This window comes from Zingiber officinale, chromosome 5B, assembly GCF_018446385.1.
Source record: "Zingiber officinale cultivar Zhangliang chromosome 5B, Zo_v1.1, whole genome shotgun sequence".
NCBI classification, from domain to species: Eukaryota; Viridiplantae; Streptophyta; class Magnoliopsida; order Zingiberales; family Zingiberaceae; genus Zingiber; species Zingiber officinale.
In genome coordinates, this window is record NC_055995.1 from 56309821 (window position 1) to 56453999 (window position 144179).

Here is a 144179-nt window from a genome sequence, read left to right on the forward strand (position 1 = left end):
GTGAGTGATGTAGATGGGATCTATCCCTCTTATATGACGGGAGCGACATCGATATTCTTGATAGAGTGAGACCACGAAGTGCATGGTCATGCCCAAATGAGTCAATATAGGATATTGAGCTCATTTGATTGAGTGAGTCTACTTGGAGTTCAAGATTTAGATTGATTAGAGGATGACACGGTCTATGCCTCACATTGATTAATCTAGATGTCTAGGATAGAAGGACACTTGTCATATTTTGTGAGGAGTCACAATTAGTAGTCACAAGGTGATGTTGGATCTCAACATTCTTGTAACTTGGGTAATAATGATGTGTTGCTAGATACCGCTCATTACTTATGCTCCTAAATGGGTTTAGGGGCATTGTCAACGTTACAAGAACCTATAGGGTCACACACTAAGGGCAATTAGATGGAGGTTAGGTTCATTAGATGAACCTAAGTATTACGTTCATATGATGAACCAAATTGGATTAAGAGTAATCCAAAGTAGGCTAATTGAGTTGGACTCAATTTGGTTCATGTGTTAAGAGAGTCTAATTTGGACTTAGACTCATTTAATTAATTTAATTCAATGAATAGAGATTCATTAAATTAAAATTGACTTGAACCAATGGTTAGATTAGATCAATCAAGGGAGAGAAGTGGTCAAGTTTGACTTGACTTAAGTAGGAAGATGAAGAGTCAAGTTTTGACTTGACTTTGACTTGACCAATGCCACATCATCAAGGCTTCTTCATTTGGTCAAGTTTGACTTGACCAAATGCCACCTCATGGAGGAGATCAAGAGACTTGACTCTTGATATTCCATGGGGGTTACATGCCTTGAAGTGGCCGGCCACTTTTAGGTGGACTGAAAATTTGATTTTTTCATTCAAGTGGTTGTAACTCCATCTTCTTCTTCCTCTTGAGTTTTCTTCTTGCTCTCCCTCTCCTCCCTACTGATCTCTAAGGTTGCTAGCACATCCTTATAGATTTTTCTCCATCTCTTGCTTGTGTGGATACACATAGAGAAGTGTCTACTTTGACACTTTCGAGATCTGGCGAACCGAGGACAAGCGGGATTGCGAAGGGCTTCGCATCAAAGGTATAAATCTTTCTTCATGTAGGTCTAGGAGTAGATCTAAGTTGTAAACTCGTACTCGTAAATTTTCGTTCTATACTCTTCGCACGAGATCCGTTGGCTAGGGTGATTCGGGGTTTCCGCGACGCGAAAAAAGCGGTTTTCGTGACCCGAAAAACTTAACAGCTTCTACAAAGTGTGCAGGAGTTGAATGGTGTGAAGGATCTGACACCAGGCTGAAATCCAACTAGATCCGCAGGGCCCAATAGCTGGTGGGAAATCCAACTAGGTCCGTAGGGCTCGATATCTAGCGGGAAGTCCAGTTGGGTCTGCAGGACCTGTCAAACGGTCGAAGTCTAGTTCGGTCTGCGAACTTGACAACTAGTGGGATGACCTAGTGGGTCAGAGGCAAGTCGAGTGGCTACAAGTGGTAAGTAAAGGTAAGCAACTAGAGGAGAGATCTAGTGAGGACGCGTTCCCTATTGAGGAAACTGTAGGGGTCAGTCCAGCTTAGACCCATTTGGGAAACCTAAGCTGAGACCTTGACTAGATCATGGTCTCGGGAAGACAAGATCTAATTTCTACCCATAATTTATTATGTTGTGCTAACTCTATTTTGCAGGGTAAAATATACTTTTTAATTGCTTGGACTAACCTTTTCTTGCAGGTGGAAAGGTTGAAGAAAAGGGGTCCGAGCACCCGGAGCTAGTTCGGGGCCCGGACTCGAAATTGATCCATAAGCTTACGTGGAGCGCGTCGATTGGCAGAGCCACGTGGTCCGGGCGCCCAGAGGGGTTCCAAGCGCCGGGAATGGACCTATTTAAAGGGCTTCGACCCGGAGGTTCATAACAACAACTGCAACGACTTTCTCTTCTACTCGGTGCTACGAAGAGGCTCCTGCAATGCTGCTATGCTCCACCGACAACCGGACTTCAGCTTTAATTAAATTTTTTATTGTCGGTAATTTTTATATGTAGTTCTTGTACTTGCAATTTGTAACCATTTCAAACTATTAGTGGATTGCCTAACGAAAACACTTGATGAGTGCGGGCCTTGGAGTAGGCTCCGAACCAAGTAAAACTTGATCGTGTTAGCATTGTTTCTTATTCTTCAGCCGCGTATCTGTTTTAAATCGAATTTTCAATGATCGCTATTCACCCCCCCCCCCCCCCCTCCTCCTCCTCTAGCGTTTTTTCTGACCCTACAACGTAAACTTGACACAACTGGTTAGATCACAGCTAACCTAATTTTAACCTTGGTTATATATCAAAATCCTAGGTTAATAATGTGCACCCAACACCAATAGATAATAGTGTTATTACTATCTTCCTCTTTCATTGTACGAGTTTATTTTTTCTCTAAAAGTTTTCATATAGAAGGACTTTAGTCGATTGCTCATTCGAAAGCGATCAAGGATTGTGAACCTTGGAGTAGTAGTCGTTGAACTAATTAAGCAAAAAATAACCTATGTTCTTATTTGTATTTCTTTATTCCGTTACTACTTTGATTTAGTTTTACAAAAAGAAAAGAAAAGTTTTAAACGCATGAGATTCACCCCTACTCTCGTCTATTTCGATCTAATAGTTATAATTGATGAAAAGGAGATCTCTATATGGCTTTTATTTTTGAATATGATGACTATTGTCAATCTTATTACATCTTCTTTCAAATGTAATATTGAGTTACAAACTTCCAATATGCTCAAGTTAATGAAATTGTACATTTTGTTGTTGTGGTGAATGCAAGATTGGGCAAGGAGCCAACCAGATTGATACTTTGCATTGAGTAGGAACTACTCATTGGAGCTCCCATGTTGACACTATTTGCAGCTTAATAGATATGTATGGTGCAACTATACGTGCTTGAAAACATTATCATTGATGATTCCTCTACTTTGATGTATGGAGAAATTGGTAGTTCCTTAATAGTGATGAAGTCTTTTGATTTCATTTTTATTTTTCATTTGATGTATAAAATTATGAGGATCACAAATTTACTTTGTCATGCCTTGCAATAAAAATTTCTTGATATCATAATGCAATGGATTTGGTATCTATGACTAAAGAACTTCTTCTTATATTAAAAAATGATGGTTTTGATATTCTTTTTTCATGTGTTATCATTTTGCATAAGATTGGATGATGATATACCAGAGATGAGTGCTCTTTGTAAGCATTCTAGTCATTCATGTCGATAAAAGGATGTCATCACAATTGAGCATAACTTTCATTATAATATATTTAATATTGTAATATATTTTCATTATGATGGACACTATAACAAAAATAACTTTCTGTAACGCGTCATCAACGACGCACAATTAGGACGCGCCACTAATAATAATTTTTACGGTGCACTCAATCAAGTACACTACGAATAGTATTATACTTACATAAATAATCACGTATAAAAAATTATATGCAGTTAAAACTAAATATTAACCGTAAATTTTTTACATGCTATTAAAAAGATTATAAATTTTAAAGATTAAAATTTTAACAGCGCAATTTTTTTTTTACGTGCCGATAAAAATATTATAAATTTTTTAAATGAAAATTTTAACGCACAAAATGTGTTGTTAAAAATATTACATACTAAAATTTTAGCACCGCGCAAAAACTGTGCCATTAAAATTCTTACCACTTTTTCGTGCCCGCGCCGAATGCCCTGCATTCTTATCAAAACCCCTTCATCACTGGAAAACTCTCCATCGTCGACACCTCCGTTGCTCAAAAACCATCTCACCAAAACTTTCTTCGCTCAAAAACCTTCATCACCAAAACCTTGTCCACCCCATGCGAGCCCTCTCTTCTCTCTTTTTTAGGTGCTCTCACACTTCGCGTCCTCGACCCCACATAACCTTAGTCTTGACTCGTCCCACGGGCTCTTCATCGTCCACAAGCATCCCATCGTGACCACCGCATCTTAGTCCCTGTTCGTCCCTTCACAGTCGCGCAATCTCGCCTCTCTATTCCGTTCGATTCTCATCGTCGAGTCTACTGCCGATTGGCAGAAGATTCCGGGACCTTCTAAAGCCCTAGGGGTGCAATGAGGGCGTCAGCTTCTTCTGCGACAAGCGCTTTTCATCGATCTCTCCCATTGGATCGTCCTGCACGACGCCATTGTTCGAAGACGGAACCCTCACACTCAGAACCCTCACCTGCGTTACATCTTCTTTCAGCAATTATGGATGAGTATTGAATGTACTGGACAACTGTCACAGCAATGTGAGATTCCCCCACCTTGATTTTTTTTCGTAGTGGTGTCATTATTTTGCCTGATACATTTTTCCCCTTGAATTGTTACAGCAAATTTGGGACTTTCTCAGATGCAAATTTATTTTTTCTTTTGCTTTTTTAGATTCTTTTTGTTCTCTACTTGACTGGCTTGATAGGTTTTCCCCTTTTCTAATTTTTAATTATCTATGAAACTATTTTACTATTATTATTGTAGTTATATTGCTGAATGGGGCAGGCCAACTTAATTACAAATAACAAATTAGAGATGTTTTCACTTGCAACTAGTAACCATATTTCTATTTACTAAAACGAAGAAGAAATGTCATCAAACTTGGTTATATTTCTTAAGTTCTTTTATGGGTTTATGCTGTTGAACTACTGATGATGTTATAAGAATATATTATTTGGGCATTACATGTTTAGGGAAATTCTTATTTCATATGCTACTGTCTCTTGCTGATGCTTAATTCTCTATGATGGAATCAAGGTGGAAGTTGAAGCCATTGGAAAAGTAAGGCATAAGAACCTTGTTGGACTCATTGGATATTGTGCTGAAGGTGCTGAAAGGTGATCAAACCTATCTAAAGTAATAAACCATTCTATATTTAGTAAAGCCCATTATCTTGTTGGTTACTCGTCTGCATGTCAAAATTCTATTTTAGCTCAGGATGCTTCTCTATGAATATATTGATAATGACACTTTGGAGCAGTGGCTACATGGTGATATTGGACCAATTCCACTAACTTGGGATATCAGAATGAAAATGACCATGGAACAGCAAAAGGGTTGGTACTTCCATTATTTGCTCATTTAACCATGGAGTCAAAAGAACTGATTGTGGTTATTTAATTAAAGAAACTAAATCCTTAATTTGCAGCTATGTTGCTCAATTTGCAGCTATGTTGCTCCTTAATTTGCATGCACTGGTATGCTTAACGAGATCAGTGGTGTATACAGTTTTAGTGTTCCCCTAATGGAAATAACCTCTGAAAGAAGTCCAGTAGATGAGGTTGGTTTAAATAGACTTTTCTAATTTTTCTCATATTTTTCTCATGTATAAGTGGTTAATCTATGAGTAGGTAAACATGGTTGAATAGTTTAAGCGTACTGTACAAAGAAAGCATGACAAGGAAGTGATTGATCTATTAATTGAGGTTCAGCCGTCAACAAGAGTCTTGAAGAGAGTATTGTTGATTTGCCTTCACTGTATAGACATGGATGCTGAAAAGCCTCCCAAGATGGGGGAAATCATACACATGCTTGAAGGAGATGAATTCCCCTTTCACATAGTAAGATTATCTCAACTTCTATGTATATTGCATCTAGATTGTTGCTGATGACTGAGCAATGCGCAAATGGATCTACTACTTGTTTCATAATCTACCAAAGCACCTTATTAGGATGTATCATTTTCCTTCAAAAGTAATCCTAATAGCTATCTAAATAAGCAATCATACTGTCATTTATTTATGGAATGAAGGATTAGATTTGTTTCCAAATTTAGAAGGGATCTTGTTTATCTAGATATATTTTTTACCCTTAATTCAAAATGAAAGAAACCAGTACATAAATCTAAAGCTGAAAAATATAATTACTGCTTAATTTTTTAAAATACTATCAATCTTATCTTGTTCTGGAATAAATAAGCCTATCTCAATGAATTGCTTAACTTTATGCTTTCGAATGAAGCAATGGTTCCCTTGTTATGTTTTCAAGTTTGCCAACAACAATTATGCCTGTAAAACAAGTCAACAACCATCCAAGTATTAAACAACTTGCATTTTCAGAAATACGTGTTAGTTTTCAAGTTGTTAATCTATAACTGAGTCTGAATATCTAACTAAACTCATGTACACCCGACAGGCAATAGAGGAGGCTTTAAGTTCATGTATGTCAACCAAGGTGACACCATCTGCTAATTCTGAAAGGTCAATGTGGAGACCATCAGTTGGGAAGCTATGTAATCAGCTTGCTTTAGTTAGTTTTTTATTCTACCTAATTGTTTCCTTTTATTTCAAATTGTGTTAATAGATGAACATAGTTTTTTCGGTATCTGGTTTTTTTTATTGTGGATAAATGTTGTATTCGCGTTGGTTGTAAAAGGCTTATAATTAGTGTTTTATTTGTAAAATTGATCAAATATTTATTAGATGAATAAAAATTATGTATTCTCATTTTGATTGTATTTTGAAATTTTTTATTTATTTTAAAGTAATGAATGAATTGGAATGATATCTAAATTTTAAATTTAGATTATATATTTTAAATAAATATTAATGATAATTGTATGATATTGATAATTATACGTGGTTAACATTACATCCTAACTGTAGCGCGCGGTGCACGCTGTGAATGTTTTTATTTGCTACGTGCATTGTGCGCTACGAATGCTTTTAATCGCAGCATATGATGCGCGTTGCAAATGCTCTTAATCGCAGCGTGCAGCGCGAGCTGCGAATGCTCTTAACCGCAACGTGCAACGCACATTGCCAATGCTTTTAACAGCAGCGCAAGGCTAGCGCTGTGGATGTCTTATGACTTTCACCAGCTTGCACTTATGCAACGTGCGATGCACACTACTGATAGTATAATTGCGCGCTGCAGAATGTCATATTTGTTGTAGTTAACAATAGAATTTCTTATGTTTAACTCTTCTTTAGATCCAAAAGATAATTTTAAATGGTTCAACATTAAAGATTTATACTCACGTTGAGAAGTATCACCCTGAGGACTTCACTAAATGCATCATTTGAGGTGTCAGCTACAACATTATGAGATTGATGTAGTTTGTCATGAGAATTTTCATAAAAATATCCATTATCTTAGAATTGTGGCAAGGGTTATTTGAAATAAAAAAAGTTACAATACTATAATTTGATTAACAAGTTAACCCATCTAGTTTTAACTTTGCTTGTTTCCACGACAACTATAAAATGTGCATTTTAAAATAGCTCTTTGTAGTAGAATGATATATCACTTTGTGACATATTCTATAATTATCTATATTGAAAGAGATTTTGCTTTAAGTATTATCTCAAATTCTATAGACTATAGTTAATGAATATTATATTTTGAATAATCATAAATCACAACTTTAATAGGATATATCTATAGTGATCAAATTAAGCATTTATTAACTAAAAGATATAAAGACAATTAGTATAATATATATATATATATATATATATATATATATATATATATATATATATATATATATATATATATATATATTATACTAATTGTCTTTATATCTTTTAGTTAATAAATGCTTAATTTGATCACTATAGATATATCTATTATACTAATTGTCTTTATATCTTTTAGTTAATAAATGTTTAATTTGATCACCAACATGAAAGGGTTGGTTCTAAAGATATTCATTTTATTTAAAGTTCATTAATTTCTTGTAGGATGATGGAGATATAAAAGATTATATTGTCAAAGTTTCGTGGAAAGTTTTCGAATCGTAGGAGTTCATAACAAATATTAAAGATATTGTTAATGAGAAGCTTTTTGATATTACGATCAACAGTAAATAATATTTTATGATTTTAATTGTGATGAATTATTTTATTTTTTGTTAATTTTTTTTAGTTCGAGTAGATTATAATTCTCCGCCACTAATTTCAAGGAAGGATTGATGATAAAATTTAATAATTTGCCCATGGATATTAATTTAGTCATTGAGTTAGTAGGTTAGTGTGATTAAGAGTTAGTAGATGTTGATTTAGTTGTAGAGTTAGTAGTTAGTGCATGTTTTATAATTAAGACTTAATGGATATTGATCTAGTCATAAAGTTAATGTGGTAGTATGATGCCAAATGTCTAAGTATTTTTATCTTGACCGGTCTAATTCTACGAAAATTTTTTATTGGCTACTTGGTAAATTCAGGAAACATAGAGGGGCCACGGGGAGTACGTAGTACTATGAATGATTTGAACGTCGTAGACATTTATTTGTATTGCATGACAATCAAACCATTATTGTTTAGGAAACTCGTTCGTTCACTTACCATCGCACCAAGTCCCGACTGGCAAAGTTGATTTAATGTGTTAGTGAGATAAATGAATGTTGATTTAATCATGGTGTTAGTGGGTTAATGGAGCAAGGATCCTCTGGTCCACTTTTTGTGGACCAAGGGATGGTACACAATATAATTATAGCAATATTACGGTCACGATTTGGTCTTAATTATTTCCGATCCTTTACTAGGTTGACCTTTTCATTCAAGTTATAGTTTGAGTCGGGATGGGAGGCCATAGGTCGTCCGGAGGCCACTCCCGCTCAACGCTCGACAGTTCGGCCACCCACCCACCGTCAGCGCCCTCTAGGCGACCTTTGGTCATCCATCCCAATATAAATTATAATCTAGATGAGAAGATAAATGTAAAAAGAAATCGTAATTAATTACAATCAAATTATGATTATGATCTGACTATAATAATTATGAACCATTCTCTATTTAAAACAGTGGAGTAAAAGATGAATGTATTTTCATGATTAAGAAGTGAGTATGTTAGTGCATATACTATGATTGATGAGTTAATATGTTAGTGCATATTTTATAATTGATAAATTCCTACATATAGTTACTAGTTAGAGCCTATTTTTTTAAATCTTATCTTTAGTTATATATTAATGTACAAAGCTATTTTCCATACTCATTTGGTATATAGAAATTAATTGACATTCCTCGGCTAGCTGTGTACGGATGGATTGACTCATCTAAACTGATAATTTTGAATGCGGGTTTTCAAGTGTGGCCAATTTCAGAGAGTTGCTTATCTCTTAATTTTTAATTTTTTAAAAGATAAAACGAATATCTTCTCTAAAAACTGTAATATAAGATTATACGAAAATTAAATTAGATTTTATTTATTTTTAATTATTATTTTTTTATTATGCATGAAATTGTATTATAATAAAAAAATATCTACATATTATTACTATTTTATTATATATTCTAGTACGTAAATTATATAGGTAATTTATTTTATAATTGTTTTTATTACCAGCTGAGTTTAGTCAATTTAGCAAATTAAATAAATTTGATGGAGCCCGTATTTCAACTAGAGTTGTAAATGAATTAAATATTTATGAACAAGTTTGATGTTCTAATAAAAATTTATTTATATTCGTTCAATATATACAAGATCGATTAAATAAATAAACTTGAACACTTTATAAAACTAAACAAACAAATTTGAATATATATATATATATATATATATATTCAGTTCATTAATATTTGTAAATAATATTCGTGAATTTTTATGAACAATGTTCATTAACAAAACTCTTATCGATATACTAAATAAATAAATAAATAATTTTTAAAATAAATAAATAAATTTAAATTATCCCGTTCAATAACTAATCAAACAAATAAAAGTTTTAAATAATCAAACAAGTTTAAAGTAAAAGCTCGATAATATCTAAACGAATCAAGTTCAAGTCAATCTTAATTTGAAAGCTTGATAACATCTAAACAAATTAAACTTAAGTCAAACTCAAATCAAACTTAAACTCATTAAAAATAAATTAAACTAAATTTAAATAATTATTTAAACTTAGTTCATTTTAGACTTGATTCAACTTGATTATTTTATCAAATAAATAAGATTAAATATCCAAAATTTTAACTCAGCTTGATTTACTTACCACCTAGTTCCAACTCAGCCGGCCGTTCCGGTTTAGTTTTTGTGCCTGACTACAATACTTGAACCACTCTCGGTCTGACTCAGGCGGATACAACGGGTCAACAAAGAGTTTGACAGTCGTAGGTCCGTCCAACTATAAAAGCAGAGAAGAGGAGGACGGGGACATCATTGCCGGAAAAAAAAAGAGTAGAGTTGCTGTCCTCGACGCGAGAATATGGCGGAGCACCTGACTGAAGAGCAGATAGCTGAGTTCAAGGAGGCATTTAGCCTATTCGACAAGGACGGAGATGGTATCACTTCTCCTTTATGCAGACTTCTACTTTTCTAACCCTAGATTGCCCACATTGTTGTGTTTCGCTGTCAGTCATAAGCTCGGTAGATCTTGGCTCCCTATTGCTTTATCATGTGCGACCTCTGCAATCCGGGTGTGGAATAATGATATAGGCGTAACTAACTTTCGCATCTGTCTTTGATAGACGACGTATTGTACTTGAGTTTGCTGAATCTTCTGTTTGGCATCAAATGTCGGGCCTCCTCATTTGGTTCTTCTGATTTGATCTGGACCATTGTTTCTTTCTTTTGAGCAGGGAAAGACTTTATCTGGTTCTATAGATTTGTATGCACGTGCAAACACACAAACAAATAGGAAAAAAAACAACTAAACTTGCTCATGATGTCATCGTGGTAAACATGGCAGAAGGCGGGTTTGATTCCTGTTTGGGTTTTTAAGAACTAATGGAATTCTATAAAGGTATCGTGTACCATAAATTGCATGTGAATATAAAGTCACTTATATCTAGTGTTAAGACAAGCAATGGGATTATTGGAAGCTACAGCTAAATTACATTGTGTATTAATGGTGTTGGTACATATATCATTCCCTCAAACAATAAACATGTTTCTTGATTTTTTTTTAAATTTTTTTTGATAAGGCTAGAATCATAGCTGTCACAGTGCTTATAACGCTTTCCCTTTTCTAACATGACATGTCAGAATATTTCATACAATGGGGACGAATTCTGACATTGTCCAGTGCTTGGCGATATATTAATTTTGAGATGCATATAACTTAGTAGATGAAACTGTAACTTAGAATATGTACACATGTTTTGTAGCTAATCTTGAATACCATCTAGAGTTTTAAATCATTGATAATTTTTTTTTCATGTACTCTTATGAAAACCTTGGTTGTCTGTGTTGTTTCATGTAAAGTAGGATACCAGTTTGGTTTTTGATACACTCTTCTGCCTTGTAAGCATATCGCATATCCATGTTTTTTTTATTTACTTGCTTTTTGGCATAGTTTGCATATAGATGAGTAGGAAGCTTCTCAAAATGCTTGAATAATCCATGTTCATCAGTTGGAAAGTTTATCTGATATTGGTTGTGTATCTGAGGTTTTTATGTCCAATAAAAAACTGTTCAATGTTTACTTTCACTTTGCATTGGTGCCTTGAGATTAATGTATGCATTTTTCTGCCTTGTAGGCTGCATAACTACAAAAGAATTAGGCACTGTTATGAGATCCTTGGGCCAAAACCCAACTGAAGCTGAATTGAGGGATATGATCAGTGAAGTTGACGCTGACCAAAATGGAACAATTGATTTTCCTGAGTTCTTGAATTTGATGGCCCGTAAAATGAAGGTCAGATTTTACTTTGTGCACTTGTGGTATTTAATTCATAGTTTAACTCTTTGATGAAATCAAAATGTGATGGTTGTTGGTCTTCTCATGTCCACCAATACGTTTTTCTTGTCTACTGGCATCCCTTCTTCAATTGTTTGCTTTATTCTTCTGTAATATTGTTTTATCATTCAAGCCCAACAGTTTCCTGTAGCAAAAACAGCTACTGACTTCCCAAAACATCTTCATCAGAGGTTTTGATCTTTGATTGATTGCCATTGAGGTCATCATTTCATAGCACTGCATAAGCGCAGAAGAATTACTGTGGTCAGGATCAGGTTGCAGCCACATTAAGGATCAGGTAGGCCAAGGGAAGAGATTTTCTATCTATAGAGCTAGGGGTGAGGTTGGAAAGAGAGGCGTTTATGATGCAACACTACTCACTGCTAAAGCTCCAGAAGGAGATGTGTAGCTGCTACCTCAAATCCTTGAACTGCCCCTCAAATGAGGGTGCTCAAGAAGAAAACCCTCAGATTTGCACAATAGGTTACCAAGTTGAAAGTAATAGAACAAGTTCATTGCAAAACAAGAACTTCAACATAATAACTAATTTCCTAAACTGTATATTTTAACACCAACTATTTGGGGTTGGTAGATAATTTTTTTGTTATGTTAAATTTCCTGTCTATTCTTCCAAATCTAACCAATTCAGCTTGTGTAACTATGAAGCCCACCAATTGTATTGAATAATGTGATTTATTGATGCTATGCTTTGAGGCTTCATAACACTTATAATTTTTCATCTATCTTAGAGAGCATGTAGGCCTTCCAATGCTAAACGAGGTTTCTATCCTTTGAGCATTGCTCCTTTAAAAATGGATAAAATTTTTAGGGTCTTATTCCCATAGAGGAAAACACTCAATGGACTTGTATACAAAAGAGTCCTCATTGGTCATCATTTATCAACACAGTTCTATCTCAATGCTCATTTATGACAAGGATAGTCGAGGGAAACATGGGGGTGAGGGGTATGGCTATGGCGAAGAGGAAAATGGGCTTGCGCTGGCAGTGAGATAATTTGCTTGTGGAGTTTCATGGCAAAAGGTGAGCTTCCAGCAGGGAAGAGAAGTCAGAGGCATGAGTCATGGGTGGTATGGCAAGAGTAGGAGATTCCAATACCATGTTATCAATGGATATCTATCTATTGTATGCAACATGGTATTTCTACCTATATATTTATATGCTCTAGAATAACTGCTTCATTTAAAAATTAAGGTGTTAGACTAGATTATCTGTTCCTATGTTACCTAACAATTCCCAATATGTTGCATGTGAACTGATCTCTTCCTCAGCCATGAATAGATTGTCTGCTGATAAGCATGCATTTTCATGGCTGAATATTTACATTCTTGTAGCTATTCACGTTCAACTACTCGTGAGTCTGAAAAACATTGTTATTTAATTTGTAATAGGAGATATTTTAGTAGAGTTTTTTTCCCCATTAAACTCTTTTTGTTGAATCCAGTGTGTTGACAGATAGTTCCTACATCCTATTTAACTTTCATCCTTCGACCCAAATGATGCATTCATTATATTTCGTTTCTGAACAAATGAAGGATGCTGATTCTGAGGAGGAGCTGATGGAGGCATTCAAAGTGTTTGACAAGGATTCAAACGGGTTCATTTCTGCTCAAGAGGTGCCGCCATATATTTCCAATATTTGAATCTGTAACATGATTACTTGAGAACTTAGAGTCAGCTTATAGTTATCAAGCTCAGAATTGTCTAATCTTGAAAGAGAGTCGATAGAACTCAATTTCTTTTTTTGTTGGGCTTGCAGCTCCGCCATGTGATGACAAGCCTGGGTGAGAAGCTGACAGATGAGGAGGTTGACGAAATGATACGAGAAGCAGACATTGACGGTGATGGACAAGTGAACTATCAGGAGTTTGTGCAGATGATGTTGGCCAAGTAATAGTCTCATCAGTTTATGGAGACACTCAGTCATAGTAAGCATTTCACTTTGGACCACCTCTACTTGTTAGAACCGTTCTCTGCCTCAACCATGGCTGTTTTAGACCAGTGTTTCCTATAAACTACTTCGCCTTTCATTTTGAGATGTACTAGCAACCTAATATGCTCGTATGTAGTTTTCGATGTCATCTGTGATAGCTGCAATCGCATGGTATTTTTTGCTGGTTAAATGCAACTTAACAAACTTGCCAAAATTTTGAACGAACTGAACCAAAATGATCTAGGTTACCTTCAGTTTATACCTTGTTGCTTGTTAGATTACTGATTCAATAGAGGAAATGTACCAAGACCGCCACAGAGAGCAAGCCTTAAGCTTGCGAGACACAGAAGAAGATGTTCGTGAGGTATAATGAATTTCTAAATACAAGTATGAAGAAATACAAGAGGAACAAACCGGAGGTGGTGTGTCAGCTGGAGGAACTTGTGAAAGGCAAAGAAGGGTCTGTTAGAACTTTTTGAAAGGAGGAGATGGATTAAAAGTCTTCGGGAATGGAGTAGAATCTATTCTGTGATGAAGGCGTTGGGATCTTTTCCAACTAAAAAACTGAATCACCAAGGAGGAGATGCTACGAATCAATGGAAGTCCACTTTCATCAAAAAAAACTTTTGGATCCTAGAGTTAGATTTACTTTCCTGAGGAAGCAATTGATTGATTGTGGAAGCCAAAAAAACTCGATGCCCCTCCTAGATATGGTCGCATTTAAAAGTGAAGACGGAATCACACACTACTATATGGTCACCTTTGTTTATGTATGGAGATCAACTGAACCATGGTATAGTTTGATGACAAGGTTTAGAATCAAAGGGGGCCTAATGGAGGCTCAAAGGCAGCAAGCCCTTTGAACGAACCCAACAAGGTAGGTCTCACTTCAAATGCATAAGACAAGCTAGGCGAAAGAAATTACCCAGAGCCATACTTCCCCAAAGATGAATACGGCTAACGCCAGGCAATCAAAGAAAGCAGTGAACTTGTTAGCTTTGGACGCAACGAGGAGATTGGATTGGGTGTTTTGAACTTAAATCAATATTGAATATTTTCAATGTATTTCAATCCAGCTGATGGTAATTTGACTTTATCTTCCCATGCAGACAGTCTATGACATGCAAGCCAAGTGGTAGTAGGAGTGAGGAACTCAGGAAGGAGAAAGGTTCCACAAGACCCAAGAGAAATAACCAAGGCCAAGAGAGTGCAAGAGAAAGAGGACCTATATATGATTGCTTTGAGGGGAAAGGAAAACTAGTTATGCTAACTGAGACAATAGATGTACTGACGATGAGTGTAGAATTAATCTACAATAGATTGGAAAGGTCTGGACATGCATGAATCTTGTCGAAAAACCAGACTGGAAATTAAAACAAGAAATGGTTTTCATCAAGGATTCAGGATTAACTCAGATGATGATGGTTTATTATTGATAGAAGAAAGCATGTTCAATCAAACATATTCCATGTCTAAACGCACTGCATGCAGTTACTAGTTAGATAACAGAGATCATCTCAATCCAGATCTTTAGTCTCCTCCTCCATTGCTTCGTCGCAAATCTTGATCACTTCCTCTTTTTCTCCTCCATCGATTGCCGCGCCGCTGTTGGTGGTGGCCGCTGACGACGCCACCTGTGCTGCTGCCGGAGCACTGGCGCTGCTGCCCTTGTGGTTGCGCACCCACACCTTGAACACCTGCTTACTCACCCCGATCTCACGGCAGAACCTCGAGAACTGGTCCTCCTCCTCGTCGGCGCGCATGGCCCGACCCCTCGGGACCCTCCACCCTATTCTCTCCGCGTACCTGGCCATCCTCTGCTTCTGATCCTCCGTGAACCTTGTCCGTGGCCGCCGCCTCCCGCTCACCACTGGCAGGGTGGCGACGATGCAGTAGTCCGCGCGGTGGAAGTTGCGGTGGCAGCCACACGCACCGCACTGTAGGTGGTCATCGGCGGCAGTTGGAATGAATTTGCAGCAGCCGTCGATGGTGTAGCTGGCACCGTGCCTCAGGGAGTGGTTCCTCACGCACTCTCTGTACACCTCTCTCACACTCTGATGGTGCGCCATGGGTTGAGGTGTGCCCTTGTGGCGTGGTGTGGTGTGGTGTGGTGTGGTGCGTAATTTATATAGTGTAGAACATGTAACTTGAAATTACATCCAAGGACATGAAAAATTCCTACTCCGGGTTTCGCCGGATATGCTCACATTGATGACAATAATTGAAGACGACAAAACAATGTTAGAATGTTTTGATGATTATTCTCACTTAGCTTACGTACAATAAGGGCATAATCCACTAGTACACCGCTCCAAATTAAACTTTGTTGATATGTTCAAACACCCTTTGAGACAAATGTGAATGACTATGGATGCGCTCCTAAAGGATGATTGAATTGAAATATTATATTATCATATTAAATTATTATAATCGAATACTTTTGGATGAAATTTAATTGACTCTTATATGATGTACTCATTGAAGACTAGAAAATATTGTTATACTAGAATCATGAAACAAAAATAGTTTGATGTCCAATTAAGATGAAATCTATTTCATCTCAGAATGACTAGTCTATTCTAACATAGCATATATAACCCTTCTTGAAGCTACTCAGGTTCGATTTTAAAATACCCTTCCAAAATATGAAAATAATGAACCATTATATTCGTCCATATAATCTAAAATATTGGTCTTGTTAGCAAACAACCATTAAATATCTTAGCTTCAATAAGAAGTAATTAACTAGTTAGTCACTTTCATATAACCTAAAAATATTGGTCTTGTTTTCTAATAATTTTCTTAAAATGCATTTTATATAACTGATACGGTGCATAATGGTAGGGTCTGATAAAATCGGGCAGTTAGAAGTCAAGAGGGTGTGACAGTCAGAAGTCAAGGGGACGCCGCAGTCAGAAGTCAAGGGGGTGTTGTAGTCAGAGGTCAAGGCGACATGGTAGTCAGCAGCTAGGGAAAGAAAAGGTAGGACCTTCTGACGACATCAACAACATGATTCCCGGTCGGGTTCTCACAGATCAGGACCCCATATCTGAGATACCTTGGTCTTTAAAAATTTGAAAGATTTGAAAATAATTTTGAAAATATTTTTAAAGATAAAATTCAAAAAATTAAGAAGAAATATTTGAGAAAATAATTTGAAATATTTTATTATTATTTTTTTAATGCTCCCCCTAAAATTGATAAATTTCTAAAAGTCCAAGCATGAGTTTTAAAAACTAAAAAAAATGTCCTTATGATGAAATACTCAACTGTCATACTTAGCTGACTACCACAAGATAGCAACTGCTGATTCGGGTTGGTCAATTTGAGCATATTATTCTAACTAGTTTATTACTAGTCAGATTACCCAAATTGATCAATATGTTTTGTTTAAAGATCAGATTTATAGCGATGCACTCACCTAAGCATCTGAAATCTTAGGCTAAATTCTAAGCATCCCATACCATTCTAGGTTTCAAATTATACAAGCAAGGTATCCTACTGTCTTGTGAGATGCTGGCCGCTAAAACTATAGGAACATGCATTTATATGGTAAGACCTAGGCTACTCTAAAAATATAAAATATTTAGAAATCTGTTTTGAAAATAAATTTTGAAAAGGAGAATTTTGGAAATAGTTTTGAAAACCTACTAAGTAATATTTTTAAAAAATGTGTGAAAAGATAAAGAACCCTATTCTATAAAACACATACCTAATTGTCTTCTTTAGTTACTAAATTCATGTTCAAGTAATGGTTTAGTAAATATATCAGCAAGGTTAGATTTAGAGTCAATATAATTAAGTTCGATATTTCCTTTAGTGACATGATCCCTGACGAAGTGATGTTTTACTTCTATGTGTTTAATTCTAGAGTGATGTACTGAATTTTTTGTTAGATTTATAGAACTTATATTATTAATAAATATTTTTACATTTTTGCTATGTATTCGGCTTCAGTAGTAGATAAGACAACAAATGTTGCTTTCTATTAAACCAGCTAACTAAAGATGAACCTAGTAGTTGACATTCTCCACTAGTACTCTTTCTATCTAACTTACAACCAGCAGAATCTGAATCAGAATAGCCAACTAATTCAAAATTTAATGTTCTTGGGTACCACATTCCTACATAATTATTCCTTTTAGATATTTAATTATTCTTTTAACATAAGATAGGTGAGATTCTTTAGCACACGTTTGATAGCAAGCACACATACTTACTACAAATAATATGTTAAGTCTGCTTGTAATTAAGTACAATAAGCTACCTATCATACTTTTATAGTATTTTAAGTCAACTGTTTTACCATTTGGGTCATTATATAGATTAATGTTACTTGCCATAGGTGTTTTTAGTTCTTTAGAGTTTTCCATACCAAATTTTCTAATTTGTTCTTTTATATATTTAGTTTGATGGATGTAATTTTCTTCTTTAGTTTGTTTAATTTGTAGTCCTAGAAAGTAGTTTAATTCTCTAACTAGACTTATTTCAAATTCATTTTCCATTAAAGTTATAAATTCTTTTAAAAATTTTGAGTTAATTGATCCAAACACTATGTCATCTACAGAGACCTAGTATATGAAAATGTCAGAGTTAAGGGTTTTTATGAAAAGTGTAGGGTCAATTTGACCTTCTTTAAATCCTTTTGAATTTAGAAAGCTAGACAGTCTCTCATACCAAGCCCTAGGTGCTTATTTTAATTCGTATAATGCCTTTTTTTAGCTTAAAGAAATGGTTTGGGTATTTTAGATCTTCAAAATCTGGTTGTTGACTTACATAGGCTTGTTCTTTAATTTGCCTGTTTAGGAATGCAGATTTAATATTCATTTGATATAATTTGAATCCTTTATATGCTACATAGGCTAGCAACATCCTAATTGATTCAAGTCTAACTATCGGGGCATAAGTCTCATTGTAATCAACTCCTTCGACTTAACTAAACCCTTTGATAACTAGTCGGGCTTTATTCCTTATGATTTCTCCTTAATCATTTAAGTTATTCCTAAATACCCACTTGGTGTCAATAACTGACTTACCTTTTGGTGGAGGTACTATATCCCAAACCTGATTTCTTTTAAATTAACCTAACTCTTCTTACATTGCAATTATCCAGTTGGGCTCAGACAATGCATCATTTATGATTTTAGGTTCAATTTTTGATATTAGTGCTATTTGACTTAAGTTTCTAAAGTTGATCTAGTTTGAACCCTTAATTCAGGATTACTTGTGATTTGTTCAATTGGATGATTAGGGTTTGGTCTTATAGTTCGTGGGTTAGCTTTTTCAGTTTGTTTATTTTGTGTTAATTGTTCTTCTTCTTCTTGATTTGTGGAACTATGTTGATTATTAGTGTTTTCAAGATTAATTATGTTGTTATTAACATTTTCATCAAAAGTTACATTAGTGGTTTCTTCAATTTGTAAAGTAGATTTATTATAAAATCTATAGGTTCTACTTGTAGATATCAAATAAAAATTCCTTGTTGAGTTTTTGAGGTGAATTTTTCTAAGTAATCTTTAAAGTTTAAAATATGCACATTACATCCAACTACTTTAAAGTAATTTATGTTTGGAATTTTATTAAAATAAATTTCATAAGATGTTTTATTTAGTAATTTGTCGATTATTATTCTATTTTAGACATAACAGGCTGTATTAATAGCTTCACCCCAAAAATATTTAGGTAAATTATATTCATTTAACATTATTCTTATAGCTTCTTGTAAGATTCTATTTTTATATTCTACTAGACCATTTTATTGTGGACTTGAAGCATGAAAACTCATGATGATAACCATTGTTCAAACAAAAATTTATAAAATTTTGATTCTTAAATTCTCCTCCATTATCACTTCAAATTTTCTTAATTCTTATTTCTTTGTCGTTTTCTACTTGTTTGCAAAAATTATTAAATATTTCAAAAGTTTCATATTTATGAGTTAAGAATTTAACCCAAGTGTATTTGGAGTAGTCATATATTATAATTAAGCAGTAAAGACTTCCATTTAGTGATTTCACTCCATGAGAGTCGAATAAATTTAAATGACATAATTCAAGTATTTTATTAGTTCTATTTTGATTAGTCAATCTATGTGTTGATTTAATTTATTTTCCTTATTAACAAGGGTTACATATTGTATTCTCGGGGGTTCCTAATTTTGGTAGACCTCTAACTAAATCATTTTATTTAATTTTATTAAATTCCTAACATGAGTGTGAGCTAATCTCCTATGCCACAACCATGTTTCTTCATGTTGTGTTAATAAACACTTGGGTGAGGTTTTTGGTAGATTTATTGAATAAATATTTTTATCTCTAAATCTTTTTAACAATATATTAGTTGATTCAGTGTAACTTATTAGACATTCAAAAGATAAAAATTTGACTTTAAATCTAGAGTCACATAAGTGACTTATACTAAGCAAATTATAATGAAAATGTTCAACAAGTAATTCTTTTTTAATTGATATATTTGACGGTAATTGAATTTCACCTGTATCAATTACCTTTAGCTTGTCATTATTTCTAAAGATAACTGATCCTAGGCTTTTGAACTCAATATTGGTGAATTTATGTTGATTCCCAGTCATATGTCTGGAGTAGTCACTGTCTAAAATATATTTATCCAGAGCTTTGGATTCCTACACATAACGTAGGAGTCAAATCAAAGTTTTGGTTAATGGAGTTTCAAAAATTTGAGTTTAATTATCAAGTTTTAGTTTAAAATTTAATATTTAGTCTTATTTTAAGTTTATTAGTTTAATAATTAAGTTTAGGAATTGAGTTAAGTGTGGATTAAGTTTTGAATTAAGTTTAAGTTTAAGTTAAGTTTTTTTTATAGATAATTAAGTTTATTAAGTTATGTTAAGATTTAAGTTTGAATCTTATTAGTTATTAGGTTGTAAAACATTTAAAGTTTGAAAATAATTTTGATTAAGTTTTAAGATAATTTTGATTAAGTTTTAAGATAATTAAGTTTTAAAATAATTATAATTAAGTTAGTTTTTGTTTATTAAATTTTTAATTTTAAGGTTTTAATTAATTTTGAGGTTAAGTTAACAATTTTACATTTAATAATTTTATTTTAATTTATGTTAATAGTAATAATTTTCTAAGTTAATAGTTTTTATTTTATTTTATTTTATTATTTTTTTATAATAATTTGATGCAATAATTTTAAGTTGAGTTCTAAGTTGGATTAATATATTTTTTTTAAGTTGAATTTAGTTAAATTGACTTTGGATTTAAGTTTTAATTATTTTTTAAATTTAACTTTAAGATAAGTTTAAAATAATTTTAGATTTAGGTTTGAATTAATTTATGATTTAAGTTATGTTTTAGGTTAAGTTAATTAGGTTTAAAAATTTAAGTTTGTGTTAAAGTTTTAATTAATTTTAGATTTTAAGATTTTAGTTATATTTTTAATTTTAAATTTAATTAGGCTTTGATTTAAAATTTTAAGTTAATTGAATTTAATGTTAAGTTTTAATTAATTTTAGATTTTAAGATTTAAGTTATAGTTGATTCGATTAGGTTAAATAAAGAGCCAACAAAAAAATGTTGTTGAACCTATGTTAGATTCAAACTTAACTTTGAGTCAATCAAGCAGGCTTCCTAAGGATAAATTTTCAGTTTAGTGGTGAGACATTTGACCTTCTTGTGTATCAATGGTGGATCGATCACTTGCTAAATACTTTCTAAAATATTCCTGCCCAAAAAACTTAATACTAAGTTTTGGTCTAACTAGCTCATATTTGACTGAAGTAGCTTTGGCTAGATCCACTAAGTCTAGTACACCAGGTAGAATACACAAGATTCAGTCTAAACATGTCTTCGACAAAGTTTCTTTGACGTACTATCATTCCAATCCATTCCAATGTTATATTATCAGGGTTTGGTCAACCTTTTTAACTAACCATTCTAAGCTAAGTAGAAAAGTAAACCTAATCCTAAGCATGCATAGTAGATCAAGTTGGTTGAACCAATTTTATATTTACTCTCCCTGAGTTATAGCTTAGATATGGTCTATCTAAGTAATGAATTTGACTCTTAGGGATTAAATATTGGTTTGGTTTGATTGGTTTGGTTAAACAGATTTTAGGGACCCATGCTTGAACTTGATTTCTAACATTTTGACTGATTAGAGATAGATACAGTTTGTTGGTTTTGTTAGGGTTATAGCCAAGTCTCGATTTGTTGTACACGGCTCGTTGCAACCCAAGTACCATATTTAGACATTTGGATCTTAGCTCAAACTTTTCCAATGTTTTCTTGAGTCGCTTGACTTGACCTTTCAAGTTGGAATTTTCTTCCTCAAGTCTTGCAACTTGAGTTGAAGTTCCAACTTGAACTTGGTTAGCCGAATTACTCAAGTTAACTTGCTCCTTAAGGTGGTCAATTTCCTTAAGTAGTAAGTTATTTTGTTTTTTGATTTTTGTTAATTTTTTAAACAGACATTTGACTACTTTTAAGTAAATTCGACTTGGAATAAAATGTTACCATATCGAGATTTTCAAAAACAAATACGGATCCGTGGCTTCTCTCGGACTTAGTGTCGGTTTCAGACTCATACTCTTCCTCTGACTTGGAATCTTTGTTTCTTGCTATAAGGGCAAGATGGCTTGAGTGCTTCGGTTCTTCCACATCAAACTCTTTGAAAGATGACTCTTCCCACGTCGCTTTGAAGGCCTTCTTTCTTCTTGTTGATTTTGAAATTTTCTCCCTCCGGTTAGGGCATTTCCTTTTGAGATGCTCCTTTTTGTTGCATCCATAATAAACCATTTCTGATTTGTTTTATATCTGGTTGACTGGTGTCTTGTCTTCATAGTACTACTTTTGAATTTTTTCCTTGTTAGTAGTTTTTGAACCATATTGACCAGCTCCTCTTCATTGGTTGAGTCTGAATCAGACTCACTTTCTGGTTCCTTCTTGGCCATGATCTTGATTTCTTTGCTTAATCCTATATACAAAGTAATTCCTTTCTCGACTTGACTCAAGTTAGACTGTTCATATAATTCTAATTAACAAAATAGTTCATCTAATTTAAGAATTGAAACATCTCTTGAAAATTTGTTATTTGAATCAATTCATTCCAACAAAGATTAGAATGATTTTAGAAAACTTTAAGCTCAAAACAAGAACACTCCTTATTTTTATTGATATTAATATATGACAAGATGGTAAGACATAGTAAAATTATTTAATTTAATTAAAGTTATCAGAATTCTATCATATCAATCTATATATATTTTTTAACTTATTAAAAAATATTTAAAATTAGTTATGATATATTTTAGTAATTTTAACCAATTGTACTAATTTATAAAACTGTTACGAATAAAAATATTTTCCCCTCTACCGTTCTATTTTGATGCCCTAATATTTTTCTTGTGCACGTTAAATGCTCAATCAGTTTGGTTTTTTTTTCTCTGACAGGGCACATTTAAGATTATAAAATTCTACTTAACTTTTAGATATTTACATTTATTTTTCATTTGATCTCTCGTCAATCACAATAATATTATTTTTTAAAATTCAATACTAATTAATATTTAGAATTTTCAAATAATATACTTATTTTCTATTTTATCTTTCTTATCAATTATAGTGGTATTATTTTTTAAAAATCTAGTATCATATTAATATTATTCCAATGTAAATACAATCATCAAATCCCTCCTTAAAAAAACAAAATTTAATAAATCTAGTTAATCTTATTAACTAGATCATCTGATTCTATAAAATTTTCTCATCAGCTATTAGAATAAATCAAAAATCATGTTAAATCTAGAAATTTAACAACCTTTGATTGAAGGATAAATTCCTATAAATAAGTTATAACTAAATATTGAATTTTGAATTTCTGAATATTAATTTAAATATCCTACCATGATATCATAGCTCTAGATATATCTTTTTCTACTCTTAGAGCATCCACATTGTTATATTAATATGGTGTTATAATATCCCTATTGAAACTAATGTGAAGGGGTGTTATAATACCCCTTCACATCAACAACATTCAAAACATTTAACATGTTGCATGGGATGGGCTTGGCCATAACTATATATATTTTTTAAAATTTTATTTATTAAAATAAATTATAAATTTTAAAATTTAAAATTAAATAAAATAAATAAATAATAAATATGAGTGTGTTTTTAATAATAATAATTAAAATATTTTAAAATATATTTATTTAATATAATATACTTCTAAAATAATTAAGTGAAATATAAGATCCATAAATAATGGAGGTTGGATCCTTTGGATCGTAAAATATGATTCATTCTTCAAAGGATGAACCACTTCATTCATAGTCATCTGTTATACAGGTATGATCCATGGGATCCGACCTATTAGTAATTCCTGGTCCAAGAGTAGATTAGGGGTTGTGGTTTAGAGGATCCTAATTGTAAATAATAAGGATGAATGTTAAAATGAATATGAGTAAAAAAGATATATTGTTATAATAAATATATGACAGTAAATTTCATATTTTTTTTAATGAGAAGGTGAATATTATAATGATGATGCGTATGCTCTTAGCCACTTAAACAGATTGAGAGGTAAGTTTATGATAAATATATCTTTTATTGAAATTTTAAGAGAGGTAAATAAAAAATAAATCCGAAAATTAAATGTACCTTCTAAAAATTCCGCAACTTGAGCAGCGTCTCTTCGTCAATGGCCGAAATAAGTAAAATCACTAATATACTGCTACAGTAATTTTTTACCAATTTGTGTGGATTTTTTTTTTTATCGGATCGCCTGCTTTATATTATATATATATATATATATATATGGCATATGGCTACAGATTGTTAAAGACTTCGTTGGGGGTGGAATCGGATATCTCTCAGCCCTAATTGCAGCGGCGCCTCCAACCAACGCCGACGTCCTTCTCAAAATTAGTCGCCGCCGGTCCTCCGACGCTCTCTGGATTTTCTTAAAGCCTGATCGAAGCCTCCTCGAGTGGAAATCGTTTCTTCCAAACCCTATTTGCATCGCAGATCAGTAAGGTATGGCTCCTGCTCCTTCTCTTTCCGTGTTCTTCTTCTCCATCGGTCTCCGGCTAGACAAATCACCTCTTTGTCTCGTCCTACTCATCGCTTCTTCATGTCAATGGCCATTGGAACCAATCGTCGACCTATTCTCTCCCTTCCTCCTTTCTTCTTTGCCTTCCCAATTTCTTAGATGCCGTCTCTGACCAGAACAATTCATCAATGTTTCAATATCTCTACATCCCCTTTTCCTTCTTGATAATTGATCCCTTTTCTCGCACGGGCTGTGACAAGGTCTGTGTTGCTATTGATTTTAGGATAGTCGCTCTTAACAAGCTTTCTTCTCTTTTTATTATCCTCTCTCCTGCGCTCTAGATTGCTAATTTTTAGTTAATTTGCTTTTGATTTGTAGCCACTAGTAATACGCAGAATGTTGGATTTAATCAAAGGCATACTTCAAAGGGATGCTTGAATTGATTATAGTACCTGTTTTACCTTCATCTTCCTTCGTACAGCTAACTATGTATTGTGTATATGTATTTTTTTTTGTAAGAAAATTTTGCCTAGGTTGTCAGGTCCTATAGTTTGATTCCATGCATCCTTGACCGTTCATAGGTAAGACAGAAAATTTGATAACCTTCTCACGCACTTTATTATCTCTCTCAACTTTCGATCTTTCAGTCCCCTGTCAACTTTGAGGTACTCTACATGTGGTTCGTGACAAAATAGAAAACCTTCCTTGAATTTAGAACAAAACAAAAATACCAATTGCTTGGGTATTCTCTTCTGCCATTCTTAAACTAGAATTATGATGATCAGACATTTTACTACAACTTTATAATCTGAATGTATGATTTCTTCTGAAAACTCAACAATTGTTTTAATAGAAACTGATATTGTGATAAATTTGTTCAAAAATTGAGTATTCATGTTCTTATATTGAGCTATTCTTTTTAAACGTATGATTTTGGTCATTTTACAGATGTCACTGCAAGAAAGCCTTAATAGGTTTAAGCAACAACAGGAGAGGTGTCAGTCAACTCTCACAGCTATATCGTCTCGTCCATCTTCAAAGACTTCTAAATCACACAAAGCAGCACCTAGTAGCAATTCATCAGCTCCTTCAAAAGTATCTGCACCCATTAAATTCTCAAATGATACAGAAAGGCTGCAGCACATCAATGCGATTAGAAAGTCTCCTGTTGGTGCACAACTTAAACGTGTTATTGACTTACTCTTTGAGGTATGACCTTTTCTGCAATTATTGTAGTATGTAATGGGACAATGTTAGTTGAGGAATGAAAATGGAGTGTTGATGTGTTCCAAAAATTGTTCCAAAAAAGTGTTGATATGGTACATAAGTATAATTTGGTTTTCAAAAATTGTTTCTCTTGGATCAAATAATCTTAGTCCTCTGAGTATATTTACAACCATAAAAAGCTTGACGCCCCAGTTTTTCAATGTGCCTAAGCAATGGGTTCCAGCAATGTAGCTGTAGTTTTTCAGGTGGTTTATCTAGATGTGGAAAAAGTTCAGCCCATATTTGCCAAAAAGACATTTAACATATAGATTCATAATATTTATTATGTTTGATTAACTATTTGATTTGGTAACACGATATTAGCTAAAAAATGACAATGTTAAGAAATGACGATTAGATATATCATTGAGATCTCTTGTTCTTAAGGATTTAATGTCAGATTAAACAGATGCTTTGTTGTTGGATTATGCTTGTATGCTTCAGTTCTGTGCCCCAAGCACAATAGATTATGCTATTAACAAAAATAACCCAGAGGTTCCTATTTCAACCTATGTCTCTATTAATTCCTCTCTTTTCTACTTTTGCAGACTAGACAATCTTTTACACCAGAAGAGATAAATGAAGCATGCTATGTCGATGTAAATTCCAATAAGGCGCTCTTTGATAGCTTAAAGAATAACACAAAAGTAAATTATGATGGGAAGCGCTTCTCTTACAAGGTAAAATTTGTTATGAAGAGAAGAAGCACTATCAAATCTTCTACATGATTTGCTTCGTCTACATTATTTATATCTCCTCACATATTGTTTGGTTACTAAATAAATTTCTTCCAATTATTTGTTCTGGTATTTATGCCAACTCAGTAGGTTTGTTAGTGAATGGACACTGATGCAATACAAAAGATTCTATCTATATATACCTGATTCTTTTAGTGATGTTCATCTTAATTCAGTTTTATAATCAAGCCATGAGGACTAGACTTTATGGCTTCACCGAAGTCATATTAACCTGGGATTCAAGTGGTGGCAGACATTTGACCTACTATAGGGTCATGTTCAATGGAAAACTTGATATAGACAAACTGTTATATCTTTATAGGAAATAAGCTAGACGGGTGTGCCCGAATCAATATATTGTGTCAGTGGTCATGTTCAATGGCAAACTGGATCTAGATAAACTATTATCTCTTCATAGGAAATATGCTAGATGGGTGTGTGCTCAAGTCAGTATTTGTATCAGTGGATTAACTTTTTAATATATTCCTGTCCCATCTTAAGTTAAAGGTAAGCTGTTGGGAAATAACCAAGATATTGTAAGGCATAGTTCCAAGCGGTCAGCCCACACCTTACTGCCTAGGCATTAGGCGGGAGCTTAGATGCACAATATTTAAACAATATAAAAATAGAGAAAAAGAAATAAATTAAATTATGAATGACTAATATTAGTGGATATGTATAATAATTGTATCCTTAAGTAATCAAACTAATGATACGATCATAAATAAACAGATTATAATTGACAAATAAGCTCTAAACACATGACAACAATGAAATTTCATATTAAAAAATTACAAAAATTGTAAGAAAATATATAGCTAGTTTATAACTAGTCTAATACTATATAATCTTAGAATATAGATAATTAATGTCTAATGAACTTGCAACTTTTTTTTAAAAAAAAACATCAAATCTATCTAGATTATTTAGATGGATGGTTGGGCTGCTAAAAGGGCCACTTAATAATGGCTAACTAACCATTAGGCAAATTGACCTCTTGGTAAAACCACTTAGGTAGACGTTTGGGTCACTTTTTAAAGCAATAGAAATAACACAAAGTTAAGTGTAACCTCAATAGGTAGTATACTAGGGCCGTAAACGAGTCAAACTTTATGTTGTTCGAGCTTGGTTGATAAGGTAATCGAGTCAAGCCAAGCCTAAAATGAATCAAGCCATTAAAATGGTTGTTCAAGCTTGACTTGGTTTCTTTTTTACTAGCTTAAGTTTGGTTCAAGTTTGGCTTGAGTTTGTTTCATTATCGAGCTATCAATTCAAGTTTGTTTAATTGTTTGAAACTTTTATATTTTTAAACTTGTTTAGTTGGTTAGTGAGATTGAGAGTTTATTTATTTACCATACTGGTAAGAGCTTTATTGATGAAGATACTTCATAAATTCTATTCATGAACATTGTTACAAACAGATCACAATCTATATTAATGAGTTGAACATGTGTTCAAGCTTGTTCATTTACGTTAACGAGTTGTTTAAGTTTGATTATTTAATTGACGTTGTGTATATTGAACGGACATAAACAAGTTCCTACCCAGCAGAACACCAAACTTATTCACGAACATTTAGTTCATTTATAGCCTCAAGTATAGTTTCAATAACTTGTATAATTCAAGAGATGGTAAATTGATGGATTAAGATGACAGACACTTAAAAATGGTCAACAAAAGATTCCTGTAGCAGATCTCAAACATTTGTTTGTTGATTGTGTGCCTTGCCATATCTGTGAGAGTTATTGGTTGTCATCTAGGATTTTTATTGGAACCCTTGGATGAAGTTGCTTCTGCTTTTCACGAGTTTGTGAGCAATGCAAAAAAATAATATTTTTGAATCTTTTACAGTCCAAGCATGATCTGAAAGGGAAGGACCAACTTCTTTCACTGATAAGGAAATATGCAGAGGGACTCCCAGTTGTGGAGGTCAAAGATTCATATTCATCTGTTCTGGAAGACTTGCAGGTATCTTACTGGAATCTACTTACCTGATCAAATTTCTCAATGTTAATCACTGTCTCCACATATTTAGAACTACTTTACTTTTGACTGACTTACAACTAAAAGGTGAATTGCATGCTCTGGAAAAACTTCAGCTCCTTGCAATGTTTTTTATTAATTGCAAATAGATTATGAGAGATTATTTTTTTTCTACTTTTGTTACAGTGATAATTCCATATCATTTATGCACCTGTAGGCTCTAAAGGCATCTGGTCAAGTCTGGTTATTGTCCAACATGGACTCTCAGGAAGACATTGTTTACCCCAATGATCCAAAGGTAATCATAAAGGTGGATGATGAATTAAAGCAGCTTTTCCGGGGGATAGAGTTGCCAAGGGACATGGTTGACATCGAAAAGGAGCTTCACAAGAATGGCATGAAGCCAGCTACCAACACTGCCAAGAGGCGGGCCATGGCAGAAGTTCACGGCATCACTTCCAAGCCTAAGCCAAAGAAAAAGCGCGAGATTACACGCCGTACCAAGTTGACGAATGCCCATCTCCCGGAGCTCTTCCAGCACTTGAATTAGCCAAAACTGCACCCTGTATCAGTTTCGGGGCCGAGATGATTGATTCCTAAATTCATGCTTAATGCAGAGCTTCTTTCAATTATTAAGACTAACGTGGGACTTGGATTTGAGTATATATATACTCCCATGTTGAAAAAGTGATGCACGGACTTAATAGTCAAGGTGGTGGAATTATTAATATTCTACTAGTCTGTGTTATTTGTTACATTGGTGGAGTGCTGTTTCAGAGTCATAAAGTATGTAAAATGGTTGAGTATTCGTTTTTTCAGAATTATAAATGCCAATGAGTATCATTAAGAATCTCCAGCTGGATAAGATCTCCTCAGGTCACCCATTTGCAATATTTGAAGTCGAACCACGTGCACTAAACTAGAGAAACTAGTAGCAAATCAAACCAATATATATGTTTATTGAATCATGCTACCAATACATTTGGAAAATATATTTCTCTAAATAAGCCACCATTTGGAGGTGGATGATTTTCCCTTTGTTCATCCGCTGGATAAGATTTTTCATTCCAGTAAAAAAAAAATGTCTAGCAATACTCCGTACCTAGGATTCGAATTGTGTGCTTAGTCCGTTGAACATGAGATGGCACTACTTCCTAGTAGTGCTACTTGAGATTGCTACTCCCTAGTAACGTGTATAAGTTTGAACTTGCCATTGATTAGCAGTCATCAACCTCAATAGAAAGAAATGTTTTCTTTTAAGGTTTAAAATGTTAAGTAAAGTGTAAAACTAAAACTAATGTATCCCTGTATCCTTGACTTGACATGGCCTAGTCATGCCCATTTGAAAACCTAAATATCTGATTGGCAATGGTGTAAGAGAATAATTGACTTTCGGTTGTCATTTCTTCAGACAACTTAGGGCATCCATAATGATGTTAATACCTTAAGCATTAATGTCTATGTGGACACTTTTTAGAACATTGTAGTATTAACGCATTCAAATTTTTTAATGCGTTAATGCTACAGATTCATTAAAAAAAAATAAAAATATGCATTAACGCTTTCACGCGTTCACAGCGTTGCAGATGTTCTTAGTATTTCTGACAAGATAAGAAAAGGTAGATTAGTCATGAATTACTTCAAAATCTACTAAAATATAATAATTTATAGGCTCTAAGCTACCTCATGATCTACAACAAGGAACAAGCACTTTGGTATCGTCATCTAACTATCCCTTAATGCACATCACTCTTGGATAACTCCACAATAATTGTTCTCTTGTTGAAGTCTACCATGTGAAAGCTATTTGTTCCGATTCGATTGTTGATTGTCACTGATCACATTGCAATAGTGATAATATTCAGAATCCAAGATATTCATTATTGAGGGAAACTATGTGATACATATCATACTCCAATCCATACTGCCAATCGTGTGTCGGTAGATATTCGAGGGTGATTTCATCTTTTCCCTTGCCATCGACGCTCCCTCTTTCACATCCACCCAAAACTAGATGCATTTCCATTTCAAATCTCTTTCGTGAATTTGATGTAGCCTCCCTAGTCTCAATATCTCTTTTAAGTAATTGAAAGGAGCAAAGGCCATATAACCCCTGTTTTACTCCTCTTTGTAGGGAACGATGAAGTGAATAACCCTTCAATCTAATGTGTTCAAACAATTTCTAAGTACACATCTATTGGTAGACCTGACTATGATTCAGAGTAGACAGTTTGATGGTTCAAACTAGTGATTTAAAATTATTATTTATATTTTAAAAATTATAAATTTAGAAAAAAAAAGGCTCAAACTCATCGGAATTGCATACATAGCCCTCTAGAATATTGAAGAACCATTTTTATTGTTACTATCTTAGAAATCGACATTATTTACTTATTTTCGGTTTCCATAGTGGTAGTCCTTTCATATTAAATGTTTAATAATTCTTTTAATTTAATATTAGACTATTTAAATAAATTTAAATCAGTATTTTATTAATTCAATGAAAATCTAAATAATTGCATTGGAAAACAATCAACAATTTCAATATGTAGATTGATCAACCAATTGAAATTTATAAAATACAATGCAATATTTGCAATTTACAAGTATTTTTTCCTAAATTTAATGATTTTTAAAAAAAAAATATTTAATAAAATAGATGACTTAAAAAAATATATATTTCTTAAACTTGGAAAGTTTCAATACTTTCGTGTACATCAAGTGCTCATGATCAATAAATTCAGGATGAAAATTTGAAATTACTGAGATTCTAAATTGAAGATAAGAAATTGAAAACAATTGAACTTTGAAAATTGAGCATCAAGAATAAACAAGTTGATGGGAAAAAAAACCAACATAATGATTAATCTATTTAGAGTTTAAAGAATATGTATTAACCTTAAGGTAGCAATGATTTAGAATTCCAACGACATTGAAAAACAAACGCTACTCTAAAGTGACAATTTAAATAACTGACTCAAGCAGTTAACGTTCACAATTAAATTCGGATCGAAACTAGGATGATTAACCCATTGACTCGGTTATGATTCTGGACCGAGTTTCGAACGACGTTTCTGCCTATTAGGGCCAAAGAATGATTTTCCAGAAAATAGCAAAAAGAAAGATAGAATGAAAAAGAGTAGGGAAGTAACAAATAAAAGGATCTTTTCATATTTATAAAACCAGTTATTTAAAAACAAAATACAATATTTAATATTTAATATTTAATATCTCCCAATTGCTTCTTGCTTGGGCCATGCCCGCCCAAAGAAAACTGCTGGATGGATTAGTTTTTCCCCAAAAGCATTTCCTGCCGCTGGTCCTACTACGCTATGAAACAGGGGCATAGGAACACTCTGCTTCAACATAAATTTCAAACATCCCAAACAACATCCTTGGACAAATTTCCAACGCAATGATTTACATTTCTCACAAGAATAAAATGAATCAAACATTAGTTAACAAATCAATCTCATCAATAACGAACAAAAATCCAAAATTTATTTTACAAACACATACAAGATACAACAGGCTGATGAGAAAAATTATGCGCCCACAACCTTCATGATACTCACAGAGCTATAAAACCAAGAGATGATCAAGAGTTTGACACTGATTTTACGTGTATGAGAAAGCAATGAACCATGGCAATCTAAGACTAGCTCAATCCATAAGACAACAATTTGGCGAGCCAGATGTGGTCATCCCTTCTTATCCGATCGGCTAACATTGAAATTAAACCATTTCTTTTTGTTTGATTTATCCTTGGCATCAGGACTCCCATTTGGGCTATCAAATCTATAATCCTCACTAGGACTTTTTCCACTACTACTAGCATCCCCATTAGAATTGGTCATACCTCCTCTTGATATCGTGAAGGTGGAGTGTACACTCTCCCTGTCTTTCAATAGTTCGTCAACCTGAAATTAACAGTAGTGAATACAAAAGTAACACAAATCTCAAAGTAAACTAAACTCGTTGAGGCTAAAACACGATATCTCAAAAAACACTGATCTAGCAATTAAATTCATGAATATGGGTAATACAACTACATGACAATAACAGATAGCAGAAAATTTTATAGATTCAAAAAAATCATGGCAAAAGCAGCTATAATGTTTGCATAAATGGAACCCATTGAGAGCTGATTGTGGAGCTATCAGTAACACAAGACAAGATCTAGCTCCAGCAGGGTAAATAAGAAAATGACAGTACCAGTATATGCTCAACTGTAGAAAGCATGTTCATTGAAAACAGCGATACAAGATGCATCACTAAGAGGGGAACTTGTTCTTACAAATCAAGAGCTAAAAATAGCATCACAATATTACTTTCTAAATCTACACAAGCAGAAGCAACAAATGACGTAAAATAGCAAATTTGCATTGCATGCTGCAGAGAAGACCTCTGATCTAGTGACACCAATAGCGAAACATGTAACAATTGTTGGTATAGAACTTATAAATATATGTTAGCTGCATTTAGTCGAGAACATATTTGTATTGTATTAAAAGATCATAGCGAAATGTATAAGAATGAACTTTCTTTGAGAAGAACTATATGGAGTATCATTCATTCCAAAAGGCATTTAGAAAGGAGTGTGCGATGGACAAGGAATACGTTGGAAAGAAAAAAAAGGACAGCCCGGTGCACGAAGCTCCCGCTATGCGGGGTCTCGGGGAAGGATCCATTGTACACAGCCTTACCCTGCTTTTTGCAAGAGGCTATTCCCAGGATTCAAACCCGTGACCATTTGGTCACAAAGCAACAACATTACCATTGCGCCAAGGCTCCCCTTCAATACGTTGGAAAGAGAAGAAAGAGATGATAAGGATTATATAAAATAAGGAATAAAAACATAATATTTCAAATTAGGTATGATGTAATTATTTGACTTAATTATAAGGATTTTTTCCTAAGGTAGAGATCATAGAGTTGTATATATATACTTGTATCATCTTTCAATGAAGGATACACAGGTTTAAAAAATAATTATTTTCTACTTCCATTGATTTCATGGAATCAGAGCAAAGTTCCGATCACACCAAGAGTTCGATCATGGATTTGTCAAATTCTCTTGGAACCATCATTACAACTTCGGGTATGAATCATTTTTTGCAGATTACCCAACACAAACTGAATGGGTCAAATTTAAGAGAATGATTTCAATCCGTGCTTTTGGTGATTCGAGGAAAAGGAAAAGTAGGTTATCTAACTAGTGAAATACCAATCCCAGCAACTAGTGATACAACGTACAATGCATGGGAAGCCGAAAATTCCATTGTTATGACTTGGTTGATTAATTCAATGGAGCTTCAAATTGGAAGGACTTACCTATTCTACAAGAATGCTCAAGAAATCTGGAGGTAGTCCAAGAGATGTACTCACATCTTCAAAACACATGCCAATGTTTTGAAATTTGATCAAATATGCGGAACATGAAGCAAGAATCAATATCAGTGACTGAGTATTACAACTAGCTGATTGATCTATAGCAAGAAATGGATCTCTTTTACATGATCTCATGGATGTGTGTTGAAGATGGAGTGTTGTATAACAAGGCCCTTGAAAAATATTTGATATTCGACTTTCTTCAAGGCCTCAACAAAGGCTTGGATGAAGTGTGAGGTCGTATTATGGGAGTCAAACCTCTTCCTTCACTCCGTGAAGTATTTTCTGAAGATTGACGAGAAGCAAGCAGTAGAAAGTTATGATGAAGTCTTCCACTCTTAACGTCACACAAGAGCAACCGCAAGGATCTGCCTTGGCAGCCACTCGACCACGATTTCATAAACAAAGAGAAAATAAACTATAGTGTGAGCATTGTTGGAAGCCAAATCACACCAAAAAAACTTGTTGGGACATTTCATGGAAAACCCCCAAATTTGGAAGCCACAAAATTAAAGGATAAGAAAACATCAGCTCACATAACTGAATCCAGTGAGCTAAAGAAGACTCCTCCCACACCTTTTACTCATGAACAAGTAGAGATTTTGAAGTCCATATTCCACAAAAACCAAAATCCTGAAATTTTGGACTCCACATTTAAGGCTACAATAGTCCAACGAGGTAATATCTCATCAACCTTATTATCACAAATGAATGATAAAGATAAATGGATTGTTGACACTGGTGCATCTGATCACATGACGGGGCAATGCATAAAATTTTCAAATTACAAAACATGTGAAAGTTTAAGTAGCAAATGGAAATACAATTACAGTGGCAGGGATTGGAGATGTTCTTATTCAAGGACTTCAATTGAAATATGTCTTGCATGTTCCATGTTTAAAATACAATCTCTTATTTGTTAGCAAAATAACTAAGGGTCAAGATGGTAAAGTAACATTTTTTATGATCATTGTGTATTTTAGGATTCGTCTTCGGGGAAGATGATTGACAATGCTGAAGAATGAGGAGGCCTCTACTAACTCACTAGTTCTTCCCTGCAACCAAAGCCACCAGTTACTCTCTCTATGTCTAGTTCAATAAATTTAGAGGTACTCTTATGGCATAGGCATCTAGGACATTTAAGTTTTCAATATTTAAAACACTTGCATCCACAATCATTCCTTAATAACGATCCATCTTTTTTTCACTATGAGTCATGCATTCTTGCTAAGCAAACCAAAAAAAATTATCCAATGCACAATTATCAATCTTCTAAACCATTTCACCTAGTTTTTAGTGATATTTGGGAGGCAGCTAGGGTAGGGGATTTAACAGGCAAGAGATGATTCATCACATTCATAAATCACCATAATTGTACCTGTTGGGTCTATCTCCTAAAACATAAATCTGATGTTCAGTTCGTGTTTCCACAATTTCATAAAACGATAAGGAATTTATTCCAATTAACATCCACATACTCCGCACAGATAATAGGAGAGAATACTTTGCTCACAACCTTAAAGATTACCTTATTCAAAATGACAATTTTCATCAAAGCTTATCTCCATCTACACCTCAACAAAATGGGATTGCATAACCGAAAAATCACCATCTATTAGAAGTGGCAAGATCTGCTATGCTCACCAACTTTATCCCTCATCACTTTTGGGGTGATTCCATCTTAACTGCAACCTACCTCATCAATAAGCTTCCATCAAAAGTCCTTAAATTTAAAACATCAATCAATTGTCTCAAAAAGGAATTCCCTTAAATCTGTCATTTTAACTCTCTCCCACCAAAAGTATCCCGTGTTTGTACATGACAACAGTCTTGCACATGGAAAACTTGACCCAAAAGCCATTAAATGAATCTTCATTGGCTAGTCACCCACTCAAAAGGATACAAGTGCTACAATCCTATCACAAGAAAATTCTGTGTCCTGATGTTACTTAGAGGATGAATCCTTCTATTCCAATGTTTATCTTCAGGGGGGAGAATTCAAGGGAAGCTAATCATTGGGATCCTTCAATCTGTTTACTTGTATCACCCTTACTCATTGGGATTCCCCCACTTTCATCATCACATGATGTAATCACTCAAGAACCTTTAGAATTTTTGCAGCCATTACAACAACAAAATGAATCAATTCTTTATTCAAGAAGGCCTCAAGTTACTCAGCAAGTCCAATCATCAGAACCGATGGTGGATCCACAACAAAATCCACAAGGAAATGTTCCTATAGATGATCTAGACATTCCAATTGCTCTGAGGAAAGGGACACGAATGTGTACTCAACATCCAATTGAAAGGTATGTATCTTATGATCGGTTGGCCAACAATCATTTGACATTTGTCACTCAACTTGATCATGTGGAGATTCCTACAAATATATACAACGTCTTAAAAAAATTTAAGGTGGAGGGATGCTATTTTTGAAGAAATGAAAACATTGAATGATATTGAGACTTGGAAAATAGTAAATATGTCCAAAGGAAAGAAGGTAGTAGGTTGTAAATGAATTTTTTCAATTAAAATAGGGTTGGAAGGCAAGATAGAGATATACAAAGCACATTTGGTGGCTCAGGTATACACAGACATATTGTTCTTCACTATAAGGAAACATTTGTACCTGTTGCAAAGTTAAATTCTATAAGAGTGCTTCTATTCATTGCAACAAACTTAGATTGGGAATATTAGATGTTTCAAATGCATTGCTAAATGGGACTTTTAATAAAGTAGTCTATATGAAGATACCCCCGGGTTCGAGAACAAGGAAACATATGGTGTTTTCAAGTTGAAGAAGTCCCTATACGGATTAAAACAATCTCCTAGGGAGCAGCACGGTCATGAAAAGTTTTGGGTACATACAAAGTCAAGCAGATCATTCTCTCTTCATCAAAAGGGATGGGAAAAAAAAAGCTATTTTGAATGTGTATGTTGATGATATGGTGATCACGGGCGATTACAATGATGAGATTGCAAACCTCAAAAGGTTGCTACAATCTGAATTCAAGGTAAAAGACCTTGGAAGACTTTAATGTTTCCTTGGAATGGAAATAGCTAGAAACAAAACCGGGATTTTCATTTCACAAAGGAAATATACCATCGATCTACTAAAGGAAATATACCAGGAAGAGAATAGTTGAAGGATTTGTCGATGTTGATTAGGCTGGCTGACTTGAAGATAGCAAGTCTACTATTGGATATTGCACTAAAGTTTGGGCTAATGTTGTTACATGGCAGAGCAAGAAACAAACAATTGTTTCAAGGAGTAGTACAGAGGCAGAATATCGAGCCATCGCACAAGGGATGTGTAAATTAATTTGGATTGAACAACTATTGTCAGACCTACATGTTCAATTTGAAGACAAATTGAAGTTGCATAGTGATAGTAAATCAACTATAGCAGTGGTTCACAATCCTATTCAACATGATCAGATGAAGCAGGTTCAAATCGACAGAAACTTTATAAAAGCTAAGATTGAATATGGGAAGATTCATCTTTACTATGTGCCTTCAAAATCACAAGATGCTGACCTTCTTACTAAACCATTGCTGAAGAAAATGTGTCCAAGTTGAGAATGATCGATATTCATTTACCAACTTGAGGAGGAGGGTTGGAAAGAGATCATGGAAAATAAGGAATCAAAATAATATCGAAAAGAGATGATAAAGATTACGTAAAAAATAAGAAAATCATAATCTTTGAAATTAGGTATGATCTAATTATTTAACTTATTTATAGGGATTTTTTTCCTAAGGTAGAGATCATAGAGTTGTATATATATAATCATATCATCTTTCAATGAAGGATACACAGATTTCTTCATAATTCTTTTCTACTTCCATTGATTTCAGAATATGCATCTAAGGTAAACATATGACCTTGTATTCTGATCTCTTTTAAGCACTTTGGATGTATAAGATTGAGAAAATTTGTTCAGGTGCAAAACTTAGATGGTCTATATATGTTTAATCCAATAAATAGGGTAAAGTGCATTGCTAAAGGCAAGTTTGAATCTGGTAGCCCACTTTACTATGGCGAATTATTGCAATTCTTCAGCTTGTAAAGACTTATATACTACATTTGCCAACTTTTTCTAGTCAAATGACTCAAATTTAATTTAAAAACATGTCAACAAGGATCAGACAGAAAATTCAGGCTAAATCAAAATATCATACAGTTAGAAGGAACATGAACTGAACTTCCAAGAATTGCACTTCCAAGGAAAAATAATGAATAAGGATTGTGGAAGTTAACAAAGGTTCAATCAGAAGAAATATAACAGAAAATAAATATGGTCATCATTTTACTCAAATCTAGGAGCAGGGAAAGATGAAATCATTTAATTATTTTGAAAAACACTATCTCAATATGAGTGTATTTCTGAATATTGAATGGCTATTTAAGATTAAACAAAAACAACGTTCTGAAAAACTAAGCCTAAGTGATTCTGTGGAATTAAATAAGTACTTACACATTGTTTCTCTTGGCTATACTTGTTTGTCACCTCCTGAAACTGTGCAAGTGCCTGAACAGCCACAAGGAAATATAGAATTCATCCACAAGGTATTGTAAATTAATGCCTATGAATCCCAACGTTTACCTTTCTATATTCTATTTCAAATTGCCTTAAATCAGTTCTCTTTGCTAAAAGTTTAGACTCAATTTCCTTGAGTTTCTCTGTGGTATCTTCATATGATTTAGCGCACACAGCCTCAATGGTATATGCGGCAGATTTGAAAAAATTATCACCTGGAATAACATATGGAAAACATAAGAGATTTGAATAACATATGAAACTTTTGAGTAAACCAAGATATAAAACAAGGAAAAAAGACGGGCAAACATTGCATACCATAAACAGCAAATATGTGGGTGCCTGGCTTCAATTCAGACACCTCACATGGCTGGAGACCTTCCAACTTTTTGAAAAAAGCAGCTTCAGGATCTTTCGCCATAGCTAACTGCAAAAGCAAAAAATAAACCATAAAACTCTTTTACTGGATATTTCAACCTATTCTTTACAACAATAAGGATCCATAGGTAGTTGATGAGCAAACCGTGTTAACCACAGAATCCATATGGTAAACTTGAAAATGTAAAAAGTACATTCCTGCAGATGTCATTTTGCCAGTCTTCTCACTGTCTTCCTGAATCAACAAAACAAATAGGTACATAAAAATTAGCAACTATTGGATGTTATGACCTGTTTCAAATTTCCTTCAGAGACCCAACAATACTGTTTTGGAACAATATAATTCTGTTTCAGATGGGCGTTGGTCACTTCAAGGAGGGGAAAGAAGAAGAAGAGTTGAAGGAAGAAGAGGATGATAAAGAGGAGCATTCATATCAGAAGACACTCCTTGCATACTCCTTACGGATCAAGCAATTTGGGCAGAAGCTCGTAGGAGGACAAAAAGGAGCTCGTAGGAGGATGAAAGTAGACAATGTTCCTTGTGTCTTGAACGAAGAAATGAAGGCGGAAGACATTAGGAAATACCAATGAATGTGGAGGAGGAGGAAGAAGATATGGACGAAGGAAGAGTCAGATGAAGGCAGGCAAAAAGATAAACCTTGAAGAAATCTCATCGAAGAACTAGAACCCTAGTCATTTTTCGTTTGATTGCACATGGTCGTATCTCATGCCATTCCATGTGTCAATCAACGAGCAAAAGAAAATGTTTTGCCTGTGTTAACCGGCACGGAATGAAACCTTAAACCTTGATTGGATGAGTAAAATTGTCACCAATAACCAAAATATAACATGAAAAATTCAAAACTTTCCTTGAAAAAACATAACATTCTAGTAAATTTTCGAAACTTGATACTACTCGGAACAAACAATGTCTCATGTAAGATAATTTGCTATAATATTGTTATTTTTTAGATTGTGGCGATGTTCTAGTTGAAACATGAAGTCCAAACTTAAGTGTATAGTTGTCTTTATGTTCATTTTTTTCTTCATCTTTTTCCTCCTTTCACCTCCAATTCGCCACTAACACTATATATCCGAACGTTGCCATGTGTCGTTCCAGTCAAAGACCAAAATTCCAGCATCGCTCAAGATTTTGAAACTTGATCTAAATATGCAAATTTAAAATGAAAAAAAAAGATAAGGATTAGAAATATTTAAATCAATGAATGAAAATAGCAAAATACCATGTAGATAAAAATTTGAACCAACATTTACCTAGTATATAGGATTAATGTATTTGTAACTTGTACAAATACCAAGTAAACTATTTCAAAATTTAATCTATTGCTTATCATTTGTACGTTTATTGTTTATCATTTGTACCAATTAACAATTTGCTGAATTGTATCATTTACCAAATCAAACCACATGAGCTCAAGAGTATCCTGAGAGTTGAAGTTTTTCTAGCAGCAACCATATACCAAATAGGATAAATTATGTTTAATATATTTATCAACAACGCAACAACCATCCAACACAAGACGACTATAGGATAAGGGTGTGTTGGTATCTGGTGGCATCTAGTACAATACAACTAAATGCATAGCAGTGTGTAATACTCAGGTTATCATCTGCATGGCATGGCAATTAAAATGTGCTAACTCAGCTAAAATAAATATTGTTTGCATGACCAAATAATGGCAGTGTCAGACTGGAGTAGCAGATATATGGTAGAGTGATTAACTAGGCAGCAGAGTACCTATATAGAATCAAATCACTCTTCACAAACCATTAGCCATGTTTTCTTTATGGAACCAACACTGATTGTTGGCTATAGAAATTTATTTTCCTCCATGAGTGCCAATTATTTATCATTTCTTTGGGTAAAATAACCATATCTAAAAGCAATATAACTTACAAAAATATGCACATATTATGAGCATTTGGAGAGCAAAAATTACCTGTAAAGATAGATCATAGCTACCGTTTGCTTCCTCAAAGTAAAGTAGCTGAGGGAACAAAGCAGAAGTTAGCTTTGCAGAGCAAAAACAAGCACATGAGCCAATATTTGGTTATAATGAGAGTTCATATTATCCCAGACATCACAAATGGCTCACTAGTTTGTCTATGTTCTTCACCTTAAATTTACTTTGTGCTGCAGAAGTTACTCTCACAACTATCCCTGCCTGGGCTTGTTGATTATTAATCGTGATACCAAAAAAATGAGCACATTGTTTATCCACCTACACCAGCATTCAAAAGAATAAGGAAGTTCAATGTTGATATGGATTTCAGTCAAATACAAGATACAAAAAATGAATACTTTTCCATTGAATGATGTTCCAAGGGGAAGCGGTCTAATTGTGATGGTTCCATTTAGTGCTTCTTCAAGGACAGTAGCAGAAATTGTAGTTTTGATAGGAACTCCGAGTTTGCTAATGGTTTCCACAAATTAGTACATTATAAGAAGAAAATAGCATAATAATTGGTTCCCATGGTTATAACATTGTTTGATTGTCACCTGAAAAGGGCAGCAAACATTGTGTTGAAAGTTCCAAGGTTCGACAAGTCAATCTCCATATCCATGCCCTCACTTTCCAAAGCCTACGCCAAGATAAACCATATAACAAAATGGTATTCTAGAGCATTACATTAATGCAGATAATAGAATAGATGGAATATCAATCCCACCTAAGATAATTCTAATTTTCCTATTCATAACAGATTTTTGGCAAAAGAATGGCACAAGTAATACTTTTCAAATCCAAAGGAATATCATATGATTCTAAAAAAAGAAACATGCCATTTTTTTTCTAGTAAGCCCGAGGTGAATGAGTAGACCTACAGAAATAATCAGACCCGAGACTCAATAGGCCAATCACAGAATGACAGAAGTTATGATAAACATATTTCCTTTGGTTCTTTAAGAGGAACTAACCTGAGCTGATTTTATCATATTTTTTTACCAAATGTTGGGTTAGAACAAAGGAAATTCAGCATCAAAGGCATTCTAGAGGGAAAAAAGATAAAACAGAATAAGGCTCATGCATCTCAACTTCTCATTACTAGCAGAGTCATAGGCTCGGCAATGAGAAGCATGAGGTCATGCTTCCATCCATGCTCTTTTGTGACATTGGTGGTAAGGATAAAGATTTAAAATCTCGACCCGTGCTGAGATTTCGGTCCCGAATAATACGGTTTCGGTATCGTATCGTGTCGTACTGATATGGTTTCGATATCATACCGTGCCGATACGTTTTCAATATTTTTTTATTTATATATAGTAATTATTAAATAAATATGTTTATTGTGTATAATTTAAAAATAAGTTATATATTGATTTTAATAACTTAACATTATTAAAAAAATAATTAAATATAATTTTCTAAAAAAAATTGATCTATCACTAACTCGAATTAAAATTACATCATAATATATTACCTTACTAATACCAAAAGGAGTGGCATAAATCAGATGGAAGCATTGTGGTTCTTGTAACATTCTTCTTAGGTCAACTCTATAGTTCTCCAACGTCCAGATTAAATAATCATAATTATATAAATTAAAACAAAGATGTTATTTTATATATAATAATTATATAAATTAATTAATTATTTATTTAATTAATTATTAATTTAAATAATATATATTTAAAATAATAAAAAATAAAATATCAATTAAACATTAAAGCAGTCAAAAATTAAAAAAAATAAAAAAATTATCAAAATATAAATCTGATCTATTAGAATTTTTAAATAAAATTTAAAACTATAAAAAAAAAGAATATCAATTAATAAAATTTATTAAAATTTCAAATATATTTTTTATATATTTTATTGGGATAATTTAATTAGGCTTTATCAAAGTCTCTTTGAAATATTACACTTAAGTTGGGAATTGTTTGAATTAATTAAATCGGTTTTAATTTTCTTTGGAACAGGAAGCTTCATGCGTCGTAGGACACTACTGGATGCCTCCGAGATGCCTCCGGCCATCTTTTGTCGTGGGACGTGCGCATGACGCATGTGATGACACACGCGAAATTGTCACGTGTATTGTGCCAATTTCACTCCCGTATCGAAACGGTATTTCAATCACTAGTAAGGATTTAATTTATTAGGATTTTTTTTTACATGCATGGCTAAGTCTAAAGAAGAGCCTTGGCACAACAGTAAAGTTGCTGCTATCACAGACTCACAGGTTCGAGTCTTAGACAGCCTCTCGCAAAGCAAGGTCAGGCGTGTGCAATAAACCCTTCCCAGGATCCCACATTGCCGAAAGCTTCATGCACCGAGCTATCCTTTAAGGCTAAGCCTACTTATAGTATAACTCCCTTGTGTTGATGCATTGGTGGAATTGCTAGGCATGCCATGCAATGAAACTGCACCAACAAATTAGTTTATCACTAATGCAATCTGTTTGCGTTATCATCTGATTTATACTTGATATGCAACTTGGTTTATAGAAAATTAGTCTGGTTTCATGCTTGAAGGACCTTTCAAACCATTGTCACTCAGATTGTGTATTTGCGATAAGGTAACATGAAGTTGGAAATCCAGTTTCTAGGTTCCCAGAATTGAGTTATTATCACAAGCGGAAGACATAGATAATGCAAAATACAAAGAAAACAAAATTCTTATGCACAATAGACATGCAATTGCTTGAGTTACTAAGACTAAAGCAATCTGATTTACTAGATTCTTCACCTTCATCCCGATAACACAATCCTACTTAAAATTTGAGTTATAGCTGGTATACAGTTGAAGCTAGCAGTTGGCAATCAACAATCTAGCATGACAAAAACTACCAGATGAAAAAAAAAAACACCTAAACAGATGAGAATAGTTTATAAAAAAAAAAAAGGCAGCCCGGTGCACAAAGCTCCCGCTATGTGAGGTCTGGGAAAGGATCCATTGTACACAGCCTTACCCTACTTTTTTGCAAGAGGTTGTTTCCAAGATTCGAACCCGTGGCCTTTTTGGTCACATGGCAACAACTTTACCGTTGCGTCAAAATGAGAATAGTTTATATTGATATGATTATTTATGTTACTTCTTATGCTACTAGAAAGCGATATTGTAATTGCTATAATGTTCAACCTAATATGGAAAACACAATAATGAAGGCTCTATGAAGTATTTAACAGCATTGTCATGAAAAACAAAGCCTGTGAGCTGATAAAAGTTAGCAAGTCTTGGGCCTGAGAGGTTAAAAGCAACTTCAAAATGAATAAGCCTAAAGATATGTTTCTCATACCAGGTCAATGCTATGCAAAGAGAGTGGATAAACAAATATTCTGGCTTAAGTTTGACTTAATTGTTAAAAACACCAACCTCAAAACCAGCAACATCATATTGTCTTCTTTTCTCTGGGTCTGACAAGATACTATAGGAATATGCAACTTCTTTGAAAAGTTCAGAAGCTTCAGGATTGCTGGAATTTTTGTCAGGATGGTACCTGTTGTTACAAGAAAAGTCACTTCCCATGTGAGATGAAAAGCTAAAGGAGAAAATCCATCAAGTGATAAATATATGAACTAAAGATTTAAAATCTAGCCATGTCGGAGTTTCAGATTTTGACTAGAATGATACAGTTTTGGTATAGTATTGTACCATGCCAAAGACCGATATGGTTCCGATATTTATTTAATACAGGTGTTTAATAATTTTAAAAGTTCATTTAGCATGGGATATTAGCAACATGCATTCAACTACCTATTTGGTAGCTTCCACAATGATTCTTATCCAACACTTACATTTGGAGTTGAAGAATCAGAACAATTCAAGAGTAGCTGATCCTTTTCACTATTTTGAACAAATATGTTTAAGATTTTTCAATTTTTCTCAACATCATAAAAGCTTCGCTCACATGTTATTTTCACATGAAGCTATCTTGAATTTGTTAGTTAGAGTCCTAGAGTCAATCATATGACGATTATTGTATGGACTCATTGTATCATATTCCTATATATATAAAGGCTTTTGTTTTGGTTATTATACTTACTTGTATTGGTGCCAAATAACTAAGTATAATAGCGTCCTTGAGTAGAAGGTTCTTACCTATATCAATCGATTGGTTGAATCGATAGTGAGATGATATAGGGAACGCTAATCTTAATCATTCCTAGTCAAGTATTAACATTCAGGGACAATGTTAATGCGATGAAACTAACATGTAGGTCAACTCGATGACTTGATCTCACAAGTCATGGATATACTGAATGCATTGGAGAATGTATACTGAATGACCCGCCATGAGAAAGTATCATGGATCGTTATATGAGTGTCATATCCTTTCTCATGTGGCTATTAGTATGACTACTAGTCTTTGGATCTGAAGTCACCATGGTTTCCTACATAAGGAGTTGCATACTTTGGCTTCGTCAAACGTCACCCGTACTGGGTGGACTATAAAGGCGATTACTGGGTATGTAACAAATTATGCGGAGGGATGTGAGTGATGTAGATGGGATTTATCCCTCCTATATGACGAGAGTGACATCATTATTCTTGATAAAGTGAGACCACTAAGTGCATGGTCATGCCCAAATGAGTCAATATGAGATATTGAGCTCATTTGATCAGAGTGAGTCTACTTGGAGTTCAAGATTTAGATTGATTAGAGGATGATACGGTCTATGTCTCACATTGATCAATCTAGATGTCAAGGATAAAAAGACATTGTCATATATCGTGAAGAGTCACAATTAGTAGTCACAAGGTGATGTTGGATCTCAACATTCTTGTAACTTGGGTAGTAATGATGTGTTGCTAGATACCGCTCATTACTTATGATTCCAAATGAGTTTAGGAGCATTGCCAACGTTACAAGAACCTATAGGGTCACACACAAAGGACAATTAGATGGAGATTCGGTTCATATGATGAACTAAGAGGATTAGGTTCATGTGATGAACCGAATTGGATTAAGAGTAATCCAAATTAGATTAATTGAGTAAGACTTTATTGAGATAGACTTGAGTTAGACTCAAGTGAGGCTAGACTTGAGTTAGACTCAAGTGAGGCTTAATAATGATATTCATTGAATTTTGAATTCAATGATAAATGGAATTCAATTTGAATTTTAGATTCAAATTTCGAATGAGTTTCAAAATGGCCATTTAATGAAGAATGAATATTCATTAAAAATTCATTAAGGCTCATTAAGGCTCATTAATGAGGTTCATTAATGGTGTTAAAAAGCATTAAGTATTTTCATTAGATGAAAATACTTAAGCCATTTTTTTACTCTTATTTTGATAATCGATCATTATTATTCCTCCTTACTTCTTCTTCTCTCCCTCTCCTCCTCCTAGGCTGAAACCCTCAAAGAGTGCTAGCACACTCTAAGGTTTCCTCTCCACCTAATTGTTCGTGTGGATACACATAGAGGGGTGTTCACTTGACACCCTTGAGATCTGGCATCTTCTTGGACGAGCGGGATAAGCGAAGGGCTTCACATCAAAGGTATAAACTCCTAAACATGTAGATCTAAAGTAGATCTAGGATTAGAAAACACGTACATGAAAAAATTTAATATTCGCACGGATCCGGTGGCATGGGATTTCGGGGTTTCCGCAACACAAAAAGCGATTTTTGCGGCCCGAAAGACCCTACAATGGTATCAGAGCCACGTGCGAACATGTACTTGTTTTTATTTTAATTTTTATGAAAAATTACAGATCTGTAAGTTTCTGTAAATTTACGATTTTTATGTAATTTATGGGTATTTTTCTAGTAGAAGCTAAGCAACAAGTGTTTGAACACTTGTAGGCTTCGACTACCGAGAAACACCTTCCGAAACGACAAGGTCTCGCCCAAAATATTTTGGGATAGCGGGTCAAGGCGTTGTAAGATCGTCATAGGACACTTGTGAGACTCATATCGCGAGAAGGGGCGCTGCCCCTAACCCCGCAAGGGGCATTGTCCAGCGATCGCGCCCGAAAATCGCTATACGGGACCGCCGGGAAGTTGCGACTCATAAAATCGTAAAAATCAGTAGTAAAATTACTGAAATTATGGAAATTACATAATTTAGAATTATGTATAATTTTTATGATGGTCATGGCCCAAATACCCAATAAAATTGGACAAAATGTGTTGTAATTCATAATATGGCCTGCGTACCATTTTGTGTGTTTGTGCGTGTTGTATATGATAGCGACCTGCACGTCGTGCCTTCCTTTATTTTATATTCCTGTTGTAAATAGTTTAGACTCGAATGTAACTCGAGTTTCAAATTTGTAATGTACAAAAATTGAAGCGGTGGAAGGTCCACTCAAGGAGGAGTTACGAGGAGGGTGCGAGCAACACATGGTGGTCAAAGGGAGGAGCTTGGAGAAGCTGTTGACCCTAGGTTGACCATCCGATCTTTTCATTGGCTTGAGAAGATCGTAGTAGGGCCATGACTAATCACAATTTAATTAATTGCTTGTGTGTGTGATGTATGCTAGAGTAGAGTAATTAATAGTGCCTTAACAATTAGATTAGATTTAAATCGCGTATATGATGCACCACGATTAGATTAGATCTAAATCGCGTATATGATGCACCACGATTAGATTAAATCTAAATCGCGTATATGATACACATTAACGATTAGATTAGATCTAAATCATGTCAACTCAAAATGCCTACCATGTCGTGATAACCATCACTACCTTGATCACATGTTGTTGAATCTGCCAAAGCAGAGCAACACATATTATCTTGGTAGGGTGCGGAGGGACAATCTTGGTACCGCCTATCAATGCATGGGTGACGATAAACTCAATTAGATTGAGTATAACTAGTTAAATCGGATTTAACTGTAGACATTATCCAATAGTTGGAAGATAGGACAAAAACATATTTATATTAAATCTTGGGCGATTTAGCCAAAGCTAACTCAAGTTTTAATATACATGCGGATCTTGATCCTATAAACAAGAGTTGCATAGAGATGTAATTGGTAATTAGTTACCTATCAATCATACTAAGTCTTGGGCGATTTAGCTAAAGCTAACTCAAGGCGTAGTATGATGTGGATCTTATCCCACGAAATTATAGCTAGTTGGTTAAAATCTAGTAAGTGTGGTTTGACCACATCCTTGACTTGATTCTATAAAAGTTCTATAATTCAGTGGGAGCATCATTTAATTAAAGGCCTAATTAAATGATAATTGGAATATGATATTTATTTTCTGCATTTTTCTGTTGTAGATTGCCATGTCGTCAAACACGAACTCCTTCTCCCTGCGTTCTGTCCTCGATAAGGACAAGCTCAATGGAGCTAACTTCCGGATGCACAGAATCAAAATAGTTCTCACACAGAACGAAAGACGCCCCGGAGCAACCCATTCCCGAGGCACCTCCTGCCACCGCCACGCGAGATGACCGAGATGCTTACAAGAAGCATCGAGATGACGCATTAGATGTGTCATGTCTCATGCTCGTAACGAGCTTCGAAGCAACACGAGTTGATGGGTTCTTATGATACGGTTGAACATCTTCGCCAACTATATCAAGGACAAGCAAGGCACGAGAGATTCGAGATCTCAAGGGCACTGTTTTAGTGTAAGATGCAAGACGGGACTCCGTAGGTCCATATGTACTCAAGATGATTGTGCAGAAAAACTATAAAGGTTGGGATTTCCTTGGCGAGTCGGCGATGACGATCTTCTCGCTAAAGCTACATCGATTTGTGCGAATTACAACATGAACGAAATTGACAAGCCACTGCCCGAGCTGCTTAGCATGTTGAGAACTGCTGAGCTCAACCTTAAGAAGGTTAAGCCTAACTCCATTCTGATGGTGCAAAGGCATAAAGGCAAGGGAAAGTTCTAAGCCAAGGGCAAAGGCAAGACATTGAAACCCAAAGGAGGGGTTGCCAAGGATGTTGCTTGCTTCCACTGCGGTCAGACCAGGCACTGGAAGAGGAACTGCAAAGTGCACCTAGAAGATCTTAAGAAGAAGAGAAGTGAGACTTCCACTTCAGGTATATATGTTATAGAAGTCAATCTATCTATTTCTTCATCATGGGTATTAGATACCGGATGTGCTTCTCACATTTGTACTAATGTGCAGGAAATAGCATTGACGAAGGGCGAGGTGGACCTACGCGTAGGTAATGGAGCACGGGTTGTTGCTGTTGCTGTAGGGACTTATTCTCTATCTCTGCCCTCTGGGCTTGTACTAGAATTAGATGATTGTTGTTATGTGCCTGCTCTTACTAAGAACATTATATCAGTTTGGACAAGAAAGACTTTTCATTTATAATAAAGAATAAATGTTGTTCAGTTTATTTAAATGATATGTTCTATTGTAGTGCACCTCTGATTAACGGACTCTATATTCTAGACTTAGAGAACCCCATCAATAACATAAATACCAAAATGTTCAAATCAAATGAAATGAACCAAACCTATCTTTGGCACTGTCGCTTAGGTCATATAAATGACAAACGCTTATCCCAGCTCCATAAAGATGGTTTACTGGACTCATTTGATTTTGAATCATATGAGACATGCGAGTCATGCCTACTGGCAAGATGACCAAGACTCCCTTTAGTGGACACAGCGAGAGAGCGACTGACTTGTTAGGACTTATACATAGTGATGTATGTGGCCCTTTCAATATCGCTGTCAGAGGAGGTTATAGGTACTTCATTACATTTACTGATGACTTCAGTAGATATGGTTATGTGTATCAGATGACATATAAGTCTGAATCCTTTGAAAAGTTCAAAGAATTCAAGAATGAAGTGCAAAACCAACTTAGCAAGAGTATTAAGATACTTCGATCAGATCGAGATGGTGAATACCTTAGCCATGAGTTTCGTGACTATCTAGCTGAGTGTGAGATTCTATCCCAACTCACTCCTCCTGAAACACCACAGTGGAATGGTGTATCCGAAAGGAGGAATCGTACCCTATTAGATATGGTGCGATCTATGATGAGTCACACAGATCTTCCTATGTCTCTTTGGGGCTATGCTCTAGACACAGCAGCCTTCATACTCAACCGAGTTCCATCCAAGGCTGTGATAAAGACACCATATAGGATATGGACCGGGAGAGATGCCCAGGTGTCTTTTATGAGTATTTGGGGTTGTGAGGCTTATGTTCGACGTCAAGTCTTAGACAAACTGGGACCCAAATCCGATAAGTGCTATTTTATTGGATATCCCAAGGAAATTAAGGGATATTACTTCTACACTCCCAGTCAACACAAAGTAGTTGTGGCTAAGACTGGGGTATTTCTAGAAAGGGATTTTGTTTCTAGAAAAACTAGTGGGAGTACGTTTGATTTTGAAGAAGTTCAAGATATTGACCATAGTACTGAAGCCTCGATGGAAGTTGAACTGGAACCACAAAGTGTTGTGGATGATGTTGTCCCACAAGGAGTTGAGGAACAGCAACCAGTTCAAGTAGACCTACCTCTTCGCAGGTCTGATAGGGTACGTCGTCAGCCTGAGAGATATTCATTTCTCTTGTCTGACCATGATGACGTTGTACTCATTGAGGATGAGGCTACCTCTTATCAGGAAGTTGTGATGAGACCAGATTCTGAGTCATGACTAAAAGCCATGAGATCCGAAATGGAATCCATGTACACCAACCAAGTATGGACTTTGGTTGATCCACCTGAAGGGGTGAAACCCATTGGGTGTAAGTGGGTCTTTAAGAGAAAGACTGACATGGATGGACTTATATATAAGGGTCGTCTAGTAGCTAAAGGTTTCAAGTAAATTCAGGATATTGACTATGATGAAACATTTTCTCCAGTAGCGATGTTTAAGTCCATTCGGATCATGCTTGCTATTGCAGCGTACCACGATTATGAGATCTAGCAGATGGATGTCAAAACCGCGTTTCTGAATGGAAACCTGCTCGAGGATGTGTACATGACACAACTTGAGGGTTTTGTAAATCCACAATATACTGGCAGAGTATGCAAGCTGCATAGGTCCATTTATGGACTAAAGCAAGCTTCTCTGAGCTGGAATCTTCGATTCGATGATGCAATCAAACAGTTTGGTTTCATCAAGAATGAAGATGAACCTTGTGTCTACAAGAAGGTTGTAAGGAGCACAGTTGTCTTCCTTGTATTGTATCTGGATGACATATTACTCATTGGAACGACATCCCTTTGCTGCAGTCTATAAAGACTTGGCTAGGGACTTATTTCTCAATGAAGGACTTAGGTGAAGCATCCCACATTCTAGGCATAAAGATCTATAGAGATAGATCTAGGAGATTGCATATATTGACAAGGTACTACTACGGTTTGCCATGCAGAACTCCAAGAAGGGATTTCTGCCGATGTAGTTAGATCCAGATGAAAGTCACTGGATAACGGTCAAGAATATTCTTAAGTACTTGAAAAGGACTAAAGAATATTTCTTGACATATGGAGGCGATGACGAGCTAGCTGTAAAAGGTTACAGTGATGCTAGCTTCCAAACTGACCAGGATGATTATCGATCGCAGTCTGGGTTCGTGTTTTGCATAAATGGTGGTGCTGTGAGCTGGAAGAGTTCGAAGCAGGACACAGTCGCTGATTCTACAACAGAGGCCGGGTATATTGCTGCATCAGAAGCAGCAAAGGAGGCAGTTTGGATCCGCAAGTTCATTACCGAGCTTGGGGTGATTCCTAGCATAGCCGATCCGATAGAGCTCTATTGTGACAACAATGGAGCAATTGCACAGGCTAAGGAACCTCGCTCACACCAGCGTACCAAACACATACTACGACGCTTCCATCTCATTCGAGAGATCATCGATAGAGGAGATTTGAGACAGTACCAGAGGCTAACATCACGATCCCTTGACGAGGCTTTGGCGTAGAAAGCGTGATGGTCACACCAGTCATCGAGCCTTAGAGCGATTCGACACTGGTGGGAGATTGTTAGTTAGAGCTCTAGAGTCAATCGTATGAATTATTGTATCATATTCCTATATATATAAAGGCTTTTGTTTTGGTTATTATACTTACTTGTATTGGTGTCAAATAACTAAGTATAATAGCATCCTTGAGTAGAAGGTTCTTACCTATATCAATCGATTGGTTGAATCGATAGTGAGATGATATAGGGAACGCTACTCTTAATCATTCCTAGTCAAGTATTAATATTCAAGGACAATGTTAATGCGATGAGACTAGCATGTAGGTCAACTCGATGACTTGATCTCACAAGTCATGGATATAGAGATATCAAGTTGACACATGGGTATGCATTGGAGAATGTATACTGAATGACCCGCCATGAGAAAGTATCATGGATCGTTATATGAGTGTCATATACTTTCTCATGTAGCTATTAGTATGACTACTAGTCTTTGGACCTGAAGTCACCATGGTTCCCTACATAAGGAGTTGCATACTTTGGCTTCGTCAAACGTCATCCGTAACTGGGTGGACTATAAAGACGATTACTAGGTATGTAACAAATTATGCGAAGGGATATGAGTGATGTAGATGGGATCTATCCCTCCTATATGACGGGAGTGACATCATTATTCTTGATAGAATGAGACCACTAAGTGCATGATCATGCCCAAATGAGTCAATATGAGATATTGAGCTCATTTGATTAGAGTGAGTCTACTTGGAGTTCAAGATTTAGATTGATTAGAGGATGACACGGTCTATGTCTCACATTGATCAATCTAGATGTCAAGGATAAAAAGACATTGTCATATATTGTGAAGAGTCACAATTAGTAGTCACAAGGTGATGTTGGATCTCAACATTCTTGTAACTTGGGTAGTAATGATGTGTTGCTAGATACCGCTCATTACTTATGATTCCAAATGAGTTTAGGAGCATTGCCAACGTTACAAGAACCTATAGGGTCACACACAAAGGACAATTAGATGAAGATTCGGTTCATATGATGAACCAAGAGGATTAGGTTCATGTGATGAACCGAATTGGATTAAGAATAATCCAAATTAGATTAATTGAGTAAGACTTGATTGAGATAGACTTGAGTTAGACTCAAGTGAGGCTAGACTTGAGTTAGACTCAAGTGAGGCTTAATGATTATATTCATTGAATTTTGAATTCAATGATAAATGGAATTTAATTTGAATTTTAGATTCAAATTTCGAATAAGTTTCAAAATGGCCATTTAATGAAGAATGAATATTCATTAAATATTCATTAAGGCTCATTAATGAGGCTCATTAATGGTGTTAATGAGCATTAAGTATTTTCATTAGATGAAAATACTTAAGCCATATTTTTACTCTTATTTTGATAATCGATCATTATTATTCCTCGCTTCTTCTTCTCTCCCTCTCCTCCTCCTTGGCCGAAACCCTCAAACAGTGCTAGCACACTAAGGTTTCCTCTCCACCTAATTGTTCGTGTGGATACACATAGAGGGGTGTTCACTTGACACCCTTGAGATCCGGCATCTTCTTGGACGAGTGGGATAAGCGAAGGACTTTGCATCAAAGGTATAAACTCCTAATCATGTAGATTTAAAGTAGATCTAGGATTAGAAAACACGTACATGGAAAAATTTAATATTCGCACGGATCCGGTGGCATGAGATTTCGGGGTTTCCGCAACGCAAAAAGCGATTTTTGCGGCCCGAAAGACCCTACAGAATTTGCATATCTCAATATTCATGTGATCGCCTAATAAGGAATTTTCTTAAACATCCATTAGACAAGCATAACTCTACAAAAAAATAAGTAATTACTAATCTTTCTATGTCACTAAATTAGGCAAATATAGTTATATTCCTGGTGCTAGATGTATCATCAAACTAGAATTTAAAATTGTTCAGAGCTTAGAAATAAATTATGTTCTTGGACAAATAACTATACCAAAATATAGATAAATATACAAGTTAAAAAACAAAACTTTCATTTATGTCCAAAGCTTAGAAATGACCAAAGAAAGAGACTTCGGGTAGGGCATACAAAGATTAAGGATGTTAGTATTACGTTTCAGCTTTATGGCATCAAATCCCCTACATGCCTATCCTTCCTCTAAATGAATAATATCAGCATACCAAAAATTAGTAAGGAAACTACACACAAACAAATAACTAGCCCTTATAATATCAACACTACTAACTTATGTTGGGTAGTTAAATTTTCTCCAAGAATGACCTTACAATCTTTATAAATGTTTCTATCTTTTTTTTTCTAATTATAAGAAAGTCAATTTACAATTTATTATTCCCACTTTTAAAGTGACCAAGTGTTCTTTTTTCTTTAAAAAAAATGTATTAGCTAATATAAGGTCATATGTTATCAAAAAATCTAATATAGTTTTCCCTTCTTCATTTATTATTCCAAAGCCATAACTGCATACACCTTATCATATTCCTCATTTTTTACTATACATGCTCCTATAGCTCTCCACCTATTTAAATCATTTTTGTTGGCGGAATGTTTTATAATATCTCATCTAGGTCGTCCCAAAATCTAGATTTAGTATCTTTATCTAATCCTACTTGAGGTGTATATAAGCTAATTACATTAATAGTTTTTTCGTCACCACTATCTTAAGAGCTATAATCTTATCCCCTTTCTAACTACTCCTACTACTTCATCCTTTAACGAACTATCTACAAAAATACCTACTTTGTTTCACGTTTTACTCATTTCTATGTACCATAACTTAAAACCCAAATTCATTATCATTTTTGCCTTCTTTCCTACTCATTTTGTCTCTTGTATATATAAAATATTAATTTTTCTCCTAATCATCATATTTACTACCTCTATTATTTTATTGGTGAGCATTCCTAAGTTTTATGTTTTAAATCTTAGATAATTAGATTCCCTATAATATTTTTTCTTATCCAACCTATGGTATAAGAACTCTTGCATATTTAACACTGTACTTAAGTTCTCATCAAAACTAGCATTCTTTCAGCGGAACAAACTAGCATTAGCAAATAGTTTGATAGAATCATTCATTAAACATTTGACAACCTATCCGCAACCCTCACCCTTTTTCATCTGAGCTTATGACCGACATTGGTGGGCCTATGATTTCATCCGTCCAAGAGAAAAAAAATCTCTTTAAGGATGAAAGATACATATTATTAGGTAAGATATATATATATATATATATAACCTCATGAAATATGCTACTACTAATAAATTAAATTATTTTACATATAAATTTAGTTTAATTTTAAACTAACAAAAATAAATTCAAATTAAATCTAGTTTAAACCTACTTAATAATGTCATATTTACTTAGTGAATTTTAGTTAATTCTAAATCGACTTTTACTCGATGAGTATTAAACAATTTACTAGATAATATCAAATCTAAGTCAATAGTAAGCATCTATAGCAATCAAATATTAATAAAAATATTTTTAATTAATATACTTTATATTTAAAAAGTAATGAACCCTTATTGGCACGATATGATATGGTACTAAAATCGAATTATTCTAGTCATAAGTCAAAACATTGGTACAACTTAAAATTTTAAACCTTGCACCAGTGTGATTTTTATTTGTGCTTGACAAAACCACTTATTCTTGGCTTTGTCTCTCATATTTCGTGCTCAAAATTCCATTTTTATTTACAGCAAAGGACTTTCTTTGTCCAATGTACTTCCTAAGCAACATTCACATTTGTCAAGCATACCCTAGCATTGAACTCTCTCTTTCTAGTTCAATTTAAACTTGTTTGCAATTACAACTAATGATTGATTTTGAACTAACTAATTTATTCACATTTATGTATATATGTATATAAAAAATGTGGAACCGCCACATCAGCGGCCCCCCTAGAGCCGGTCCCACGGATATGGAGGGAGGTAAATGTAGGTACACAGGTGGAAAGTGCATGGCGGAGACGTTAACCCCAGGCAGTGACACCCCGGGGATCGACCCCTGGACCTTTCAGCCACAGAACCATGCACTCCCCATCTGTGCTACGCCCTGGGGACTATGTATATATGTATATTGTGCAAAAAGACGGGTCCCGCCGCCCAGCGGCCCCCTAGGCCTGGCCCCACAGGGATCCTAGGAGGAGGTAAATCAGCGGTGAATGCTGGCCCGGGTAAAGCGTGGTGTCTCCGGAATTTAACACAGCCGGCCCAGATTATTCATCCAGTGCGCGCCCGTGGACCTTCGACCCTACGACTCATTGTGCAAGGATGTCATGCCTTAACCAGGTGATCCAGCCCGCGGGGGCTATGTATATATGTATATGATAGAGTATAAAGGGGAGAGAGAGGGTGGAGAATAGAAAAAGAAAGATATAGAGATAGTAGAATGAGCATGGAAATTTTTTAAAATATGATATGTTATAACTTCTTAAATTTAAAGTTTTCCTAAATGTGCATCAAACACATGAGAATATTCTTCAACAGGTTTCAATACCGTAGTCAAACAGTACAAAATTATATATTTTTCCTTTAAAATTTTTCTCATAAAATATATCTTATGTAAATTATTTTCCAACAAATAAATAGATCCTAAGATACATCTACACTTTCCATCTAACCCTACAAATTATAGGCAACATGTCATGCAATTAAAATGCACCATAGGCCATCATCCACAATCTAAAAGCAGATATGAAGAACCGCCTTAGTGAGCTTCGAGTCAACAACTTCAAAAAACCAATTGACAAGAAGTCAATTATGAGGAACTCAATGTTAATCAACATAATTCCTTAATTAGATTAGGGAGCCACTCTAAATTCTAAGTTTCAATCAAGGTTGTGAAACTAAGGTTCGTGCCATGAATTGTTTTGGCAAGTTTTTGAATTGTGAATCATAAAGTTTAGGATAAAAATTATAAAATATGTTTAAAACAAATTCTTCTTTATTTGGATTTTTTACATCCAAAAATATGTAAAAATGAAATATTCCATTTAATAGCATAAAAGTATATGTGGAAGTTGATGTTGATGCATAACAAAGAATATTAGGTTTATATTTTATATTCACAATGTATAAATTATTGTTTATTTCATTTAATTAAGAATTAAAATGCAATGAGCAATAGTTAAATTGTTGTCAAATACTTTTGAAATTAAAAAAAGAAAACATTATCCTTAGATGGAAGATAACTTTGATATGCCATGCCTTCTAGCCACCACCAATTTACCCGTGTTATCACTTTGTGTATTTGTGATAAGGCTTATTCTTCTCAATCATCATCATAGTGATGATTACTTGTAAGTCTTGAATGCACCTTGACTATAGTGAACTTTGTTTTCTTGTGACAATTGTTTGCTACTACTACATACTTTTAGATTCCACTATTGTTGACCTTTATATTTGTATTGAATATGAAATTCATAATCCTTATTTCTTTTATATTATTTTTATTTAATTTTTGATATGTTAGGTTTAATTCAATTTCTTAATGGGTTAGTCTATTTTTAATTGTTAATGTTTAATCTTTAATAAGTTTTCTTCTTAGTGGTAGAATTGTAGAGAATAAGATGTGTATCAAGTCATATTGAATTGAACCAAACCATCATGATTATTTCATTTTTGATTCATGTGTAAGAACCATATTGTTTTACATGTGAAGCATAAGGTACAGTATGACATAATAATTGTGAATTTTATGATTCTGACAATTATTGTGAGAATATAGATAAAATCATGATTTTCCTAGTTGATCAAGGTTCAACAAACAGGCTCAAACATCGTGAAGTGGACAAGGCACAGGCTATGTTGTCTATTGCAAAATTATTGATAACCAGATATTCATGCCTATTAATAGCTCCCACTGACACAAACTTGAATAAAGATCATAACTGACAACTTTAATTCATAGGCTACTTGTACCTAGCGATTGTATAATGTAAGTGATTCTAGTGCTAAACATCCATCTATTTAAATTTTGAATCAATTAAATGATGCGGAGACCATCTAGTCTCTGGCCTAATGAAAAGGCTTCTTCCAATCTTATATGGATTAGCATATAACCAGTTACATCACTATGATAAACATTTGGGGACATGTCACAGAATAGTGGGCACTCCCTCATGTTGTTAGTTAAAGCATATCCGCATTATCTGGAACACACTTCTGTTAAACGAAACAAATATTATTGTCTTTGTGAATTCCCAGCACTCTTTAATACTATTCTCCCTCTCCCCCCAAACCATGGAAATTATTATTCCAATCTAAACCAATATCTCACTAATTACAGAACTATGAAAAAATATGTAGGGATACTCAATTCCCTTCTCATGGAATACACAAACATTTTATTGTATTGTTCCTTGAAGCATACTGTATTGTCAGACACTTGATGTTAACCCAAGCAACCATATGGAAGCAAGCAAAAAAAAGTAGTTTATGGATTTTTCCAGACTCATTATACTAAAACCATTTTACTTCATTCAATTATGTTGAGATGGGTAAGGAATGTGGTGTACAACCTTTGCTCCCTCTTCATTTATTCAGTGATAAACGGATGCAAAAGGGGGATAAATTAACTCCATGGAATCTCTTTGTGCCAAATGTCTTCTATCTAGAATGCATAGGCAGGCAGCCCCAGCCGCCCCAAAGGGAAGACGAAAAATCATCTTTGACTCATGATCAATTGGTCTTCAAAATGATGCGAGCACATGAAAGGTGACTGAAATGAGAGAGCACAAGCAATATCAAGCATTCAGTAATGGCTAACAAGCAATCCAATGCAAGTAGGCAATGACATGAGTGGTGCATGGGTGAACAAGGGTAGTGCAACGAGGATAGGTGCAACCAAGATGAGGGTGGTACCAAAGTGGGCAGCAAAATGCAGCACGAGGGGGTTTGGGTGAAGGAGTCAATAAGGAAGATTAGGTTAATGTGATCATTTCAATCCTTTCATCTTTCTCTTCCCCTTACCCATAGACAACTTTTTCCCCTCCTCTTCACACCTCCTTTACTCCCCGTTCTCTTCTCTCCTTTCTTTTCACTTCCCCTCCTTGGGAGTAAATCAAGCCTAAAGTTCTCTGCTTTGAGCGGTTAACTTTTGCAAGTTTTGATAATTTAACATATCGATACATTTTTTTTTCTAATATAAATGTTAATTCAATGTAAATCATGTTTCATGAAAAAACTTTTTAGTGTATATTACCATGTAAAGCATCTTTAAGGTAGCGTTTGGTACATGGGTATAGGAATGGGGAATTAGATTCATTCCCAAATCTTATGTTTGGTTGATGGGAAGGGAATTAAGATTTTGGACTAAAACCCAAAAAACTTGGGTATTGATGAAACTCACCTCCTCCCTTGGATTTTAATGGGAATGAGAATGAGAATTAAGTTTTGGACGAAAATACTCTTAATATATTTGTTCAATTTTTTTTTTTCAAATCACTCTCTCTCATCATGCTTTCTCTCCTCATTCTCTCATTATACTCTCTCTCTCCTTATTTTCTCTCATCACTAAGGTGGTAAATGAACCAAGCGTTCGTGAACAAGTTTGATGTTCGGATTGGTAAGAGCTTGTTTATATTCATTCAATATTAAACAAATAAGCTTGAATAGCTCGTTAAACTAAACAAACAATCTTGAATACATGTGTTCAGTTCGTTAACGTTCATGAACAATGTTCGTTCACGAACCATATTTATTAATAAAATTCTTTTCAATATGCTAAATAAATAATAAAATAAAATAAACAAATAAGCTTAAATTACCAAGCTCAATAAGCAATCAAACAACTAAAAGTTTCAAACAATCAAACAAGTTTAAATTGAGAGCTCGATAACATCTAAACGAACCAAACTTAAACCAAGCTCAAGCTAAGCTCGAACCAAGCTCAAGCCAAGCTTCAAACAAGCTCAAGCTCATAAAAAATTAACCAAGTCAAGCTTGAACAATCATTTCAAAAGCTTGGTTCATTTTAAGCTCAGTTCAGCTCGACTCGGTTACCTTATCAAACAAGCTTGAATACCCCAAAGCTTTGCTCGGCTTGGCTACTTTACAGCCCTACTCATCATATTTTCTCTATCATTTCCTCTCTCATCATGCATTCTCTTTCATCAGACACTCTCTCTCCTCATTTTCTCATATTACACTTTCTCTCTCTTCATTCTCTCTCATCACACTTTCTCTCTCCTCATCCTCTCTCCTCATGTTTTCTCTCCCATCACACACTCTCTCCTCATTTTTTTCTCATCACAATCTCAAGTCAAGCTTCAAACAAACTCAAGCTCAAGCTCATAAAAAATAAATCAAGTCAAGCTTGAACAATCATTTCAAAAGCTTGGTTCATTTTAAGCTCAGCTCATCTCGGCTCAACTACCTTATCAAACAAGCTTGAACACCCCAAAGCTTCGCTCGGCTCGACTACTTTACAGCCCTACTCATCACATTTTCTCTATCATTTTCTCTCTCATCATGCATTCTCTTTCATCACATACTCTCTCGCCTCATTTTCTTGCATTACACTTTCTCTCTCTTCATTCTCTCTCATCACACTTTCTCTCTCCTCATCCTCTCTCATCCTGCTTTCTCTCCCATCACACACTCTTTCCTCATTTTTTCTCATCACACTTTCTCTCTCCTCTCTCTCCCGTCAAATTTTCTCTCATTTTCTCTCATCACACTTTCTCTCTCTTCATTCTCTCCCATTAGACTCTCTCTTCTCATTTTCTCTCATCACACTTTCTTTTTATTTTTTCCCATCACACTTTCTCTCTCCTCAATCTCTCCCATCACACCCTCTCTCTTCATTTTCTCTCATCACACTTTTCGTCTCTTCAATTTTTTCCATCACACCTTCTCTCTCAGCATTTTCTCTCATCATATTTTTCTCTCACATTCAACTTTTTCTCACATCTAATTTTTTCTCTTATTTTTCTCTAAGGGTAAAAAAAGGAAATTTAGATTTATTCCGTTAGAAAATATTTAATAACCAAATATTATTTTTAAGAGTGATATCCATGCTCATGGACATTCTCATTTCACAATACTATGATTCTCATTCTCATTCCGATTCCTAGGAAAGAACCAAACACCACCTAAAGCTGATATCTAAAAGATATTAACCTGATGCTCTAGACAGCTAATTCCATAGGATTAGAAACATCGAAGGTGGCTAGCAGAACAAGAAGCCTCTGAATAGCATGGTTAAAAACCAAGGAGGCTAGGGAAACAAAGTAAATAAGCAACAGTTAACAAAGACAGATAAGTAAATTAGTAACAGCTAACAAGGATAACTTGTTATCTGAAAGCCAGAGATGTACATAGTAAGTCAAAGCAAGGTGTCACAAGCTCTCATGTTAAAGCACTTTATAAGAAGATCCTCAAATAAATAACTAACAGCTATGATATAGTGAGATTTAACAGTATCTCTAACTTGGAAAATGGTTGCTGCAGAATTTAGAAACCAAAGATAAAGCATATTATGCCTAGTTAACTAACGACTAGTAAAACTATCAAAAGACAAGCTTCCCAATTTAATTTGTACGACAAGCAGCAAACTATTTTTATTACCTGAATCAACAGCAAATTTAAAAGTTTAGAATATGATGCTGTCAATTTTTGTTAGTCATAATATGGCACCGTATACTATTATTTAAACTGATTCCTAGTCAACTTACTTCCAAATTTAGTTAACCATACATTTCTTGAACTCGATGATGAAGGTTCAATATAGAGTAGATTTCAAGATTCAAACACATTTCAACAAGGAACAGTCCTGCCTAGCAGGAAAATATTCTGCATAGTTATCAAATAAGGTCGAAGAAGAAGAAAACACTCATTTTCAATAGTTAGCAAATGGGTTTCTAGCACTTTCACTGTGATGTCGCATCACAATCTAAAAATCCCGACAGCAGAGGACGGCATGTGCAAGATGGCTAACAACTAAATAATGTCATGAACAGACACTCGCGAAACCGCATAGGAGATTGTTGACTTCTCAAACGCTAAAAAAGTAGGGCGATACAATTACGAAAGGAACAGGGGAGAAGAGGGCTCACTTGAGAGCAAGCTTCCGGTAGGCGGTTTTGATCTCCTGGTCGGACGAATCTCTCGATACGGAAAGCACCTCGTAGGGATCTCGGCGTGCTGCGGGCGCCGAAGTGCCAGCCACCTTCCCCGACGACATCCTCCTCCCTCGCTCTCTACCTCCCTAAGCCGACCCAAGGAACCCTTCAATTTCAACAAAGCTCCAAAATCCTCGTTAATGAACCGCCGCCAACCTCGACGCAGAAAAGGGCCGAGAAGGAGGCAGCGGTGGCGGCGGAGTGAATGGACCGCGAGCTCTTGGAGGCTTCGTCAACGGATCGATTCCCCGTATATTAATGTTTGAATCGGTTAATGATCGGAACGTAGGAAGTGGGATCCATTCCGTGCGTATAAATTCGAGCTGCGAACCCCGTTTGGAGCAAAAGGACGGCGGATCAGCCCCAAAAAACTTTCAAATAGGACCTTATATTTTAAGACTCTCATATTAGGTCCTCTTGTATTGTATTTTATGTAAGAAAAAAAAACAAGAGCCTAAGCCAATGCCCGCCGCATCACCTGTCCGCATAAAAAAAAAAATTACCCAAAGTCGTCTAACCGGCAAACACATCTCTCAAATTTCGTTGTGGGAGGTTCTAATCATTTCTAGATGACACACCGACTTTCAAATTCTATCATAAAAATACCTCTTCATTATAGATTTTTAAGGAGTAAAGTTATCTTATTGAAGAATAATGATCTTACGATGTTGAATCCCTCTTAAATCATCGTCGTTGATGGTAAGCTCAAGTATTTGGAATAAAAAAAACATTTCAACTGACTTAATCCAATTCCATAGAGAGTAAGTTTTCTTTAATACAAGAATCTCGAGAATGATCGAATTATATTGGATCTATTATATGTAATCTTATCCTGTATTATAAATTATCGAAAATAATTTTACCATTATAAGAAAGTTCCCGTCACTTATCCAATTCAACTCATAAATCAAATCACAACTTATTTACTAGTGAATGGTTAATTTAGTCAAAGTTTAGTCACTTTAAATTTAAACCTAGTTCGATTAACCCAGTTGACTCAAATGGCTATTGTTAGTACCTCAATCAGTTGAGGGGAAAATCATCGGTACTCCAAGTGGTGTGTGGACTATAATTTTAATATTTGATCAAATGAGTTTAAGTTAGCTAGTTTTTAATGTTATATTTGATATGTGTGTCTAAATAAGGACTTAAAATAATATATAATTATTTGTCGTGTCCAAAGGATATTCATATATCTACACAATAGCATGATATTATCCACTTTGAGCCTAAGTCCTAATGACTTTGTTCTTGGGTTCTACCTAAACGATTTCATGTCACTAGAGATATCATACATCCTTTTAAACTCATAATCTTTTCCACATCTTTCGAATGTGAGGCTTTAATTGATCTCTAATAATCTTTCCCTCAAATGAAGGATTGTCATTACTCTCATGGTTCAAGCCTCCCCGCGATCATCCTGTCACTCCGGACCTCCCCGCGAGTATCTGGTCACCCTGACCTAATATGGACCTCCCCACAAGTATCTATCTGGTCACCCTGATTTGCTCCGGGCCTCCCTGTGAGCATCCAATTATCTTGACCTACTCTAGGTCTCCCCACGAGCATCCGATCACCTTAACTTATTCTGGGTCTCTCCACGAGCATCTGATCATCTTGGCCTACTCTGGGTCTCTCCGTAAGCATCTAGTGACATTGACCTGCTCCAAGCCTCCCCCACGAGCATCCTGTCACCCTTGACCTGCTCCAAGCCTCACCACATGCGTTCAGTCACTTTGACATACTTCGGGCCTCCTTGCGAGCATTCGGTTATCTTGACTTGCTCCAAGCCTTCCCCATAAGCATTCGGTCACCCTGACCTGCTCCGGGCATCCTGCAACTTCGTACAAGGCCACCCCGCATGACATCTGATCTGGATCATGACTTTGATACCATTTGTTGTGTAAAGACGGGGGCAACACCTCTCAACCTCTAACGCGGAAGAAGAGGAAGAAAAAAAAAGATCGTGGAGCAACGAGATAAAAATGCTCAAGAAAGAGCAAACACAAGGAAAAAGAAGAAGAAAAAGAGGAAGAAGAAGAGTTACCGTGGTTCAGCGGCGTGCCTATTCCATAAAATGACCGAAGGTTTATTAGAATTCTCTCTACTCAAGAGAGTCATATTCAATGATTCTCATTCTATGATAGGTTTACAATGATCCCTATCAGTAGTGCCTAAAGCCCAGTCCCGGTAAAATCGTAACAGAATTTTGTTAAGAAAAATCATAACAAAATTCTGTTATGAAAAACTGTAATAGAATTCTATTATAAAAAAATATAATAGAATGCTATTAAAAAAACCTTAATAAAATTTTCTTCCATATCATCTCTTGCATTGACCTTCATCTAAATATGAGTCATCAGTCAACAATCTCCATCTTAGTGAATATTCATCCCTTTGACGAACACGAGTATCTAAACAAACCTTCACTTAGATCTTTGAGTCTGAGCTTCCTTCCTCTAGCATCTAGAGATATAGATGAAGTTCAAACAATCTGTGGGCACTGACTTTATCAACATGTCTACAACATTATCTGCATTATGAACCTTCTTAAGTTGAATTCCCCTGGAAGCAATCATCTCTCTGATCTTGTGAAACCTTACATCAATGTGTTTGGTTCTCTCATGATACACCTGATTCTTTACCAAATAGATAGCACTCTAACTATCGTATAATAACTCGACTCCACCTTGTTGAATGCCCAGTTCTCTAACCAACCCTGTAAGCCGTAAAGCTTCCTTCGCTACTTCAACTGCTGCCATATACTCTAACTCCATAGTAGACAAAGCAATAATAGATTATATCATAGACTTCCAACAGATAGGTCATCCTACTATAGTGAACACATATCCTATAGTAGACCTCCTATCACCTAAATCTCCTACATAGTTTGCATCTACGTATCCAACAACTTAAGGATCTTCCGATTGTCTACTGAATATAATGTCATAATCAGTTATATTTTTCAAGTATATGAAAATTTACTTAACTGCATCCCAATGTGATCGACTAGGATTTGAGACAAACATGCTTACCATAATCACTACTTGCGCCAAATATGGTCTTGTGCAAACCATGGCATACAACAAACAAACAACTGCACTGACATAAGGAACCTTTGACATCTCTTAGATCTAGTCATTAATCCTTGTATACTATGTATTGGATAACTTGAAGTGATGTGTTAGGGGTTGACTTACCGACTTTGCATTCTTCATATTGAACCTATCCAGTACCTTCTCCACATAGCTACGTTGAGACAACCATAATCTCCCTACAACTCTATCCCTATGAATCTTTATCCCAAGAATCTTCTTGACCTCTCTCAAATCTTTTATGTCAAATTCCTTGCTTTGTAGTCTCTTCAATTTGTTGACCTCTTTCATCTTCTTTGTAACAATGAGCATGTCATCTGTGTATAGTAATAAGAAAACTAGTAATTCATCTTCAAGTCTCTTCACATATATGCAGTAATCATACTCATATCTCTTATATACATTTTGAATCATGTATGAATCAAAATGTTTATACCATTCCCTAGAGATTGTTTCAATCCATAGAGTGATTTCTTCAACTTTTAAACCAACTGTTCTTGTCCAGGCTGACTAAATCCCTCAAGTTATGATATAAAAATATGCTCCACTAAATTTCCATGAAGAAATATTATCTTCACGTCCATTTATTCCAGCTGCAAATTGTGATGTGCCACTAAAGTAACACAGCTTTAATTGACATATATTTTACTATTAGAGAGAAAATTTCTTCATAGTCAATCTCCTTTCTCTATTAATACCTCTTTGCTACCAACCGAGTCTTGAACTTCACTTCTTCTCTCTCTGATATTGTTTCTTTCTTCTTAAATATCCACATGCATCTTATAGCTTTCTTTCTTTTAGGAAGTTCTACTAGATCCCATGTTTGGTTCTTATACAATGACTTCATCTTCTCTGCCATAACACCCATCTACTTGTCATTCTCAGAGCAATGTATCACCTCTTGAAAAGATATAGGATCTCTATTACTAATGATAACCATATAAGATACTAAATCTTTGAATCTGTATCTAGTGGGTAGCTTTACAAATCATCTCGTTCTGTCACCAACTATAGTGCGATATTTCATGTGTTTTGAGCTAGAATCATCGGAGTCATGAGTTTCTAGCTCCACCTACACAACATCTTTCTCCATGTTGCTCCGTGGTGTTTCCTTTCCTTCTTCTTGAGTACATTGTAGAATAGCCTTCTCATCAAACATCACATCTCTATTGATCACCATCTTGTTTACCTTATGATCCTAAATTTTAAATCTTTTAATTAATTCCTTTCTGATACCCCAGAAAAACGTACTATGTTGACTTCACATCTAGCTTTGATCTTTCCTTACTAGATATGTGCATATAGGCTGGACATCCAAAAACTCAAAGATGAGAGTAATCTACTTGATTCTCTGTCCATAGTTCCTCTAATACTTTGCCTTTTAGTATTGCCCTTGGTGATCTATTAATGAGATAGCATATCATGTTTACCACTTTCGCTCAGAAATTCTTTACTAGCCTTGTATTCAGCGTGAGACATCTTGCCTTCTCAATGATTATCCTACTCAACCTTTCCACCACCCTATTATGTTGAGGTATTTTGTGAACCTAGAAATGCCTCATTATCCTATGTTACTCACAAAATTCCTGAAAATTTAAATCTGTGTACTCAGTCTCATTGTCTAATCTAAGGTATTTGATCTTCCTTCCGGTTTGGCTTTCCACTTCAGTTTTCTGCAGTTTAAACTTTACAAAAGTTTTCAACTTGTGGTGCTTAAAGTATACTCAGACCTTTTTTAAGTAATCATCAGTAAAACTCATAAAATACAAATGCCTTCCATATAATGTTATACTTATTGGTCCCCAGAGATCTGTATGTACGCAGTCTAGAATCCCCTTCATCTTGTTTCTTGCCGTCTTAAATTGCACTTTGCTTTATTTTTTAAGAACATAGAATTTACGAAATCCAAGTTTGCATGTCTCGACATCCTTCAACAAATCTCTCTTATGAAGTTCTATCATCCCACGTTCACCCATATGCCCTTGCTACATATGCTACAAGATAGTACTGTCTGATTCAGACTCCATTGAGGCGACTCCACCTATACCTGTAGTTCTTATCAACTTATAGATGCTCCCTGCTAACTTTTATCCTTTTATTATCGTCAGAGCTCTCTTGTTGACTTTTATCACTCTGCTCACCGATTTGTAATTACAACTAATATCATCTAGTGTGCCTAACGAGATCAAGTTCTTATTAGAGTGTATAATAAAAGTCTAACTTTTTGTAAACATTTACTTTGAAATAAAGAATCACATTAGTCAAATTTCTATATTTATATGTTAAGTATAGTTGTTCAATTAATTTATATTGTAGATAACATGGTGTGTGGTGTCACACACAGAAGATCATATTATTAGTTCCTTATAAGTTATAAATAGTAGCTTACGACTAAGATGGATAGGAACAAACCATTGGAATAGTCGTAGAGTAATTTGGTATTAGTTTATCTTAACTATAGAATTACACTAGTACACTCTGAGTGTATTGAGCAGGACTATTTGAGGTAGTTTCTTTTTATACTGACTTTTTAAAATAACAAGACCTCTGTTATTATGGAAGTGTGTACTCTTAATCATGATATAATAACAAGCACATATACTTAATATTTATTTCTTTAATTTATCAAAGGGTGCGATTTAGTTCGATAAATCAATAGGCCCGATAAGTTGGGAAATGATATTATTTATATGGTGTGTTGTTGATTATACAATGAAATTGTGTCTTAGAAATCTAGGTTGATGATGCCCCCTTGAGGAGCTCATAAGGATTATCATGTAAACCCTGCAGGTGGACTTAGTTCGACATGACAATAAGGTTGAGTGGCTCTTGGAGCTAGATATTAATTAAGTGAGTTGTCAGTAACTCATTTAATTAGTGAACATTTGATATCTTAAACATAGGGAGATTAACACACTCATGATAAAAAGGAGCCCATATAGTAATATGGGATTAGTGCGGTAGTTTAATAATAACTCTTTAGTGGTATGAGTTATTATCGATGAACTCGAGTTGGGTGTTCGGGGCGAACACGGGAAGCTCAAGTTCATCGGGAGACCAAAACCAATTCCTCCTCTCAGTCCCTGTCGTAACCTCTTAATTATAAAGTCTTATATCCACATAAAGCCCACCTTCTTACCCATCCTTAGGTGGCCGACCAAGCCTAGCTTGGAGCCCAAGCAAGGGCCGGCCAAATCAAGCCTTGGATGGATCAAGTTGTGGTCGACCCTAGCTTGGAGCCCAAGCAAGGGTGGCCGACCACAATTAAAATAAAATAGATTTTAATTTTAAAATCTTTCCTTATGTGGAAGCCATGATTTAAAAGAGAGTTTTAAAATTAAATCTTTCCTTTTATAGTTTCTATAAAGGATTAAGAGAAAGGTTTGATATCTTTCCTTATTTGTAGTTAAAAGGAAGATTTTAATTTTGGAGAAAATTTTCCTTTTTCGTAATCATCCACATATTTTAATAGAGAGATTTTAATTTATAAAAGTTTTCTTTTATAACCAACCATGATGGGAATTTTAAAAGAGAAATTTTTTATTTCCGAAAATAAATTAGGAAGTTTTAATTTTGTGTTTAAAACTTTCTTTGTTTGGAGGATTTGATGTGGCCGGCCATTGAAAGAATTATAAGGAAGGTTTTATTAAATTTTCCTTCTTAGACATTGGCAAGGAAAATAAAAAATTTTTAATTATGTTTTAAAACTTTCCTTATTTGCCAAGACCAAGGAATATAAAAGAGAGGGTAGAGGTGTCTCACCTCATAATAATGCATCTATTATTCCTCTCCTCTATTCCTTGGTGGTGGTCGACCCTCATCTTCTTCATCTTCTCCTTTTCTTCTTCTTTGGTGGCCGGCGGCATCAACTCTCAAGGAGATTTTGGTGGTCGGATTTAGCTTGGAGAAGAAGTAGAGAAAGGAGGCTTTGTTTCTTAGCATCCATTGGAGCTTGGTTGATGGCCGAAGTTCTTCATCTCTAGGAGATTGTTGGTGACCGAAACTTGCAAGGAGAAGAAGGAGGCTTGGGTGGATTCTCGTCTCGGTAGATCGTCGTCCACATGACGTCCAAGATAAGAAGATGAATACGATAGAAGATCGTGAGGTCTATAAGCTACAAAATGTATAACTAGTTTTTAGTTTCTGCATCATAACTAGTTTATTCTTTTGTTTAGATCTTGAAATACCAAACATAAGAGGCTAACGATTCTAGGTTTCAGATTTATGATTCGATCTTGTGTTTTTTTTGTTTTTTTTTTCGATCTTGTGATTCGATTGTTCTTATTGGTTAAACCTAGGGTTACTATAAGGAGATTAAATATTGAATTTCGTTGAAAGACTTTGTCTAGGAAGTGGTGGATGATCCCATACCCAAGAAGGTCTAGTGCCTCGCCATGTTTAACCTGGAAGCCGATCTCTAAAATAAATATTTAATCAAATTTGTAACATGGGTGGATTTGGATTAATAATGTTAAGCATCGTTTGCAATCCAAGTCTAAACCTCTAAGAACAGATAAGTTGAATTTGGAATCAATAATGTTAAGTTCTGTTTACGATTCCAAATTTAATTTCTAAAGAATACAATAAATTGATAGGAAAGGTTCAGGACTTGTACAAAATTTTTGTACAGGAGAACCAGTACGATATTCTGAGTAGCAACCAACAGTTATTTCTTAGCTCTAGTATATATTTGATATCTCATAAGGTTCTGATAACACCATCAAACATCTTAATTCTGGCGTTACCTATACAATAACTCTGCATAACGCATTATTTTCCATCAATACTGAACCAAAATTCACTGCCTTATAGGTGGCAAACCACTCCTGTTTAGAGTCATTTGATATGAATATACATACATCCGTCAGTTGCTTTGAACTCAATATAACTTATAGCATATCTCCATCATCACTATTTGAATTTTCTTTTTCAACTATATTTACAGATTTTGTCGAACTATCTTTGTTTTCTACAACATGTTTCTTTATTTCTATGCAATCTCTCTTCATATGACCTTTGCCTCCACACTTGTAGCATATGATCACTTTATTCCTTCTCAACTTAGAATGAGCCTTGTTATCGTTACCCGATCCATGTCGAGATTTGCTCCTACCATACTCTTGATTTCTATTTACCACAAGTCCTCCCTAATAAATTTCATCACTTGTTTCTTCCTTTGGTGAAAACCTAGCAATGCACCTGTAATATTCTCCAATTTAGGAGTTTCATCATATCAAACTTTGCAGAAGTCATCCTTAACATGTTGAAGAAATCCATCAAAACCTTACTCTGATACCAATTTGTGGTGTCCAAAGAATATTTACATATCTCCATAATGACATGATATTGCCCACTTTGGGCCTAAGCCCTTATGACTTTGCTCTTGGACTCTACTCAAAATGTCTCATACTAATAGAGATATCATACATCTTTTTAAACTCATGATCTTTTCCAGGTCTTTCTAATGTGGGACTTTAATTGAATCCCTAACACTATCCAATGACTCAAAGTCTTGTGACATATGGTGAAGGCTCATATGAGATACCTAAGGGATTAAAAGGGCAAGAAGTATTGATGATAGGTGAATTTGAAGCATAAAATATAAGCAAACAAGAAGGATGGCATGGGTAGGAAGCCAACAGGCTCAATGCATCTAAAGGACGAGAAGTTTGGCAAAAGAGTACATCGGCGGAGTGAACATGACACACGGAAACTAACTTAAGGACTCAATACAACTGAAGGATGAGTGAAAATGTAAATGGAACAACGATAGAACTGAACTTGGGCGCATTCGAACGTAGTCAATTTAAGTCAAGGTTCTGAGTGATCAGAACTTTTAGTCGATCAAAAAACATGTTTGCCAACTGATGCACAGTATTTCATCCATATCTTTTTAAATAGGTTATTCAAGAAGATTAGGTGATAAGAAAAACATATAAGGTTGACCGAAAGATAGCGTGGCAAGAGATTCAATTTGATCGAGGATTAAGCGACTAAATAAGAGTTTTCAATCGATCAAACATGTCACATGATGACTTATTCTTGAATGAGGCCAAGAAATTATGTCACATATTTCTGATCAATAGGATAAGAATTTTGGATCGACCGAATGTGTCATGTCGACACAGTGATAAGCTCGAGGTGGAGGCTATAAAATAGAGATCAAAAGCTTGAGATCAAATCACTACTGTTGGAACTAACTGTTATATATTGTTGTTTTTTAGCCTCTACTTTATTATAATACTATTAATTTGTATTTAAAAGGTTTCTCCACTTTCAGCCCTTTATCGAAGAGTAGAAAATTAGAGAACAATGCTATGTGCACAGGTTTTGGACTAGTGATCCGAGGATTATGAACCAAGTGAAAAATATATGAGTCTTATGTTTGCTAAGAATTAGCAAGAAAAAGAAAATACTTTAATTGTAGGTTCACTAACCCTTTCCCTTCTAGCGCCCCCAATACTAGCTTTCGCATCACATAATTCCAACATCTACAATAGTAAGCTTATTCATCCAATTGATTTTTTTTTTCAATTAACTTAAGATCTATTTGGTCAACTTGATTCCAATAAAGTGCACCCTATTTTGAGCAATCAACTCAACAACTTTCAGTTGATTGAAGTTCAAGATGAAATAGAACTTTTCTATTCATGAGCACATAGAATCAACTTATGAGTCTACTCAATACTTCAATTTAATTGAGAATATTCTCTAGTTGACTAAATCTACTTGATAATCCAAACTTAACTTGAGATCAAGATGATTGGTAATACTTGTTCCTATAAACCTATAGGTTAGACTCTACCCCCAAAAAAACTCAAAGTTATAATCCCTTGTATTCTCTCAACTTGCACATGTTGAAGTTTGAGATATCATTGATGCTTCTTCCCCCGACTTCATCTTGCTCTAGGTTTCTTAAGCCATTAAACTAGCAACCCTATTTGATCATGTGAGTTTGTCAAGTTTTGTATTGTAGCAACTATGGAACTATAACTACTACAATGTGAATGTTGTGTGAACAAGTCAAGTTCAAGTTGTAGCAACTAGAAATTGTAGTTGATACAATATTGTAAAAGTTGTGAAACCATAGTTGCTACAACATTGTAGCAACTATAAAACCATAACTACTACAATGTTATAGTAACTACGATTTCATAACTGCTACAATATGAATGTTAGGCGAACAAGAAGTTGGTATTGTAGTGGCTATTAAATAATAACTACTACAACATTATAGCAACTATGATTTTATAGCTACTACAATGAGAATATTAGATGAACAAATCAAACTTATATTGTAGCAGATATGAAATCATAACGGCTACAACATTATAGCAGTTACAATTTCGTAGCTGCTATAATGTGTTTATTGTATGAACATTAAAAATCAAGAATACATTTTTTTTCTTATCTAATAGCCTTAGACAAACCCTAAAGTTCTAGAGATGACAAGTTAGACGGTACATGAGGAGAAATTTTAAATCAATCAAATAGAAATAAGTCGATAGAGGAGAAATTAAGGAGATGCCAAGCAAGCGATGCAATGGAATTAATCGGCGAAGATGGGATGGGATGGATGAATGAGGAATTTTGGACAAATTTTGAAGGAGCAGGGAGAATTTGAAGGGGTGCATTTGGTTTGCTTTTCCTTTTAAAACAATCAATTTCAACCCCGCTCAACCGATTCTAAGTTTAAACTTGAAACTATCCTACTAAAAAAATCAAATTGACTAACCAATATATTTGAGGGTAAATATATCATTTTAAAAGAAAACTGATAGAGTGAGGCACCCTTTTAATAAAAAAAAAATCATAAAGAGTCACTCTTTTGATTATTCTAATAATAGAGGTACCCTTCTACCATTTCGGTGTTTGATAAACTTGGATAAATTATTTGAAAAAAATATCATTTCTATAATTTAATACATTTTTATTTTTTTAAAATACTTTATGAAGGATTTAGGTCTCCATTAGGTGGGATAACATGAGATTAGTAACACACACAATAATTTGCCACTAAGGAAATAAACCCCAATGAAGTGATTTAATATTTGATGCATGAAGGGGTGTTTAAGCCAATTGAATGTGGATTCAATGTGTAGATGTAATAATCTGATTCATTAATATTAATCAATTGTTAATGAGTTATAGGTTTTATGGTGGATGGTCCTGCAAGATGGGCCTTGGTACATGAGGAGGATGTCAAAATTTATTTGGGCATCCTGACTTTGACTTCTCTTTCTTCTTCCTCCTCTCTTCCCTATTAAGAAGTAATCCGGTTGTTGCCCAATCCCTATAGAAATCATCCATTGTGCTGGTAAGAATTTGTATAATGACAAGTAAGATCAATGCCTCTTACAATGGATTATTTTCGATGATTTGGTATGTATGCATCAATTTTGCATTTGATTCTATTTGGATGAGTGAATCGATGCATATCCGCCAAATATAGGATTGGAAAACCTAGGATTATAACCTAGAAATTGAGTTTTTTCCTTTATCTGTGAAGAACATGAATGACTGCCTTGTTTTAGATTTTACTGAGCTAAAAAATTGCATTTAGAAATGTAACTTTTAGTTACCAATCATCTAATGTGGAGCACCAATTAACTAGTGAGTGCGAGTTTAGGCACAAAATATTATTTGACTTAACTGGCGCACTTGACTGATTAACATCAGTTGACTACTATAAGATCCAATTGATTGTTGTGCCAAAATCATGCATAGAATGGAGTCAAACCTGACTGGAGCAATCGATTGATGACATCCGCCGATTGCTATGAGGTACCAGTCGACTGTTGCTCATAAGGTCAAGCACATAATGAAGTCAAATTTGACTGGAGCACTCGACTGATGACATCAGTCAATTGCTTTAAGGTACCAATCGATTAATGTGTTACCCCCTAGAGGAGTCACTACCGATAAAATTTTGACAGCATCTCCCCTGTAACGGTGACAATATGAAGCATATATACAAGAATATTCACACAACTAGTTATTTTTCTGTAGCACAACTAGTTTTGTTTTCTTTGTATGGATCTTGAAATACCAACACAAGAGGCTAGCGATTTTGTGTTTTCATTTTTATGCTTCGATTTTGTGTTTCGATCTTGTGCTTTGATTGAGATCTTTGTAGTTAAACCTAAGGTTACTGTGAGAAGTTTAAATATTTAATTTCTTTGAAAGGTTTTGTCTAGGAAGTGGTGGATGATCCCATAACCAAGAAGGCCTAGTGCCTCACCAACGACCTGGAAGTCAATCCTTGAAATAAATATTTAATCAACTTCTGTAATATAATTTATCTTCTGAAGAACACAAGGATTGAACATAGAGTAAAAATGTTAAGTTTCATTTCTAATCCAAGTTTAACTTCTGAAGAGCATATGGGTTGCTAGGAAACGTTCTGTGCTTGTACAAATTTTTATACAGGGGAAACCGAATGGTATTCTGAGTAGCACCCTTCAAGTGGTATCAGTGCTAGTTTTTTTCCTCTGTGTGTTTGGTTTTCGATTAAATTATGCACTGCTCATACATAAGTTAAGGCTGGATAATAGTAGGATATGCTAAATAGATTAACTCTATGGTTGCAGGCATCCTAGATCCAACTATTATGGCTTTTGTGTGCTTGTGTGTGATTTGAACCCTCGGGTATGTCAAGGTTGTTGTATGTGCATGATTGTAATTATTAAATATAGCAAGAGCTGTATTAGTTTTAGGATTTTACATTTTATTCGATCTAGATTATATGTACATTCCCTTGTAGAATATAGGATCAATAAATATAAAATTTTATTTTTTTCGCGGATCGTATCCTTGCAAGGTGTGGTGCTATTTGAGGACCAGAGGTGCAGTGAAAAAGGAAGCAAGATAGACGCGACGACATGACCCGTTGGCGGTGGCTAGGGTCAGCGGCATACGGAGGATAGCTATGGATGAGGCCATAATAATTGGAAAATTATTTTTTCATATTTATTGCCTTATGTGTTGTGATGTGTATGCCTTTGTGTGCATGTGTGATATGTGTGCATGTTAAAATTCCTCGTTTAAATAACTATGTGGGAGAGGGTTCATTTATTTAAATTTCACGGTCTCTATTACTGGTTTGTAAGTGATGCATTCAAACTTGCACGTTGGCTTTAAGTGCCTTCCTCCACATCGGATGAGTTTGTTTGCAGATCACTAAATCAAACTTCCTCTATGGATGATTACAGGAAATTATTTAGTTTTGTGTGATCTTCTCCATCTGAAGGGGCACAATCCTATTTAATGGACTAAGTATCAAGTAATGGTATACACTTAGGCGCATTTAATAGTATTCTCCCCATCGGAGTCACTACTATTATTTTGTGTGACTGAAGACAACCCAACTATTAATTTTATTTATCATAAAGTTAGGTTGATAAGATAATAAAATTAATGGGTAAAACTTCCTCTTACAAATGTTTGAATTAGTATACGTCCACACTATCGTGGCATACTAAATTCACGGTGTTTTGAGGTGTTGGTGAATTTAAATGATATTATTTGAGGAATCAATATTATTTTAAATTCTAAAGTTTTGACCAAATATTTTGTGATTCTTAGGATTTCAAATAGCTTTCAATCCTCTTGTTATGATATTGAAAGAAAACAAACTTACTGGTCCCAATTACATGGATTGAAAATAAAACTTTGACATTGTCTTAACTGCTGAAGGTTATAAATTCGTACTTCTTAAGGTTTGTCCTAGCATACCTAATAGTGATTCTAGTGGAGAGGAGATTGACAGACATAGGAAATGAGTTAAGGTAGATGAGATGGTGCGATGTTATATTTTTGCTTCTATGTCAAATGTGTTGCAACATCAGCATCAGGCCCTACCCACTACCTATGACATGATGCTCAATCTCAAGGAACTCTTCGGACACCAGAATCAGGCTGCCAGGCAGGAGGCCATGAGAAACTTAATGATGACCACCATGACTGAGGGGACACCCGTAAGGGACCATATCCTCAAGATGATGTCTCATTTAATGGGTTGTCCTCGCAGAAACAAGAACAATGAAGGTGAATCTTATTATCTAGTAGTTGAAACATGTTTAGTGGTGTTATCTACCGGTACCTAGTGTGTAGATACAGGAGCCACTGATCATGTCTGTAATTCATTACAGGGGTTCCAGGAAACCCGACGACTACATGAAGGGGAAATCACCGTCTACATGGGCAATGCTACGAGAGTGGCGGTTGTTGCAGTGGGAGATGTTTATTTATCTTTTGATAGGAATAAAACTTTGATTTTGAGAAATTATCTTTACGTACCATATTTTAGAAAAAAATTGATTTCAGTTTCTAAATTATTTATGGATGGATATTCTATTTCTTTTGATGATAAAGTGGTTAAGAAAAATAGAGTGCTTATCTGTTCTGGTGCGTTGGTTGACAATTTGTATACTCTTAATCCAATAACCCCCACGATGCAACAAATGAAAATTAATAACACATCTTCTAATTCTAATAAGAGAAAGCAACATTCGAAAATGAATCAAACATATCTTTGGCATCTAAGGTTGGGTCATATTAACTTGAGTAGGATTTAAAGGTTAATAGCCGATGGACCTTTGGGTTCATTGGTAGTGGAAAACTTTCCTACCTGCGAGTCTTGCTTGGAAGGAAAAATCACCAAGAGGCCTTTTAAGGAGGATATAGAGTCAAAGAAGTGTTGGAATTGGTTCATTCTGATTTGTGTGGGCCTATGACTATCCAGACAAGAGGTGGTTTCGAATATTTTGTCTCTTTTATAGACGACTATTCGAGATATGGGTACATTTATTTGATGCTCCGTAAGTCTGAGTGCTTTGATAAGTTCAAAGAGTACAAGACTGATGTGGAGAAACGTCATGGTAAAAGTATCAAGACACTATGGTCTGATCGTGGTGGCGAGTACCTCTTAGGAGAGTTTAGGAGTTACTTATCAGAGGTCGGGATTTAATCCCAACTGTCTGCACCTGGTACACCCCAACAGAATGGTGTGACAGAACGAAGGAATGAAACTCTTATGGAAATGGTTAGATCAATGATGAGTTATTCAGAATTACCAAATTCGTTTTGGGGATATGCACAGGAAACGACAACTTACATTCTGAACCTGGTACCTTCTAAGTCAGTACCCTCTACACTCACAGAATTGTGGAATGGGCGTATGCGTAGTTTGAAGCATATTCGGATTTGGGATAGTCCAGCACATGTGCTGAAGGGAGACACTGATAAGTTGGAATCACGTACAGAAGTTCGCTTGTTTGTGGGTTATCCTAAAGGAACAAAAGGTGGTTTATTTTACAGTCCTAAAGATCATAAGGTCATTGTTAGCACCAATGTCCGATTTTTAGAAGATGACTATGTAATGAACCACAAGCCCATGAGTAAAATTGTTCTTGAAGAAATAAGAGAAGACACATCTATTTTAGTATCAACGGTACAAGATGAGATACCACAAGAAACTGCAACACGTGTCACAAATGATGCACAATTACAAGCAGTGCCACGTCGTAGTGGGAGGGTTGTTCGACAACCTGATAGATTCATATTTTTGGGAGAGTTTTCAGACTTGATCCCTGGTGAACATGAACCTGATCCCTGGACATATGATGAAGCACTCCAAGATAAAGAACTACCAAATGGTGTAAAAGTCATTGGATGTAAATGAGTCTACAAAAGAAAAAGAGAGATAGATGGGAAGGTGGAAACCTTTAAAGCAAGGCTTGTTGCAAAAGAGTATACTCAAAAAGAGGAAATCGATTATGAGGAAACCTTTTCACCGGTAGCTATGCTCAAGTCTATCCGTATTCTTTTATCTATTGCTGCTTATATGGATTATAAGGTTTGGCAAATGGATGTCAAGACAGCTTTCCTTAACAAAAATCTTTAAGAAAACATCCATATGAAGCAACCAGAGGGATTCATTGCGAAGGGCAAAGAGCATCTTGTATGCAAGCTTAATCGGTCCATTTATGGACTGAAGCAAGTTTTGAGATCTTTGAATATCCAATTTGATGAAGTCATCCAGTCTTATGGATTCATTCAATGTTCGGATGAGTCTTGTGTATACAAGAAAAGTGATGAAAACATGGTGGTATTTCTTATACTATACGTAGATGACATTTTGCTCATTGACAACAATGTCAAAGTGTTGTCAGACGTAAGGGTAGGGTTGTCCAAGCAATTCGATATGAAGGACTTGGGAGAATGTAGATATATTCTTGGGATCAAAGTAATAAGGGATCACAAGAAAAGAATGTTGTGCTTATCCCAAGCTTCATACATCTATACTATCCTAGCTCGTTTTAGCATGCAAAACTCCAAGAAAGGTTTTCTACCTTTTCGGCATGGAGTACCTTTATCTAAAGAGATGTGTCCTAAAACATCAAAAGAGATAGAGGAGATGAAGTCAGTTCCTTATGCTTCGGCTGTAGGAAGACTAATGTATGCAATGCTATGTACGAGACCGGATATCTGTTTTGCCGTGGGCATGGTTAGCAAATATCAAAGTAATCCAGGACAAGGGCATTCGACTGTCGTAAAGCATATATTAAAGTACTTGAGAAGGACTAGAGATTATATGCTGGTTTACCAGGCAGATGATTTGCTCCCTGTAGGTTACAAGGATTTAGATTTCTAATCAAATAGGGACAGTAGTATGTCAACCTCGGGGTATGTGTTTACTTTGGGAGGTGGAGCCATAACATAGAGGAGTGTTAAACAGAAATGTGTTTCAAACTCCACCATGGAAGCTGAATATGTGGCAACTTCTGAGGCAACCAAAGAAGTAGTATGACTCAGAAACTTCTTGATGGACTTAGATATGATTCTTGGTTTGCCTAAAATTATCACAATTTATTGTGATAATAGTAGTGCAGTAGCAAACTCGAAGGAACCATGAGCCCATAAGACAAGTAAACACATTGAGTGCAAGTACCACCTAATACGAGACATCGTATAACAAGGAGAAGTTGTTGTCGCCAAGATTGCATCAGTAGATTGTAGGACCGTTGGGTCGGCTAGAAGGGGGGTTGAATAAGCCTGTAAAATAAAAAACAAAACAACCCTTCTCGAACTCTTAAACTAACACTTGCATAAAATTAACTTAAACAAGAAGAAGCAAGAAAAGGAAGAGGCACCGGATTTGACTTGGTTACAACCGGGGTGGTTGTTAATCCAAGAAAGATGATCGCACTATCAATCTCCTTCAGGCGGAGAAGCATCTTACAACGTTGAAGCTCAGGAAACAGAAGCTAACTACAGAGAGCGTACAAGTGTTTGAAAGAAATGCTTGAGTTCTGAATAGATGAAAAACTTCTGGACCAAGGCTATATTTATAGCCTTGGTTGGGGCGCCTGGAAGGATTCCGGGTGCCCTGGGGGGATAAAAATTTATCCCCCAACGTTCAGATCGCATAAATCGCGATCCTGGTCAAAATCAAGGTCCGGGCGCTCGGAAGGGTTCCGGGCGCCCCGGAGCCCAAAGTCAACAGATGTTGACTTTTTCGTCCGGGACCTCTTCTCTGGTTCAGTCCTGCCTCGGTCCGGTTCTTCTCCTCTGGATCCGCTCGCTTGGGTGATCTCTACCATCCGGAAAAGGGCTTACCCGAACCCAAGTTCCGGTCTTCTCGAGCGGGCTTCCCTCCCGCTTCTCGTCCCTCGGAATCGCCGCATGTTTCCTTCTCGTCCGTCCGCGTACTCATCCGCAGTCTTCGTTCCTCGGACGCACCACGTGCCGTCCTTCTCGCTAGCTGCGTCTCTTGCTCCCCGAGCAATCTTCCGCTCCGGCTTTCGTCCTTCGGAACCACCGCACGCTTCCTTCTCGTCCGTCGGTGTACTCTTCCGCAGCACCTCGTCTCTCGGACTGCCGTCCTTCTCGCTAGCTGCGTCTTCCGCTCGAGTACCTGTGCTCCTAAGCTCCTGCACACTTAGACACAAGGTTAAAACACACAGGACCTAACTTAACTTGTTGATCACACCAAAACAACCTTGCGGTTCCAACAATCTCTCCCTTTTTGGTGTGATCAACCCAAGTTAAGCTAGGATTAAAATAGACATTAAATAAAATTAAGTAAATTAACTTAATTTGCAATTTAAGGGAAAAAAGATAGACAAGAAAAAATCTATCTACCTCCCCCTAGACTTATACTTTCCCTTCTCCCCCTTTGATCACAAAAAAAATGGGGTTCCAAGAAAACCAATCTAAGGGTTAAAGACTTAGAAAAAGTATTTCAAAAAGAAAGTTCTAAGTTTTTAAGAAATTTATAAAATTTTTCTAAGTAATTTAAGCTGAGATTTCTAGTTTCAAGAAAAAGTTCTTAACTTAGGAAAGAATGATTTTTAAGAATATTTCTAAGTATAAGAAAATCCTAAGTAAATTTTTTTTTTTTGAATGACTTAGGCAAAAAAAATTTCTAAGTAAGTAAATTTCTAATTTGAAATAAAATGTTTTGAATAACCTTTTTCAAGCACTAATTAATTCTTGTATTAATGCTTCATTAGTAAGTTAATTAAACATTTATTTCAATATTTTGGCTTCCAGGTCGTGGCGAGGCACTAGGCCTTCTTGGTTATTGGAGCAACAACCACTTCCTTAGACAAAGCCTCATAAAGAAATTCTTTGTTTAATTTTCTCACTTAAAGTGCTAATTTTAATTTTAAAATTAATTTAAGCATGACTTCGGAACCCAATATAGGTTCCAGCCTACTGGATTAACCAAAAAATTTTTAGGGACATATTTTCTTGAAATGTTCTTAGGGTGATATTTAAAGTACCAATTTAAATTATTAAATCTTCTAAAATTGGTTTTAGATGAACATGCATAGTTTTTCAAGTTATCTACTTGAATTTTCAAATTATCATTTTCAAGTTTCAATTTTTCATTTGCTAGTTTTAATTTATCTAATTCTTCTAAGGGACAAGAATTAGCTAGAATTACTTTTAAATTTTTATTTTCACTTTCTAATTTGGAGCAGTCTTTTGTTAAAAGTTTAACGAACTTAAACATTTTATCGGGAGGAAGAGATCGTACTTGACTTACCTTGTCGATCTCGTTGTTCGTTTCTCCCCCTGAGCTGCTGCTTTCTTCCGACGTGTCTCCCCCTTCATCGATGCTCTCGATGCTCATTTCGAAAGAGCTTGAATCGCAGTCGTCCTCTTGATGACTCGCCATCAGTGCGAGTTCGGAGAATGCTTCGACTTTCAATTCGGACGACGTATCGTCCCACGTCGCCTTCAGGGCCTTTCGTTTCTGGATAGGCTTCTTACCCTTCTCCTTGTCTTTGTTCTTCAGCTTGGGGCAGTTGTCCTTGACGTGCCCTTCTTCGTCGCAGCGGATCGTCCTTTTCTTCTTCCCCTGTGGATGGTTAGTAGATCTAGATTTACAAAGTTTCTTGAATCTTCTTACCATCATTACCATTTCCTCGTCGTCGAGAGAGGATTCCGACTCAGGTTCGTCTCTCGAAGCTTTGAGGGCGACGTTGTTCTTGGACTCCTTCATTCCTGCACATCTTGACTCATGGACTTCAAATGTTGAAAAAATTTCTTCTAATGAAATTTTTTCTAAGTCCTTCGAAATGTAAAAAGCATCTACTAGTGATGCCCGTTTTGAATTTCTCGGAAATGAATTTAACGCGTACCTGAGCAAATCTCGGTTACTTACCTTTTCTCCGAGATTCGTGAGTCCGGTGATGATTTCTTTTATTCTAGAGTGCAGATGTGCGACTGTCTCGTCTTCCCCAAGTCGTAGGCTGGTGAGCTGATTGCGAAGCAGATCTCGTCTAGCGAGCTTAGCTTCGGACGTACCTTCATGCAGCTCGAGGAACTTCTCCCAAAGTTCCTTTGCGGAGTTATATTTGCCGATCTTGTTGACTTCTTGAGGTGGAAGAACGCTCAGTAGATGGTATTCTGCTTTGTCGTTCGCCACGAAGTCGGCCTGCTCCCTTTTTGTCCATTGATTTATTTCCTTGTCCTCTGGAGGTTCAAAGCCAAGTTTCATTATTAAAATTAATTCAATATCCGTTGTAAAAAATACCTGCATTAGTTTTTTCCAGGTAGCGAAGTCCCCTTCGTATTTCGGCGGGTGGATGCTTGGTCCGGCCATCTCGTTGCTTCGTTCGGCGGTTAGTCCTCCTGAAGCGTCTTGGCTCTGATACCACTTGTAGGACCGTTGGGCCGGCTAGAAGGGGGGGGTTGAATAGCCCTGTAAAATAAAAAACAAAACAACCCTTCTCGAACTCTTAAACTAACACTTGCATAAAATTAACTTAAACAAGAAGAAGCAAGAAAAGGAAGAGGCACCATATTTGACTTGGTTACAACCGCGGTGGTTGTTAATTCAAGAAAGATGATCGCACTATCAATCTCCTTCAGGCGGAGAAGCCTCTTACAACGTTGAAGCTCAGGAAACAGAAGCTAACTACAGAGAGCGTACAAGTGTTTGAAAGAAATGCTTGAGTTCTGAATAGATGAAAAGTTTCTGGACCAAGGCTATATTTATAGCCTTGGTCGGGGCGCCTGGAAGGGTTCCGGGCGCCCTGGGGGGATAAAACTTTATCCCCCAACGTTCAGATCGCGTAAATCGTGATCCCGGTCAAAATCAGGGTCCGGGCGCTCGGAAGGGTTCCGGGCGCCCCGGAGGGCTCCGGGCGCCCTGGACTGCTCCGGGCACCCTGGACTGCTCCGGGCGCCCCGGAGCCCAAAGTCAACAGACATTGACTTTTTCGTTCGGGACCTCTTCTCTGGTTCAGCCCCGCCTCGGTCCGGTTCTTCTCCTCCGGATCCACTCGCTTGAGTGATCTCTGCCATCCAGAAAAGGGCTCACCCGAACCCAAGTTCCGGTCTTCTCGAGCGGGCTTCCCTCCGGCTTCTCGTCCCTTGGAATCGCCGTGTGTTTCCTTCTCGTTCGCCGGCGTACTTATCCGCAGTGTTCGTCCCTCGGACGCACCGCGTGCCATCCTTCTCGCTAGCTGCGTCTCTTGCTCCCCGAGCAATCTTCTGCTCCGGCTTTCGTCCCTCGGAACCACCGCACGCTTCCTTCTCGTCCGCCGGTGTACTCTTCCGTAGCACCTCGTCCCTCGGACTGCCTTCCTTCTCGCTAGCTGCGTCTTCCGCTCGAGTACCTGTGCTCCTAAGCTCCTGCACACTTAGACACAAGGTTAAAACACACAGGACCTAACTTCACTTGTTGATCACACCAAAACAACCTTGGGGTTCCAACACAGATAACCTGGATCCTCTTACTAAGGCCCTTCTGGCGAGAGCTTTTGATGGGCATATTGAGGGGATGAGAATCAGATGTATGACAACATAGTCTTTTACTATAAGTGGAAGATTGTTAGGATGTATACTAAAAGTCTAGCTTTTGTATGAACATTTATTTTGAAATGAGAATCACATTGGTCAAATGTCTGTATTTAGTTAAATGCAGTTGTCCATTTAATTTATATTATAGATAACATGATGTGTGGTGCCACACAGAAGATCATGTTATCAGTTCCTTAAAAATTATAAATAGTAGCTCATAACCAAGATGGATTGGGACAAACCATTAGAATGGTTGTACTGTAATTTGGTATTAGTTTATCTTGACTATAAAATTACACTAGTACACTATGTGTGTATTGAGCAGAACCATTTGAGGTTGTTTCTTATTTTACTGACTGCATAAAAGAACAAAACTTTTGTTATTATGGATGTGCGTACTCTTAATCCCGATATAATAACAAACACATATACTTAGTATTTATTTCTTTAATTTATCAAAGGGTGAGATTTATTTAGTTAAATCAATAGACCCGATAAGTTGGGAAATAATATTATTTATATGGTGTGTTGTTGATTATAAAAGGAAACTACGCCCTAGTAATCTAGGTTGATGATGTCCTCTTGAGGAGCTCATAAGGATTATCATGTAAATCCTGCAAGTGGACTTGGTCCGACATGATAATAAGGTTGAGTGATACTACTCCTGGAGCTAGATGTTGTTGGTACGGTTAGCACTAACGGTCTAACTCAGGTTTTGATGAATGACAAATCGGATTAAGTTAGGTTTGTCATGATCTAACACTCTGACCGAGTGTGCAGACGAAGTCCAGACAGGTCGACGGGTTGACCGGATGTCTGGCACGAAGTCCAAGCGGGTCGACGGGCTGACCGGACACTTGACGAGAAGTCCAGCTAGGTCGACGGGCTGACCGGATAGTTGGCGAGAAGTCCAAGAGGGTCGACGGACTGACCGGACGCTTGGCGAGAAGTCTAGATGGGTCGAAGGGCTGACCGGACATCTAGCAGGTGAGTAAAGGTAAGTCACTGGAAGGGAGTGACTGTGAGGACGCGTTCCCGGAAAGGGAACATTAGACGTCGATTCGGCTTAGATCCATTTCGGATATCTAAGTCGAGATCGTGACTAGATTCCGGTCTCGGAAAGACGGAATCTAAGTCATACTTTTTATATTGAACTTATAAACTGTGCTAACACTTTGTTTTGCAGGATATACCTTATCTATTTGCCTCGGACTAACCTTGTCTTGCAGGAAAGCTGTCTTCTGGAGAAAGGTGGTCCGGGCGCCCGGAGGTCCGGGCGCCCGGAAGGGATCCGAGCACCCGGGAGGTAAGTTTTATCCAAACGCGTCGTCGTCACGTGGAGCTTGCTGGTTGGACTTGCCACGTCTCACCAGGGTGCCCCGAGCCTCATATAAAAGGAGGGTCAGGGGTGGAGCTCAAAACAACAACTGACAAGAAGATCTTCTACTGCTTGCTCTGCTGCTCTGCGCTCCTGCGACGCTAACGAAGCTCCGACAACACACATTTGTTTTTCGATTTATTCCTTTGTCGGTATTGCTTTTATTTTCATTAGCATTTCCTGTACTTAGTTTGTAATAAATTTCAAATTGCTAGTGATTGCCCACCGAAAGCGGTCAACGACCGCGGGCCTTGGAGTAGGAGTCGACACAGGCTTCGAACCAAGTAAAATGGTTTGTGTTAGCATTGCTTAATTTTTCTACTGCGTTTAACTCTGATCGAAAGAATTTTCGTAATCGATATTCACACCCCCCTCTATCGAAACATCACGATCCAACAAGTGGTATCAGAGCAGTACCGCTTTGATTTGGTGCAACCACCAATCAGACAAGGGGGTGAAATTTTCTTTTGTTTTTTTTCTTTCGCTTTCAGTCTTATGTTTAATTCCAAACTGATACTATTATCTTTTTGGAAAGTTTTCTCATTGTAATTAAATCTAAATTGGTGCAACACCAATTTAGTTCCTTTATTATCTTTTAATTCCTCCCGCACTGCTAATCCAAGACCAAGTCTTGGGAATTTGCCTGTCTATTTGTTTGATTGTGTGCAGGGATTAAAATGTCTCAGCCTGAAGGCTTAAGCACAGTACGACCTCCCCTTTTCAACGAGGACGATTTCCCGTACTGGAAGAAGCGAATGGAAGTGTATCTCAAGACGGACTTCGACCAGTGGATGAGCGTCACCAGACCCTACAAAATTCCAGTAGACAGTTCCGGGAATCTACTGGATCCAGAAGATTGGACATCAGACCTAAAAAAGAAGGCATTAACAGAGAACAAGGCAATCAACACCCTACAGTGCGGATTGACTAGAGAAGAACTAAACCGGGTCAGACCACATAAGAACGCCAAAGAGCTGTGGGACAAACTGATCGAGCTGCACGAAGGAACCAGCGACGCTAAGGTAACAAAAAGGGACTTACTCTTAAATAAAATATTTAATATAAAAAATGCAAGAAGGGGAAACTGCAAGTCAGCTGCACGCGAGGATCAAGGACATCCTCAACGGGCTCCACGCGATAGGCCACCAAATGGAGAACCAGGACTTAATAAGGTATGCACTGAATGTGTTTCCACGTAATAGTTTGTGGGCATCTATTGTCGATGCCTACAAGATTTCTAAAAACTTATATAAACTTAAATTAGACGAGTTGTTTTGTGAATTAGAACTACACGAACAAACTAACGTCGGGGCCGAGAAGGGTGTAGCTTTGTTTGCAGGTTCCTCCAAGGAGAAGATAAAGAATAAGTCTGAACCTGAAGACGACTCTGATCAAAACTCTAAAGATGAAGAGCACCTGGTGAACTTGGTAAGGAAAATGTTCACCAGGAGGAAAAAGAGCTTCAGTAAGAAGGACCTTCAGAGGATCAATTCTCCAACCGACCCGAGGAGCGTGACATGCTTTGGGTGCAACAAAAAGGGCCACTACAAGAACGAGTGTTCGAAATTGAAAAACGAGAAACCAAGGATGACCAAAAAGAAGGCCCTTAAAGCAACGTGGGACGACACTTCCTCAGATGAATCAGAAGCCGAAGAATAGAAGAACAAGAGTTACCTCGCGCTGATGGCCCGCGAAGAAGAATCGGAAGACGGGTCCGAACGCGAATCGAGCCACGAGTCCGTACTCGTTTCCGAAGGTCCTGAAGAGGTATACCAAAATTTAAATAAGAAAATTTTCAAAATTATTTCCTGCTTAAATAGTAAATTAGTTAAAATAGAAAAAGAAAATGAGTTGCTTTTTGAAGAAAATCAAAATCTCAAGGAACAAATAAAAAATTCAAATCCAACTCAAGATCTAACACTTGAGGAGGAGAATTTATCACTAAAACATGGAATTAATAATCTAAAAGAAATGTTAGAAAAATTCACAACAAGATCCAAAAACTTAGATTTAATATTAAATAATCAAAAAGCAATTTATAATAAAACCGGACTTGGCTATAAGTCAAGCTCAAATAAAACATTCAAGTCATTAATAACCCAACACAAACCAACAAAACAAGCTTGGGTTCCGAAAGCGTGTTTAATCACGCAAGTGGGACTTAATCAATACTACATCCCTAAAGATAAAATATATTATATAAAGTCAAATAAACCAAATAAAAAACCAGAATACAAACCTGAACTAAAAGGTTTAAAATCTAAACATATTAAAACTCAACAAAATGTAAACTATCATCAAGTGAAATTTAATTATAAAAGAAATAGACATAAACTGAGAACAAAGTTAAATTAAATGGTTATTAATTCAGGGGGAGGCTCCAGAATAGTTGGCACCTCCAAAACTAACCTACCCGGCAGGGTAACCACTACAACAAAAACTCTCATAGACATCGGTTTTCCACCGGTGTCTATTACATTTTCGACCGATGTCTATGAAGGTGATGTAAAAGGTCTGCCATTTTAGACATCGGGTTAAAACCGGTGTAGTATCACTTAACGACACCAGTTTTCGAATCGGTTATTAACCGGTGTAGTATCACTTAACGACGCTGTTTCATCAACGGTGTAAAACCGATGTAATATTATATGGTAATAACACCAGTTTTGGCAGCGGTATACGACCGATGTAATATTAGTTAATGACACTGATTTTGCAGCGGTGGAAAACCGATGTAATATCAATATTTTTTACCAACACAAATTTAATTTCCGAAATAGTGAAAAATCGACAGTATTCAAGAAAATACACAAATATTCACAAATTACACAAATATTCTTCATTCAACAGTATCCATAAAATACACAAATATTCACAAATTACATAAATATTCTTCTTACAACAGTATCCATAAAATATACAAACATTCTTTTTACATCAAAAGCTAATAGATATTGTACACATCAAGGTAGAACATCATGAGTCAAAAATCAAGTTGAGGCTACATTAAATTATGAGAATCAGAATCTGTTCAACTTGATATGCTGCTCCATTTTTCTTGCGCCTTTCATTTCCCTAATCTCACCACTTTTCACCTTCAAATGCCTAGTTTTCTGAGTTAAAACATCCACTGTTCTAATCCGTCAAACAAAATTATCATTTGGTCTACTTAACTACAGCAAAGAACAAAAACAGAAAAATTATACATGCTGCAGAAGTCCTAGAATATTACCATCAGAAAAAAATTGACTTGGGACAATATACGCAATTTACATTCCATGCAAATGCATGCATCATCCAAAGTTTTCAAAAATCAAATACCTTTCCTACTCAAATGTAATCTAGCATGCATTCAACCCACTTGAACTGCACTTCACCAATTTCAACTCTGGAGTACTTGAGATTTGTAAACTGTAAAAACACATAAATAATATATTAGTAAACTAAGACAAAAAATCAAAGTTAAAAAAAGCAGTAAGAGCACTAGGTAACAAGATGACTAATTGGAATGCTTAAAAAGAGAAACATTCATCAATTATCTCAACCACATCATATAGTGATAGATCTATCATTCCTGGGGACTTAATATAATCTAAACAAAAAATTTTAATCTAACTACATAAACAACAATTTTAATATTTCAAATTCAATTCATTAGTAGTTGACCCAAATGACATAACTGTTTATCACTAAGAGTATATGGAAAGTAAATAAATTCACTTTTAGTTTGCAAATAATAAATTCACTTTTATCACTAAGAGTACATGGAAAGTAAATAAATTCCTCAGCAGCAATAAAGATGAATAACATCAATTCATTTATATGATTTCCAATGATACAATAACATCAAAACAAGTTTTTATTTCAAGGAGAAAATAGCTAAAATGCTAACTAGTCAACATGAATTTCACTGGAATGTTAAATTGTTGAGTTACAATTCAAAAGGAAGATACAATCACTGGAATGTAAAGTATCACTAGGAGAGGATCGTTAGTACCTGAGCTAGCTCCTTAACGGTGATGGCTCGGTTCCCCTCCCGCTCGAAGTGCTCAAAAGCCGTACTTGTCATTTGTTCCCACCCATCCAAGGCCTCAAGGTGATGGGGACTGATTGCAGCAGCACAGAATTCTTCAAAGTCCATCTTTCTGTACGAGAGTGGCTCCAATTGGAGATGATATTATTTACAAGCATGAGTTTTAGAAAAGGTATACACCAGCAAATGAGAGATATTGTAGGTCCTTCAGAGGTTTAAAAAAAAGTTTTAGATATGAGAAGGAGTGTTTTCTTGTCATAAAAAAAATTCCTTTAAGCTTATATGAGTACTCAAATAGATCAAAACTACAGCATATAAATTCTGTAGTAATGATAATAGTGGAGGCATACAAAAGAAACTTAGCAACTGCAAAAAAAAAATGGCAGTAGGAATGGATGCCTCACCACATTTAAGATATCAATAACCTTACTCTCCTTCATTGACTCGGTTGTATTTTGCAATAGGGCCTGCACAAGGATAGACATAGAAGTAAATGACAGAGGAAAGTATGCAACTGAACAATCACATTTTGGATATTGGCAAACAAATTAGACTAGACTGACCATTCGAAAGTTGTCGAACGATATGTGACCTTCTCCATTTGGTGCTAGCAGCTTAAACTGTGATCTTATATAAAACAGTTGATCCTCTGTTAGGGCTTTGGATAGCGCCTGAAAAGTGCGATGCAATAAAAAAATATTAAACAAGTAAGATAGAGTATATAACCATTATATAAGTTCTGCATGTTGCTGTAAAACAGACTTCGAGGTTTTGATGAATTGAATATGATGGGTGCAAAATTGTTTGCCCGGGAACCGCTATTTGTATGTTTGTTGTACTACTGTCTTAAGATATGATAAGAATAGGTTCAACAAATCAGCAATCAAATTTTAAATGATTTTTATTTTTTTTAAATTATTAGGTTGGAGAAAGCCTCAAGTAGTAAAGACCAACACAACTTAATCATGATAATGATTTATCAAGAATACCAAGTCTACAAGATTTGAAATTTAAGCACACATTTACTGGGTTTGTAGAGTAGTAGCTCTAAGATATCCATATTGGGTTTGCCTTCTAAGTCATCTATTGCTATATCAATTTTTGAACCTTTAATTGTTAGTTTAAAGGCACCATACATTGTAGATCCCTTAACGTTCAAGACACATAGATCTAACACTTGCCTGCATTATTCATTGAGTTGAAATTTTGCCTTCTAATATTGTTAAATACTTCTATCTTGTTTTCATGTTAAACCTGGTATTTAATCCTTCCCCATTCTATATTAGCATTGCTTAAGTTTGTTGTGGAAATTCCATCTCAAGCACTAACTCATATCAACCGAAGCAATAGTTCAATTTACAGAAATATAATTGTTAGACAGAAATATGAAAGTTGTGTTTTGTCAAAAAAATTAACAGGAAATATTGAGACTCTAAACAATAGTTCAATTTATCTCCAAAAGAATAACTGAATCAAGGAAAATCAGAATACTTCAGTATCACTTACTTTTCATGATAACATGTACTACATCTTCAAAATTAATGACACCTTCATCTCCCAATACTTTTGCAAGCTCTCTGTAGAAGTTAGAGAAAAGACACAGATAAGATTAAATAGGGTAACTCAAAGTGTTCTTCTAACAGCATCACTGAGTAGGATAATGCCACCCCATGAAGGCTAATAACCTTTGCTTACATTGTGTTTAATTGAATAATTGGATTCATCATTTAATGCATCTTGATGCAAGCATAACCCACAACTATTAATATATTGGGCTATTAAATTATTGTATTTAAACATTCATCTCTGCATCATACCAAAAGCCACAGTTGTAAAAAAAACGTACATAAAGAACAAATTCTTAAGTTAAACCATCAAATAGAGAAGTCAACCTATTTTTTTCAATGTATGTATGGGTCAATGCCACATTGTATATTAAAGAAATGAGATTAGCACAGCCACCATAGTATAAACTCTATGAATGCATCTTATGAGAAACATCATATAAACACCCTACCATATTATCTGGCAAGTTTGTCATAACTGTTTTTTTTTCTTGTCTTCATCCGTTAGTTAAATATACTTTCTTTTTCAGGTGAACTCCCACAGTATGCAAAATGCTCATTATCACTAATTCAGTAATTAAAAAAAAAGGCAAATGCACAATGCTATGTGAAATAGGGAATTATCCAAGCCATGGCTAGGTTTTCGCAGGCAGCCATTCCGGCAGACATAATCTGCCTTGAAGAATTTCCAAATAATGTCCACCTCAAGTATTCAATATTACTCCTCAAATTCCATGGTATAAAGGAAACATTTTTCAGACTTGTAGAAGAACCTAAAAACCCATCAAAGTCATACATATCGGTCCACAAGGAATTAGAATCGTTTCAATGATGGGTGGCCGATGATGAAATACTTGTACATCGACAAGTCCCATGGCATACAGTGAGTGATCCAGAGGGAGTATGAAATGATAGCACGGACGTTTCGATGGCAGATCCCTAGGTATGGATAGATGAGTTAGTTAGTAGGGAAAGAGATGGGCGAGATCTCACAGCAGGGTTGAATCTCTGACGGAGCCATTGAGGTGGGCATGGAGCTCGATCTTGGGTAGCAGTTTGCACCATTCCGGCAGCTCCATGTCTCCACCTGCGTCCAAGTAAAAGAACTTATGTTAGCCCAAGATCGAGCTAACATAACGTCGAGTGCTTTCGTCACGCAGTTATAACCTGGAAATCATTTGCTAAATAGGAAGGCCAATTGAAGATGCACCTCAAAGGAATTCGAGATCTCAAATATTGAACTACTCAGTCATTAGGTGAAAACACAGTAGTGAAGAACAAAATTTTAAGTAGAATCAAGTTTAGGTACTCTGATAAATTGATCGCCAATGGCATGCAAACTACTATGACTACAGAAATGTGATAACCTCTCGACTTCATTTGACTATCGAGGGAAGGATCAAGATTCCAGATAACAAAAAACAATTAAAAAAAACATTTTTTTATTTAATCATTGATAGAAGCTACTATTTCATATTTTATTAGAATTCTCCTTATTTATATGAATTGCCTAAAATTTACAAAAAGGGGCAAATCACACATTTGTTCAAAATTTAACCTTAGTTAAGAATTTGGAGAATAAAATAGTAATAAAGTTAGGTTAGGGTTACAGAGGGTTCTTATTTTTTTCCCTTGTCAAAGTCTCCTCCTTGGATCATGAAATCCTTGATCACACGATGAAATGTAGATCCTTTGTAACGGAAGCCTTTCTCACATGATCAAAATAGTCACATAATGCAAATACTTTCACCAATCAAACGAAACAGAAATATGTTGGGCGGAGAAAAAAATCAAGAACAAAATCAAAAGAAACAAAAGAGAAGATGAAGTGACCTATGCAAAGAGCACGAAAATTTTCTGCGGTTTGAGGGACATCATCCCCGTACAACCCTATCACAATCCTGCCCACATCCTTCCCCACCGGGTTGCCGATGCTGATGTCGAAGTAGACTTTGGTGGTCACCTTAGACTGCAGCGCAACTTCCTAAAACCCCAGCACAAAAACACATCATAGCTACATTTTTCATTTCCAGAGAACAAAGACCAAATAGATACCAGATCTCGGAAAAGATAAAGTCAAAAAAGGATGCGGTGTGGTTGGAGGAGATACCAGGCCTCCTCTTCTCAACCAAATGGAGGAGTTGGAGGAGATGCGGTGTGGTTGGACGGAGAAGCAAGGGCGTCGTGTCTTGATCCTAATCGGGAGAGGAAGGGGCGTCGATCTAGGAAGGGGGAAGAGGGAGATGAGGTTGAGAGAGATGGTCGGAGGTTTAGGTTTAGGCTGAGAGAGATGGTCGGATGGTCGGAGGTTTAGGTTTAGGTTTAGGCGAGAGAGATGGTCGCGCGGAGGAAGGGGCGCCATATAGATTTAGGTTTGGAGGGAACTTCACAGTGTTGCAAATTTTGGCTAGTGGAAAAATTAAAATATTTTATTTTGGTTCATTAACACCGGGTTTTATAAAACCGATGTTAAAATCGGTGTCTATTAACGAAAAAAAGGGCGCTCATAGACATCGCCTAAAAAACTGATGTCTATGATCTAAAATCTGCGCTCATAGACACCGATTTTTGGAAAAACCGGTGTAAAATACTCAAAGATATTGGTTTTTGCTTAAAACCGTTGTTGTTCCACTGATGTCTATGAGGGTTTTTGTTGTAGTGAACCCCAACCAACCTACCCGACAGGGTAATTAGGATTAGTTAAAAAGGGTTCAAGTTTAATTTGAAAAATGGTACTGGTGAAATATTGGATGATAGTACGTTAGGGAAGCTTAGTCTATGCATGTCTAGGAAGATATGACTTCGACCTGGTGCATTTGGCTAAGTGGAACTGACCGAAGCTACCCTTTATGAATCCTAACCAGTTAGACCAAGGTTTTGTACTAAGTTTAGTGGATAGGACTATTTGGAAAACCTCGAAGGCATGGTTACTTTAATGATGTCCGAGTGACTCACCATAGCCCAGAAGTTTATCCAGAGAACGCCTATTTGTTGAACCCAAAGCTAAACCTGAATATAACATAAGTTAAAAACAAACTCCAAAATTGAATCTAATTCATCTCACAAAATTATAGGATTCCCTGATTGAAAACATAGATCGGGTGAGATGACTAAGAACATTTAAAATTAAATTAAATTAAAATTAAATTAAATTAAAATTAAAATTAAACTAAAATTATTTTAAAAATTAAAACTTAAATTTTTTTAACTTAAAAATTTATTTTAAAAATTAAAACTTAAATTTTTTTTAACTTAAAAATTTATTTTAAAAATTAAAACTTAAATTTTTTTGTAACTTAAAAAGTTTATTTTAAAAATTAAAACTTAATTTTTTTTAACTTAAAAATTTATTTTAAAAATTAAAACTTAAATTTTTTGGTAACTTAAAAATTTATTTTAAAAATCAAAACTTAAATTTTTTTTAACTTAAAAATTCATTTTAAAAAATTAAAACCTAAATTTTTTTAACTTAAAAATTTATTTTAAAAATTAAAACTTAAATTTTTTTAAACTTAAAAATTCATTTTAAATTAAAACTTAAATTTTTTTTTTGAAAAAAACCAATACCGGAGTCAAAAACCAGGGGCGGACGCCCCTGGTATATGGACCCGGGGCGCCCCGCCCCACTTGACCCCAGGCGCCCGGAATAGGTCCGGGCTCCCGGACTCCCCTATATATAAGGGGGCAAGGGCGCCCCCTACCCTTGCACCTCCAAGCTTTCGTTCAAGTTTTTTCCAAGCTTCACTACGAAAGCATTCAAAGTTAAAATTTTCTCTCATTCTATGGTTAATACGCGGTCGCGAATCAACCGAGATCGTCAGTTCTAAAATTATTTTAGCAATGGCTCCTCGGTAAAATTCTTGTCTTCTATTTAAAGTTTAAGAGTATTATTACTTGTTTGTTTTCTTTAATTAGTATTATTTTGTTATATAATTTAGGAAACGGTCTAAATCTGGTGTTGGACCCTCTACTCCCAGTGTTGATCCTAGGTTTCCCACTGATGAGCTTAGGATTAAGTTTGAGTCAACCATCTACATGGCCATTAGGACCAAATGTATAGATAAAGCGTTCTTATTACGCTCTTGCATTCCAGCTATTGAGTCCATAAACCACCACAACCTTCAGAACCTTGTTGAATGTACTAGCCCAGTAAACATAGGTTTGTGTGCAGAATTTTACAACAACCTAGTGAAAGTAGACGACTTTACCTATACTACTAGAGCAGCTGGGACTGATATCACGTTATCCCCTACTGCCATTGAGAGTTTTTGGAGTTACGGGAGTCTACCTGTCCCTTTCAGTGCTATCCTCCCAGGGAGCTACCCTTTGGAGATCCCTACTCGCATATCACTTTTGATACGATTTATTCGTATTTTTTCGGGGGCAAGCGAGTACCCACAGTGACCCAGTTTAGGTCAGTTACCCTTCGAGTCTAGGACTACGCCCTTTATAGGGTCTTAGTCTTTTGCATTCTACCACTGAGCACTCGCGACATCGCGATGATGCGCCCATTCCATTCCTTTCTCTTCTATGCTCCGTGTCATAGGCTAGATATTGACATTAGCCTGCATATCTTTTCCACCATTATTTACTCGGCCGGATATGTGACGAGTGGGTGAGTTCATATGCCCTACTGTCACATTCTGACAGCATATATGTCCTCTTTGGGCATTGATGTCACCAGAGGTGACATCTGCTATATGACCGAGTTTGACATTATAGGAGCTAGGAACTTTTCCCTAGCTAGTATTCATATAGATGGTGAGGGTATCATGACTTGGCAGAGGGGGCACAACACCAGCCTGACCCAGACGCACAGCAGGAGGAGGCCGATGAGTTCTTTCTCGCAATCTTTCCAGACGAGGCCACTCCTGCCCTAGCGCCAGCTCGAGCCCCACGTCTCACTCCTCGCACTCTAGCTGATTGAGTATCCGGGCTAGAGAGAGCTATGTCGAGCCTCCAGCAGGAGTCCTCCGAGTTCCACTGAGACATACGACGAGAGGTATTCGATTTCCGACGAGAGGTGCAACAGGAGGTCTCTGATTTACGGCGAGATGTGCGGTAGGAGATCTCCGACCTGCGACGAGACCTACGAGAGGATGACCGGACTCGTCACACTGAGATATTGGCATTGCTTCGGTCATTGGGTTCCAGACCACCTCCGTCCTCGTCTCAGTAGTCGTGATTATCACATGGCACTGTTATGACACTATTACAGCTTTTGTAGTACATATTATTCTATTGATCTTCACTTTCAGATCTGATTGGTTATACTCTAATTTAATAGACTAGGATTTTCAAAATTCATAAATGTTTTAAATTCTAGGTTAAAATTGTTTTATTTTTTAAAACCTTCCTACTTTTAAAATTTCAAAACAATTTTAGCCTTAGACTAGAAAAATCCCCTTAGAAATCATGTTCCCCCAGGACTAGTATTTGAACATCTCACCAACACCCTAGGTTTACTTTGCTTGTGATTGGCAAACATAGAAAGGGGTGAGATGTATAGGCCAATTGCCTGGACTTAAGATGCTTATGTCAGTGCATCGATATAAGTCTGGGCGCTAAATACAAAACATACATTGATCAAGTTAAGTTATTCAGTTCAGTCAACCGCTAACTGATCATAATGAACTTAACTTGACTAACCAAGTGAAAGCTGCTATCCTCTGATAGTCAGTAAGTACCTAATTGGTTAGACAACTATTTTAGATGTCAGGTTTAAGGGGAGGATTAAATCAACACTTAACACCAACATTATTTTCTCCACCTTAAACATAATATCTTTTCTAATATTTTTTTCATTATTCAAATTGGTCTTTGGTTTCAAATTTTAAATCTTTACAAGCTTATTAAGTCTTGAAAAGAAAAGTTTTTCAGAATTAGTTTTTGAAATCTTATGTTTCAAAATTTTTTTAAACTAGCTTTATAAAATTAAATTCTTCAATTAGATTTTATAAACTCAGATTTTTTTTTCAAACTTTGTTCCAATCAGTTTTGAAAAGTAAATATCTTTTAAAACTCAGTTTTAAAATCCTTTTTCAAATATGAAAAATGATGGTTGGAAAATTTAACTTTGCCTTAAAACTTTGATTGTCAAAACTTATGTTTAAAAATTGAAACATATTTTGAAAATTCACCTTGATCCTACAATTTGAAACTTATACTTATATTAGAAAATTAGCTTTTAAAATTTCTGATTTGAAAATCCTCTATGAATTTACAAACTCATTTTTGAAAATTAACTTTTGCAAAAATAAATCTTTAAATGCTTTATATTTATCCACTCTTTCAAAACTTAGCTATTTTCCAAAAGACTGTTTTACATGCTTTAGCTACCTTAAAAACTTAGTTTTAAAAATTAATTTAATGTTTTCGAAAGTTCAAAACTCCCCCAAGTTAACTTGACATCATTTCCTACATACTTTTTATGTATTATGTATTTTTGAATGTTTAAAGTATATCCTTGTTTGATGAATGCCAAAGGGAGAGGGATAGGGGTTAAGTTAGAAAAACAAAATTAAATTTAAAACTAACTTAAACCTCATGCTAGAACAAAATGCTTAATTTGCTAGAACAAAATGCTTAATTGTTTTTCGCATATTTTTACTAACTTAACCAGGTTGTCATTCCATCAAAAAGGGAGAGATTGTTGGTGCGGTTAGCACTAACGGTCTAACTCAGGTTTTGATGAATGACAAATCGGGTTAAGTTAGGTTTGTCGTGATCTAACACTCTGACCGAGTGTGCAGACGAAGTCCAGACAGGTCGACGGGCTGATCGGATGTTTGGCATGAAGTCCAAGCGGGTCGACGGGCTGACTGGACGCTTGGCGAGAAGTCCAGCTAGGTCGACGGGCTGACCGGATAGCTGGCGAGAAGTCCAAGCGGGTAGACGGGCTGACCGGACGCTTGGTGAGAAATCCAAACGGGTCGAAGGGCTGACTGGACGTCTGGCAGGTGAGTAAAGGTAAGTCACTAGAAGGGAGTGACTGTGAGGACGCGTTCCCGGAAAGGGAACATTAGGCGTCGATCCGTCTTAGATTCATTTCAGATATCTAAGTCGAGATCGTGACTAGATTCTGGTCTCGGAAAGATGGAATCTAATTCATATTTTTTATATTGAACTTATAAACTGTGCTAACACTTTGTTTTTGCAGGATATACCTTATCTATTTACCTTGGACTAACCTTGTCTTGCAGGAAAGCTGTCTTCTGGAGAAAGGTGGTCCGGGCGCCCGGGAGGTAAGTTTTATCCAAACGCGTCGTCGCCACGTGGAGTTCGCTGGTTGGACCTGCCAAGTCTCACCAGGGCGCTCGGAAGGGATCTGGGGTGCCCCGAGCCTCATATAAAAGGAGGGTCAGGGGTGGAGCTCAAAACAACAACTAACAAGAAAATCTTCTACTGCTTACTCTGCTGCTCTACGCTCCTGCGACGCTAACGAAGCTCCGACAACACACATTTCCTTTTCGATTTATTCCTTTGTCGGTATTGCTTTTATTTTCATTAGCATTTCCTGTACCTAGTTTGTAATAAATTTCGAATTGCTAGTGATTGCCCACCGAAAGAGGTTAACGACCGCGGGCCTTGGAGTAGGAGTTGACACAGGCTCCGAACCAAGTAAAATTGGTTTGTGTTAGCATTGCTTAATTTTTCCGCTGCGTTTAACTTTGATCGAAAGAATTTTCGTAATCGATATTCACCCCCCTCTATCGAAACATCACGATCCAACAGATGTTAATTAAGTGAGTTGTTAGTAACTCAATTAATTAACGGACATACGATATCTTAAACACAGGGAGACTAACACACCCATGATAAGTAGGAGCCCATATTGTAATATGAGATTGGTGTGGTAGTTTAATAATAATTCTTTAGTGGTATGAGTTATTATTGATGAACTTGAGTTGAGTGTTCGGGTCGAACACAGGAAGCTCAAGTCCATCAAGAGGCCAAAACTAATTCCTTCTCTCGGTCCCTGTTGTAGCCTCTATAAAGTCTCGCATTCACCCATTTTGGTTTTGCTTCCTACCCAAGAAAGGGGCCGGCCACATCCTTGCTTGGTGCCCAAGCAAGGGGCCAGCCAAGCCTTACTTCCTACCCAAGAAAGGGGTCGGCCAAGCCTTGCTTGGTGCCCAAGCAAGGGGTCGGCCAAACCAAAAGAAAAGAAAATAAAAAAAAGGGAGATTTTTTCTCAATAGAATTAGAAATTTTTCTAAAAAGAATTATGTTGATTCTATCTTAGAAATTTTCTAAAAAGAATTATATTAATTCTTTCCTAAGAAATTTTTCTAAAAAGAATTATGTTAATTCTTTCCTAGATATTTTTCTAAAAAGAATTATGTTGATTCTTTCTTAGAAATTTTCTAAAAAGAATTATACTAATTCTTTCTTAAGAAATTTTTCTAAAAAAAATTATGTTAATTTTTTTTCTAGAGATTTTTTCTAAACAAAAATCTATTACTTTTTCTTCTTTTTTATCTGGGGCAAAGGGTTATAAAAGGAGAGGAGGTTGTGCCACAAAAATCAACAATTCAATTAAGAATTGATAAGTTTTTCTTCACAACTAAAAACCCTCTCCTTTCCCTTAAGGCCGGCGCCCATTTTTTCTTTTCTTTCCTCTAGGGTCGGCACCCCACTTCTTTTCTTCTTCCCTTTTCTTCCCTCTAGGGTCGGAACCCCATCTTATCTTGGTGGTCGGAGCTTGGAGGAAAAGAAAATGAAGAGACGAAGCACCTTGGTGGCCGACGGTTTGGAGGAGAAGAAGAAGAAGGAGGTGTTCCTTTCTTTGTATCTTTTGGTGGTAGGCGACTTGGAAACAAAAGGGGTTCGGGTGTGTTTGTCTTGGTAGATCGTCGCTCACACGACGTCCAAGAAGAGGAGAGGAATACGGCAGAAGATCAAGAGGTCTTTGTCTACGAAGAAAGGTAAAACAAGTTATTTTTTCGCAGCACAACTAGTTTTTATTTTCTTTGTATGGATCCTGAAATACCAACACAAGAGGCTAGCGATTTTGTGTTTTCATTTTTATGTTTTGATTTTGTGTTTTGATCTTATGCTTTGATTGAGATCTTTGTAGCTAAACCTAAGGTTACTGTGAGAAGTTTAAATATTCAATTTCTTTGAAAGACTTTGTCTAGGAAGTGGTGGATGATCCCATAACCAAGAAGGCCTAGTGCCTCGCCAACGACTTGGAAGCCAATCCTTGAAATAAATATTTAATCAACTTCTGTAATATGGTTTAACTTCTGAAGAACACAAGGGTTGAACTTGGAGTAAAAATATTAAGTTTCGTTTCCAATCCAAGTTTAACTTTGAAGAACGAACTTGGAGTAAAAATGTTATGTTCTGTTTCCAATCCAAGTTTAACTTCTGAAGAGCACATGGGTTGCTAGGAAATGTTCTGTTCTTATTTAAATTTTTGTACAGGGGAAACAGAATGGTATTCCGAGTAGCACCCATTAGTATCATCATCCAATGAAGTGTAAGGAACTAGAGCGCTAAACATGCTTATGCGCAGCGGAAACCATCTAGTTCCTCCAAGAGATCCATGCGAAGGGAAAGAAAAAATACTAAGTTTTCTAAAAGAGCATGAAAAAGGTTATACCTTTGGTGCATGTACACGGACTCCAGACATCTTGGATCATAGAATGATCACACGTTCGTGCCTCTATGATATCCACACGAACAAGCCTTGCATTCGTTTATCTCACAAACTCACAAGTAGGAGAAGGAAACCACCTAAGGTTGTGCTAGCAACCTAGAGAAGGGGGTTCGGCCAAAAGGAGAGGAGAGGAAGGAGAGAATAAAGATCTAGCCAAAAATGAGAGAAAAATGCTTAAGTATTTTCATCCAATGAGAACACTTAATGAGCATTAATTCAATTAATGAGCCTTAATTAACATTTACACTCCATTAAGGACCACATTTAAAACTCCTCATTTTAAATTTAATTTCGAAAATTGAATGAAATGATTCATTGAATTTCGAAATTCAATGAATATTTCCATTAATCCTCACTTAAGTCTAACTCAAGTCTAATTCACTTGAGTGTAACTCAAGTCTAATCCAATCGAGTCTTACTCAATTAATCTCATGCAATTTCAAATTCAATGAATCACATTTCATTAATTTGAATTAACTCCTTGAATCTAGTTTGAATTAGACTTAATACAATAATTAGATCCAATTGAGTCTAACTCAATAAGTCCAATTTGGATTAGACTTAATCCAATGATTCTTCATATGAACTCATCTCCAAATCTACTTGTTCTTTGTGTGTGACCCAATAGGTTCTCGTAACGTTGGCAATATCCAAATTCAACATTTAGATACATAAGCAATGAGTGACATCTAGCAAGGCATCATTGCTATCCAAGTGATGAGAAAGTCAAGATCCGACCTAACCTGTCCGTGGCTATTATCTTGTATGACTTGATCCCTCTATCCTTGATATCTAGATTGATTAATGAGGCATAAACTGTGTCATCCTCTTATCAACTTTTGTATTTCTTGATCTCTAAGTAGACACACTCAATCAAATAAGCTCAATATCTCATATTAACTTATTTGAGCATGGTCATGCTTTCTTGTGTCCTACTAATCAAGGGGTCCACATATATCGCTTCCATCATATGGAAGGGATAGATCCCATCTACATCACTCACATCCCTTCGCATAATTCATTGCATACACAGTGATCAACTTTATTATCCACCTTGTTACAGGTGACGTTTGCCGATATCAAAGTGCACAACTTCTTATGTAGGGAACTGTAGTAACTTCAGGTCTAAGGACTATTCATACCAATAGTCACATGAGAATGTTTAAGACACTCATATAACGGTCCATGAAATATTTTCATGGTGGGTCATTCAGTATATATTCTCTAATATATACCCATGTGTCAACCTGATATCTCATATCCATGATTTGTGAGATTAAGTCATCCGTTGACCTATATGCTAGTCTCAATGCATTAATATTATCCTTGCATATTAATGCTTAACTAGGAATAGTTAAGAGTAGTGTTCCATGTATATCTACAATGCCTCACTATCAATTCAACCAATTGATATGTTGTAGATAAGAACCTACTACCCAAGGACATTATTATACTTATTCAATCGACACTGAATTGAAACAAATATAATAACAAACTTTACCTTTTATTAATAATGAAATATGATACAAAAATGAGACATTTACAATCATCTCATAATTGGTACTGGTGAAAAAGTTTCATCATAATATATACCATAAATTTGCTTGAAACCTTTAGCTACCAATTTACCTTTATAGGTATGCATATGTCCATCCATGTCAGTCTTCACTTTGAAGACCCACTTACACCCAATGGGTTTAATCCCTTCAAGTGGATCAACCAAAGTACATACTTGGTTAGTGTACATGGATTCCATTTCGGATCTCATAACCTCTAGCCATTTCTCAGAATCTGGGCCCTGTACAGCTTCCTAATAAGATGTAGGCTCATTGAGACCAATAAGCACTACATCACCATGGTCAGACAAGAGAAATGAATATCTTTCATGTTGACGACGAGTTCTATCAGATCTACATAGAGCATATGCTACTTGAATAGGTTGTTGTTCCACAACTTCTTGTGGTGTAACAAAATCCTGATCCACGACATCTTGTGGTGCATGTTCAATTTCCATCAAGGCGTCGGTGCTAGTTTGTGTATCTTGAATTTCTTCAAGATGGACTTCACTCCTACTAGTTTTCCAAGAAATAAATTCCCTTTCTAGAAAGACACCAATTTTGGCAACAAACACCTTACCTTGTGTGGGATTATAGAAGTAATATCCCTTTGTTTCCTTGGGATATCCAACAGAATAACACTTGTCTGATTTGGGTCCTAATTTATCTGAGACTTGTCATTGAACATAAGTCTCACAACTCCAAATCTTCATAAATGACATCTTGGGACTCTTCCCTATCTATATCGTATATGGTGTCTTTATGACGGCCTTGGATGGAACTCGATTAAGTGTGAAAGCGGTCATCTCTAGAGCATGTCCCCAGAAGGAAGTAGGAAGATTTGTATGACATCATCGATCGTACCATATCTAATAAAGTACGGTTTCTCCTTTCTGATACACTAGTCCATTATGGTATTCCAAGTAGAGTGAGTTGAGATATGATCCCACACTCAACGAGATGGTCATGAAACTCTTGGCTAAGATATTCCCCACCTCGATCTGATCGAAGCATCTTAATACTCTTACCAAGTTGGTTTGTACTTCATTCTTGAATTCTTTGAACTTTTCAAAGGATTCTAACTTGTGTCTCATCAGATACACATAGTCGTATCTACTGAAATCATCAGTGAAGGTAATGAAGTAATAATAGCCTCCTCTAGCTATTATTCTGAAAGGGCCACATACATCAGTATGTATGAGTCCTAACATATCATTAGCCCTTTTGCCATGTCCACTAAATGGAGTCTTTGTCATCTTGCCTTGAAGACAAGATTCGTATGCCTCATATGATTCAAAAGCAAATGAGTCCAAAAGTCCATCCTTATAGAGTTGGGATATGCGACTCTACCCAAGCGACAATGCCAAAGATATGTTTGGTTCAAATCACTAGATTTGAACCGTTTGATATTTATGTTATAAATCTCATCTACATCACTCACATCCCTCTGCATAATTCATTGCATACCCAGTGATCGACTTTATTATCCAACTTGTTACATGTGAGGTTTGCCGATACTAAAGTACACAATTCCTTATGTAGGGAGCCGTAGTGACTTCAGGTCTAAGGACTATTCATAATAATAGTCACATGAGAATGTTTATGACACTCATATAACGATCTATGAAACATTCTCATGGCGGATCATTCAGTATATATTCTCTAATATATACTCATGTGTCAACCTGATATCTCATATCCATGACTTATGAGATTAAGTCATCCGTTGACCTACATGCTAGTCTCAATGCATTAATATTGTCCTTGTATATTAATGTTTGACTAGAAATAGTTAAGAGTAGTATTCCATGTATATCTACAATGTCTCACCATCAATTCAACCAATTGATATGTTGTAGATAAGAACCTACTACCCAAGGATATTATTATACTTATTCAATCGGCACTGAATTGAAACAAATATAATAACCAACTTTATCTTTTATTAATAATGAAATATGATACAAAAATAAGCTCTTTACAATCATTTCATAATTAGTACTAGGGCTAATACTAACATAAAGGAGGTGCAAGCAATGATTTTTATGATTTTGTTGGATAAAATTATAGAAGTAGGATACCCAGGGCCACAAATGTAAGTTATATTATTTATGTGTCTCTGGTTTGACCCTGTTAGAGGGATGAATGTGCATCCACATTATAATTTGTTTGAAATAAATCATAAAAGATTTTATAAGAGATATGAACCATTTATGTTGGCACAACAAGCAATTCAAGTATTCTATTCTTCGTATCCTAGTTTGAAACGTGATAAGATTGATTGGTAGGCTGTTTGTAAAACTAAAGCATGAAAAAAAATTGAGGCATGTTGGGAAAAACATTGCATATCAAGAGGAGGAAGTTGCAAACACCTTTCAGACCGAGGATATATTATTCCAACTTTACAAGATCCCAGCGGTGTAGTGATAAACGTGGATGCAAGTAAAATTGATGATGATGATGAGGAGGAGGAGGAGGATGACAATGAGGACTTTGATTTTTGATGATGGGTAAGTTTTGTTAGGTTATTTAAAGGAATTTGCCATATTTTTTTACATTTGTGGTACTAGTTTTTTTACAAGCACATTTATCTTTAATATGCAAATTAACCAAACTTATAGCTCACCGAGTTTTTTTATATACTGTCTCATTTATAATTTTATTTATTTTATCAGTTAATACATTGTATTTGTTCCTACAGGTCATTAGAGGTGACATCTCATATTTTTTTTTCCTCTTATTCTATAAAATTTACATAAAAATGGTAAGTTTTTAAATGTTCTTTTTTATGCATCATATTTGTAATTTACTTTATCTTATATTAGAATTTTCAGCATATATTTCGACGTGGTAGACGTAGACAGAGATCACAAGATCAGACAGATTCATCACCTGCCAGTGTAGTTGTGCCACCCCTTGATCAAGCAGGACCATTTCATGTACCTTCTCCACCGGCTTCATATTTACCGCCGCGGTACCATCGCCCGTGCAGTTGCCAGTCCCCACAGATCTTCCTGACTCTGCAAGAAACTCGTTTGCTGAGTTTGGGAATGATAGAGATTTTTTAGTCCCCATCAAAGATTCATAAGTACTATAAAATATTTTATGTTTTTATCTATCTTAATTATTTAACATCGTTTGTTTGTATTTAATGCAGATTTGAAAATCCTATACAAGTTCTTCACAAAATTAATAGAATCATGAATAATCATTGGGGAGCAAAATCGATGACATATTCAAGCACTCCACCGGCCACAAAACAACTATGGTGGAGCGAGTTCAAGGTATATTTTCTTGAGTTTAATTCAAATTTAAAGTGAATATATAATAAATTATTTTTCTCCATTTCAGCGGTTAAATAATTGGGACCTGAATGATGAAATGGAGATCCAAAGAATATTTAAAAAGAAATGTGGCGATGACATCAGACATGTATTAAGTCACGCCAAGAATCGGGAAAAAAGTCAAACTTCATCATTGAAGAAAATTGGGAGAGGATCACCAACTTTTGGGCAACAGAGGAGAGTAAGCAAAGGAGTAACCTGAATAGAATGAATCAATCTCACAATTCTGGTGATTCATCTGCTATATATGCGGGAGGTTCTATTAACATAGATGAGCATAGACGGAGATTGGTAATTATTTAACTCTTACAATAATTTTTTATCTATATCAAATTATTTCATTATTTGTAATCATGTTTTTTCTAGACCAAGGAGATGGGGAAGGAGCCCTCTTTTGTTGATACTTTCACCCGTACTTTTAGGAAAAAAGATAAGACTTGGAGTGGGGCGAGAGCAAAAGCAGTAAAGGTTGGAATTATTATTTATTTGATCTTAATATATGATTTAGATTTTAGTAGTTAAGTACCTTCGCTGTCTTAATATTATATGTGTTTCTATTATATCTAATCAATATATTATGTCTTTTAAAATATAGGAAAAATATGATGAACTCGAGATAACCCAAACATGCTCACAAGTTGGTGGTGTCGATAGTCAGGGGTCTGAGGACTTTGTTGGCAATAATTTGAGTTTATGGTTGTGTTGGGCGCTAGAATTCCGTTCTGTGTAAAACCCCTGTACAAAAATTTATACAGGCACAGAACTTTTCCTATCAACCTACATGCTCGATCAGACATGTGTTTGATCAATCAAACAAGTCCTTGATTGACCAAAATACACCTTGATTGAAGCACAAGATCGCTTGCCTCTTGTATTGGTGTCCAGGATCCATACAAAGAAAACATAACTAGTTGCGCTGCGGAATAAATAACTAGTTGTACCTTTTTTCGTAGACAAAGACCTCTTGATCTTCTACTGTATTCCTCTCTTCTTCTTGGACGTCGTATGGGCGACGATCTACCAAGACAAACCACCCGAACCTTCTTTTGTTTCCAAGTCGCCTACCACCAAAAGATGCAAAGAAAAGGGGGGCATCCTCCTTCTTCTTCTCCTACAAACCGCCTACTACCTAGGGTGGTTCTTCTCTTCTTCTTCTTCTCCTCCAAGCTCCGGCCACCAAAGGAGATATGCGTCGGCCCTAGAGGGAGGAAAGGAAGGAAGAGATGAGAAGGTGGGGCGCTGGCCCTAGGAGGAAGAGAGGAGGTGGGCGCCGACCCTAGGAGAAAAGAAAAGAGAGAAAAGAAGAGATGAGGTGTCAGCCACAAGCAAGGGAAAATAACTCAAGAGAGATTAGGTTTTGGTGGCATGACCTCTTCCCTTTTTATAACCTTTGGCACAAGATAAAAGAGGAGAAATATTAACAGAATTTTTGTTTAGAAAAAATCTCTAGAAAAGAATTAACATAATTCTTTTTAGAAAAAATTCTTAGGAAATAATTAATATAATTCTTTTTATAAAATTTCTAAAAAAGAATCAACATAATTCTTTTTAGAAAAATCTCTAATTCTGTTGAGAAAAAAATCTCCCTTTTTTTTTTTTCTTTCTTTTCTTTTCTCTTCATTTTCTTTTCTTTTTCTTTTGGTTTGGTCGACCCCTTGCTTGGGCACCAAGCAAGGCTTGGTCGGCCTCTTTCTTGGGTAGGAAACAAAATCAAACGAGTGAATGCGAGGCTATGTAGAGACTATAACAGGGACCGAGAGGAGGAATTGGTTTTAGCCTTCTAATGGACTTGAGCTTCGTGTGTTCGACCTGAACACCCAACTCAAGTTCATCAATAACTCACACCACTAAAGAATTATTATTGAACTACCGCACCAATCCCATATTATAATATGGGCTCCTACTTATCATGAGTGCGTTAATTTAAGATATCGTATGTTCGTTAATTAAATGAGTTACTGACAACTCAATTAATTAACATCTAGCTCCAAGAGTAGTACCACTCAACCTTATTATTATGTCGGACTAAGTCCACCTGCAGGGGTTACATGATAATCCTTATGAGCTCCTCAAGGGGACATTATCAACCTAAATAAATAGGACACAATTTCCTTTTATAATCAACAACATACCATATAAATGGTACTATCTCCCAACTCATCGGACCTATTGATTTGATAAAAAATCTCACCCATTGATAAGTCAAAGAAATAAATATTAAGTATACGTGCTTGTTATTATATCGAGATTAAGAAAACACACATCCATAATAACAGAGGTTCTGTTCTTTTATGTAGCCAGTATAAATCGAACAACCTCAAATGGTCCTGCTCAATACACACATAGTGTACTAGTGTAATTTTATAGTCAAGACAGACTAATACCAAATTACACTACAACCGTTACAATGGTTTGCCCCTATCCATCTCGGTCGTGAGCTACTATTTATAATTTATAAGAAACTGATAATATGATCTTTTGTGTGGCACCACATACCATATTATCTATAATATAAATTAAATGGACAACTGCATTAACATATACATATAAAATGCAACATTTGACCAAAGTGATTCTCAATTCAAAATATAAATGTTTATACAAAAAGTTAGGCTTTTAGTATACATTCTAACAATCTCCCACTTATACTAAAAGACTATGTTGTCATATATGCTTCCATACATCTTATTCCCATCCCCTCAACATGGCCATCAAAAGCTCTCGCCGGAAGGGCCATAGTGAAAGGATCTGCCAGGTTATCTGTTAATGCAATCTTGGCGACAACAACTTCTCCTCGCTTTACGATGTCTCGTATCAGGTGGTACTTGCGCTCAATGTGTTTACTTGCCTTATGGGTTCGTGGTTCCTTCGAGTTTGCTACTACACCACTATTATCACAATAAATTGTAATAATTTTGGGCAAACCAGGAATCACATCTAAGTCCATCAAGAAGTTTCTGAGTCATACAACTTCTTTGGCTGCCTTAGAGGCTGCCACATACTAAGCTTCCATGGTGGAGTCTGAAACACACTTCTGCTTAAGACTCCTCCATGTTATGGCTCCAACTCCCAAAGTAAACACATACCTGAGGTTGACTTACTATTGCCCTTATCTGATTGGAAGTCAGAATCCATGTAACCCACAGGGAGCAAATCATCTGCCTGGTAAACCAGCATATAATCTCTAGTCCTTCTCAGGTACCTCAATATATGCTTTACGACAGTCCAATGTCCCTGTCTTGGATTACTTTGATATCTGCTAACCATGCCCATGGTAAAACAGATATCCGGTCTCGTACATAGCATTAGGCTTCCTACAACCGAAGCATAAGGAACTGCCTTCATGTCCTCTATCTCCTTTGATGTCTTAGAACACATCTCTTTAGATAAAGGTACTGCATGCTGAAAAGGTAGAAAACCTTTCTTGGAGTTTTACATGCTAAAACGAGTTAGGATAATATCGATGTACAAAGCTTGGGATAAGCATTGTTGGTTGCTACTTGGAATATCATACCGGTTCCCCTATACAAAAATTTTGTACAAGTCTTGAACCATTCCTAACAACCTATTGTGTTCTTTAGAAATTAAATTTGGAATCGCAAACGGAACTTAACATTATTGATTCCAAATTCAACTTATCTGTTCTTAGAGGTTTAGACTTGGATCGCAAACGATACTTAACATTATTGATCTAAATCCACCCATGTTACAAATTCAATTAAATATTAATTCCAGAGATCGACTTCCAGGTTAAACATGGCGAGGCACTAGGCCTTCTTGGGTATGGGAGCATCCACCACTTCTTAGACAAAGCCTTTCAACGAAATTTAATATTTAATTTCCTTATAGTAACCCTAGGTTTAACTAAAAAGAACAATCGAATCACAAGTTCGAAAAACAAAAGAAACACAAAATCGAAAACATAAATTCGATTACCTAGATTCATTAGCCTCTTGTGTTTGGTATTTCAAGATCTAAATAAAAGATGAACTAGTTATAATGTAGAAACTAATAACTAGTTATACCTTTTATAGCTTATAGACCTCACGATCTTCTGTCGTATTCCTCTTTTTATTTCGGACGTCGTGTGGGTGACGATCTACCGAGACGAGAATCCACCCAAGCTTCCTTCTTCTCCAAGTAAGTTTCAGCCACCACAATATCCCCAAGAGAAGATAAGGTTCGACCACCACCACCAAGCTCCAAGGGATGCTAGAAACAAAGCCTCATTTCTCTCCTTCTTTTCCAAGCAAGATCCGGCCACCACAAGAACTCCAAGAGAAGATGAGGTTCGACCACAAGAAGAAGAGAGGGGAAGGAAGAGGGTCGGCCACACCAAGGAAGAGAGGAACCAAAGAAGATATCTTGTTATGAGGTGAGGCACCTCTACCCTCTCTTTTATATTCCTTGGTCTTGGCAAATAAAGAAAGTTTTATTAAAACTTCCTTATTCTCTTTGCCAATGAAAGGAAAGTTTAATAAAATTTCCCTTTCAAACTATATATGGTCGGCCACCTTAATCCCTCCAAACAAGAAAAGTTTTAAACACAAAATTAAAACTTCCTAATTTGTTTCCAGAAATTTTTAAAATAAAAATTTCTCTTTTAAAAATTCCCTTCTTGGTTAGTTATAAAAGAAAACTTTTATAAATTAAAATCTCTCTATTAAAACATGTGGATGATTTACATTAAGGAAAGTTTTCTCAAAATTAAAATTTTTCTGTTAATCTACAAATAAGGAAAGATATCAAATCTTTTCTCTTAATCTTTTGTAGAAACTATAAAAGGAAAGATTTATAATTTTAAAACTATCTTTTAAAATCATGAGGATGGTTACAAAAAAAGAAAGTTTTATCAAAAATTAAAATCTTCCTTTTAACTACAAATAAGGAAAGATATCATACCTTTCTCTTAATCTTTTGTAGAAAGCTATAAAAGGAAATATTTAAATTTTAAACTCTCTTTTAAAACCATGGCTTCCACATAAGAAATATTTTAAAAAAATAAAATCCTTTTAATTTATTGTGGCCAGCCACACCAAGCTTGAGTTCAAGCTAGGGTCGGCCACCTCTTACCTTGGTTTGGTCGTCCCTAGCTTGGGCTTCAAGCTAGGCTTGGTCGGCCACCTTAAGGTGGGTAAAAAGGTGGGTATGAGTGGGTATAACACTTTATAAATAAGAGGCTACGACAGGAACCGAGAGGAGGAATTGATTTTAGTCTCCCGATGAACTTGAGCTTCCCGTGTTCACTCCAAACACACAACTCGAGTTCATCAATAATAACTCATACCACTAAAGAGTTATTATTGAACTACCGCACCAATCCCATATTACTATATGGGCTCCTTCTTATCATGAGTGTGTTAATCTTCCTGTGTTTAAGATATAAAATGCTCACTAATTAAATGAGTTATTGGCAACTCACTTAATTAATATCTAGCTCCAAGAGTAGTACCACTCAACCTTATTGTCATGTCGGACTAAGTCCACCTGCAGGGTTTACATGACAATCCTTATGAGCTCCTCTTGATGACATTATCAACCTAAATTACTAGGATACAGTTTCCTTCTATAATCAACAACACACACTATAAATAATATTATTTCCCAACTTATCGGGCCTCTTGATTTATCGAACTAAATTTCACCCATTGATAAGTCAAAGAAATAAATACTAGATATATGTGTTTGTCATTATATCAGGATTAAGAGCACACACTTCCATAATAACAAAGGTCTTGTTCTTTTATTCAGTCAGTATAAAAAGAACTTACCTTAAATGGTCCTGCTCAATACACTCAGAGTGTACTAGTATAATTTTATAGTTAAGATAAACTAATACCAAATTATATTACGACTATTCCAATGGTTTGTTCCTTTCCATCTTATTCGTGAGCTACTGTTTATAATTTATAAGGAATTGATAACATGATCTTCTTTGTGTGACACCACACACCATGTTATCTACAATATAAATTAATTGAACAACTACACTTAGCATATAAATGTAGACATTTGACCAATGTGATTCTTTATTTCAAAATAAAATGTTTACAAAATCTAGGCTTTTAGTATACACTCTAACAAAGCACAACATCCTTTTCTTGCAGTCCCTTATTACTTTGATCCCAAGAATATGTCCACATTCTCTCAAGTCCTTCATATCAAACTGCTTGGACAACCATACCCTTATGTCTGACAACACTTTGACATTGTTGCCAATGAGCAAAATATCATCTACGTATAGTACAAGAAATACCACTATGTTTTCGTCACTTTTCTTGTATACACAAGACTCATCCGGACACTAAATGAATCCATAAGACTGGATCATCTCATTAAACCGGATGTTCCAAAATCTCGAAGCTTGCTTCAGTCCATAAATGTTCCAACTCATCAGATCTATTGATTTAACGAATAAATCTCACCCATTGATAAGTCAAAGAAATAAATATTAAGTATACGTGCTTGTTATTATAGCAGAATTAAGAGAACACACATCCATAATAATAGAGATTCTGTTCTTTTATGCAGCCAGTATAAATCAGACAACCTCAAATGGTCCTGCTCAATACACACATAGTGTACTAGTGTAATTTTATAATCAAGACAGACTAATACCAAATTACACTACAACAGAGTCCAATGGTTTATCCTTATCCATCTCAGTCGTGAGCTACTATTTATAATTTATAAGGAACTGATAACATGATCTTCTGTGTGGCAGCACACACGATGTTATCTACAATATAAATTAAATGGACAACTGCATTAATATATAAATATAAAATGCAACATTTGACCAAAGTGATTCTCATTTAAAAATACAAATGTTCATACAAAAAGCTAGACTTTTAGTATACATTCTAACAAGTTGGAGGCCAGTGGAGGACCAAAAGGGGAAGGATATTGAGGATGGGTTCCTTAAGCAAAGCCCAAAGAATAGTTGGAACATCTTCCTCCTCACCAGCACTTACGACCCAAGTAAATAACTTTACTAAAGAGGTTAACAATCTGAAGGAAATATTATCACAAAGAGACCTAGAAATGACGCAAAGAGACCTAGAAAAGGTGTAAATGGAGCAAGATATGAGCGAGTTACGTCGACAACAAGATTTTATCATGCAACACCTTTTGTTGAGCTCCGCTCTAAGTTAGATTCCTCCGCATGACGATGATGATGATGGTGGCGGTGATGATAACGATGGTGGTGGTGATGGTTGTTCATGATTTTAATTATGTATGATAATTATTTGTCTCATAATTAGTGTTTTAAACATTAATCCATGTCTTGTTAACTTTTCTAATTTTTATTTTAATTAATATTGTTAAAAAAATTTTAACAGGGTTGGTGAGGCGAAATATATGTCGGAGAAAAAAATAAGTATTAAGTAACACACCCTAATTAAACATGTTATACTTTTAATTTTATTTATTTATTTATTTTATCAGTTGCATTTGAAAAGTTAAATAAAGATATCGTTCTTTTTATAAATTTGTTGAAATTTGCTACTACTGCATTCTTAGTTCAAATTCCGAATTATAATTAGAGTTTGCCTAGCAACCAAGTAACCATGAGTACTAAAAGACTAGTATCAACTAATTGATCTTGACTAGTTGTGTTTTCTTCATTTGAGACATTTTCATATGATAAGAATTTTAAGAATACATCTCATGCTCTCCATGTCAGATGGAAATAGGATATTTGTAGCTATTGTTTGATATGGTGAAATGGGTTGTATCATAACAATTTGATGTGGTAAAATAGGTTGTATCATATTTAGGATACTTGTAGTTAGCTTCAAGGTTCTTCTTATAATTTAATTTACCATTGCTATGAAATGGATGGTTCATACTAGCTTCAAGGTGCTTCTTACCATTTAATTTACCGTTGCTATAAAATCCTGATTAATGCTCTCAATATTTTTTTGATTAAATAATTATGAGCCATTTTGATATTAATTGTACAAGAATTTTTATTTTCTCATTGCAAAGTTATCTTATTATCTAATTATGGGTTGTTATAAATACTACTATACTTTCTTCTTCCAATTTAAAAGGGAGTACATGATATTGATAAACTTATGAATGTTAAGTAGATTATGCCCCTACATTTTTTGCTCGATTCTCTTTGTTTCCCTTAGTTCTAATTTATTTATCATCATAGGTTGTCATTTTAACATCTTAAATTACTACTCAGTATATGTTTGCTGCTGCTACAAAATTTCCCTTCTCTTCCAAAATCGACTCGAAATGTGTATCTTTTACTCCTCACTTTTGCTTTGCTTTGCTCTGCTCTGGTCCCTTCCTTTGCCTACTCCCTTATCTCCTATGTTGCACCAACACCAAGGTAATCAATGAAGGCTATCATGATCTTCTCTCTTCCATGATCTGCTTCCCCTTGTGGCCAAGCGTTGCTCCTTGCAAAAGCCTCGGCAGTTGAGTAATTAGGATGATCAATCGCAGGTTCTATCTCCATGGGGACGACTCCAGAGACATTCAATCCTGCATGTACAATAAACAAAGGCCTCATATGCATAGATATATATAAAGCATCACGGCATTGTAGCAATGGAACCAACTAGCTAAACAAGAACATGTCCCGTACCACTGGAGATATCACAGGGAGGGAAGGATTGGGTTTGGAGAGGACTACAGAAGGTAGGAAAAGTCCTGGTGAAGGAGGAATTGAGGGAGAGGTCAATGCAGGTGGAGGCGGGCTCATTTCTGATGCTGGTGATGGTGGAGGAGTCACCACTGCAAGCATTGATGGGTATGTTCGGCTCCATCCTTCTGGAAACAAGGGCGTGAGGTGGAAGTGGAGGAGAGTCTAAGGAAGAAATAGCGGTGGGTTCCTCCTCCTATAGGCAAATTGCTCTCTGTGCTTCCTTGCCATGATCACATGCCAATGATTCTTCACTGCATTATCTATCCTCTCGGGGAAGAGCCTGGCAATCAGTTACCATTATTGCTATGAATATGCCTACATAAATAGGGCCTACATAAATAGGGTCATTATTACAACCAATCTAAGTACATTAAAGCTATAGTTCGGTTATTTGTATTTTGCTTCACTACTCAATATAATTCCCATTAATACTGTTATCACCCTCTACATCTTCTACGTGTGTTTGATATTTTCAAACACTAGGGCTACTGGATGGATATATTTCTATGCCTACAATACAATTTATACAACATTCTCAAGCACCAAGCCTCAAACCAAGTTTGTGGTGCCACACTCCCATGCATGCAAACTAATTATGAGACTATTAGAATTTGAGTAATTATCTTTCTGGTAACAAATGATCTGATTTATTTGTTTATTTTTATGCAAGAAAAGAAAATTTGATGGGGAAGAATGCTTTTGCGGACAAAGAAGATGAGTTGTATCTTAGTTTTTTTTAAAATTTAAATCCTTGTTTAACTTCTTGGATTTTTGGACTTGTATAACTTTTGGAGTGTTGAACTTGTATAATATAAGAAGAAAGATCTAGTATAACTTGTTGAGACCTTTGAATTTGTTGTATTATGATTTGATTTCAATTATTAATAGATGTATGTGAAATAGGATGTGATAATGTTAATTAGGATGTGTTGAATGTATATAATGTGTTACTTGAATTTGTTGTATATATGTATGTATTGATTGAATTGCAGAAATAAATTGTTTCTGGATTTTTTTTTTTGATTTGGGGATGAATTTGGCAACGAAAATAATTTATCGTCAACTTATCGTAACTACTGTACATCGATAATTTTGCAACAAAATCATTTTCATTCCAAATTTTGTCACAGAATCTGGGACGAATCCACAAATTCATTCCAGATTCTGGGACGAATACACAGATTCGTCTCAGAATCTAGGACGAAATATGGGACGAAAATTTATTTGTTGCAAATTAAATTAGTATTTTTATTGTCAAATTCGTCGCAAATTTTGCAACAAGAATAATATTCGTTGCAAAGGTTTGATGAAAATCAGCGACAAATTTGGCAACGAAAATCTAATTCGTTGCCAAATTTTGTCGCCCAATTAGGGATAAACTTGAAAACAAAAAAAATAATTTGTCACTGAATTCGTCCCTAAATTCGTTGCTAAGTTTACAACAAAATAAATATTCATTCCAAAATTTTATACAATATTGCGATGAATAAAGTTTTTGTCGCAAATTTGGCGACGAATTTGGGGATGAAAATATTATTCATCGCTGATCCCGTCCGAAAGCTGAGTCGGATGAAGGCAGGCCTTGGTGTGTTGGAAGTTAACGGAAAGTCGCTGAAGCCTCGGATCTACCTGGCACCCCCTGGAAAGGTTCTCACGGGCGGCTGACGAAGAAAGATGACCAGGACGATGACGTTGTTACTCTGCGCACACTCAGACGAGCCCACGGGTCGTTAGAGACCATAAACCATGGAAAAAGTCTTCGGGTCAGGCCCTCCGACGCTCAAGTCAGGTACTTTTTCCCCAGAAATCACAGAGAAAGGACGAAAAGTAAAGACTAATGTGAAATGACGAGTGAGCGTACTTGGATAAGGGACAAGGCCTCCCTTTTTATACTGCAACGGATGCCTCTGGGACCTGGCAAGTGTTAGGGAATGTCGGATGTCAGGCTTTGTCTGGCGGTGATTGACACGTGGCTCTTCCTAATAGGATGGAGGCAAAATTGAAGGCGTTGTGCGCCCCAACTGTTAGCATATTCCCTGACACCTTGATTGTTCTCTGACATTCTCTGACAAGCGGTTACGATTCCTTGGCTTGTTTGTCCTGTAGTGCCTAAACGCTAGGTATACATCCTGACCTGCTTCGATCCACTACTATCCATAACTTGTACGTCCCGACCTGCCTGACTGGTCTGTTTCCTGACCTGCATTTGCTCCCTGTAATCCTTGGCTTTCATGTCCCGACCTGCCTCTGTTTACCGTTATCCTTGGCTTGTACGTCCTGACCCTCACGTCAGGTTTGTTTCCCGACCTGCTTCTATTTACCGTTATCCTTGGCTTGTATGTCCCAACTTGCACGCCAGGTCTGCTTCCCAACCTGCATCTATTTACCGTTATCCTTGGCTTGTATGTCTCGACCTGCACGCTAGGTCTGTTTCCTGACCTACATTTGTTCTCTGTAATCCATCTTGCATGTCCCGACCCGCACGCCCGGCCTGTTTTCCGACCTGCTGTTTACCGTTATCCTTGGCTTGTACGTCCCGACCTGCATGCCAGGTCTGTTTCCCGACCTACTTCTATTTATCGTTATCCTTGTCTTGTATGTCCCGACCTTCACGTTAGGTCTGTTTCCTGACCTGCATTTATTCACTTTTATCCTTGACTTGTACGTCCCGACCTACATGCCAGGTCTGTTTCCCGACCTGCTTCTATTTACCGTTATCCTTGGCTTGTATGTCCCAACCTGCACGTTAGGTCTGTTTCCTGACCTGCATTTGTTCACTTTTATCCTTGGCTTGTACGTCCCGACCTACATGCCAGGTCTGTTTCCCGACCTGCTTCTATTTACCGTTATCCTTGGCCTGTATGTCCCGACCTGCACGCTAGGTCTATTTATTCTACGCCCAAGGCCTTCTTTTCTCTACCCTTGGCTTATGGGCTCAATCCTTAAATGTACCTGGCCTATGGGCCCTGTCTTTGACCGCTATCAGGGCTAGCCTCTGTCAGATTTATGCTCCTATCTCTTGACCGCCCCGTCAGCTGAGACTGTGACCTTGACTATGTAATCTTGACTTCTGACCAGCCACGGAGACTAGACTTTTGACCTCCATGTAAGCTTGACTTCTGACCTCCACGTAAGCTTAACTTCTGACTCCCACGTAAGCTTGACTTCTGACTTCCACATAGGCTTGACTTCTGACCTTCCCATGGTCTCGACTTCTAACCACCTCATCTTGCTGACCCCACAAACATGCACCATATTAGTTGCCAATTTCGTCCCCAAATTCATTGCCAAATTTGCAACAAAAAAATATTCGTTCCAAAAGTTGACAACAAGAGGTTTGGGACGAAAATTTTTTCGTCGCAGAATTCATCCCAAAAAATTTTACAACGAATTTTTTTTATATATTCGTCCCAGAATTCATCCCAGAAAACTGTATTTTTTTATAGTGACATAGATGATAATAGATGTGGAACTATAGGTTCTACTCATATAAGGTCTACATCAATAACTGAAACCCAATAAGCCTAAATTAGATCACTTTAATGGGTTCGATTTGTACTCATATGCACAACTTATAATTAAGCCCATCAATTAGAGATAATAACCAATAATCTCCCACTTAGACTATTTGTGAGTTGTATATGAAATACAAGCAAAACTTTAGTTGATATCAAACTTTATGGGTATAAAACTCCCGTGTAAATAATTTGGTCCATTAACTTCATTGGTATAAGACTAAAGAGATCATAGTTACTGTATATGATAGTAACAAGCCCCAATAATAATCACAATACTAATGTCATTAATGATAGATCAAGATGTAGATGTGTAGAGTCAAATTATATGAAATACGATCAGTACATATCAATTTTCAATTAGTCCTAAGATGATCTCAAAAGAAGTCATATCATATTTGCAAAATACTTTATGCTAAACTGTAATTATGATTCCAAAAGAAATCTGTATCATATTTACAAATACCAAATGCTAAATAGCAATAGTAAATAATGATATCACAGTCAAAGTATCAAACAAACATATAAATTCCCATTAATATTTTGAACTTTAAGTATGTACAATAATCAAAATAAAATGTTTATCTTTATTATCAAATATAGAGCAATAAGATAAATACAAACTCTCATTAGATGAGTTCTTCTTCCATAAGAAGGACTCTCATATCTACAACATACGCATGAAACACTTTACGCACCAAGCCTTTGGTGAGTGGATCGGTCAACATGGAATCTGTGTTGATGTGCTCTACCATAATCTGACTACTCTAAACTCTTTCTTTAACCGCTAAAAACTTGATGTTGATGTGCTTAGACTTTGATGAATTACGGTTATTCTTGGCATAAAGTTTTGTGGCTTTATTATCACAATATATCCTCAATAGTCTGTCAATGCCATCAATGATCTATAATGCTGTGATGAAGTTCCGCAACTAAATCCCGTGGTTGGATGTTTCGTATCATGCTGCCAAGTCTTCCTCCATAGTAGAAGTGGCTACTAGCGTCTGTTTGACGCTTTTCCAAGATATAACCCCTTCAACAAGTATGAAAATATAGCCTGAAGTAGACCTCCTGTTATCCAAGTATCCAGAAAATCAGAGTCTGAATATCCAATCACCTCCAGATGATTTAATCTCTAATACGTGAGCATATGTTATTTAGTTCTTTGCAAATACCGCATCACTCTCTTTACCACTTTCTAGTGCGATGATCTTGGGTTACTTACATATCTACCTAATATACCCACTATAAATATTATATCTGGTCAAGTACAAACTTGTGAATACATGAGACTTCCCACTGTTGACGCATATGAAATTGTTCCATCTCCTTTATTTCAAATTCAAGCCATGAACACTGCTGGAAGCTAAACTTGTCACCTCATGACACAGGTGTGTCAGCAGGTGTATAGTTCTACATACCATACCTTATAAGTACCTTTTCAATATAAATCTGTTGTGAAAGTCCAAGAATATCTCTTGAACGATCACGATAGATCTGTATGCCTAAAACAAAGGATGATTCACGAAGATATTTTATTTTAAAATTATTTGAGAGAAATAACTTGGTTTGATGTAGCATACCCTTATTATTACTCATAAGTAATATATCGTTCACATACAAAATAAGTATAACAAACTTGCTCCTACTGAACTTGATATATACGCACTGATCAACGGGATTCTCTTTAAATCTAAATGAGGTAACCACTTGATTAAATTTTCGGTACCACTGACGGGACGTCTGCTTTAAACTATAAATATACTACTTTAATCTACATACTGTAGGACCGTTGGGCCGGCTAGATGGGTTGGTAAATAACCTGTCAATTAAAAACAGACAACCCTTCCTCGAACGATTAAGCTAACACTTGTAAAATGAATTAAGCAGATAAATAAAAGCATAAAAGAAAATAACGAGGCACCAGATGTTTACTTGGTTACAACCGATGTGGTTGTTAATCCAAGGAAGATTAAGCTCAAAAACTCCTTCAGGCGGAGAAGCCTCTTACAGCGTTTAGGCACAGAAAATAGAAGCTTAACTACAACTAAAGCATACAAGTGTTTGGAAATAGAATGATCGTGATTGTTGAAAAGCTTCTGGACCAAGGCTATATTTATAGCCTTGGTCGGGGCGCCTGGATGGGTTCCGGGCGCCCTGGGGGGATAAAATTTATCCCCCAACGGTTGGATCGAGTCAAAGCCCGATCCTATGAAAAAGTCCCTTCCGGGCGCCCCGGATGGTTCCGGGCGCCCCGGATGGTTCCGGGTGCCCCGGACAGCTCCGGGCGCCCCGGATAGTTCCGGGCGCCCCGGAGCCAAAAGTCAACCCAATTGACTTTTGGTCCGTGCTCTCTTCTCTGGTTCAGCTCGCCTCTGGTCCGGGTCTTTCTGCTCCGGCTCCGCTTGCTTGGGTGATCTCTGACATCCGGAATAGGGCTCACCCGAACCCATCTTCCGGTCTTCTCGAGCGTGCTTCCCTCCGGCTTCTCGTCCCTCGGAATTACCGCGTGTCCCTTCTCGTCCACCAGCGTACTCATCCGCAGACTTTGTCCCTCGGTCGCACCTCGTGCCGACCTTCACGCTAGCTGCGTCTCTTGCTCCCCGAGCAATCTTCCGCTCCAGCTTCGAAGCACTTCCTTCTCGTCCGCCGGTGTACTCTTCCGCAGCACCTCGTCCCTCGGACGCACAGCGTGCCGTCCTTCTCGCTAGCTGCGTCTTCCGCTCGAGTACCTGTGCTCCTAAGCTCCTGCACACTTAGACACAAGGTTAGAAACAACGCAGGACCTAACTTAACTTGTTGATCACACCAAAACAACCTTGGGGTTCCAACAATCTCCCCCTTTTTGGTGTGATCAACCCAAGTTAAGCTAGGGTCAACAATAGATATGAAATTAAACAATTTATTGCAATAACATGCAACATGATTGAAAAAATTAAATTTCAAACATTTTAAATTTTAATTTTCAATTTTTTTCTACCTCCCCCTAGACTTATACTTTCCCTTCTCCCCCTTTGATCACAATAAAAATGGGGTACAAACGAAATCTAAGGGTTGACATTAAAAAAATTTTGAAACTATATTTCAATAATTTTCAGGGAAATATTTCTAAGTCAAAACAAATTTCTAAGTCATTCGACATCAAGATTAAGAAGTTTCTAAACAGAAAGCTTTATGCAAGAAACTTTCAGAGAATTAATAACATAAAGAAAAATTTTCTATGCATTTATTTATTTATATATTTTATGCTTTAATCAGAAGGTTTAAATTTCCATTTTAATTTATCAGAAATTCTTAAGTCACACTTTTTCAGATTTAAAGCAAAAATTATTAAACATGCAACAATTTGTATCATGTTAATTTCTATTATTTTTTGAATTTCAAGTTCACAAAAATATTTCGATAGCATAGATTCTAACTTGATAAAATTTTTCGACGCTATAAAAATTCTTTCGACAATGTGCAAAATTCGTTTGAAAGGATATTTTGTAATTTGCAAGAATTTTTTAAAAATTCTAATTTGCAGGAATTTATTAATAATAGATTTCTTAATCCGAAACATTTTTTCGATGACTCATTTTCTGAATTGCAAAACTCTTTCGAGAAAGTAATTTGTAATTCCAAATTTTTAGGACCAGAAAAAGTTTTCGATAATATTTCTAAGTTGCATAATTCTTTCGAAAAACTTCTTTGTGATTCACAAAAGTTTTTTAGCAAAGTTTCCAACTTGCAAAATTCTTTTGTTAAGATATTTTGAAATTCGAAGAACTCTTTCGATAATATTTCAAATTTGCAGGATAAGTTTGACAATTGATTTTCTAATATAAAAAACTCTTTCGATAATTCGCAAAAATTTTCAGGCAATTCTTCGATTGAATCATTCAATTGATCAGAGGTTCGAGTCCATACCTGACTTACCTTGTCAGTAATTGATTCTCCCCCTATCGAGTTGCTTTCTTCCGAAGATTCTCCCCCTTCATCGATCTCGGGATGTACTTCGGCTGTTGTAGTACTTACCTCGATTTCGGACTCTTCTGTCGGTGGCTCGGTGTCTATTGAGGTGTCAGCTTCTGAAGGTTCTTCGTAGAGCTGCAAGAACTTTTCCCAAAGTTCTTTTGCGCTTTCATAATCTGCGACCTTTTTGAAATCTTTCTTTGGTATTACATTCAGAAGATAATATTTTGCTCGCCCATTTGCCATAGACTCCTCACGTTGCTTTTCGTTCCAGAGGCGTAGATCGAGTCCTTCTCCGTTCGTGTTCTTTGGTTCTTCATAACCAAATTTCATTATTAAAGAAATATCAGAATCTGAGTTAAGGTATACCTCCATGTTTTGTTTCCAGATGGAAAACTCCCCCTCGAATGCAGGTGGGTAGTCGCTAGCTCCGGCCATCGTTTTTGTTGCGTCAGACAGCAGTTAGTCCTTCTGAGGCGTACTCAGCTCTGATACCACTTGTAGGACTGTTGGGCCGGCTAGATGGGTTGGTAAATAACCTGTCAATTAAAAACAGACAACCCTTCCTCGAACGATTAAGCTAACACTTGTAAAATGAATTAAGCAGATAAATAAAAGCATAAAAGAAAATAACGAGGCACCAGATGTTTACTTGGTTACAACCGATGTGGTTGTTAATCCAAGGAAGATTAAGCTCAAAAACTCCTTCAGGCGGAGAAGCCTCTTACAGCGTTTAGGCACAGAAAATAGAAGCTTAACTACAACTAAATCATACAAGTGTTTGGAAATAGAATGATCGTGATTGTTGAAAAGCTTCTGGACCAAGGCTATATTTATAGCCTTGGTCGGGGCGCCTGGATGGGTTCCGGGCGCCTTGGGGGGATAAAATTTATCCCCCAACGGTTGGATCGAGTCAAAGCTCGATCCTGTGAAAAAGTCCCTTCCGGGTGCCCCGGACAGCTCCGGGCGACTATCCGGGGCGCCCCGGAGCCAAAAGTCAACCCAATTGACTTTTGGTCCGTGCTCTCTTCTCTGGTTCAGCTCGCCTCTGGTCCGGGTCTTTCTGCTCCGGCTCCGCTTGCTTGGGTGATCTCTGACATCCGGAATAGGGCTCACCCGAACCCATCTTCCGGTCTTCTCGAGCGTGCTTCCCTCCGGCTTCTCGTCCCTCGGAATTACCGCGTGTCCTTTCTCGTCCACCAGCGTACTCATCCGCAGACTTCGTCCCTCGATCGCACCCCGTGCCGACCGTCGCGCTAGCTGCGTCTCTTGCTCCCCGAGCAATCTTCCGCTCCGGCTTTCGTACCTCGGAACCACCGCGCGCACTTCCTTCTCGTCCGCCGGTGTACTCTTCCGCAGCACCTCGTCCCTCGGACGCACAGCGTGCTGTCCTTCTCGCTAGCTGCGTCTTCCGCTCGAGTACCTGTGCTCCTAAGCTCCTGCACACTTAGACACAAGGTTAGAAACAACGCAGGACCTAACTTAACTTGTTGATCACACCAAAACAACCTTGGGGTTCCAACACATACTAGGTGCTTTGAGTTCTTAGACTCAAAGTTCTCTGATTGCATCGTATATATAGACTCCTCTATAGCTCCATTGAGGAATGCAGTCTTTATGTCCATTTGATATAGATCTAAATCATAATGAGCTACAAGTACTATGATTACTATAAAAGAGTCTTTCATCGACACAGGTGAGAAAGCCTCCCTATAATCAATGTCTTCTTTCAGAGTGAATCCCTTGGCAATAAGACAGGTCTTATACTTTTTGACATTGCCCCTTGAATCCCGCTTGGTTTTAAATATCCATTTACAACTAACGGGCTTTTTCCCTTCAGGCAATTCGACAAGTTCTCAAATATCATTGTCTGCCATAGACTTCAACTCTTCTTACATGACATTAATCCACCTTTCAAGGTTAGAGCATTATCTGACTTCTTGGAAAGATGTAGGATCACTTTCCAACCCTTTGTCAAAGTCATGCTCTTGAAGATAAACATAATCATGAGAACTCGTGGTTCTCCGTTTCCTTGTGGATCACCTTAAAGACACATGGGTTTGAGGTGGTTGAGGTACTTGCTCATCAATATGAGGCAATACTTCAATTTCAGTGGCAGACTTCTCCAATTGTATTAGAGATGTCATGGAAATATCTTTATTCACTAAGCTTACTGGATGTGTAATACCGATAATGTGCGGTATGGTAACAACGTCGCTAATTGTCGCACTAGTAGTGACCACAGGAGAATTGCCAATGCATTCTTCAAAAGATATTTCCCTGACCTTATCACTCCCATTGTCCTAAATGAACTTGACATTTCCCGTTTCGAAGAAGGATCTATTAGAGGGATCATAGAATTTATGACTTCTTGACTTCTCAGAATAATCTATAAAATTATAGTTAACTATTCTTGAGTCTAGTTTCCTTTCATTAGGCATGTAAGGCCTAGTTTCAGCTGGAAAATCCCAAACGTGTAAATGTCTAATGCTAGACTTTCTACCCGTCCACATCTCGAATGAAGTTTAGTTACTGCCTTACTAGGTACTATATTGAGCAGGTACAGTGTAGTCTTGAGTGCTTCACCCCACAAGGACTCTGGTAGAGAAGTGAAAGTCATCATACTTCTTACCATGCCTTTTAGGGTTTGATTGTGACGTTCAGTTACATCATTCTGACTGGAAGTGTTAGGCATGGTATGCTGAGGCACAATCCCACACTGAGCAAGGTAGTTCACAAAAGGTTCTAGACATTGTTTGTAGGATCATTGCACTAAGGGGGGTGAATAGCGCTCGTGACTTTCATGTTCGTTTGAAAATGTTCGAGTAAACCACAGCGAAAGAAGAAATACAAGACAGAAAGAAAGCAATTGCGAACACCAAGAGTTACTTGGTTCAGAGCCTATGGTGACTCCTACTCCAAGGCCCACATGTGAGAGTGCTTTGGATAGGCAATCCACTAATCAATCGAAATAGTATAAGTATGCAATTACAAGATTAAGACAATTGTAAAGTAAAGAATATTGATAACTACATATTTGAAAGATTAAGTCTTCCATCATCGAAGCAGTGTTTGGGCGTCGAGGATGTGTTTCCTGAGCAGCGCGCAAGAGCAGAAGTCGTTATGAATGTTATTGTTTAGCCCCTAGTCGAATGCTGCTTATATAAGCTGTTCCCCGTGCCTGAAACCCCTTCGGGCGCCTGGATCACGTGTCCCCGCCAATCGACGCGCTCTTTGTAAGCTTATGGATGATATTTTAGGTCCGGGCGCCTTGACCGAGTTAGGGTGCCTTGACTGAGTAAGGGCACCTTGACTGAGTCAGGGCGCTCGAACCGCCTGGGCGCCTACCGCCCACCCTAGGCAAGGCTGATTCAGGTGCCCGGACCCCTTTCGGGCGCTCGGACCAACTTTTTTTAGCCTCCCTTTTTTCTGCAAAACAAAGTTAGTGCAAACAATAAACAATATATATAATATAAATTTGACAGTTTGGTTCTGACTTTGAGTTTCACTGAAACTCTAGGTCGAACCGACGCTTACTGTTCCCTCTTCGAGGGAACGTGCCCTCACCTATTCATCTCAAGAGAGTTTACCTTTTGCTAGATCGGTCCTCCACAACAATCTAGGCTTTTGCTCAACGTCCGAGACTTCAGGTCTTCATGCTGAACGTCCACTCCACGACCCGTCCAGACTTCCACCTAGTCCGCGACCACCAGGATTTTCACCTAGAGTCCCCGACTCTAAGATTTCACCCAAAGTGTTCAACCCGCCAAGACTTCGCCTTGCCTAACCATAGTTAGGACTTTCCACCACCTAGGGTTACCTCCCCATAGGGTTTTCCATCCACCTAGAATCCATTAGGAATTTTACCTAAGAATACTTAGGACTTTCCTGCAAGCTCATTCAACCTCGTTAGATAGCGAGTAACCTTAACTTTGGACCATTTGCAATAATCAAAACTTAGGTTCAATTGTCTGGTGTGTAAGGAAATAGGTTGCTAAACACGCAAACACACAGCGGAAAAACCTATTTCCTCCAGAAGATCCATGCGAAGGGAAAAGAATAATTCCTACATATACTAAGTTTTCTAACATAGCATGAGATATTATACCTTTGGTGCGTGCTCACGGACTCCCGACAGCTCGGATCACAGCACGATCTCGCCTTCGCACCTCTACGGTATCCACACGAACAAGCGCTCGTTTGTCTCGTAAACTCACAAAATAAGAAAGGTTGTGCTAGCAACCTTGAAGGTGGATTTCGACCAAAAGGAGAGGATCAAAGAAAATGAAGAGAATTCACACAAAAATGAAGAGCAAAAATCTTAAGTATTTTCATCCAATGAAAATACTTAATTAGCATTAATAGCCTTAATGAGCATTTACAGTCCATTAAGAACCAAACTTGTAACTCCTCATTTCAAATGAGTGTAACTCTTCATTTCAAATTCAATTTCAAAAATTGAATGAAATGAATAATTGAATTTCAAAAATTCAATAATTATCTTCATTAAATCTCACTTGAGTCTAACTCAAGTCTAATTCACTTGAGTCTAACTCAAGTCTAATTCACTTGAGTCTAACTCAAGTCTAATTCAATCGAGTCTTACTCAATTAATCCTCATGCAATTCAAATTCAATGAATCACTATTTCATTAATTTAAATTGACTCCTTAAGTCTAATTTGAATTGGACTTAATCCAACAATTAGATCCAATTGAGTCCAACTCAATAAGTCCAATTCGGATTAGACCTAATCCAATGATTCATCATATGAACCCATCTCCAAATCTACTTGTTCTTTGTGTGTGACCCAATAGGTTCTCGTAATGTTGGAAATGTACCCAAATTAACATTTAGATACATAAGCAATGAGTGACATCTAGCAAGGCATCATTGCTACCCAAGTGACATGAAGGTCAAGATCCGACCTAACCTGTCCGTGGCTATTATCTTGTATGACTTTGTCCCTCTATCCTTGATATCTAGGTTGATCAATGAGGTATAGACCGTGTCATCCTCTTATCAACCTTTGTGTTTCTTGATCTCTAAGTAGACACACTCAATCAAATAAGCTCAATATCTCATATTGACTCATTTGCGCATGACCATGCTTTCTTGTGTCCTACTAATCAAGGGGCCCACAGATATCGCTTCCGTTATATGGAAGGGATAGATCCCATTTACATCACTCACATCTCTCCACATAATTCATTGCATACCCAGTGATCGACTTTATTGTCTACCTTGTTACAGGCGGCGTTTGCCGATACCAAAGTACACAACTCCTTATGTAGGGAACCGTAGTGACTTCAGGTCTAAGGACTATTCATACCAATAGTCACATGAGAATGTTTATGACACTCATATAACGATCCATGAAACATTCTCATAGCGGGTCATTCAGTATATATTCTCTAATATATATTCATGTGTCAACCTGATATCTCATATCCATGACTTGTGAGATTTAGTCATCCGTTAACCTACATACTAGTCTCAACGCATTAATATTATCCTTGTATATTAATGCTCGACTAGGAATAGTTAAGAGTAGTGTTCTCTACAATATCTCACTATCAATTCAACCAATTGATATACTGTAGATAAGAACCTACTACCCAAGGACATTATTATATTTATTCAATCGACACTGAATTGAAATAAATATAATAACCAACTTTACCTTTTTATTTATAATGAAATATGATACAATAATGTGCCCTTTACAATCATCTCATAATTGGTACTAGGGCTAATACTAACATGGTGCTCCCTGCACCAACATTGTTCACCTGATCCATCAGATCGACCGTAATATTTACCTCCATGGTCAAATCGGACGACTTTAATTTTATTACCTAATTGAAGTTCAACTTCAGCTTTGAAAATTTTGAACATCTCCAAAGATTGTGATTTCTCATGAATAAGGTACAGACAGCCAAATTTGGAATAGTCGTCTATGAAGCTAATAAAATATGTGTGTCCATTCCAAGATGTCTTAGGGAATGGTCCATAAATGTCCATATGTATTAGCTCCAAAACATCACTACAATGGCTAGTCCCCCTGCTCCTTTTGTTAGTGGTCTTCCCCTTAACACACTCGATGCAGATATCAAAGTCTGACATGTCAAGAGAATCGAGAATTCCATGTAACATTAACCTTTCTAGGAGTTGTCTGTGTTGTGCGGGAAGCATCCGACGATCGAACCTATGTTTTGATTATGTCAAAGAGATCAAAGTTAAGATGTTTTATGTTCTGATGTATTGAATGAGCTTTGCAGGAAAAGTCCTAAATATACTTAGAAAAAAGTCCTAGGTGCGGTTAGGCAAGTGGAAATTCCCAAGGGGCAGTAACTCTAGGTCATAGGAGGTGGTAACCCTATGTGGAAAGCCTTGGCGGGTCGGAGGTTCAGGCAAAAATCCTAGGGGGTGGAAACCCTAGGTTAAAATCCTGGTGTCGCGAACCGGGTAGAAATCTGGACGGATCATGGACCGGACGTCTAGCATGAAGACCGGAAGCATCAGACCCTGAGCAAAAGTCTAGTCGGTCTGGAGGACCGAACTGGTAAAAGGTAAACTCTTTTGAGTGGAGTAGGTGAGAACGCGTTCCTCGGAAGAGGGAACAGTAGGCGTTGGTTCGACCTAGGGTTTCCAGTAGGAAATCCAAAGTCAGAACCGGACAGCTCGTTGACTATCATACTTTATATTTATGGTATTATGTGCTAACTTTAAAGTGCAGGATATTTTCGGGACTAACGTATCTTGCAGGTACAAAGGAGCAACCTTAAGCCTCGGATGAACAGTGTCCGAGGCGCCTCCATGGAGCTTGGAGGCGCCTCGGGTGCAAAGGAGCAAACTTTGCACACTGCAGAGCCTGAGGCGCCTCGGACAAAGCTTTGAGGCGCCTCAAATGTTGATGGAGACGCCTCAAAGCAAGATAAGCAGAACGTAGCGGAGTTTATCGCAGTGCTCGATTCAGGATAACATCTCAGGTTTGAGGCGCCTCCATGGGGCATTGGAGGCGCCTCCAAAGGCCTATAAAAGGCAGTCTCGAGGTAGCAACAGAACACACACAATCAAAGCAATCCTTACGCAACCAGCTGCTAGCGAGAAGTTCTGACGAAGCCGTAACTTGATGCCGACGACCCCAGAGCTCAGATCTACTATTAATCTTGTCGTTGGTATATTTCATTATTAATTGTACTTGAAATTTGTAACTATTTTTATGAGATTATAGTTGTTTCCCAACGTAAACGCTCAACGAGCGTGGGCCTTGGAGTAGGAGTCGACACAGGCTCCGAACCAAGTAAATACCATGTATCTTTCTGCGTTTGTTTTCTTTTCTTTACTATTTCCGCTTCCTTTATTACTCGAACATTTTTACGAATCCAAAACGAGTGAAAGCCACGAGTGCTATTCACCCCCCCCCCCTCTCTAACGCGATTTCGATCCAACAATTGGTATCAGAGTGGGGTCGCTTCAATTTGGTGCAACCACCAGTCAAGCAAATTTTTTCGTGGTCTTTTCAATTTTTCGGAGTCGATCAAAATTAGTATAATTGATATATTCCGATCTGTTTTCTCGTTCGAATTGATTTTTTACTCGAAGCTGGTGCAACACCACTCGAGTTCGTTTACTTTTATCATACATCCCGCACTGCTAATCCAGGATCAAGTCCTGGGATTTGTTTTTCGTTTAATGGCTCTCCAAGAAGGTTTCAGCACAGTCCACCCGCCAATCTTTTCCGGCGAGGACTTCGGATATTGGAAGAACCGGATGGAATAACACCTCAAGACGCAAGTCGAGATGTGGATTATTATCCAGACCGGTCTCAAACTTCCACGTGACGACGCTGGAGAACTAGTTTCATGCATCAACTGGGATACCAACATAAGGAAGAAGGTTGAAGCCGACGCCAAAGCAACTTGCATGCTACAATGCGGGTTAACAAAAGAAGAACTAAACAGAGTCGGACCATTCTCAAGCGCAAAAGAGCTATGGGAAAAGCAAATTGAGCTGCACGAGGGCACTCCCGACGCTAAGGTAAATAAACGTGACTTAATTTTAAATAAATTATATAACATTAAAATGTAGGAAAGTGAGACGGCGAGCCAGCTGCATGCGCGCATCCAGGACCTCCTTAACGACCTTCACGCGATCGTCCAGAGAATAGAAAATCGCGACGTAATTGTTGGGATCCTTCGTACGGCTAGAGAGGGGGGTGTGAATAGCCGACCCCAATCTTTCGCGTTTCTTCCTACGATTAGGTTAGTGCAGCGGAAATACAACGTAGAAAGAAAATAGGAGAAGAAAGACAAACCATATAACGAGGTTCGGAGATGAACTCCTACTCCTCGGCGTGTCCGTAAGGTGGACGAAGCCTACCAATCCGTCGGTGGATGAGTCCCCGGAAACCCGGCTAATAGATACTCCTTGTGGGTGGAGAAACCTCACCACAATCTTTGCAACAGCAATAGGAGTACAAATAGGAACAAGAAAATAAGAACGGAAATGTAAACAACACTTGCTTGCCTTCTTGAAGTCAGCAGGAACCCTGGTGAAGCAGCAGCTTCTCGGATCCAAGCCTAGCTAGAAAACCAGCAACAGGAAGAAGCTCACGCGAAGCTTTAGCACCCAAACGAGCTCAACAAAGCTCAGCAGGAAGAAGAAGCAGAAGCTTCAAGCAGGAGAGAACTTCCAGAAGGAAGAAGAAGTAGCTAAAGGAGAGATTTCACCGAAGTCCTGTAGCCCTCTTTTATACCTGCGAAGAAAAGCAGAGAACTAGCCGTTGCGTCGCAACGGCTAGATTCCTGATCGGTCCATGGACCGATCAGGGAACCTCCTGATCGGTGACCGATCCACGGCTTTCTTCTCTCGAGGTTGCGTTGCCTCCTGATCGGTCTCCAGACCGATCAGATTACAATCAGTGAGCCACTGATCTGATTCTGATCGGTCACCAGACCGATCAGGGCAAACGCAGTATCACTGGATCGGTCACCAGACCGATCCAAACTTCTCAGCCCTAAACCTAAGGCTTCCACAGCAACATCCGGTCAACCTTGACCTGTTGGTACATCATCCCTAGCATCTGGTCACTCCCTTGACCTGCTAGCACTCCCCGCTAAGTGTCCGGTCAATCCCTTTGAGCCACTTAGACTTTTCCACACCAGATGTCCGATCATCCCTGATCCATCTGGATTTTCCTCTTCGTGCCAAGTATCCGATCACTCCCTTGACCTACTTGGACTTTCCAACACCAGAAGTCCGATCATCCCTGATCCATCTGGATTTTCCCTTGCCTGGTTTCACTCACCAGGACTCTCCAATTGCCTAACATCCCAGTTAGGACTTTCCCACTGCCTGGCTTCACTCACCAGGACTTTCCAACTGCCTAACATCCCAGTTAGGACTTTCCCACTGCCTGGCTTCACTCACCAGGACTTTCCACACTGCCTAACATCCCAGTTAGGACTTTCCCTCGTGCCAAGCTCCCTGCTTGGACTTTTCCAGTGCCAAGTCTCCATACTTGGACTTTTCCCGTGCCAAGTCTCCATACTTGGACTTTTCCAGTGCCAAGCTCCCTGCTTGGACTTTTCAGGTCAACCTTGACCTACGGTTGCACCAACAATCTCCCAAGTTCGTATTCTTGTCAACACATCAGAATACAACTTTTCTACTCTCGTCAAACATTGTCAAACATCAAAATACAACTCGAGTCAGGTCACCCTTGACCAACTCGAGTCAGGTCAACCAAGTCAACCTTGACCTAAGGTTGCACCAACAATCTCCCCCTTTTTGATGTTTGACAAAACCCATAATCAAGTTAGGTTAACCCGATAACCTAACTTAGGTTTTCCAACCATCTTCCAATGTCCAATGTTCTTTCCTTGAACATTCTTAGGACATTCTTCCCTTAGGTTAACCCGATAACCTAACTTGGGTTCTCCAATAATTCTCCCCCTTTTTGACACACATAAAAAAGAATTCCAATGTTCTTCCTTGAACATTCCTTGACATTCTTCCCCTAGCTTAGGTTAACCCGATAACCTAACTTGGGTTCTCCAATAATTCTCCAATGAACACTCTCCCCTTTTTGACACACATCAAAAAGAAAAAGGAGGGTATCAAGGTCAAGAGTTTCTTCCTAATGAAAGTCCCATACCTTTCATTGAAACTCTTAATTTCCCCCTTGATACTAAACTCAACAATCAACTTAGTGATAATCCCATATCACTAATCCTCAAAAGTCTTAAGGAGTAAAACTCCCCTAAAAGTCAACTCCCCTTGACAATTAGGTAAAACTCTCCTAAAGGTCAACTCCCCTTGACCATTGCACCAACAATGTCTTGGAGAGTTTCAAACCTTTAGAAATCCACAAAACCCAACTTCCAGCTGAAATTTCAGACCAACAGCTGAAAATCGAAATTGACACGCTGATCGGTCACCAGACCGATCCACACTCTCCTGGATCGGTCCTGGGACCGATCCACACTTTCCTGGACCGATCAGAATCCTCTCTGATCGGTCCCCAAGACTGATATCAGAATTTCTGAATTTCCTTCCGAAATTCAGAAACTCCTAGAAAATTCCAGAAAATTCGAAAAATTGTGAAATTTTGAGGATACATTCCTCATAACATATACTATCATGGAAAAATAATTTTCTATGAAAATAGTTTCCATTTTCAAATTTTGATACAAAATTCGAAAACTTTGAAATAGTTCAAAGTTAAGTCAATTTTGTATCACAATGTTCAATGATGAATGCTATCACTAGGAAAGCTTCATCAAGGTTTTTCAAATCAATTTTAAAATGCTTTTAAAACCATTTGAATTTAGGACCATAATCTTAGGGCTAGATGTACATGACTTGTACACAAGCTATCCCTATGATCCTTAATTTCTTGAATTAGGGTCATCTAGGTACAAGGACTATGCACCTTGATCCTAACTCATGATCCTAATATCTCACACACATCTAAGGTGTATCAAACCACATTCAAGTCAATTTGATGTGAGATATGGGTTAAGGTCAACTTAGGCTAAGTTCTCATGCATTTTCTAAACACCAATTTGATCTCAATATCAAATTATATGTTTGTCCTTAAATCAATTTCATTGATTATGATGCAAGAGATGATGACATGGCATAAAATGGTATCATAAATGAAAACATGTGCCAATGTCATGATGTCATGGCATAAAGTTTGAAACTTAAATAAACATGACATAAAAACTAGCCTAAGCATTATCATGACATTTCAAATGATAATAAAACTAAACATGATGTCATGACATGTGAGGGAAAACAATCATGGCAAGATTTAGCATAAATAAATATACCTAGATTACCTATCTAAGTATCCTTAACCACTTGGCTAACTTCAAATTTAATCCTAGATTGCCCCAAAATGCCAAAATTCTAATTTTGACACTTCTTGAACTCTAGATTAATTCATGCCACTTAAAGATCAAATTTATCCTCAAAACTTGGCATGTTTCATTTTTCCTCAAGAGTTCTCTAGATTTTCCCAAATTGTGCCAATTGAGATTAAAAATGAAATTTCCAATCTTTAGGCACATTTAACTCTTCAAAGGAGTAAATGATAATTCCATTTCATTTTCAAAAGTTCTCAAAACCTTGAAAATGCTCCTTGAGTGTCAATTTCCTCAAAGTTGGGTTAACTACCCTTCTAATCGGAGTTGACACTCTCTAACCCATCTATGGGGTAGAGAAGATGCTTGTAGGAACCCAATACCTATTCGAGCTCATTGGGTTCACTAAATATTCACTAGGGATAACTTCCCTAGCAACCCTCCTAATGACCCTCTTAGGCTTTGAAGCCTTGGTCATTTGGGACTCATCAAGATCAACTCTAGGGGTGACTCCCCTTGTGACCTTGGTGGTGGTCTTCCTAGCCCTAGGTTTTGTTCCATAATCGAATGGAACATTATGATAAGTGAGCTTGACCATTTGGGACTTAGGTTTGTGACCCAAACCTTTCTTGTCCTTGGACTTGGGTTTTTGACTCTTAAACCCTAGAGATGACTTCTCCATGTTCTTAAGAGTCTTTTCCAAAGTATCAAGTCTTGACTTCAAGACTTGATTCTCCTTCTCTAATACCTCAATTTTTGATTTATCACTCTTCCTTGAGGTATTCCTAGGCATATGTCTAGTTGATTTAGGATTCCTACCTAGGTTATCCTTAGCCTTAGATGGGTTGATCCTAGGGTTAGCCTTTCTAGAATTATCCTTATCTAGATTCATATGTTTAGCTCCTAAGCACATGTATTGATTCCTAAGGTTATCATGCTTAAGCTTGTTATTATCGACAAGTGCAATAAAATTCCTAGCATGCATTTTATTAGAATTGCAAAAATGAACCTTAGAGGTTACCTTAGGGTTTGCCTTAGCTCCCCCTTTACATGTGTTTGGCCTCTTGTCCTTGTGAGGTTGCCTCCCCCTTGGACATTGACTCCTAGAGTGTCCCCTTTGCTTGCATTGGAAGCACACGATGTGCTCCTTGCCCTTGCGTTTCGGGACTCCGGCTTCCTTGACCTTTGGCGCCGGTGGAGTCTTTCTCACCCTCTTTGGACACTTACTCTTGTAATGTCCATGTTCCCTACACTCAAAACACATTATGTGTAATTTGCTTGAAATCACAGTGTTTGAGTTACCTAGGGTTGTGGATGGAGATGAGCTTTCTTCTTCAACCCTTCCGGAGGTGGAAACTTCTTCTTCTTGCTCCGAACTTGAGCAAGAGGAACTCTCCTCCTCTTCTTCCTTGGATGTTGAGTAGCCCTCAACTCCCAATTCGCTCCCTCCATGATGTGAGCTACTTGACTCACTATGCTCCTCTTCATGGCTTGAAGTGGAGCTCTCCTCATGGTACTTGGCCAAGTTATCCCACAACTCCTTGGCATTGTTGTATTTACCAATCTTACACAAAATATTAGTAGGTAATGAAAATTCAATTGTTTTCGTTACCTCTTCGTTGATTTCGGATTTGTGAATTTGTTCTCCGGTCCACTCCTTCTTCTCAAGAGGTTTTCCTTCCCTATCCACCGGAGGAGAAAAGCCTTCTTGTACACAAAACCAATTCATTATGTTAGTCATAAGAAAGTACTTCATCCTTACCTTCCAATACACGAAGTCGCCGCATTCGTAGAAGGGTGGAATGGTGACATCTTCTCCGAGTAGATCCATCCTCTAGCTTGTGCTCCCCGGGTGTTAATCCGATGAAGAGCAAACCTTGCTCTGATACCACTTGTTGGGATCCTTCGTACGGCTAGAGAGGGGGGTGTGAATAGCCGACCCCAATCTTTCGCGTTTCTTCCTACGATTAGGTTAGTGCAGCGGAAATACAACGTAGAAAGAAAATAGGAGAAGAAAGACAAACCATATAACGAGGTTCGGAGATGAACTCCTACTCCTCAGCGTGTCCGTAAGGTGGACGAAGCCTACCAATCCGTCGGTGGATGAGTCCCCGGAAACCCGGCTAATAGATACTCCTTGTGGGTGGAGAAACCTCACCACAATCTTTGCAACAGCAATAGGAGTACAAATAGGAACAAGAAAACAAGAACGGAAATGTAAACAATACTTGCTTGCCTTCTTGAAGTCAGCAGGAACCCTGGTGAAGCAGCAGCTTCTCGGATCCAAGCCTAGCTAGAAAACCAGCAACAGGAAGAAGCTCACGCGAAGCACCCAACGAGCTCAACAAAGCTCAGCAGGAAGAAGAAGCAGAAGCTTCAGGCAGGAGAGAACTTCCAGAAGGAAGAAGAAGTAGCTAAAGGAGAGATTTCACCGAAGTCCTGTAGCCCTCTTTTATACCTGCGAAGGAGAAAAGCAGAGAACTAGTCGTTGCGTCCTCCTGATCGGTCCACAGACCGATCAGGCTTCGGTCCACAGACCGATCAGGCTTCGGTCCCTCGTCTGATCGGCGTCTCCTGATCGGTCTGTGGACCGATCAGGGAACCTCCTAATCGGTCCATAGACCGATCAGGCTTCGGTTCTTCCGCCACTGATCTATGCCTGATCGGTCTGCCGGACCGATCAGGCCATGGGTGGATCGGTCAGCAGACCGATCCACGGCTTTCTTCTCGCGAGGTTGCGTTGCCTCCTGATCGGTCTCCAGACCGATCAGATTACAATCAGTGAGCCACTGATCTGATTCTGATCGGTCACCAGACCGATCAGGGGAACCGCAGTATCACTGGATCGGTCACCAGATCGATCCAAACTTCTCAGCCCTAAACCTAAGGCTTCCACACCAACATCCGGTCAACCTTGACCTGTTGGTACATCATCCCTAGCATCTGGTCACTCCCTTGACCTGCTAGCACTCCCCGCTAAGTGTCCGGTCAATCCCTTTGACCCACTTAGACTTTTCCACACCAGATGTCCGATCATCCCTGATCCATCTGGATTTTCCTCTTCGTGCCAAGTATCCGATCACCCCCTTGACCTACTTGGACTTTCCAACACCAGAAGTCCGATCATCCCTGATCCATCTGGATTTTCCCTTGCCTGGTTTCACTCACCAGGACTCTCCAACTGCCTAACATCCCAGTTAGGACTTTCCCACTGCCTGGCTTCACTCACCAGGACTTTCCAACTGCCTAACATCCCAGTTAGGACTTTCCCACTGCCTGGCTTCACTCACCAGGACTTTCCACACTGCCTAACATCCCAGTTAGGACTTTCCCTCGTGCCAAGCTCCCTGCTTGGACTTTTCCAGTGCCAAGTCTCCATACTTGGACTTTTCCCGTGCCAAGTCTCCATACTTGGACTTTTCCAGTGCCAAGCTCCCTGCTTGGACTTTTCAGCTCAACCTTGACCTACGGTTGCACCAACAATCTCCCAAGTTCGTATTCTTGTCAACACATCAGAATACAACTTTTCTACTCTCGTCAAACATTGTCAAACATCAAAATACAACTCGAGTCAGGTCACCCTTGACCAACTCGAGTCAGGTCAACCAAGTCAACCTTGACCTAAGGTTGCACCAACAGTAATAATGTACGCGCTTAATGCCTTTCCGGGAATACATTATGGGCATCAATGGTAGATGCCTACAAAGTTTCCAAGGATTTATCTTGAATTAAACTTGATGAACTTTTTTCTGATTTCGAATTGTATGAGCAGACTAATGCACGCCCGTTCGAGAAAGGTGTTGCTTTGGTTGCAGGTACAAGCAGAACCCAGGAAACTAAAGCAAAGCACAAAACCAAACCCGAAACCAAAGACGAATTGGAAGATGACGACGAGATTGTTTCCGAGCTGTTAAGGCTCGTACGAAGGATCTGTAGAAATAAGAAGACGACTCAAGCGAACCCGAAGGACAAATCTGGAGTCACCTGCTACAGTTGTAATCAGAAGGGGCACTACAAGCCGGATTGCCCAAACAAAAAGCAACGAAGAAAGAAGTCATTGAAAGTAACTTGGTCCGAGTCATCAAACGAATCCGAGACTGATGAAGAAGAATCGTCGAGCTTCCTCGCGTTACCAGTGCAAGCAAACATCATCGAAACCGAGTCCGAGTTCGAGTCTGAAACCGAGAGCGAGTCAGAAAGCGAGTCCGAGCGAAGCCACGGATCCACATCCGTTTCCGAAGGACCGAACCCCATGGTAAGTTTGCTACTCGCCGAAACTCAATTAGATGAATTAAAGAATTTAGAGCCTTATTTATTAAAGAAGTTGGCTAAATCCAACGTCCGGGTCAAGTCACTTCTAAAGGAGGTAACATCCCTTAAGGAAGCAACTGACTGTTGGTCCCTTTGGAGGCCGGCAAGAGGGGAGGGGTGAATTGCCCTACAAAATAAAACTCGAACCTTTCTCGGATTTCAACTATATAATTAACACTTGTAATAAATAAATAAAAGAGACTAAGTAAAGAAAAATAGACACCAGAGTTTTACTTGGTTTGCAATCAGGGGATTGCTAATCCAAGGAATGTAAGCGCACTATCTGATTCTCCTCTGGGCGGAGTAGCCTCTTTACAACGTTGACAGCACAAATGAAAAGAACAGAATTGGAAGCACAGAAAGAATTGATTACAAGTTCGTTGCTTTCAATGTACGGATCAGTACTTTATTTATAGTACTGGTCCGGGCGCCTGGAAGGGGTTCCGGGCGCCCCCGGGGGGATAAATTTTATCCCCCAACGGTCAGCTCGCGATCAGCTTCGATCTGGTCAAAATGAACCCCCGAGCGCCCGGAATGGTTCCGGGCGCCCGGGCCTGTCAAGTCAACAAAGTTGACTCTGGTCCAGGCTCTCTGCTCCAGTTCAGCTCGTCTTAGTTCGGCTCGTCTTGGTCCGGGTCTGTTCGCTCTGGCTCCGCTAGTTTGGGTGATCTCGGCCTTCCGGAATAAGGCTCACCCGAACCCATGTTCCGGTCTTCTCCTCAAGCAGCCTTCCTTCCCGGTTTCTCGTCCCTCGAGCGTCGCGCACGCTCTTCTCGTCCACCGGTGTACTCTTCCGCGGACACCTCGTCCCTCGGACGCACCGAGCCCGTCGGCTCTCTCCCGTGCCGTCCTTCTCGCTAGCCGCGTCTTCTGCTCGACTTCCTGTGTTTCTAAGCTCCTGCACACTTAGACACAAGGGTTAAACAAATGCAGGACCTAACTTAGCTTGTTTGATCACAACAAAATACCTTGGGGTTCCAACAATCTCCCCCTTTTTGATGTGAGCAACCCAAGTTAAGTTAGGGTAAATATATGCAATAAGAACAATTTATATTCAAATAAGTCCAAGTATTTTTCAAATGAAAAAATTATATAACCTCCCCCTAGACTTAACATACTTCTCCCCCTTTGATCACATAAAAATTGGGGTTATAAACAAGTAACAAAAATTTTGAGTAAAGACACTCTTCAGAATTTTTCTTTCGAGAAAAATTTAAGTAAAACATATTTCAGAAAAAAAAAATTCTAAGTTAATATTCAAAATAAACAATTCTAAGTCAATTTTAAGAAAAATTATAAGGCAATATTATCAAAAAAAATTCTAAGATAACTTTCATATAAAAAAAATTTCTACGTCAATTTTTATAAAAATTTCTAAGATAATAAAAAAAAATTCTAAGTCAAGTTAAAAATTTTACCTATTTTCTAACACAAATTGAATAACTCTTTTAAAGCATTAAGTAATTTAAATTAATACTTTTTCAGTTAGTCAATTAAACTTTTCATTTCGATACTTGGCTTCCAGGTCGTGGCGAGGCACTAGGCCTTCTTGGTTATTGGAGCAACAACCACTTCCTTAGACAAAACCTCATAATGAAATTAGTTGTTTAATTTCCTTGCTGAAAATGCTAAGTCTGACTTTAATTTTAAATTAAACAGGTTTTTGGAACCCAGTAGAGGTTCCTACCTACAGGATTAACCAAGTATTTCCTAGGTATATAAATTTTTGATATATTTCTAATTTGACTTTGATGAAATCTATAATACCAATTTAAACCTCTATAATTTCTAAACGTAGAAATATTTGAACCATTAGATTTTTCAATCTTTCTATTTCTTCTTTTAGCTTTTCATTTTCAATTTTCAATTTTTCAAAATCCTCTATAAGACACGATTTTGCCAAAATTCTCTTTGTTTCTAAAATTTCATTTTCTAATTTGGCATTTTTATTTTCTAATTTATACATAGATTTAGTCATTGCCTTAATACCAAAGTAAAGTTCATCAGGGGGTAAGAGGCATACCTCACTTACCATATCAGACTTAAAGCCTGAATCTCCCCCTGCTTCGCTACTTCCATCTGAGGTCGCTCCCCCTTCATCGATGCTGGGTTCTGATGTACTTTTTCCTTCGTAGCTTGCCATCAGTGCTATCCCGGCATATTCTTGAGCTTCTGATTCGGATGAAGAAGTGTCGTCCCAAGTTGCTTTTAGGTTGTATTTCTTGGGTGTCTTCATTTTGACCTTCTTGAGTTCTGGGCAGTCTTCCCTTAGGTGTCCCTCCTTCTGACACTGGTAGCACCGTACCTTTCTTCTACCTTTTTGATTCTTTTTATTCTTCATTTTAAATTTATTAGATCTAAAAAACTTTTTAAAGTTTCTTACCATGTACACTTCTTGATCGTCTTCGGAGTCTGACTCAGGTTCATCCTTGTTGTTTGCGTTCAGCACCATAGTCTGGGTTGTGTCCTTTGATATCTCTGCATATCTAGTTTCGTGTAATTCAAGGGTAGAAAACAACTCTTCTAAAGTACTTACCTCCAGGTCTTTTGAGATGTAGTAAGCATCAACGATTGATATCCACTCCGGAGTTCTTGGAAACGCGTTGAGCGCGTAACGTATAGTGTCCCGGTTTGTTACCGTTTCACCAAGGTTTTCGAGACTAGTAACTAGTTCTTTTACCTTTGCATGTAGACCGGCTACTTTCTCACCTTTCTCCAGACGGATGTTCATCAGTTTGTTGCGGAGGATGTCCCTTCTAGCGAGCTTCGCTTCGGACGTGCCTTCGTGGAGTTCCAAGAACTTCTCCCAAAGTTCTTTAGCAGATAAGTAGTTTCCGATGCGGTTGACCTCTTGAGGCGGTAACACGCTCAGCAGGTGATGTTCTGCACGGCTGTTTGCTACCGACTCATTCTGCTCCTTCTTTGTTCAATCGCTCTCTTCTTTTTCTTTTCCATCTTTATCTATTGGAGCTACAAAACCATATTTCATAATAAACCGAATTTCAAAATATGTTTTTAGGAATACCTCCATACGACGCTTCCAGTCTGCGAAGTTCCCCTCGAATTTTGGTGGAACAATGCTTGGTCCGACCATCTTTGTTGCTTCGATCGGCGGTTAGTCCTCCTGAAGCGCCTTACTCTGATACCACTTGTTGGTCCCTTTGGAGACCGGTAAGAGGGGAGGGGTGAATTGCCCTACAAAATAAAACTCGAACCTTTCTCGGATTTCAACTATATAATTAACACTTGTAATAAATAAATAAAAGAGACTAAGTAAAGAAAAATAGACACCAGAGTTTTACTTGGTTTGCAATCAGGGGATTGCTAATCCAAGGAATGTAAGCGCACTATCTGATTCTCCTCTGGGCAGAGTAGCCTCTTTACAACGTTGACAGCACAAATGAAAAGAACAGAATTGGAAGCACAGAAAGAATTGATTACAAGTTCGTTGCTTTCAATGTACGGATCAGTACTTTATTTATAGTACTGGTCCGGGCGCCCCCGGGGGGATAAATTTTATCCCCCAACGGTCAGCTCGCGATCAGCTTCGATCTGGTCAAATATGAACCCCCGGGCGCCCGGAATTGATCCGGGCGCCCGGACCTGTCAAGTCAACAAAGTTGACTCTGGTCCAGGCTCTCTGCTCCGGTTCAGCTCGTCTCAGTTCGGCTCGTCTTGGTCCGGGTCTGTTCACTCCGGCCGCAATAGGGCTCACCTGAACCCATGTTCCGGCCTTCTCCTCGAGCAGCCTTCCTTCCCGGTTTCTCGTCCCTCGAGCGTCGCGCATGCTCTTCTCGTCCACCGGTGTACTCTTCCGCGGACACCTCGTCCCTCGGACGCACCGAGCCCGTCGGCACTCTCCCGTGCCGTCCTTCTCGCTAGCCGCGTCTTCCGCTCGACTTCCTGTGTTCCTAAGCTCCTGCACACTTAGACACAAGGGTTAAACAAACGCAGGACCTAACTTAGCTTGTTTGATCACATCAAAATACCTTGGGGTTCCAACACTGACTCGAGTTCCTTAACTGAGCCGGTTCAAATTGGAAACTCAACTCAAGTCCAACAACTTGAGGAAGAGAATTCTAATTTGAAAACTCAAATAAAGAACTCAAGGACACGTTGGAACGGTTCACCCTGGGTTCTTAGAATCTTGATATGATTCTTAGAAAACAGCAAGTTGTTTTCAACAAATCCGAACTTGGGTTTAAAACCAAAAGAAAATACAAAGCATATCTATCCTTAGTTAATATAAATAAAAGAAAAATTGTCCAAGCATGGGTGCCAAAGTCCAACTTGGTTAATCAAGTTGGACCTGGTCACTATTGGGTCCCAAGGATCAGATCCATTTCCTTGATAGACCATATCGAGGCTATGATCTAGGGGAAGCCAATAGAAAAACTATCTCAATAAATAGATAAAATTAATTGATGTCTGTTTATTTATTTTCCTTGCAATATACATACTTAGACTAGGATAGCTTAAGGAACTAGGCGTAATTTACACTTGCTAGTTAAATCTAGGAGTTTCAAAAAAAAAATTAAATATATATTCTTTAAACGGTTTTTGTCTAGGAATGGGTGGATGATCTCATACCCAAGAAGGCCTAGAGCCTCGCCCTGACCTGGGAACCAATCATGGAAAGACATATTTAATTGACTAATTGGAAAACCTAAGTTTACCTCAAATGTAAATTAATCCTTAGAAATAACCAGAAATAAAAAATAATCATCTCACAAAATTACTTAAGATTACTTGATTGATAACTTAGAATCGGGTGAGATGGACCTAGGATTAACTTAGTTGAACAAATTCAATTTATTCAACGTTTAATAAAACAATTTAATGTTAACTTAAACAAAATCAATTTCAAAATTCTTTGAAAAATCATTTAAAAATTATTTAAAAAATCTTTTAAAAATTCTTTGAAAAAAATATTTTAAAAATCCTTTTAAAAATCATTTAAAAATTATTTGAAAAAATTACTTTAAATCATTTTGAAAATCAATTTAAAAATTATTTTAAAAATCCTTTCGAAAAATCTTTTAAAAATTATTTCAAAATTATTTGAAAAATATTTTAAAAATTATTTTAAAAATTAATTTAACAATTCTTGGAAAAAATTATTTTAAAGATTCTTTGAAAAATCCTTTTGAAAACCAATTTAAAAATTATTTTAAAAATTCTTTGAAAAATCCTTTTGAAAATTATTTAAAAATTATTTTAAAAATACTTTTTGAAAATTATTTTAAAATTATTTTAAAAATTCTTTGAAAAATCCTTTTGAAAATCATTTAAAAATTATTTTAAAAATCCTTTTTGAAAATCATTTAAAAATTATTCAAAAAAATCTTTGCACAAATTATTTTAAAAATTCATTTGAAAATCAATTTAAAAATTATTTTAAAAATTGTTTAAAAAATCTTTTAAAAATCAATTTCAAAATTCTATGAGAAATCATTTAAAAATTATTTGAAAAATCATTTCAAAATTATTTCAAAAATTCTTTGAAAAATCATTTAAAAATTATTTTTAAAATTCTTTGAATTTTTTTTTAAAAATTATTTTTAAAATTCTTTGAAAAATGTTTTAAAAATTATTTTAAAAAATTCTTTGAAAAATCCTTTTGAGAATCATTTAAAAATTATTTTAAAAATCCTTTTGAAAATCATTTAAAAATTATTTTAAAAATTATTTCAAAAAAATTTATTTTAAAAAACCTTTAAGAAATCCTTTTGAAAATCAATTTAAAAATTATTTTAAAAATCCTTTTGAAAATCATTTAAAAATTATTTTAAAAATTCTTTCAAAAAAAATTATTTTAAAAATCCTTTGAGAAATCCTTTTAAAAATCAATTTAAAAATTATTTTAAAAATCCTTTTGAGAAATCCTTTTAAAAATCAATTTAAAAATTATTTTAAAAATCCTTTTGAAAAATCTTTCAAAAATTATTTCAAAATTATTTGAAAAATCTTTTAAAAATTATTTGAAAAATCCTTTTATAAATCAATTTAAAAATTATTTTAAAAATCATTTTGAAAAATCTTTTAAAAATTATTTGAAAATTATTTGAAAAATATTTTAAAAATTATTTGAAAATCTTTTGAAAAAACAATTTCAAAATTATTTTGAAAATCCTTTTGAAAAAATTAATTTAAAAATTAATTTATAAATTATTTGAAAAATCTTTTAAAAATTATTTGAAAAATCCTTTTAAAATTTTTTTTTCTTTTGAAAATCAATTTAAAAATTATTTTTAAAAAATCCTTTAGAAAATCAATTTAAAAATTATTTTAAAAATCCTTTTGAAAATCAATTTAAAAATTATTTTAAAGAAATCCTTTAGAAAATCAATTTAAAAATTATTTTAAAAATCCTTTTGAGAAAATTAATTTGAAAATATTTTTTAAAAAATCTTTTTAAAATTATTTTTAAATCATTTTGAAAATTCTTTTAAAAATTATTTGAAAAATCATTTTAAAAATCTTTTAAAAACTCTTTTAAAAATTATTTGAAAAATTATTTTAAAAATATTTTTAAAACTCTTTTAAAAATTATTTTAAAAAAAAATTAAGTATCTCTGCTAAAGCCAAGTGTTCTTTGTCAAACTTACCTTCAAAACTTTTCTTAATTTTTGTTGAAAAACTATGGGGGCGTTTGGTTTGTCCCATTTTCATTTTTATTTTCTGAAATACGCGCAGTTTTCGTTTTTCAGAAAATGACTTTTCCACATTTTTCGTTTTCTTAGAAAACGCTTTCACATTTTCTTAAAAATGAACGTGGAAAACGCAAACCAAACGCGTTTTCCATTTTCTCAGAAAATGAAAACAGGAAACAGCATGGAAAACGCAAACCAAATGCCCCCTAAGTATTTGCTAATTGTTTTTCAAAACAACAATTATTGTCAAAAGCTTTTTAAATTTATCTATGTCTTTTTCAATGTTTGCTAAATAGTTTTTGAAATTTTGTAAATAGTTTCAAATGAACTTAGCTAAGTGTTTTTCAAAGCAATTATTTAAGAAGCTAAGTTTTTGCTGAAAGCACTAAGTCTTTTCAAAAGCACTTTCAAAATTAGCTAAGTGTTTTTCAAACACTTTCACAAACTCTTAAACAAATTTTTTTGGTTCAAGTTTAGCTACTCTTTAGGGGAGCTCAAAATGTAACGACCCAACTCCTGGGTACTAAGCTGTGAACCGGATCGCTACATTAACTACTGAAACTACTGTACCATACTGTGCGGAAAACTGGGTAAAATAAAATTTCACTAACTGACTCTGTTAATCTGACAACTGGTGCACCCATGCGGTTATAAGGAAGGATTCAAGACCCTTTCCGGTTGGTGTACATGTGCTAAGGAGGATTCTTGACCTCCCATCTGAGCTAGGAACTCAAACTAACTTCCCAGCTAGCTGCTGATCGATCCACGGATCGATCAAGCTTACTACGATTCTATGCCCTGCTGGATCGGTCTGCGGACCGATTCAGCAGAGTCTGGATCGGT

At 36.6% G+C, this 144179-nt stretch overlaps 4 protein-coding genes across 4 annotated transcripts; 2 read left to right on the forward strand and 2 right to left on the reverse strand.

The window, feature by feature from the left end:
* Positions 1-10049: 10049 nt before the first annotated feature.
* LOC121987415 (calmodulin-like) lies at positions 10050-13767 on the forward strand. The gene is made up of 4 exons (XM_042541215.1): positions 10050-10256; positions 11454-11611; positions 13207-13287; positions 13431-13767. The coding sequence occupies exons 1-4, from the start codon at positions 10181-10183 to the stop codon at positions 13563-13565; spliced, it is 450 nt and encodes a 149-aa protein (XP_042397149.1). The 5' UTR covers positions 10050-10180; the 3' UTR covers positions 13566-13767.
* Positions 13768-15121: 1354 nt separating this feature from the next.
* On the reverse strand, positions 15122-15673 carry LOC121986650 (zinc-finger homeodomain protein 11-like). The gene has a single exon (XM_042540602.1). The coding sequence runs from the start codon at positions 15671-15673 to the stop codon at positions 15122-15124; it is 552 nt and encodes a 183-aa protein (XP_042396536.1).
* An 8741-nt stretch (positions 15674-24414) lies between these two features.
* Positions 24415-29479, forward strand: LOC121984413 (transcription initiation factor IIE subunit beta-like). The gene is made up of 5 exons (XM_042537333.1): positions 24415-24625; positions 25590-25850; positions 26456-26587; positions 28496-28612; positions 28845-29479. The coding sequence occupies exons 2-5, from the start codon at positions 25590-25592 to the stop codon at positions 29175-29177; spliced, it is 843 nt and encodes a 280-aa protein (XP_042393267.1). The 5' UTR covers positions 24415-24625; the 3' UTR covers positions 29178-29479.
* Positions 29480-32046: 2567 nt separating this feature from the next.
* Positions 32047-62204, reverse strand: LOC121984414 (chaperone protein dnaJ 15-like). The gene is made up of 11 exons (XM_042537334.1): positions 61846-62204; positions 44271-44394; positions 41459-41541; positions 41261-41372; positions 41076-41180; positions 40899-40946; positions 39083-39172; positions 38878-38986; positions 38626-38774; positions 38497-38550; positions 32047-32547 (listed from the first exon to the last, which is right to left on the reverse strand). Exons 1-11 carry the CDS (start codon positions 61971-61973, stop codon positions 32329-32331), a joined length of 1221 nt encoding a protein of 406 aa, XP_042393268.1. The 5' UTR covers positions 61974-62204; the 3' UTR covers positions 32047-32328.
* Positions 62205-144179: the final 81975 nt, after the last annotated feature.

Excerpts from the sequence above, each read along its gene's own strand:
- LOC121987415 (XM_042541215.1), top strand. The coding sequence starts at position 10,181 with ATGGCGGAGCACCTGACTGAAGAGCAGATAGCTGAGTTCAAGGAGGCA. Across the intron at positions 11,612-13,206 it reads TGATGGCCCGTAAAATGAAG|GATGCTGATTCTGAGGAGGA; the intron begins GTCAGATTTTAC and ends GAACAAATGAAG. Across the intron at positions 13,288-13,430 it reads GGTTCATTTCTGCTCAAGAG|CTCCGCCATGTGATGACAAG; the intron begins GTGCCGCCATAT and ends TTGGGCTTGCAG.
- LOC121986650 (XM_042540602.1), bottom strand. The coding sequence starts at position 15,673 with ATGGCGCACCATCAGAGTGTGAGAGAGGTGTACAGAGAGTGCGTGAGG.
- LOC121984413 (XM_042537333.1), top strand. The coding sequence starts at position 25,590 with ATGTCACTGCAAGAAAGCCTTAATAGGTTTAAGCAACAACAGGAGAGG. Across the intron at positions 25,851-26,455 it reads TTATTGACTTACTCTTTGAG|ACTAGACAATCTTTTACACC; the intron begins GTATGACCTTTT and ends CTACTTTTGCAG. Across the intron at positions 28,613-28,844 it reads CTGTTCTGGAAGACTTGCAG|GCTCTAAAGGCATCTGGTCA; the intron begins GTATCTTACTGG and ends ATGCACCTGTAG.
- LOC121984414 (XM_042537334.1), bottom strand. The coding sequence starts at position 61,973 with ATGTCGTCGGGGAAGGTGGCTGGCACTTCGGCGCCCGCAGCACGCCGA. Across the intron at positions 40,947-41,075 it reads CAGCACAAAGTAAATTTAAG|CTACTTTACTTTGAGGAAGC; the intron begins GTGAAGAACATA and ends TTGTTCCCTCAG. Across the intron at positions 39,173-40,898 it reads GCTATGATCTATCTTTACAG|GAAGACAGTGAGAAGACTGG; the intron begins GTAATTTTTGCT and ends TTGTTGATTCAG.